A 138,805-nucleotide genomic window follows, 5' to 3' on the forward strand; every position below is an offset into this window, starting at 1 on the left:
TTACAAACCGGACGGTCTGCACCTGGCAGGACTGGAACCGATGTCATAGGAGGAGTGTTTGCTAGTGCTGTTGGGAAGGGTTTAAACTGAAATGGCAGAGGGATGGGAATCAATGCAGGGAGGCAGAGGGAAGTAAAAAGGGGGCAGAAACAAAAGATAGGAAGGAGAAAAACAAGAGTGGAGAGCAGAGAAATCTAGGGCAAAAATCAAAAAGGTCCATATTACAACATAATTCTAAAAGGACAAGGAGTGTTAAAAAAACAAGCCTGAAGGCTCTGAGTCTCAATGCGAAGAGCATTCGGAATAAGGTGGATGAATTAACTGTGCAGATAGCTGTTAACGGATATGATGTCATTGGGATTACGGAGACATGGCTCCAGGGTAACCAAGGCTGGGAACTCAACATCCATGGTATTCAATATTTAGGAAGGATAGACAGGAAGGAAAATGAGGTGGGGTAGCGTTACTGGTTAAAGAGGAGATTAACGCAATAGTAAAGAAGGACATTAGCGTGGATGATGTGGAATCTATATGAGTAGAGCTGCGAAACACCAAAGGGCAGAAGACGTTAGTGGGAGTTGTGTGCAGACCACCAAACAGGAGTAGGGAGGTTGGGGACGGCATTAAACAGGAAATTAGGGATGTGTGCAATAAGGGTACAGCAGTTATCATGGGTGACTTTAATCTACATATTGATTGGGCTAACCAAACTGGTAGCAATACTGTGGAGGAGGAGTTCCTGGAGTGTATAAGGGACGGTTTTCTAGACCAATATGTCGAGGAACCAACGAGAGAGCAGGCCATCTTAGACTGGGTCTTGTGTAACGGGAGAGGATTAATTAGCAATCTAGTTGTGCGAGGTCCCTTGGGGAAGAGTGACCATAATATGGTAGAATTCTTCATTAAGATGGAGAGTGACACAGTTAATTCAGAGACTAGGGTCCTGAACTTAAAGAAAGGAAACTTCGATAGTATGAGATGTGAATTGGCTAGGACAGACTGGTGAATGATACTCAAAGGGTAGACATTTAAAGATCACATGGATGAACTACAACAATTATACATCTCTGTGTGGAGTAAAAATAAAAAAGGGAAGGTAGCTCAACCGCGGCTAACAAGGGAAATTAGGGAAAGTGTTAAATCCAAGGAAGAGGTATATAAATTGGCCAGAAAAAGCAACAAACCTGAGGACTGGGAGAAATGTAGAATTCAGCAGAGGAGGACAAAGGGTTTAATTAGGAGGGGGAAAATTGAGTATGAGAGTAAGCTTGCAGGGAACATAAAAACTGACTGCAAAAGCTTCTATAGATATGTGAAGAGAAAAAGATTAGTGAAGACTATTGTAAGTCCCTTGCAGTCAGAATCAGGTGAATTCATAATGAGAAATAAGGAAATGGCAGACCAATTGAACAAATACTTTGGTTCTGTCTTCACTAAGGAAGACACAAATAACTCCCGAATATACTAGGGGACTGAGGGTCTAGCGAGAAGGGGAAACTGAGGGAAAGCCTTATTAGTCAGGAAATGGTGTTAGGGAAATTGAAGGGACTGAAGACTGATAAATCCCCAGGGCCTGATAGTATCCTAGAGTATTTAAGGAAGTGGCCCTAGAAATAGTAGGTGCATTGGTGGTCATTTTCCAACATTCCATGGATTCTGGATCAGTTCCTATGGATTGGAGGATAGCTAATGTAACCCCACTTTTTAAAAAAGGAGGGAGAGAGAAAACAGGGAATTATAGACCGGTTAGCCTGAAATCGGTGGTGGGGAAAATGCTGGAGTCAATTATTAAAGATGTAATAGCAGCGCATTTAGAAAGCAGTGACAGGATCGATCCAAGTCAACATGGATTTATGAAAGGGAAATTGTCACAAGAGGGCTCATCCCCTGGAGTCCCAAGGGATCCCATAATCCCTTGGGAGCACAGGTATTTAAGTAGGCCTCTCAGGTTGGAGAGACACTCTGGAGGCCTGCAATAAAAGACTAAGGTCACACTTTACTTTGAGCTCACAGTGTTCAGTCTGACTCTTCCTCCATACATAACAACTGGCGACGAGATAGAGATAGTGAACCCAAAGATGCAGAGAACAGTGGGCATCCTGGAGAAATTCTCGGAGGGAGATGATTGGGAAACTTTTGTGGAATGACTCAACCAATACTTTGTGGCCAATGAGCTAGATAGGGAAGAGAACGCTGCCAAACGAAGGGCGATCCTCCTCACCGTTTGTGGGGCACAAACAAATGGCCTCATGAAGAATCTGCTCACTCCAGCGAAACCCACAGAGAAATTGTATGATGAATTGTGCACACTGGTCCGAGAGCATTTGAACCCGAAGGAAAGCATTCTGATGGCGAGGTATCGGTTCTACACCTACACCAAGGTCTGAAGGCCAGAAAGTGGCGAGTTATGTCTCCGAGCTAAGACGCCTTGCAGGACATTGCAAATTTGAAGGACATTTGGAACACATGCTCAGAGACTTTTTTGTACTTGGCATTGGCCAAGGCCAAGTAAGGCCATAGCGATATCTCAGGCGTTCATTGCCACCAGTGACAATACTAAGCAAATCTCTCAACACACAATTGTTGCTACAAGTACTGTGAACAAAGTGATGTTGTTTTCGAATCACAATGTAGAGGGCAGGTCATACATGCCTGCGGCTGCCACCCGCAGACGTCTCAGAGACCACCATCAATGGTGATGAATGCAAGGCCATTAACAGCTTGTTGGCGCTGCTGGGGTGATCATCATTTCCATTCATGCCGATTCAAAGGGTATGTTTTCAAGGGCTGTGGAACAATGAGACACATCCAACGTATGTGCAGGCGAGCTGCTAATCCTGTTAAACCTGCAAACCACCATGTTGCAGAGGAGGACAGATCCATGGAGGATCACGACGAACCAGAGCCTCAGACCGAGGAGGCAGAGGTAAATGGAGTGCACACATTCACCATGAATTGTCCCCCGATAATGTTGAATGTTGAACTAACTGGACTCCTGGTGTCACTGGAACTGGACACGGGCATGAGCCAGTCCATCATGGGCAAAAAGACTTTCGAAAGACTGTGGTGTAACAAGGCGTCAAGGACAGTCTTAACCCCAATTCGAACTAAACTAAGAATTTACATGAAAGAACTGAGTTCCGTAATTGGCAGTGCTACCGTAAAGGTCTCTTACGATGGAGCGGTGCACAAGCTACCACTTTGGGTGGTACCGGGCAATGGTCCCACGCTGCTCGGCAGGAGCTGAGCGGGAAAGATACGTGGAACTGGGACGATGTCTGAGTGCTATCGCCCGCTGACAACACTTTGTGTGCCCAGGTCTTAAACAAGTTTCCTTCGCTGTTCGAACCAGGCATTGGGAAATTCGAAGGAGCAAAAGTGGAGATCCACCTAATTCCAGGGGCGCGACCCATCCATCACAATGCGAGAGCCGTACTGTACATGATGAGAGAAAGGGTAGCGATCGAGCTGCAATAAGAGGGCATCATTTCACCGATCGAATTCAATGAGTGGGCCAACCCAATTCTTCCAGTCCTCAAGGAAGTCGGCACCGTCAGAATCTGTGGCGATTACAAAGTAACTATCAATCATTTCTCCCTACAGGACCAATACCTACTACTAAAGGCCGACGACCTCTTTGCAACGCTGGCAGGAGGAAAGACGTTCACAAAGCTGGATCTGACTTCAGCCTACATGACACAGGAACTGGAGGAATCATCGAAGGGCCTTACCTGCATCAACACGCACAAAGGTCTTTTTATTTATAACAGATGCCCGTTTAGAATTCGATCCAAACAGGCGGCGGCGATATTTCAGAGAAACATGGAAAGCTTACTGATGTCGGACCCACACACCGTGGTCTTGCAGGATGACATCTTGGTCACAGGTTGGAACACAGTCAAGCACCTGCAGAACCTGGAGGAGGTTCTTCGTCGACTCAACCGGGGCTCAGGTTAAAATGCTCGAGGTGCATTTTTCTGGTGCCTGAAGTGGAGTTCTTGGGAAGGAGGATTGCGGTGGACGGCATCAGACCCACCAACGCGAAGACAGAGGCAATCGAGAATGCACCGAGGCCACAGAACGTGACGGAGCTGCGGTCATTTCTGGGACTCCTGAACTATTTTGGCAACTTCTTACCGGGTCTCAGCACATTGTTAGAACCACTGCATGTCTTACTACGAAAAGGAGATGGATGGGTTTGGGGCAAAAGCCAAGAAAATGCTTTTGTCAAAGCGAGAAAATTGTTATGCTCAAACAAATTGCTTGTGTTGTATGATCCATGTAAGTGCTTAGTACTAGCATGTGATGCGTCGTCATATGGCGTCGGGTGTGTATTGCAACAAGCTAATGATTTCGGGAAACTGCAACTGGTTGCTTATGCATCCAGGAGTCTGGCTAAAGCTGAGAGAGCCTATAGCAGTATTGAGAAAGAAGCGTTAGCATGTGTGTATAGGGTAAAGAAAATGCATTAATACCTGTTTGAGCTAAAATTCGAATTGGAAACTGACCATAAGCCACTCATATCCTTGTTTTCCGAGAGTAAGGGCATAAATACTAATGCATCGGCCCGCATCCAGAGATGGCCGCTCACGTTGTCCGAATACAACTATGCCATCTGCCACAGGCCAGGCACAGAAAACTGTGTCGATGCTCTCAGTAGGCTGTCATTGCCCATCACGGGGGTGGAAATGGCGCAGCCCGCAGATTTAGCCATGCCTATGGAAGCATTTGAGAGTGAGCCATCACCCGTCACTGCCCGGCAGATCAAAACCTGGATGAACCAGGACCCTTTATTGTCCCTAGTCAAAAATTGTCTGCTTCACGGGAGCTGGTTCAGTGTCCCAGTGGAAATGCAGGAAGAGAAAAAGCCGTTCCAGCAGTGCAAAGATGAAATGTCTATACAGGCAGGCAGCCTTCTGTGGGGCAATCGAGTAGTGGTCCCCAAGAAGGGCAGAGACATCTTCATCAGTGACCTCCACAGTACCAACCCAGGCATCGTAATGATGAAAGCAATAGCCAGATCCCAAGTGTGGTGGCCCGGTATAGATGCGGACTTACAGTCTTGCATGCACAGATGTAATACATGCTCGCAGTTAAGCAATGCACCCAGGGAGGCGCCGCTAAGTTTATGGTCTTGGCCCTCCAAACCGTGGTCTAGGGTACATGTCGACTCTGCAGGCCCGTTCTTGGATAAAATGTTCCTTGTGGTAAAAGATGCGTACTCCAAATGGATTGAATGTGAGATAATGTCGGCTAGCACGTCCGCTGGCACTACTGAAATCCTGCGGGCCATGTTTGCCACACACGGACTACCTGATGTCCTGGTGAGCGACAATGGGCCATGTTTTACCAGTGCTGAGTTCAAAGAATTCATGACCCGTAACAGGATCAAACATGTCACATCTGCCCCGTTTAAACCTGCGTCCAATGGTCAGGCAGAGATAGCAGTGCAAACCATCAAGCAAGGCTTGAAGAGGGTAACTGAAAGCTCACTGCAGACTCGCCTATCCCGAGTCCTGCTTAGCTACCGCACTAGACCCCACTCGCTCACTGGGATTCCACCTGCTGAACTGCTCATAAAAAGAGCACTTAAGACAAGGCTCTCGTTAGTTCACTCTAATCTACATGAACAGGTAGAGAGCAGGCGGCTTCAATAAAGTGCATACCATGATGGCGCAAATGTGTCATGCGAGACTGAAATCAATGATCCTGTATTTGTATTGAATTATGGACAAGATCCCAAGTGGCTTCCCGGCACTGTCGTGGCCAAAGAGGGGAGCAGGGTGTTTCGGGTCAAACTTTCAAATGGACTCATTCACCGGAAACACTTGGACCAAATCAAACTCAGATTCATGGACCATCCTGAGCAACCCACCTTGGACCCTACCTTTTTTGATCACCCAACATACACACCAGTGGTAACCGGCACCACGGTTGACCACGAAGCAGAACCCATCATCCACAGCAGCCCTGCAGGACCCAACACACCAGACAGCCCAGCAAGGCCAGCTGCACAGCAGCCCAGCGAGGGCCCAACAAATGATTCAACAACACCAACTTTCACACCGATACGATCAACCAGAGCAAGAAGGGCCCCAGATCGACTCACATTGTAAATAGTTACACTATTTACTTTGGGGGGGGGGGGGGAGTGTTGTTATATATGTAAACCTGTATTTACTCTGTACAGCCACCAGAGGGCTCATCCGCTGGCTTCGCAAGAGATCCCATAATCCCTTGGTAGCATAGGTATTTAAGGAAGCCGCTCAGGTTGGAGAGACACGCTGGAGACCTGCAATAAAAGACTAAGGTCACATTTTACTTTGAGCTCAGAGTGTTCAGTCTGACTCTTTCTCCATACATAACAGAAATCATGCTTGACAAATTTTCTAGAGTTTTTTGAGGATGTAACTAGTAGAATGGATAAGGGAGAACCAGTAGATGTGGTGTATTTGGACTTTCAAAAGGCTTTTGACAAGGTCCCACACAAGAGATTAGTGTGCAAAATTAAGGCACATGGTATTAGGGTTAATGTATTGACGTGGATAGAGAAATGGTTGGCAGACAGGAAGCAAAGAATGGAAATAAACATGTCCTTTTCAGAATGGCAGGCAGTGACTAGTGGGGTGCCGCAGGGTTCAGTGCTGGGACCCCAGCTATTTACAATATACATTAATGATTTAGACGAAGGAATTGAATGTAATATCTCGAAGTTTGCAGATGACACGAAGCTAGATGGCAGTGTGAGCTGCAAGGATGATGCTAAGAGGCTGCAGGGTGACTTGGACAGGATAGGTGATTGGCAAATGCATGGCAGATGCAGTATAATGTGGATAAATGTGAGGTTATCCACTTTGGTGGCAAAAACAGGAAGGCAGAATATTATCTGAATGGTGACAGATTAGGAAAAGGGGAGGCGCAATGAGATCTGGGTGTCGTGGTACATCAATCATTGAAAGTTGGCATGCAGGTACAGCAGGCGGTGAAGAAGGCAAATGGCATGTTGGCCTTCATGGCGAGAGGATTTGTGTATAGGAGCAGGGAGGTCTTACGACAGTTGTACAGGGCCTTGGTGAGGCCACACCTTGAATATTGTGTACAGTTTTGGTCTCCTAATCTGAGGAAGGACATTCTTGCTATTGAGGAAGTGCAGCAAAGGTTCACCAGACTGATACTCGGGATGGCAGGACTGACATATGAAGAAAGACTGGATCGACTAGGCTTTTATTCACTGGAATTTAGAAGAATGAGAGGGGATCTCATAGAAACATATAAAATTCTGACAGGATCGGACAGGTTAGATGCAGGAAGAATGTTCCCGATGTTGGGGAAGTCCAGAACCAGGGGTCATAGTCTGAGGATAAGGGGTAAGCCATTTAGGACTGAGATGAGGAGAAACTTCTTCACTCAGAAAATTGTGAACCTGTGGAATTCTCTGCCACAGAAAGTTGTTGAGGCCAGTTCGTTAGATATATTCAAAAGGGAGTTAGATGTGGCCCTTATGGCTAAAGGGATAAAGGGATATGGAGAGAAAGCAGGAATGGGGTACTGAGGTTGAATGATCAGCCATGATCTTATTGAATGGTGGTGCAGGCTCGAAGGGCCGAATGGCATATTCCTGCACCTATTTTCTATGTTACTATGTCTGGCCTCCCACATTCTACCCTATGTAAACTTGAGGTAGCCCGTGTCCTAACTCGCACCAAGTCCCGATCACCCATCACCCCTGTGCATGCTGACCTACATTGGCTCCCGATTTCAAAATTCTCATCCTTATTTACAAATCCCTCCATGGCCTCGCCCCTCCCTATCTTTGTAATCTCTTTCAGCCTCACAATCCAACAAAATGTCTGTGCTCCTCAAATTCTGCCCTCTTGAGCATCCATGATTATAATTGCTCAACCATTGGTGGCCGTGCCTTCAGCTGCCTGGGCCCTAAGCTCTGGACTCCCTCCCTAAACCTTTTCGCGTCTCTACCTCTCTTTCCTCCTTTAAGACACTCCTTAAAACCTACTTCTTTGACTAAGCTTTTGGTCATCTGCCGTAATTTCTTATGTGGCTCGGTGTCAAATTTATTTGTTTAGTCTTATAACACTGCTGTGAAGCACCTTGGGACATTTTACTACGTTAAAGGCACTATATAAATAAAAGTTATTGTTGTTTGTTGTTGTTGAATACCCCTACCATCAACATCCAGGGGGTCGCCATTGACCAGAAACTTAACTGGACCAGCCACATAAATACTGTGGCAACAAGAGCAGGTCAGACACTGGGTATTTTGCGGAGAGTGTCTCACCTCCTGACTCCCCAAAGTCTTTCCACCATCTACAAGGCACAAGTCAGGACTGTGATGGAATACTCTCCATTTGCCTGGATGAGTGGAGCTCCAACAACACTCAAGAAGCTCGACACCATCCAGGACACAGCAGCCCGCTTGATTTGCACCCCATCCACCACCTTAAACATTCACTCCATGTACCACCGGCGTACTGTAGCTGCAGTGTGTACCATCTACAAGATTGCAGCAACTCGCCAAGGCTTCTTCGGCAGCGCCTCCCAAACCCGCAACCGCTGCGCCTAGAAGGACAAGGGCAGCAGGTGCATGGAAACACCACCACCTGCAAGTTCCCCTCCAAGTTACACACCATCCTGACTTGGAAGTATATCGCCATTCCTTCATCGTCGCTGGGTGAAAATCCTGGAACTCTCTCCCCAGCAGCACTGTGGGAGTACCTTCGCCACATGGACTGCAGCGGTTCAAGAAGGCGGCTCACCCCCCCCTTCTCCAGGGCAATTAGGGGTAGGCAATAAATGCTGGCCTTGCCAGTGACGCCCACATCCCAGGATAAATAAAAATAAATCTGCAAAGGTCCAGAAAAGAATATAACAATGATTAGCTGCAATGACCTGACTTCACAAACAGTGCAGGTTGTACAACTTCTATCAGTTACAATGTATACCATTTGTAAGTTACATAATGAATGTTTTGAAAAATGTATTTAATGGCTCATTTATATTGAATGAAAAGTTAATTGCAATTGATCTCTATTCAGGGTGGGCTATTCAGCTGATTTTCCTAAGCATTGTGACGTTTTGTATGACACAAAGACCTGCCTAATCTCCTTTCTCTGTGGCCATAATTTGAAGAGGGTGCAATAACGCTTCAAAACATCAGATACAACAGGCAATAACAAGATTGATTCACATTTGGCAAACCCAGTGATATATCAAAAGATTCACATTTTTGAAGGACAGCAAAAAATTATTTGTATGTTTAATGTGCATATATATATATATCTATATGAACATTGCTACCTAAAATAGATATGTATTTCATTTCAATGTTTATATTATGCTGTATGTAAGAACCCTCTTACAATGTCGTTTATTGTGCTCTTGAGTTGTAATGTTGTATGGAATATGATTGTAATTCACAAAACTCTTGTATGAGGCTTTGTACTTTAAAAATTAATGGCTTCACAACACTACTGCTGAGTGAGCTGCCGATGCGGTAAATCTCCCCATTTTCTGACTCAACTCCTCTTCCTCAACTAAATTTACCATGGTATCCAGTGCCACTATCATTTCAAAAATGAAATGCTTCTGTCTCCACATGTCCATTTTTCACCATTTACTTTCTCACCTATTTAAACTGCAGTCTTAAGAGTAGTAAAGGTTGCTGGACAGAGTTACCTGAGGGCAGGTGTGATTTTTGTGAGATTTTTATTTAAACCTGGAGAGTAATCTGCTGGGAGAAGATCGCTCACCTGCTATAGAACTCTCCTGATTTTCATTCCATGGAAATTGATGAAATGTAAAGCAGGGTGCGTGTTCCACTCCACTAGATTACCACCCAGATATTGAAGACAAAAATCTACATTAAGTGTGATCCTATATCAAGTGGCACCATGACTGAATTGTCGAGAGGCCAGCAGTTACAGCTGAAATTTCACTTCTTCAAATAATGGAAGCACCATTTAATGGGAAATGGGCATATGTCCAATCTGTGCTTGCATAGAATTTTACAGCACAGAAACAGACCATTCGGCCCAACTGTTCTATGTCAGTGTTTATGCTCCACACAAGACTCCTCAAACCTTACTTCATCTCACCCTATCAACATATCCTTCTATTCCTTTCTCCCTCATGTACTTATCTAGCTTCACCTAAAAAGCATCTATTCTCCTCAAGTACTCCATGTGGAAATGAGTTCCGTTTTCTCACCACGCTCCAAATAAATAAGTTTCTCCTCAATTCTTAATTGGATTTATCAGTGCCTATCTTATATTTGGTGAGTATTTAATCTTTTTTCTTATCAGTAGTTAACCTTTGGCGTTGTTGCCAAATTAAGTTAATTTAAGGGTTAAGTCATGGCAGGAGAGCCCAGGCCCATGTAATGCATCTCCTGTGCTATGTGGGAAATCAGGGACGCTTCCAGTGTCCCTGACTACTATGTGTGCAGGAAGTGTGTCCAGCTGCAGCTCCTGACAGACTGCATTGCGGCACTGGAGCTGCACATGGACTCACTCTGGAGCATCCGCGATGCTAAGGATGTTGTGAATAGCAGGTTTAGTGAGTTGGTCACACCACAGGTAAAGGTTACACAGGCAGAAAGGAATGGGTGACCATCAGGCAGAGCAGTGGAAGGAAGGTAATGCAGGGGTCCCCTGCGGTCATCTCCCTCCAAAACAGATATACCGTTTTGGGTACTGTTGTGGGAGATGAGTCATCAGGGGGAGGCAGCAGCAGCCAAATTCATGGCATTATGGGTGGCTCTGCTGCACAGGAGGACAAGAAAAAGAGTGGGAGAGCTATAGTGGTAGGGGATTCTATTGTAAGGGGAATAGATAGGCGCTTCTGTGGCCGCAATCGAGGCTCCAGGATGGTATGTTGCCTCCCTGGTGCAAGGGTCAAGATTGTCTCGGAGTGGCTGCAGAGCATTCTGGCAGGGAGAGTGAACAGCCAGTTGTCGTGGTGCATATAGGTGCCAACGATTGAGGTCCTACAAGCTGAATTTAGGAAGCTATGAGTTAAATTAAAATGTAGGAGCTCAAAGGTAGTAATCTCAGGATTGCTACCAGTGCCACTATCCTCTTAACTATCTTCCTATTTCTACTCTAACTACCAGTAGTCAGAGTAGAAATAGGAGGATAGTTAAGATGAATACGTGGCTTGAGGAATGGTGCAAGAGGGAGGGATTCAAATTCCTGGGACATTGGAACTGGTTCTGGGGAGAAGGGACCCATACAAACCGGACGGTCTGCACCTGGGAAGGACTGAAACCAATGTCCTAGGGGGAGTGGTTGCTAGTGCAGTTGGGGAGGGTTTAAACTAATATGGCAGGGGAATGGGAATCTATGCAGGGAGACAGAGGGAAGTAAAATGGGGACAAAAGCAAAAGGTACAAAGGAGATAAGGAAAAGTGGAGGGTAGAGAAATCAAAGGTAAAAATCAAAAAAGGCCACATTACAATATAATTCTAAAAGGACAAGGAGTGTTAAAAAAACATGCCTGAAGGCTCGGAGTCTCAATGCGAGGAGCATTTGTAATAAGGTGGATGAAGCAACTGCGCAGATAGCTGTTAACGAATATGATGTCATTGGGATTACGGAGACATGGCTCCAGGTGACCAAGGCTGGGAACTCAACATCCAGGAGTATTCAATATTCAGGAAGGATAGACAGAAAGGAAAAGTAGGTGGGGTAGCGTTGCTCCTTAAAGAGAAGATTAATGCAATCGTAAGGAAGGACATTAGCTTGGATGATGTGGAATCTGTATGCGTAGAGCTGCGGAACACCAAAGGGCAGAATACGTTAGTGGGAGTTTTGTACAGACCACCAAACAGTGAGGTTGGGGATGGCATCAAACAGGAAATTAGGGATGCGTGCAATAAAGGTGCAGCAGTTATCATGGGTGACTTTAATCTGCATATAGATTGGGCGAACCAAACTGGTAGCAATATGGTGGAGGAGGATTTCCTGGAGTGTATAAGGGACGGTTTTCTAGACCAATATGTTGAGGAACCAACTAGAGAGCTGGCCATCCTAGACTGGGTAGTGTGTAACGAGAGAGGATTAATTAGCAACCTTGTTGTGCGAGGCCCCTTGGGGAAGAGTGACCATAATATGGTAGAATTCTTCATTAAGATGGAGACTGACACAGTTAATTCAGAGACTAGGGTCCTGAACTTAAATAAAGCTACCTTCGATGGTATGACACGTGAATTGGCTAGGCTAGACTGGTGAATGATACTTAGAGTTCACGGTGGATAGGCAATGGCAGACATTTAAAGATCAAATGGTTGAACTTCAACAATTGTACATCCCTGTCTGGCGTAAAAATAAAACGGGGAAGGTAGCTCAACCATGGCTAACAAGGGAAATTAGGGATAGTGTTAAATCCAAGGAAGAGGCATATAAATTGGCCAGAAAAAGCAGCAAACCTGAGGACTGGGAGAAATTTTAAATTCAGCAGAGGAGGACAAAGGGTTTAATTAGGAGTGGGGAAATAAAGTATGAGAATAAGCTTGCAGGGAATATAAACGCTGACTGCAAAAGCTTCTATAGATATGTGAAGAGAAAAAGATTAGTGAAGAAAAATGTAGGTCCCTTGCAGTCAGAATCAGGTGAATTTATAATGGGGAACAAAGAAATGGCAGACCAATTGAACAAATACTTTGGCTCTGTCTTCACTAAGGAAGAAACAAATAACCTTCCGGAAATACTAGGGGAGCGAGGGTCTAGCTAGAAGAGGAACTGAAGGAAATCCTTATTCATAAGGAAATTGTGTTAGGGTAATTGATGGGCCTGAAGGCTGTTAAATCCCCAGGGCCTGATAGTCTACATCCCAGACTACTTAAGGAAGTGGCCCTAGAAATAGTGGATGCATTGGTGGTCATTTTCCAACAGTCGATAGACTCTGGATCAGTTCCTATGGATTGGAGGGTAGCTAATGTAGCCCCACTTTTTAAAAAAGGAGTGAGAGAGAAAACAGGGAATTATAGACCGGTTAGCCTGACATCAGTAGTGGGGAAAATGTTGGAATCAATTATTAAAGATGTAATAGCAGCGCATTTGGAAAGCAGTGACAGGATCGATCCAAGTCAGCATGCTTGACAAATCTTCTAGAATTTTTTGAGGATGTAACTAGTAGAGTGGACAAGGGAGAACCAGTGGATGTGGTCTATCTGGACTTTCAAAAGGCTTTTGACAAGATCCCACTCAAGATTTTAGCATGCAAAATTAAAGCACATGGTATTGGGGGTAATGTATTGACGTGGATAGAGAACTGGTTGGCAGACAAGAAGCAACGAGTCGAAATAAACAAGTCCTAGGCAGTAACTAGTCGGGTTCAACCACAAGGTTCAGTGCTGGGACCCCAGCTATTAACAATATACATTCATGATTTAGATGAAGGAATTGAATGTAATATCTCCAAGTTTGCAGATGACACTAAGCTGGGTGGCAGTGTGAGCTGTGAGAAGGATGCTAAGAGGCTGCAAGATGACTTGGACAGGTTAGGTGAGTGGGCAAATGCATGGCACATGCAGTATAATGTAGATAAATGTGAGGTTATCCACTTTGGTGGCAAAAACGGGAAGGCAGAATATTATCTGAATGGTGACAGATTAGGAAAAGGGGAGGTGCAACGAGACCTGGGTGTCATGGTACATCAGTCATTGAAAGTTGGCATGCAGGTACATCAGGCGGTGAAGATGGCAAATGGCATGTTGGCCTTCATAGCGAGAGGATTTGAGTTTGGGAGCAGGGAGGTCTTACGGCAGTTGTACAGGGCCTTGGTGAGGCCACACCTGGAATATTGTGTACAGTTTTGGTCGCCAAATCTGAGGAAGGACATTTTTGCTATTGAGGGAGTACAGCGAAGGTTCACCAGACTGATTCCCGGGATGGCAGGACTGACATATGATGAAAGATTGGATCAACTAGGCTTATATTCACTGGAATGTAGAAGAATGAGAGGGGATGTCATAGAAACATATAAAATTCTGACGGGATTGGACAGGTTGGATACAGGAAGAATGTTCTCGATGTTGGGGAAGTCCAGAACTAGGGGTCACAGTCTAGGGGTAAGGGGTAAGCCATTTAGGACTGAGATGAGGAGAAACTTCTTCACTCAGAGAATTGCGAACCTGTGGAATTCTCTACCACAGAAAGTTGTTGAGGCCAGTTCGTTAGATATATTCAAAAGGGAGTTAGCTGTGACCTTTACGGTGAAAGGGATCAAGGGGTATGGAGAGAAAGCAGGAATGGGGTACTGAAGTTGCAAAGGTGATCAGCCATGATCATATTGAGTGGTAGTGCAGGCTCGAAGGGCTGAATGGTCTACTACTGTACCTATTTTTTATGTTTCTATATTTTCTATTTATGGCCCAGTAGTTTTGGACTCCCCACAAGTGGAAACATCGTCTCTATGACTACCCTATCAAACCCTTTCATAATTTTAAAGATCTCTATCATGTCATGTCACCCCTCAGTCTTTTTTCTAAGAGAAAACAGCCCCAGCCTGTTCAATCTTTCCTGATAGTTGTATCCTCTCAGTTCTGGTATTGTCTCTGTAATTGTTTTTTACATTTTCACCAGTGCTTCTATATCCTTTTTGTAATAGGGAGACCAGAACTGTGCACAGTACTTTTAAGTGTGGTCTAGCCAAGGTTCTATATAATTTTCACAACTTCTCTGCCTTAGAATTTTATTCCTCTAGTTATTTGCACTTTTTTTGGCTTTGTTAACCTGCGTTGCTACTTTTAATGATTGGTGAATGTGTACCCTGAGATACCTTTACGCCTCTACCCCTTTTACACTCTTATTTTCCAAGGAGTGTGTGCCCTTCATATTCCTCCTACTAATATGCACCACTTCACTCATATCTATATTGAAATTAAATTGTCACTTACACTTTGACAATTTGTTAATGTCTTCTTGTATTCTGTCGCAATCTTCCTCAGTAATAACTATACCCCCAATTTGGCATTGTCCTCAAATTTTGATCTTGTATTTTTGATTCCTGAGTCAAATTCATTTGTGTAAATGGTGAACACCAGAGATCCCAGCACGGATATAGAAGGGGAAAGGAAGAATGCTGAAACTAAGGGATCGCATGTTCGTTCCTAAACTGGTCACGGAAAGGATTATCTGGTTTGTAAATAAAAATGCCAAAAGGAATGGAACAAACAAAAACAGACTGTTTATAACTTTTTAGGTGCTGATAAATGGCTGAATTAAAAGCAGCATCAAATTAAAACAGCCCACTTCAGCCAATGAATCTAACAAGGATGCAAATGTGGTCATACGAAGCTCACTCTGCCCCAGCCTGGTGTGGGGTGGGGGGTGGGGGGTGGTGACAATATACACACACTTTATAGTGAATTGCACTAATCACCATGTCACTCAAGGAATTCCTGATTAAACTCCAGTAGCAAAAGTAAGCCCACTTGGGACTTTCTAAGCCATGACTGTTGCCAACCTACACCCTAGCTCTCGGGAGTTAGCCAAGTACAGTGTCCCCACACAGGACAATGGATAGCTGCATTGATTTCTCAGTCGTTTTATTTTGGAGACTTTCTTTAGGAGTGGAGCAGAGAAATTGTAGGGCACAAGGGGAGAATTAGAACATTTTAGCATAATATGACAACATATAAGGCAGACTGAATTCTTCTGTCACACATAAAGAAGCATTACTTTACTCCTACAGGGAGCAGGAAAAAAAATAAGAACCTGCACCAATCCCACAAAAACAGAGCAACACCAGCACTAAATTTCAAGATCAGGATATTTGTGATATATTCTTTACGACATCACAAACACACACACATACTCAAGATGGCTCTACAGGAACTTTTATTATATACGTCAGTAGTTGCATTACCATAGGTGGAGCTCTATTACACTTCTCCTTCCTTATTGAAGAAGTAATCATAACAAAATATGCATTATACATATAACTTGCATGGTATACACAACAAAAGATATGGACTTATTTTGCCATATTTACAAATCAAACTTAATTACTGATTTTCTGTTTCAAAGAGGATACCTTCACTCTCGAATAGAACTTTCCAAACTTGGGTCAAACTTGACTCATTCTAGGCTGAGCCTGAGGAGAGTTTTTCTCCAAGGGCAACCCTTGATCTACATTTGAACTCTCTAAAACTTCAAATTCTTTGTCTGCCTGACTCAGACTTAGACTTAAATTTTGAAATTTTCTTGGACTTATTTCGAGTACATCTGATGTAGGATTTGCTACTGATACTCTACTTGTAACAAGACTATCTGACTCATCAGAAATAATCGAATTATTCCAACTTTCAACTCCTTCCACATCTGTGGGTAAAATGTGATCTATGTGAACAAATCTAACCTTCCTATGATCAAACATCTTGACCAAATATGTGCAAGGACCGCATTTCATCACTACTCTTCCTGGTAACCACTTTAACCATTTATGGTGATGGTTCTTCACTCCAACCTTCTGATTCAATTTTACACTTCTCTCTCTTACTCTACCTCTACCATGATTCTCTTTCTGTCTTGTTTCTCTTCTACTGACTGTATGAGGAGTGTTATGATAAGTAATCAGAAAATTTGCCAATTTGAGGTCCATAACTGCCGTTTCTTTGGATTTGAATCCAACATTTTCTTGATGAGGACACATTTTACAATTTGTACTGTGCGCACTGCTGCACCATTTGAAGCAGGGTGGTATGGTGCAACTTTGGTATGTTTCACACCGTTTCTGCTCATGGACTGTGCAAATTCTTCTGAACAAAATTGCAGCTCATTATCAGACACAATTTCTTCTGGGAGGCCATATGAATGAAAATAATCTTCGCAAATTGTCTCATGTTTTATTTGTTATTTTCTGCATTAGAAACATCTCTATCCACTTCAAATGGCTATCAATCACAATAAATAATTGTTGTTCTTCTAGCTCAGCACAATCTACATGTAACCTTTGCCACACCCTGGGAGGCCATTTCCATGGTTGTAATGGTACTGATGGCAGTTTCTTGATTACCAATTGACATGTTGTACACTGACTAAAGATGGACTCTATATCTTTATCTAGACCCGGCCACCATAAGTAACTCTGCAAAACTCTTGGTCAAGCATATTCCCAGGTTCTGGTCATGAAGATCTCCTAATAATTTGGACCTGAACTTATTTGGAATAACTACCCTTGCACCCCACATGATACAGTCTTTATCCACTGATAATACATTCCTATGAATGAAGTATGGATGAATATCTTCTTCTGATACCTGGTTTGGCCAGCCATTTGCTATGTAATCATACACCTTTGACAAAACTGAGGCACATTTGGTTGCTCTAGTAATCTTTTCAGCTGTGACTAACAGTTCATCAATGTATGAAAAATAGAACACTTCTTCCCTATTGGGTGTAACTTGTGATAGGAATGGCACCCTGGACATAGCATTACTGTGATCAGCTGATCATCTGTATTCAATGTCATACGTATATGCTGACAAAATCAAAGCCCATCTCTGCATTCGGGCTGCAGCTAATGTTGGAACTTGGGACTTTGGATGGAGCATTGCTGTCAGGGGCTTATGGTCAGTAACAATGGTCACTTTACAATCATACAAGTATTTGTGGAACTTCTTGACCCTAAAGATTAATGCCAAAGCTTCTCTTCCAATCTGCGCATAATTACGCTCACTGGCACTGAGAGTGCTTGAAGCAAAAGCAATTGGTCTCTCCACCCCCACTATGTAGTAAATGAGAGATCGCTGCCCAAACTCCATACGGAGAGTCATCACATGCTAGCTTGATCTCCTTAGATATGTTATAGTGAGCTAACATGGTACTCGCTACCAACTATCTTTTACACTCTTTGAATGCTATGTCGCATTCTTTTGACCACTTCCAATGGACCTGTTTTTTCAACAGCTCATTCAGTGGATGTAACACTGTAGGCAAATTTGGCAGGAACTTCCCATGATAGTTCAAAATACCCAAAGTTGATCGAAGTTCAGTGACATTCTTGGGAGTGGGTGCATTTCTGATTGCATCCAGCTTTCCTTTGGTTGGATGTAAACCATCTTTGTCTACTCTGTGCCCCAAGTACTCCACTGAGTTTTGAAATAACTCACACTTGTGAGCAGTCACTTGTACTCTGTGCTTCTCTGGACGTTTGTGCATTTTCTTCAATACGTTATTATAAATTTGCCTGTTTTTGGTGCTGAAATGAGTATGTCATCTAAATAACATACTACCCATTCAAGGTCTTGCAAAATCTGGTTCATTATCCTTGGAATATGGCGGGGGTGGAAGACACTCCAAATGGTAGCCTATTAAGCTGATATAGGCCCAGATGAGTCTCTTATGAGGTCCCACATAAGAAATTCATGTGCAAAATTAAGGCACATGGTATTGGGGGTAATGTACTGATGTGGACAGAGAACTGGTTGGCAGACAGGAAGTCAGAGAGTAGGAATAAACGGGTCCTTTTCAGAATGGTAGGCAGTGACTAGTGGGGTACCGCAAGGTTCAGTGCTGAGACCCCAGCTATTTACAATATACATTAATGATTTAGATGAAGGAATTGAATGTAATATCTCCAAGTTTGCAGATGACACTAAGCTAGCTGGCAGTGTGAGCTGTGAGGAGGATGCTAAGAGGCTGCAGGGTGACTTGGACAGGTTAGGTGAGTGGGCAAATGCATGGCAGAAGCGGTATAATGTAGATAAATGTGAGGTTTTCCACTTTGGTGGTAAAAACAGGAGGGCTGATTATTATCTGAATGGTGACAGATTGGTAAAGGAGGAGGTGCAACGAGACCTGTGTGTCATGGTACATCAGTCATTGAAGGTTGGCATACAGGTGCAGCAGGCGGTGAAGGCGGCAAATGGTATGTTGGCCTTCATAGCGAGAGGATTTGAGAATAGGAGCAGGGAGGTCTTACTACAATTGTACAGGGCCTTGGTAAGGCCACACCTTGAATATTGTGTTCAGTTTTAGTCTCCTAATCTGAGGAAGGACATTCTTGCTATTGAGGGAGTGCAGTGAAGATTCACCAGACTGATTCCCGGGATGACAGGACTGACATATGAAGAAAGATTGGATCGACTAGGCTTGTATTCGCTGGAATTTAGAAGAATGAGAGGGGATCTCATAGAAACATATAAAATTCTGATGGGATTAGACAGGTTAGATGCAGGAAGAATGTTCCCAATGTTGGGGAACCAGGGGTCACAGTCTAAGGGGTAAGCCATTTAGGACTGAAATGAGAAGAAACTTCTTCACTCAGAGAGTTGTGGGCATGTGGAATTCTCTACCACAGAAAGTTATTGGGGCCAGTTCGTTAAATATATTCAAAAGGGAGTTAGATGTGGCCCTCATGGCTAAAGGATCAAGGGGTATGGAGAGAAATCAGGAATGGGGTACTGACATGGATGATCAGCCATGATCATATTGAATGGTGGTGCAGGCTCGAAGGGCCGAATGGCCTATTCCTTCACCTATTTTCTATGTTTCTATGTTTATAGTCAAGCATGACTTGGGCTCCTCATCCAGCTCAAGTTGTAAGTAGGCATTTGTCACATCTAATTTCAAGAAGATCTGGCCGCCTGTCAGCATTGTAAACAATTCTTCTACATTTGGAAATGTATTAGGTAGATTACCCTCTAGAACATTGTTTATGGTTACTTTATGATCACCACACAACCTTACCTTACCATCTGGCTTAAGTACAACAACAATGGATGTAGCCCAATTACTTAGATCTACCTTAGAGATAATGTTCTCAGTTTCTAGTCTTTTGAGTTCTTGCTCAACTTTCTCCTTGAGTGCGTATGGTACAGGACGTGGCTTGCAGTAAACTTGTCTAGCTTCCTTCTGCGTTCTGACACTCATTTTGAAGCCTTGAATCGGACCGTCTGTTTTGCGGAACAACTTCGGATATTACTTGATGACATCATCTTTTGATGCAAATTTCATTTCCACACGAAAAATCTCATTTCAATCCAGCTTCAGTGATCCCAACCAATTTCTACCTTCTAAGGAAGGCTTGTCTCCTGCCACTACTAAGAGAGGCAAGCTCTGAAACTGATCTTTGTATTTCACTGGTATGGTGATAAGTCCTACCACAGGGATTTGCTCTCCTGAGTAGCCTCGCAGCTCTATCTTCGATTTCTCCATTGGAAAATCACGCAACTTGCGATTCCGGTACTACGCTCACGGATGCACCAGTGTCGATTTCCATGGGTAGCCTGGTTCCTGCAACATCTGCTTGGATGACGATACATCGCGATTTGTTGTTTTATACCCTTGTGTTCCTGATGACATTTATTTCCAGACCCTCCTTGTCCTATTACTTCTCTTCAACGCTGTGTAGTGTCTAGCGATTTCTACTTCTAGCATTGAACATCAATTTACTCTTCAGTCAACATACCTTCTCAAGCTACCCTGTTTTCTTGAAGAAGAAATACTCTGCCTTCACATATGGACAGCGTTGAGCGATATGTTGCCCCAGGCACTGATAGCATGACTTCAATGTATTGTTACTTTGGCCAGTTGCTGAGGCCTTGGGGCCTAACTGCCTTTTACTTTTAACCTGCAGGCGATTCACCTCGGTTGTCTGACGACTGGAAATGGCACAAAATTCTCGGGAGTATTGGTCAGCCATATCCATTGACATAGCTGTCTGACAAGCTAAATGAAAAAGTAAAGTTAGGGGTTGTCAACAATTTTCTTCAGTTTGCTTCATTTTTCATCAAACAAAGCGGTGACACAATGCTCAGTCCTGAAAGTTTCCGAAATGACAGAGAAATGAAAGCTACAATGTACTCACTGATGCTCTCGTCAGTTAATTGATTTCATTTTCCAAATAGATAACTTTCAGCAATTTCCAGGGACTCAGGACTGTAGTGCTGTTCTAACTTGGTTATAATCTCTGTCAGTGGCGTGTCCTTTGGCTTGACGGGAACAAGCACATTTCAAGGTTTCATACACCTCGGGGTTTGCTTCAGTCAGGAAACTAGCCTGTTTTCTTTCTAACACCATGCAGTTACGGTTTTCAGCATCGGAAACTTCGACGATACTATTTGTGGTGAAAAACATTTCCAGCCACTCCACATACGCTCCATAAGTTTCTTGGTCACGATGGAACTCACCCAAGCGCCCTATTATTCCCATAGGCATGGCCATCTGGACTCTTCAATTCAGCCAAATGTGCTTATAATTTACCTTGGAGTTTTAGCTGTTCAGCCTAAAAAATATCTGCTCAAAGTCTCTCTGTTGTTTGGTAGGAATCATCCACCAACACAAATTTCAGCTCGGGATTCCAGAAATCCGATCCTATGTCGCCAATGTGATATATTCTTTCCGACTTCACAAACACATATATCTTTCTCTTCTTCTTAGGCAGTCCCGAGGATTCGAGGACGACTTGCTTTCACACTATTATGAGTTCTCAGGTGACTTATGAGTCCAATGCAGGACCTACAGTGTCTGTCACAGGTGGGACAGGCGATGGCTGGAGGAAGGGTAGATGGGGCGCTTGGGTTGTCGTGCGCTCCTTCCGCTGTTTGCGCTTGGCTTCCGCGTGCTCCCTGCGAAGAGACTCGAGGTGTTCGGCACCTTCCCGGATCCTTCTCCTCCACTTTGAGCGGTTTTGGGCCAGAGATTCCCAGGTGTCAGTGGGGATGTTGTACTTTTTCAAGGAGGCTTTGAGGGTGTCCTTGAAGCGTTTCCTCTGCCCACCCGTGTCAGAGCTGTGAGTAGAGCGCTTGTTTTGGGAGTCTAGTATCAGGCATGCGGTCGATGTGGCCCATCCATCAGAGCTGATGGAGCATGGTCAGTGCTTCGATGCTGGTGATGTTGGCCTGAGCGAGAACACTGACGTTGGTGCGCCTATCCTGCCAATGGATTTGCAGGATCTTGCGGAGGCAGCGTTGGTGGTACTTCTCCAGTGTTTTCAGGTGCCTGCTGTACATAGACCATGTCTCTGAAGCATATAGGAGGGTGGGTATCACTACTGCTCTGTAGACCATGAGCTTGGTGCCAGGTTTGTGGTCCTGGTCTTCAAACATCCTCTTCCTCAAGCGATCGAAGGCTGCATTATCACTCTGAAGGTGGTGTTGGACTTCGTCATCTACATCTGCCCTTGTTGACTGCAGGCTCCTGAGGTATGGAAAATGGTCCACGTTGTCCAAGACCTCATCATGGCTCTTGATAATCGGGGGGCAGTACTGCGTGATGGGGGCAGGTTGGTAGAAAGCCTTTGTCTTATGGATGTTTAGTGTAACGCCCTGCACCTTTTTCACCCACCATCTGTTCTTTAGGTCGCAAGTTTTATGTTGGACTTCGGCCTTCAGATGTCTATAAAGCTGCTTTCTTGCTCTCGAGTTGTATTGCTGTTTATAGTTCAAGAATGCCTAGCGCTTGCAGCTTTTTAGCTCCTGGATCTCCTGGTCGCTCTCGTCGAACCAAGCGTCTCTTCACAGGTACGCTTCAGTGAAGGTGTTGATGATGGCTTGGAGTTCGGCCTCTGAGTGTGCACTAATGCAAGCATCGTCTGAATACTGCAATTCAATGACAGAGAATGGGATGACCTTGGATCTGGACTGGAGGTGATGGAGGTTGAACAGTTTCCCATTTGTTCTGTAGATTAGCTCCACTCCAGCAGGGAGCTTATTGAGGTGAGATGGAGCATTTCATCAAGGAAGATCGAGAAGACCGTTGGTGCAATGACACAGCCTTGCTTGTCCCCAGTCTGCACGTGTATTGGGTCTGCGATGGATCCATTGGTCAGAATCACGGCTTGCATGAAATCGTGAAGCAGGCGGAAAATCGTGACGAACTTTTGAGGGCAGCTGAATTTGAGGAGGACACTCCATAATCCCTCAGGGTTAAGTGTCGAAGGCCTTTATGAGGTCGAAGGTGGCCATGTACAGGAGTTGGTGCTGCTCCCTGCATTTCTCTTGAATTTGACCCGTGGTGAAGGTCATGTCCATTGTGCCCCTTAGTGAGTGGAAGCCACATTGCGATTCTGGGAGGAGCTCTTCAGCCACTGGGAAAAGGCGATTGAGGAGGATTCTTGCGATGCCTTTCAATATGGCAGTCAGCAGGGAAACTCCTCTGTAATTACTGCAATCAGACTTGTCACTTTTCTTGAATATGGTTATGATTACAGCGTCTCTGAGATCCCCTGGCATTATCTCCTCCTTCCAAATAAGATAAATGAGTTCATGGATTCATGTCAATAGTGCTTCTCTGCCATGCTTTAGTCCTTTGGCAGGGTTACCATCTGCTCCTGAGGCCTTGTGTTCTTCAGTTGTCAGATGGCATTTTCAAACTCGTGCCGGGCTGGGGTTGTGCTGTGGTGGTGGCGGGTAGCATGCTGCAGGGTGGAGTCGAGGACATTCGCACCGAGGACAGAGTCTCGGTCAAGGAGATCTTCGAAATGCTCATTCCAGGAGGCATTGACTGCTTCTCTGTCCTTGATGAGTACCTCTCTGTTCTTGGCCTGCAGTGGGGTAGGGCCTTGGGTGCTTGGGCCGTAGGTGGTCTTGGCTGTGCTAAAGAATCCACGTACGTCGTGGTTGTCGGTTAGTTGCCGGATCTCCTGCGCTTTCTCCACCTACCATCTGTTCATTAGGTAGCAAGTTTTATGTTGGACCTCGGCCTTCAGACATCTGTAGAGCTGCTTTCTTGCTCTCAAATTGTGTTGCTGTTTATAGTGCAAGAATGCCTAGCGCTTGCGGCTTATTAGCTCTTGGATCTCCTGGTCATTCTCGTCGAACCAGTCTCCTGGTGGAGTGACCAAGCGTCTCTTCATAGGTGCTAATTATGGAGGCCTTGAGGACAGACCAGGCACTGTGGACACTCTGCATCTCCGATTCACTGGGAGTTGTCAGGTTGCTTGTGAGATGCTGGCTGAATAGGGCTTTCTTAGCAGAGTCTTTGAGTGCTCCAGCGTTGATCTTCCTGCGGCAGCGTTTCGGTTGTCGCTGCTGTTTTGGGGCTACATTGATGGAGATGACAGAGCGGATTAGGCGGTGGTCAGTCCTGTCGGCTCCTGTCATGGTGCGGGTGATGCGGATGTCCTTGCGGTCCCTCGCTTGGATGATACTGTAGTGTAGCAGATGCCAATGCTTGGAGCGAAGGTGTTGCCATGAGGCTTTGTACTTGTCTCTCTGAGGGAACAAGGTGTTGGTTATGACAAGACCATATTCTAAGCATTTCGTCAGGAGGAGGGTAATGTTGGAGTTGGTTTTCCCTACCTCCTCTCTGCCGATCACACCTGCCCAGAGGTCTGTGTCCTTTCCAACTCTGGCATTAAAGTTGCCCAGGAGGATCAGCTTGTTGCCCATTGGGATGAGTTTCAGGGATTATTCAAGACTGGAGTAGAAATCCTCTTTGGTCTTATTTGTAGCTTCCAGTGTTGGGCCGTATGCACTGATGTCCGTAGTGGACTGGTTCCAGGCTAGGGTGAACTGAAGGGTCATGAGCCGTTCGTTTATCCTGCAAGGGGAGTCTCTGAGATGCCCAACTAGCTCATTTTGCGAAGCCTACCTCATGGAGGCGGCGTTCTTCTTCTGGTTTATCTTTCAAGAAGGTGTAACCACCACCTTGTTCTTTGAGCTGGCCTTCCCTTGCCCGCCAAGTCTTGCTTAAGGCGGCGATGTCTATGGCGAATCGTCTGAGTTCCCGGGCAATAGTAGTGGCGCGGCGTTTCAGTCTGATGCAGTTGGGGTTGTCCATGAGGGTCCTGACGTTCCAGGTCCCGAACTTCATTTTAAAGGGTGGAAGAGTGCGTGAGTTCTTTTAACGTGGGGTGGCCGATGCACACCAGCTACCACACGGGCATGACAGAGCAAGATCTTGGTCCACTGGCAAGGGATACAACACGATTGGTGACCAGGCTCCGCTGCATGGGCCTAGTACACACACACACACATATTCCTACTGTCCTCCTCCCTCCTTCCCTCACACACATACACAAGATGGCTCTGCAGGGACTTGTCATGTTACCTTGTCACATGATCCTTTTATTATATACATCAGTAGTTGCATTACCACAGTAGTCCACCAGGTGAAGAAGTAATAGAAACATAGAAACATAGAAAATAGGTGCAGGAGTAGGCCATTCGGCCCTTCTAGCCTGCACCGCCATTCAATGAGTTCGTGGCTGAACATGCAACTTCAGTACCCCCTTCCTGCTTTCTCGCCATACCCCTTGATCCCCCTAGTAGTAAGGACTTCATCTGACTCCCTTTTGAATATATTTAGTGAATTGGCCTCAACAACTTTCTGTGGTAGAGAATTCCACAGGTTCACCACTCTCTGGGTGAAGAAGTTTCTCCTCATCTCGGTCCTAAATGGCTTACGCCTTATCCTTAGACTGTGACCCCTGGTTCTGGACTTCCCCAACATTGGGAACATTCTTCCTGCATCTAACCTGTCTAAACCCATCAGAATTTTAAACGTTTCTATGAGGTCCCCTCTCATTCTTCTGAACTCCAGTGAATACAAGCCCAGTTGATCCAGTCTTTCTTGATAGGTCAGTCCCACCATCCCGGGAATCAGTCTGGTGAACCTTCGCTGCACTCCCTCAATAGCAAGAATGTCCTTCCTCAAGTTAGGAGACCAAAACTGTACACAATACTCCAGGTGTGGCCTCACCAAGGCCCTGTACAACTGTAGCAACACCTCCCTGCCCCTGTACTCAAATCCCCTCGCTATGAAGGCCAACATGCCATTTGCTTTCTTAACCGTCTGCTGTACCTGCATGCCAACCTTCAATGACTGATGTACCATGACACCCAGGTCTCGTTGCACCTTCCCTTTTCCTAATCTGTCACCATTCAGATAATAGTCTGTCTCTCTGTTTTTACCACCAAAGTGGATAACCTCACATTTATCCACATTATACTTCATCTGCCATGCATTTGCCCACTCACCTAACCTATCCAAGTCACACTGCAGCCTCATAGCATCCTCCTCGCAGCTCACATTGCCACCCAATTTAGTGTCATCTGCAAATTTGGAGATACTACATTTAATCCCCTCGTCTAATGTACAGTGTAAACAGCTGGGGCCCCAGCACAGAACCTTGTGGTACCCCACTAGTCACTGCCTGCCATTCTGAAAAGTACCCATTTACTCCTACTCTTTGCTTCCTGTCTGACAACCAGTTCTCAATCCATGTCAGCACATTACCCCCAATCCCATATGCTTTAACTTTGCACATTAATCTATTGTGTGGGACCTTGTCGAAAGCCTTCTGAAAGTCCAAATATACCACATCAACTGGTTCTCCCTTGTCCACTCTACTGGAAACATCCTCAAAAAATTCCAGAAGATTTGTCAAGCATGATTTCCCTTTCACAAATCCATGCTGACTTGGACCTATCATATCACCTCTTTCCAAATGCGCTGCTATGACATCCTTAATAATTGATTCCATCATTTTACCCACTACTGAGGTCAGGCTGACCGGTCTATAATTCCGTGTTTTCTCTCTCCCTCCTTTTTTAAAAAGTGGGGTTACATTGGCTACCCTCCACTCGATAGGAACTGATCTAGAGTCAATGGAATGTTGGAAAATGAGTGTCAATGCATCCGCTATTTCCAAGGCCACCTCCTTAAGTACTCTGGGATGCAGTCCATCAGGCCCTGGGGATTTATCGGCCTTCAATCCCATCAATTTCCCCAACACAATTTCCCGACTAATAAGGATTTCCCTCAGTTCCTCCTCCTTACTAGACTCTCTGACCCCTTTTATATCCGGAAGGTTGTTTGTGTCCTCCTTAGTGAATACCGAACCTAAGTACTTGTTCAATTGGTCTGCCATTTCTTTGTTCCCCGTTATGACTTCCCCTGATTCTGACTGCAGGGGACCTACGTTTGTCTTTACTAACCTTTTTCTCTTTACATATCTATAGAAACTTTTGCAATCCGTCATAATGTTCACTGCAAGCTTCTTCTCGTACTCTATTTTCCCTGCCCTAATCAAACCCTTTGTCCTCCTCTGCTGAGTTCTAAATTTATCCCAGTCCCCGGGTTCGCTGCTATTTCTGGCCAATTTGTATGCCACTTCCTTGGCTTTAATACTATCCCTGATTTCCCTTGATAGCCACGGTTGAGCCACCTTCCCTTTTTTATTTTTACACCAGACAGGAATGTACAATTGTTGTAGTTCATCCATGCGGTCTCTAAATATCTGCCATTGCCCATCCACAGTCAACCCCTTAAGTATCATTCGCAAATCTATCCTAGCCAATTCACGCCTCATACCTTCAAAGTTACCCTTCTTTAAGTTCTGGACCATGGTCTCTGAATTAACTGTTTCATTCTCCATCCTAATGCAGAATTCCACCATATTATGGTCACTCTTCCCCAAGGGGCCTCGCACAATGAGATTGCTAATTAATCCTCTCTCATTACACAACACCCAGTCTAAGATGGCCTCCCCCCTCATTGGTTCCTCGACATATTGGTCTAGAAAACCATCCCTTATGCACTCCAGGAAATCCTCCTCCACCGTATTGCTTCCAGTTTGGCTAGCCCAATCTATGTGCATATTAAAGTCACCCATTATAACTGCTGCACCTTTATTGCATGCACCCCTAATTTCCTGTTTGATGCTCTCCCCAACATCACGACTACTGTTTGGAGGTCTGTATACAACTCCCACTAATGTTTTTTGCCCTTTGGTGTTCTGCAGCTCTACCCATATAGATTCCACATCATCCAAGCTAATGTCCTTCCTAACTATTGCATTAATCTCCTCTTGAACCAGCAATACTACCACACCTCCTTTTCCTTTTATTCTATCCTTCCTGAATGTTGAATACCCCTGGATGTTGAGTTCCCAGTCCTGATCATCCTGGAGCCATGTCTCCGTAATCCCAATCACATCATATTTGTTAACATCTATTTGCACTTGGTGGAGGTCTATTACAATATTGTTAAATTTCTCATGATTACGGTCGCAACACAAGGGTTGTTGGTCCGGCAACAATCACCTCCATTTGATTTAGGCCCGAGTGGTTTTAAACCACAGGCTTTAATATACATTGGGCCATAATTTGCAAACCCTAAGGTTGCGTATGAGGTGCACACGTGCCCGTAGGTACTGGGTTTAGGTATGCGCTATGCAAGCGCGAAAACCCGGAACCTGCGATCTGTCAAGAATTCTCTTAACCAGCTGCATCCCCGGGAAAAGGGCCTCTACGGGCGGAGAGTTGGGCTATTTGCCTAACTTCTGCCCAGCGAACGCCTGTGAAATTCTTATGGCAGGCCTGGTTTTACTAGCATAAGAGTTTTAAAAAACATAAGGGCTGAATTTGCGGTCGGAGGTATGCCTCCGACGAGCAAAAAATCTACACTTAGTTTCTGCCTCAGGATCCACAGAGACTTGCGGTTGTGGGCCTCTGTGCATAGGCCAGTGTAGAGGTCCACCTATCCCAGGGGCGCATGCGCTTCGCAAACACCTCCTGGGGTCACGTGGGCTGGCCCAACCAACCAAAGAGAATCCCCATTCATGCTTATGGGGATTCTGTAAACCCCATAAGCATGGAAAGAACGTGCGGCAAACGTGTCTCACTCTCCCCTACCCTCAGCGACTGCCTGTTCCACCTGTGGCAGGGACTGTGGCTCTCATATTGGACTATTCATTCACCTAAGGACTCATTCTAAGAGTGGAAGCAAGTCTTCCTCGATTCTGAGGGACTGCCTATGATGATGATGATGAATGTGGATCACATAAAAAATAGAGTTAACATAACAAATAAATGTCTGCACATAGAAGCCCAGGGGTGCAAGTCTCTGTGGATCCCAAGGCAGAAGATGAGTTCATAGATTTTTTTTGCTGGCCGGAGAATTCTGCCCGTGGTATGCGTTGGACCGCAAATTCAGCCCCACTGACTAATAACAGTATTTTTTTTTATACAACTGTTCTACAATATTACATTAAATGGCAAGCAATTAATATAAGTCTCGTTCAAGTTGATAAGACTTGTAGCCTTTGTGGGTGACTGTTACGGCGAATGGACTTCCAACTGCCCAGAGAGTGCTCTAATGTTTTAAAGAGGAAACAAGTGCCATCTTACATTATTCAGTTACCTTAGGCTACACTTATGCACAACAGTACACATTGGTAGACATTTGCTGATGCCATGTATTAAAGTGTTTACTCTGCTTCTATTCTTTCGGCCTTCATCTCTGTTCTCCAATTTATTGTAATTTAAAAGCGTAGGCCAAGTAGTTTTGCAGAATGTTTTCATATATGGTGCATACGGGACTGTTTTTTTTAATCTCAGAATGGATCATCTCGTGCTCTGGGTGTTTATCATTCAATCTTTTAAGTTTCCAAACTGTCTTCATTCATACATTTCCCCTTTCCTCCACATCTGCTCTCTGGCTAAAATGCTAAAGCAAAGTATGCTGGAATACGTCAACCACTTAAAAATATTCTAACAATAACAGTTGGCAACTATTCAGCATTTTCTTAAACCAAAGCTCATAAAAGTGATGGCCATCTTTCTGCAGTAGTGCTACAATATTTATCTTGCTTTCAATAGTGAGTCTGAATGTTCATTTAATTATCTTTGATTCAGTCAATTGAAATCCTGCCGGTGATTTGTAAAAGCCTGCTCCTGCTCAATCTGATAATGTAGCCTTGGTCTAATATTCAATCCCGAGCTAAGCTTCAAGCCTTGCATCCAGTTTATCTACTATTTAATTTCATCGGTCTCTGTTCCCATCTCAGTCCCTGATATACATCATCAGTCATCTGCTGACTTAACTTTTCCAACATAGAAACATAGAAAATAGGTGCAGTAGGCCATTCGGCCCTTCGAGCCTGTACCACCATTCGATAAGATCATGGCTGATCATTCCCTCAGTACCCCTTTCTTGCTTTCTCTCCATACCTCTTGATCCTCTTAGCCATAAGGGCAATATCTAACTCCCTCTTGAATATATCCAATGAACTGGCATCAACAACTCTCTGCGGCAGGGAATTCCACAGGTTAACAACTCTCTGCATGAAGAAGTTTCTCCTCATCTCAGTGCTAAATGGCCTACCCCTTATCCTAAGACTGTGTCCCCTGGTTCTGGACTTCCCCAACATCGGGAACAATCTGCCCGCATCTAACCTGTCCCGTCCCGTCAGAATCTTGTATGTTTCTATGAGATCCCCTCTCATCCTTCTAAACTCCAATGTATAAAGGTCCAGTTGATCAAGTCTCTCCTCATATGTCAGTCCAGGCATCCCGGGAATCAGTCTGGTGAACCTTCGCTGCACTCCCTCAATAGCAAGAACATCCTTCCTCAGATTAGGAGACCAAAACTGAACACAATATTCCAGGTGAGGCCTCACTAAGGCCCTGTACAATTGCAGTAAGACCGCCCTGCTCCTATACTCAAATCCCCTAGCTATAAAGGCCAACATACCATTTGCCTTCTTCACCGCCTGCTGTACCTGTATGCCAACTTTCAATGATCTGCACTGACCTCTTGCCCTCTACCCAAAACTTCAATATCTCCAGTTCTCCACTCCCACTATTCTTGCCCACTTCAATCATCTCTCCAACTTTAAAATCTTCTTTGGAAGGGCTCTTGGGATTAGCTTGTATTGGAGGATCAGTGAACAGACAGAAACCAGCACAGTTTGCTGACGATACATAGCTAGGTAGGAAAGTAAGCAGCGAGGATGACGGAAAGAGGCTGCAAAAGGATATAGACAAGTGAGTAGGCAAGAAGCATAATGTGGGGAAATGTGAAAGTATCCACTTTGGTAGGAAGAATAAAAAAAGCAGAATATTTTGTCAAACAGTGAGTCTAGTAAATGTTGGTATGCAGAGGGATTTGGGTATCCTTGTACATGAATCACAGAAAGTTAACACGCAGGTAAAGCAAGCAATTAGGAAGGCAAGGAGGCTGCAGTAGAAGAGTAAGAAAGTCTTGCTGCAATTATATAGGGCATTTGTAAGATTACACCTGTAGTACAATGCACAGTTTTGGTCTCCTTACCCAAGGAAGGGTATACTTGTTTTCGAGGGCGTACAACAAAGGTTCACTAGATTCCTGGTGTGAGAGGATTGCCCCATGAGGAGCGATTGAGTAGAATGGGCCTATACTCTCCAGAGTTTAGAAGAATGAGTAGCGATCTTATTGAAATATACAAGATTCTGAGAGGGCTTGATAGGGTAGATACTGAGAGGCTGTTTCCCCTGGCTGCAGAGTCTAAAACTAGGGGCCAGAGTCTCAGGATGAGGGGTGGGCATTTCGGATGGAGACAAGGAGAAATTTCTTCACTGAGGGTTGTGAATCTTTGGAATTCTCTACCCGAGGGGGCTGTGGATGCTCAGTCATTGTGTATATTCAAGAGGGAGATCAATAGCCCAGAAATCGTGGCCTCCCCAGGTCCATACGGAATGTGTACAGACCTGGGAAGGCATCGCAAAAGCTGGTTTTCAACACACAATGCACATGCGCTGAAAACTGGCTTTTCCGATCTGTCAAGCCTCCGCATCTCGGGAGCAAGGACAGTTGCATGGGCAAGATTGCGGTATTTACCTATATCCTGCCCAGCAAATGTCCTCAAAACTCATGCGCCTGATAAAAGCAGGCGCATAGCCTACTTTTACAGACATAAAAGTGTTTTAAAACACACAGAAACAGATTAAAATAGAATTTTAAAAACACTTAAAAACCCTGCCACTATGGCAAGTTTATTTAAAACTATAATTAAAAAGACATTAACTTTAATTTTAATTTATTTTAACTATGTGAGGTGTGTTTTATTGTGTGTGTTTCGTGTTTTTGTTTTTCTCATTAATAGCAATGAGAACTCGTAGATGCGGAGTTCTCATTGCTATTAATGAGAAAGCTGTGGAATACTGTACATGATTGGTTGTGCAGCCACGGACCTTCTGCGTGGGAACTTGGGAGGACTGGAGCGCGCTTCGCAGCGCGTGAAGAGAAGGCCTCCCCACCGGAATCCCACACTCTTCTGGGATCACCAGGTAAATTCGAAAAAATTCTCCGGTCGGAGGCGTTCGTCTGAAAGAAGCCTCCAACCGGAATTTCAAGGCACTAAGGAAATCAAGGGATATGGAGATATGGAGCAGGAATGTGGAATTGATGTGGAAGATTAGCCATGAAATTATTGAGTGGCGGAGCAGGCTCGAGGGACCACATGGCCTATTCCTGCTCCTATTTCCTATGTCTCATCTACAAATCATACCATGATCTTGCTCCTCCAGCCTTGCATCCCTAATTACACGCTCCCCCCTCTCACCCACCCACCCCACTTCACTCTACCTTCCTTAACACAGTCTTTGTCCATCTTGCTACCTCACTTCAGATCTCTCGCCCTCTCTTCCTCTTCCTCCTCAAACCTTACCTTTTCAACTGTACTTTCATCCTCTTCCCATCACATTCCTTCTCCTGCTGCTCAAGTAAGCTCAAACTATGACCAACTCGGACATTTTTCTATGTTAAAGACACTATAAACCAACGTGAGCATTTGTCACGGACGGTTTATGTAAAGGGCAAATAGCGGCCCAGAAATCGGCACGGTCCCAGCCTGCAAGACCATCAGCAGGCTGGGGCTATTAGAGGGAGCAACTTGTGGCGGTGTGCCACTGCAGGGAGCGGCGCATGCTGCTGCAGGAGGGGGACGGCTTCGAGGAGAGCGACTCGATTTGACGTCACCCAAATCCAGGTCGCTGATTGCAGTGTGGGCAGGTACAGCAGGAGCAGGGAGGTCGGGGCAAAGGAGCGGCAAGAGTTCATAGGGACGTGATCGGGGCCCAGGAGAGGTGCGAGTTCGGGGCCCAGAAGAGGCGAGGGCGCAGGGGCGCACTAGGTCCGTGCAGCAGAGCTGGTCTCCAGTCATCCTGGTTAATCCTTGCTACTGGAGCTAGCTCTGTCAAGCCCGTGTGGTGGCTGGTGTGCAATGGCCACCACACGTAAAAAAAAAAATCTACGCACAGGCATCTTCCACCCTTCAAGATGTAGTTCGAGATCTATAATATTTGGTCCTTCATTGAAACACCTGTGAACTCATCCTTTCTGGCATGGAAGCAAGTCATCCTCGATTCGAGGGACTGCTGAAAAAGGATATTATTTAAAATAGTCTCCATCTGGTTTTTACCTTACTGTTAATTTTCTGCAACAAAATGAGATTAGTTGACAATGATTATTTATTTTCTAAAATATAAGATAAGATTATTGTACAAGGTTTTAAATGTACAATTAACCATCATTGCACTTTTAATGCATAAGAACATAAGAAATAGGAGCAGTAGGCCATTTGGCCCCTCGAGCCTGCTCCGCCATTTAATAAGGTCATGGCTGATCTGATCATGGACTCAGCTCCACTTCCCTGCCCGCTTCCCATTACCTTTTATTCCCTTATCGCTCAAAAATCTGTCTATCCCCACCTTAACCATATTCAATGACCCAGCCTCCACAGCTCTCTGGGGCAGAGAATTCCATAGATTTAAAACCCTCAACAAGTTTTAAATTAGTATTAAGGCTTGATGTCACAGCATTTGGTTTGCCTAGAATATGATTTTAATGTACAAACCAAAAATGTACAACTATTTCATAATATCTGGAATACAGCAAAGATTAATGCACTTTCTCCATTTTAAACACAACATAAATACAACTGCTCGAATCATTTTATGCAATAAACAGACACCATTTTCGATATGAAAAGTGCCCAGTGTTGGGTGTGGCTTCCAAGCTGAGGTTTTCCACGAGTTGCTAAAGAGCACATGGCCTAGGATAGGATAAAAAGGAAATAGCTTTTTTTTTTAAAAAGAGGCCGGATGCCTGAATGTTTCAACTATACAGCCATGTAAAAATTAGAAATATTAGCCTGTGACCATAGGAATGTAATTAAACAGTCACAAATAACCTAAATTTAGGCTATAAAATAACTTGAAGATTCAAAACACATTATATGAAAATAGTGCAGTTGTTAGCCTTCATCGGATATCTGGATCTGAAGATCAACAATGCAGACAAGAATGGATAAGTAATTTTCTACGCCAGACTCAGATTTCTATGGCTACATTATATTAAATGTAGGAAAAAAAGCACACAACACTAAAACAGCTTCAAAATGAGTGAATTTGTTTTCATATAAAACAAGTGGCATTAAAACAATTATTTTCTGCTAAATTTCACAGAATTTCAGTTTATTCCTTCTGGAAATTATTCATGAAAGAGGCGGAGGCAAAAGTATATGATCTGAACTTTAAAAAAAAAGAAAAAATGATCAAGCTCCAATAGTAAAAGGTTAGTCAGCAGAGGCGTTATGTGCCAGCCAACCAAATCACAGTTGACCATCACTCCACTTGGTGCCACTTCCAGGTTCAACAATGGCTTATGCCAAGAATCCAAGTAAAATATAGTGGCATGGGGGCATTGTGGATACTAGCAGCAATACACAAAAAAAATTATTTTGGTTATTTAGAAAAATATGATTTTTTTCTCACTGCTGGGTTAAGGTATTAAATGCCATATAGATTGATTTATTGATGTGTTACAATACAATGAATAAAGTGTACTTAATACAAAATATAGAATTCTCAAAAACAGCAAGCTATCTGTAAATGTGCAGCACATGTTGAAAGCTGCATACATGTGAACTACAATGAGTACAGATGAGAAGTTTCAGTACTCCCTATTCGTGGGCTACAGACTATCAATATTAAAACTCACAACAAAGTAAAAAGTACATTTCAACAATTTCATTTTTTTTCTAGTACTTCATGCCCATCATGGTTCAAAAGCCATAAACACAACTTAGTGTACAAAATACTCCCTCAATCTTCGGATTAGCCAATTTTCAATTTAAGGAATTTTTGAAATTGGCAGTTTAAATAAAATATAGAAGAAAATGGGGGAAGTTGCAATTTTTCCCCCTTGGAGTCCTTTCAATGTAGTTAATAGGAGAAATTGTAGTCACCACAAATAGTGCTCTTCATACTTCTTTCCATAAAGTAATACTGCTCACTTCTGCACATAAATGTTGTGGTATCGATTGCGATACATTCCAGTAACCCCTGATTAGCAGTACAGGAACTGATGTAGTTGGAACATCTATAGCAATGATATTTCTTGCTCTTTCATTTGTTACTGTTGTACCATTGCTGGTTATTAAAATCCAAACAATTTAAATCCAGTGGTTGCAAACTTTTCAGTATCACTCCTTAACTGAAGAGAAAATAATGAAGTTTAAATACTGATGGAGTTGGAAGATGCGAACTGTGACACATAAGATGCAAGTACAGGATTGGTTGGAAGCACCTTTATGGGCAGATCCCAGCTGAATGTGTCCACATCTATTTTCCCTGCCCCGGTCCAAGTAATTATCTCCGATTGGTTCTCAAGTACAGTAGGTGGTTCCACTGGTTCACGAGCTGTGACGAACTCAAAATGTAAGCGCCACTTTAAGGACACTGAAATTGAAATATATACATTAATCACTTCGAAGTACACATCAACCTACTGTTTAAAATCATACAATCATTAGAGGATTTTTAAAATCTGAAATATTATTTGGTGTAGTATACGGGTTTAAGCAATTTTATTTCTTGCACTGAAGTCACTTTAGGCCCCTCTGTAATTTTCTATTTTTTTTTTCTTTCCTGAAAATGGCACTCCTTAACAACCAACCATCACAATAACTTATATACACTTTTAATGTCCAAGAGGGAGGGAGGAAAACAAAAGAAAAATTCAGACATCAAGCAAGAATTGGGAGAAGGAAACAGAAGTGACCGTAACTCAAAATCTAGCTTTTGAAGAGTCTTTTGAAGGAAGGTGGAGGGGTTTGGGGGAGAGAATTCTAAAAGAGCAAGGCCAAGATGACTTAAGGAAAAACATCCAATACTACAGATTTAGGAGAGAGCAAGGTGAAAGCTGGGTGCAGGGCTGCCAGTGGCTGTGGATAAAAATGTTGAAGTTAATATACAGTACTGGGATAGGGAGCTACTGAAGGTCAGTGAGATCAGGGGTAATAGCTTAGCAGGGCTTAGCATAGAATAAATAGGATGTGAGCAAGAGAGTTTTGGATGGGTTGGAGTTTGTGTTGGGTAGAGCTCAGAAGACCAGGTGTGATAGTTCAGTCATGAGTAATCACTCCTGATCATTATCCAATGACTACTCTTTGGAGAAATGCAAGTATGAATGTCAGATGAAGATAGTATTTGACTCAGCTGTGGTACCTCAGTACAAGTCACCACCTTCAGGACAGGAAGGGTAAGAGGACCAAATATTTCTGATCAGAAACCTAGGATTCTTGTTCCTGATCGTTATCAAACGATCCCCACGGAAAATGTACTTGGGTGAAAAACAGACAAGAACAGGATCTGGACATTCATGTCCTTGTTCACACATAGAATTTCCACTTTGGTAAGTGATTTGGTCCTGTTGGCTCCTAGGAACCATATCAGTTTGAGTCAGCATCATCAGCAGAATGAGGAAGAAAACTAGGAACTGGAATATTTTAAAATCTTATACAGTATTTAATTTGTACTATACAGGGATAGAGTTTGATTTCATTGTTAATTTTAAATAAGCTTTTAGCAATGGTGTTTGATAGTAAGGTGCAAAGAGTATGGTGCAGAGATTTTAGTGACAATCATTGCAATAGGGATGTCATGGTCAGTAGAATCATAGAAGAATAGAGAATCATAGAAATGTATGGCACAAAAGGAGGGCATTCGGCCCATCGTATCTGCACCAGTCAAAAATGAGCTATCCAGCCTTATCCCACTTTACGGCATTTGAAGTGCATATCCAAGTACTACTTAAAATTAGATGAGGGTTTCTGCCTCTTTCAGGCTGTGGGTTCCAGACCCCCACCACCCTCTGGGTGAAAACAATTCTCAACTGCACTAATCCTTCTACCAATTACTTTAACTCTATGGCCCCAAGTTTCCACATGCGGCAAAACAGGCGCCCCTCCGAGCTGGGCGCCCGTTTTTCGCGCCGAAAACGGCGCCTGAAAAAAAACGCGCTATTCTCGAGCACTTTGCAGCTCGATGGCTGCTTGGCGTGCGCACAGGGGGCAGAGCCTACCACTCGCACCGATTTTGTAAGTAGGAGGGGGCGGGTACAATTTAAATGAGTTTTTTTCGTGCCGGCAACCCTGCGCGTGCGCGTTGGAGCGTTCGCGCAGTCTGAAGTAAACATTGGCACTCGGCCATTTTAAAAAGTGCTGCAGAAAAAGTGAAAATTTGTTTATTGAACCCTTGCAAAGGCTTGCATTTTAATTTTCTTGATATTTCTGTGTGTGAGGGTGAGGGAGTGCATTCTGTAATTAAAGATAGACTGTGATAAACGGGACACATGCACTTGTTTGAGACTATTCAAATTCTTTGTAGCTGTTCAATTTTTAAAATTTTTTAATAAAACCACATTGCCCTTCCATGATTAGCACTGAGGCTTCTTGCAGCTTTCTCCCCCTGCCGTCCGTCGGGCCCGACGGCAAACCGCTGCCTCAAATACTGAGGCTTCTTGCAGCTTTCTCCCTCCCTCCCCCCCCTGCCGTCGGTCGGTCCCGACGGCAAACCGCTGCCTGAAAGGCCTGCCTGAAGCACTTTCACACAGGTAGGAACATGGTTTATTTAATCTTTTCTTTGCTTATAAATTTTTATTCAGGTTGGATTTATTTGTATAATATTTGTATAAAGTATAAATAAGGATTTATTGTAGAATTTAATGACTTCCCTTCCCCCCCCACCTCGTTCCCGACGCCTAATTTGTAACCTGTGCCTGATTTTTTAAAGTGTAGACAAGGTTTTTTCAAGCCTACAAAAATCTTCACTTGCTCCATTCTAAGTTAGTTTGGAGTACGTTTTCACTGTGGAAACTTTCAAATCAGGCGTCCGTGGTCGGACACGCCCCCTTTTGAAAAAAAAATTCTGTTCAAAAGTGAAACTGTTCTACCTGACTAGAACTGCAGAAAACTTAAATGTGGAGAATTCCGATTTCTAAGATACTCCGTTCTCCACCAGTTGCTCCTAAAAATCAGGAGCAAATCATGTGGAAACTTGGGGCCATCGTTCCTTGGCTATTGACCTCTTTGCTAAGGGAAATAGGTACTTCCTATCCACTCTATCTAGACCCCTCATAATTTTATACACCTCAATTAAATCTCCACTCAGCCTCCTCGGTTTCAAAGACAACAACCCCAGCCTATCCAATCTTTCCTCATAGCTAAAATTTTCCAATCCTGGCAACATCCTCATAAATCTCCTCTGTACCCCCTCTAGTGCAAACACATCTTCCCTGCAATGTGGTGACCAGAACTGCATGCAGTACTCGAGCTGTGGCCTAACTAGGGTTTTATACAGTTCCAGCATATCCTCCCTGCTCTTATATTCTATGCCTCGGCTAATATAAGAAAGTATCCCATATGCCTTCTTAACCACCTTATCTACCTGTCCTGCTACCTTCAGGGAATTGTGGACATTCGCTCCAAGGTCCCTCTGATCCTCTACATTTCTCTCTATCCTACCATTTATTGTGTATTCCCTTGCCTGGTTAGCCCTACCCAAATGCATTACATCACACTTTTCCGGATTGAATTCCATTTGCTACTTATCGGAGGCCGGGAGTTTGGGAGGCCACAGAGGTCGGTGAGTTCGGGAAGCCAGAGGTCGGTGAGATGGGTTGGTAAATATCTTTTTTCTCTATTTCTTTTCAATTTGATTTTAAACTAGATAAGTCTAACTAGAGGGATGGTAGGGCAGCTCGGTCCCGTGGAGTACACATCCTGTGGCATGTGGGGTGTCCTGGACGCTTTGCACAGCCTAGACAACCATGTGTGCAGGAGGTGTCTCCAGTTTCAACTTCTCGAGCTCCGCGTTTCAGAGCTGGAGCAGTGGGTGGAGTCAATACGGTGCATCCGTGAGGCTGAGAGCTACATGGATAGCACGTTTTAGGAGGTGGTCGCCCCGCAGCTTTAAGATGTGCACGCAGAGGGGAAGTGGGTAACCACCAGACGCAGTAAGAATGCTAAACAGGTAGTGCAGAAGTCTCCTCACGAGTCCATTTCGCTTTCAAACCGATATTCACGTTTGAGTATCGGTAAGGGCGATGGTGTCTCTGGGGAGTGCAGCCAGAGTCAATTCCAAGGCACCACGGGTGGTCCAGCTGCACAGGGGGGAGGGACAAAGAATAAAAGAGCTCTAGTGATAGGGGATTCTATAGTTAGGGGAACAGACAGGCGTTTCTGCGGCCGTAGACATGACTCCCGAATGGTTTGGTGCCTCCCTGGTGCCAGGGTCAAGGATGTCACAGAGCGGATGCAGGGCATTCTACAGGGGGGGGGAGGGAAAGGTAAACAGCTAGAGGTTGTGGTCCATATTGGGACCAAAGACATAGGTAAAAAGAGTGATGAAGTCATATAGGCAGAATTCAGGGAGCTAGGAAGAAAATTAAAGGGTAGCACCTCAAAGATAGTAATCTCTGGATTACTACTGGTGCCACGTGCTAATGAGTACAATAGAAGGATAGAGAGGATGAACACGTGGCTGGAGAGTTGGTGCAAGAGGGAGGGCTTTAAATTCTTGAGGCATTGGGACCGCTGCTGGGGGAGATGGGACTTGTACAAACCGGATGGGTTGCACCTCAACGGCGCCGGGATCAATATCCTCATGGGGAGTTTTGCTAGTGCTGTTGGGGAGAGTTTAAACTAGCTTGGCAGGGAGATGGGAACCCGAGAACAAATTCAATAGGGAAGGAAGTAAAGCAGAAATTGGATAGCAAGAATTCAGAAAGTGAATCTGTAAGACAGAGGAAATAAGGCTTAGTAAGTAGTAACCAAGGCGGTCTTGCTGTGCTAAATGAAATATACTTTAATGCAAGGATTACAGTGAATAAGGCAGAAAAGATAAGAGCACAGGTAGATACTCGGGAGTATGACATTATAGCCATTACTGAAACATGGCTGAAAGAGGGGCAGGTTTGGCTGATGGCTTTCATCCTGGGGTCTTAAGAGAAGTAACGGCAGGGATAGTGGATGCATTGGTTGTAATTTACCAAAATTCCCTAGATTCTGGGGATGTCCCAGCAGATTGGAAAACTGAAAATGTAACGCCCCTATTTAAAAAAGGAGGCAGACAAAACGCAGGAAACTATAGACCAGTTAGCTTAATATCTGTGGTTGGGAAAATGTTGGAGTCCATTATTAAATAAGCAGTAGCAGGACATTTGGAAGAGTCAGCATGGATTTATGAAGGGGAAGTCATGTTTGACAAATTTGCTAGAATTCTTTGAGGATGTAACGAACAGGGTGGATAAAGGGAAACCAGTGGATATGGTGTATTTGGACTTCCAGACGGCATTTGACAAGGTGCCACACAAAAGGTTACTTCACAAGATAAAAGTTCACAGGGTTGAGAGTAATATATTAGCATGGATAGAGGATTGGCTAACGAACAGAAGAGTCAGGATAAATGGTTCACTCTCTGGTTGGCAATCAGTAACTAGTGGGGTGCCGCAGGGATCAGTGCTGGGACCCCAACTATTTACAATCTATATTAACAACTTGGAAGAAGGGACTGAGTGTAACATAGCCAAGTTTGCTGAGATACAAAGATGAGAGGAAAAGCAAGGTGTGAGGAGGACACAAACTCTGCAAAAGGACATAGACAGGCTAAGTGAGTGGGCAAAAATTTGTCAGATGGAGTATAATGTTGGAAAGTGAGGTCATGCACTTCGGCAGAAAAAAAACCAGGCAAGTTATTATTTAAATGGAGAAAGATTGCAAAGTGCTGCAGTACAACGGGACCTGGGGGTACTTGTGCATCAAACACAAAAGGATAGTCTGCAGATACAGCAAGTGATCAGGAAGGCCAATGGAATCTTGGCCTTTATTGCAAAGGGGATGGAGTATAAAAGCAGGGAAGTCTTGCTACAGCTAGATAAAGCTATTGGTGAGGCCACACCTGGAATATTGCATGCAGTTTTGGTTTCCATATTTACAAAAGGGTATACTTGCTTGGGAGGCAGTTCAGAGAAGGTTCATTTCAGAGATGAGGGGGTTGACTTACAAGGAAAGGTTGAGTAGGTTGGGCCTCTACTCATTGGAATTCAGAAGAATGAAAGGTGATCTTATTGAAACGTATCAGATTATGGGCCCAAATTTGCCCAGGAGTGCTCCGCTTTGTTTGGAACAACTTGATTTTTCTGAAGTATCTTAAAAATCCCCATTCTGCACATTTAATTTGCGCCAGTGTGAGTGAGTTAGTTAGGATTTATTTTAGTTGTTTTTTTTCCCCAAAAGGGGGCGTTACCAGCCACCTATGCCTGTTTTGGCCATTTAAGCCAGTTTGGACAGCTAATAGTTGCTTCAAACTAACTTAGGCCAGCATATGTGGCCACTTGTGGCCGCACAGAAAACCCTCACGGTGAGTTAAGAAATCAGCACAGTTAGCCAGAGATGGGATGGGGGGGACGGACATTTTTAGATGGTAATTGGACCAAATCAGTTTGATGCAACATTTAATCACTGCCATTTGCTATCAGAACTGTGTATATTCAACACCTATTAATTTAAAAAAAACAGTATGGCAGCTATACGTTGCGGGCTGGGATGATCCGAAGGCAGTTCCCTTCACTGAGGTTTGCTCTGCTTTTGCATTAGCTAGTCCACATTTTACCTTTCTGTCGAGTGACAACATCGAGCATCTCCAGGCCAAGTATCACTCAATCAACCTACATAATTGTCCCAACAATGCACCTCAACTACATCTTCAAACAGGTTTCATTGCAGTGCAGGTTTCCACGTCTCATGTTCGCAGTCCTGAGTTTCTAAATGAGTCTGGCAGTTAGCTCTATTTAGGATAGATGAGCTCATTTTATGCTGTAAGCTCATCTCCACTGAGAATAGGACTGAAACTATCCATGAGTCTTTCACTTGACTTTCTTCATAACAGAGAGTCAAATCAACACTCACTCTCCTGGAGACGGGAAGGCAGCGGCCAGCTGTGCGGCAGGCCACTCGGCTCGGGATAGGGGTGGGACATGTTAGGTCTCACGCTGCAGGCACACATCATCATGGGAGGAGCTACTACACATGCGCAAACACCCTACTGCGCATGCGGACAGCTGCCGGCACTCTTTTAGGCGCAGGGCCCCCACTGTGATTGCCACGCCACGCACTAGGACGGTCCACAGAGCGGGGAGAATACGGCGATATATTTTTGGCGCCGTATTGAGAGCAGAAAGTCGGCGCACCTCAGGCAAGTGCGCCGGAAAAACGGGAGGACCAAATTTGGGCCCTATGAGGGGGCTTGACAAAGTGGATGCAGAGGGGATGTTTCCACTGATGGCGGAGATTAAAACTAGAGGGCATGATCTTAGAATAAGGGGCAGCCCAATTAAAACTGAGATGAAGAGAAATTTCTTCTGTGGAGTTTGCTGCCTCAGAGAGCTTTGGAAGCTGGGACATTGAATAAATTTATGACAGAAATAGACAGTTTCTTAAACAATAAGGGGAAAAGGGGTTATGGGGAGCGGTCGGGGAAGTGGAACAGAGTCCATGATCAGATCAGCCATGATCTTAGTGAATGGCAGCGCAGGCTCGAGGGGCTGTATGGCCTACTCCTGCCTCCATTTCTTATGTTCTTATCAATATTCCTGGTTACAAAAAAAGGAGGGGAGCGGGGGTGTCGCGGTACTGATTAAAGAAACTATTATAGCGGTGAGGCGGGATGATATGTTAGAGGGATCATCAAATGAGGCCATATGGGTCGAATTGAAAAATAAAAAAGGGGCGATCACACTGCTGGATGTGTATTAGAGAGCCCCAAACAGTGGGAGGGAGATAGGAGCATATATGTAGGCCAATTGCTGTGAAGTCCAAAAACCATAGGGTAGTAATAATAGCGGATTTTAACTATCCAAATATTGATTGGGACAAATATAGGGGCCAAGTTTCGGTCTGAGTTGCTCCTGTTTTTTTGGAGCAACTGGTTTAGAATGGAGTATCTTAGAAATTTGAATTCTCGGCATTTAGTTTGCTCCAGTTCTAGTCAGTTAGAACAGTTTCACTTTGGAACAGAATTTTTTTTTCCTAAAGGGGGCGTGTCGGGCCACTTATGCCTGTTTTACCCACGGAGGTCGGGTCGCTGAGGGTGGGTGAGGGGGCGGGGGAAGGGGAGGTCGGGTCGCCGATGGGGGAGAGCGGGGGTCAATTCGGCTCCGGTCGGGTGGGAGGTGAGCCTTATCCACGCAGCCCCAGTGAGGCCATTCGGCCGGGGCTAGGGGCTGCGTGCTTCGGGCCCCTCCCACAGTTTTGGGCGCCTGGAGCTACTGCACATGCGCGCCCACTGTAGCGCGCATGTGCAGAGGTCCTGGCACTGTTTTCAATGCAGGGACCTGGCTCCGCCCCCCACAGCTCGTGCTGCGCCATGCCCAGCTCCAGAGGACCTGCAGGGAGCCGGAGAATAGGTGAGGTTTTTTTTAGGCGCATTTTGTGGCGCAAAAAACGGGCTTCCAGGTCCGGGCTGTGCTGTTTTAGGTGCGGCCCGAAACTTGGGCCCATAGTGTGAAGAGTATAAAATGCATTCAAGATAACCTTTTTAGTCAGTATGTGACAAGCCCAACACGAGAGAGGGCGGTCTTGGATTTCGTTTTGGGGAATGAAGCTGGGCAGGTTGAAGGGGTATTAGTGGGAGAGCACTTTGGTGCCAGTGACCATAATTCAGTCAGATTCAAGTTGATTATGGATAAGGACAAGGATAGGCCTGGAATAAAAGTCCCAAATTGGGGAAAAGCTAATTTTGCTAAGTGAAGGAGTGATTTGGCCACAGTGGACTGGGAACAGCTACTTGTGGGTAAATCAGTATCGTAACAGCGGGAGGCATTCAAGAAGGAGATTCGGAAGGCTCAGGCCAAACATCTGCTTTAAAGAAAAAGGTTGGGGATAATAATTCTAGAGCCCCCTGGATGGAGGAGGATAAAGAAGTAAAGGGATGCTTATATCATATACCAATGGCTAAATACTTTAGAATCTTGAGGAATATAGAAAGTTAAGAGGCAAAATTAAAAAGGATATTAGGAATGCTAAGAGAGAGCAAGAAGAATTCTTGGCTAGTAAAATTAAGGAAAACCCCAAGATGTTCTATAAATATATTAAGAGTAAGAGGGTAACTAAAGAAAGGGTAGGGCCTTTTAGAGACCATGAGGGTAATCTTTGCGTGGAGGTGGAAGATGTTGGTAAGGTTCTTAACGAATACTTCGCATCAGTTTTCACAAAGGAAAGGGGCAATGCAGATACTGCTATCAAGGAGGTGTGTGATATTCTGGATGAAATAAATATAGTGAGAGAGGAAGTATTAAGGGGTTTAACAGCTTTGAAAGTAGGCAAGTCCCCAGGCCCGGATGAAATGCATCCCAGGCTGTTGAGCGAAGTAAAAGAGGAAATAGCAGAGGCTTTGACCATCATTTACCAGTCCTCTTGGGATTTGGGCATGGTGCCGGAGGATTGGAGGACTGCTCATGCAGCACTCTTATTTAAGAAGGGAGAAAGGGAGACGCCGAGTAATTACAGGCCTGTCAGCCTAACCTGAGTGATGGGAAAATTATTGGAAAAAATCCTGAAAGACAGGGTAAATCTACATTTGTGGCAAGGATTAATTAGGGACAGTCAGCACTGATTTGTTGAGGGAAGATAGTGTTTGACTAACTTGATTGAATTTTTTGAGGGGGTAACCAGGAGGGTCGATGAGAAGAGTGCGTACGATGTAGTGTATGTGGACTTTAGCAAAGCTTTTGATAAGGTCTCACATGGTAGACTGGTCATGAATGTTAAAGCCCATGGGATCCAGGGCAAAGTGGCAAGTTGGATCCAAAATTGGCTTGCAGGTAGGTAGATGAATGTTTTTGTGACTGGAAGGACGTTTCCAATGGGGTTCCGCAGGGCTCAGCACTGGATCCCTTGCTTTTTGTGGTATATATCAATGATTTAGATTTGATTGTAGGGAGTATGATTAAGAAGTTTGCAGACAACACTAAAATTGGCTGTGTGGTTGATAATGAAGAGGAAAGTCATGGGCTGCAGGAGGATATCAATCTACTGGTCAGGTGGGCAGTGGCAAATGGAATTTAATTCAGAGAAGTATGAGGTGATGCACTTTTGGAGGGCTAATAAGGAAAGGGTATACACATTAAGCAGTAGGTCACTTAACTGTGTAGATGAACAAAGGGACCTTGAAGTGCTTGTCCACAGATCCCTGAAAGTAGGCCAGGTGGATAAGGTGGTTAAGAAGGCATACGGAATGCTTGCCTTTGTTATGCTTAAATTGTATTATACTTTGGTTAGGCCACAGCTGGAGTACTGCGTGCAGTTCTGATCGCCGTATTATAGGAAGACGTGATTACACTAGAGAGGGTGCAGATGAGATTTACTAGGATGCTGCCTGGAATGGAGAATCTTAGTTATGAGGACAGATTGGAGAGGCTGGGTTTGTTCTCATTGGAACAGAGAGGAGACCGCATTGAGGTGTACAAAATATTGAGGGGTCTGGACATAATGGATAGCAAGGGCCTTTTTCCATTGGTGGAGTGGTCTATTACGAGGGGGCATAGTTTTAAGGTGGTTGGTGGAAGGTTTAGTAGGGTTTTGAGGGGAGGGGGCTTCTTTACGCAGAGGGTTGTGAGGATCTGGAACTCACTGCCTGGATGCAGAAACCCTCACAAATTTTAAGAGATGGTTGGATGGGCACTTAAAATGCGTAACCTGCGGGTTACGGACCTAGAGTTGGTAATTGGGATTAGACTGGATCACCGGCGTAGATATAATGGTAAGTACTGCAGGGAATCGAATATGGCCAGGGTGATCTCCTGGACTAGTTTCGATCGCCTGGATGGGTCGAAGAGGAATTTTCCCAGATTTCTTTCTCCCTAAATTGGCCTGGGTTTTTACTCTGGTTTTTCCTCTCCCAGGAGATCACATGGCTCCGCTTGGGGTGGAGTGTAGAATGTTTGCTTGACAAATCTTTCAGAATTTTGTGAGGATGTAACTAGTAGAGTGGACAAGAGAGAACCAGTGGATGTGGTGCATTTGGACTTTCAAAAGGCTTTTGACAAGGTCCCACATAAGAGATTAGTGTGCAAAATTAAAGCACATGGCATTGGGGGTAATGTATTGACGTGGATAGAGAACTGGTTTGCAGACAGAAAGCAAAGAGTAGGAATAAACGGGTCCTTTTCAGAATGGCAGGCAGTGACTAGTTGGGTACCGCAAGGCTCAGTGTTAGGACCCCAGCTAATTACAATATCCATTAATGATTTGGACAAAGGAATTGAATGCAATATCTCCAAGTTTGCAGATGACACTAAGCTGGGTGGCAGTGTGAGCTGTGAGGAGGATGCCAAGAGGCTGCAGCATGACTTGGGTTAGGTGAGTGGGCAAATGCATGGCTGATGCAGTATAATGTAGATAAATGTGAGGTTATCCACTTTGGTGGCAAAAACAGGAAGGCAGAATATTATCTGAATGGTGACAGATTAGGAAAAGGGGAGGTGCAACGAGACCTGGGTGTCATGGTACATCAGTCATTGAAAGTTGGCATGCAGGTACATCAGGCGGTGAAGATGGCAAATGGCATGTTGGCCTTCATAGCGAGAGGATTTGAGTATAGGAGCAGGGAGGTCTTACGGCAGTTGTACAGGGCCTTCGTAAGGCCACACCTTGAATATAGTGTACAATTTTGGTCTCCTAATCTGAGGAAGGACATTCTTGCTATTGAGCGAGTGCAGCGAAGGTTCACCAGACTGATTCCCGGGATGGCAGGACTGACATATGAAGAAAGACTGGATCGACTAGGCTCATATTCACTGGAATTTAGATGAGAGAGAGGGGATCTTATAAAAGCATATAAAATTCTGATGGGATTGGACAGGTTAGATGCAGGAAGAATGTTCCCGATGTTGGGGAAGTCCAGAACCAGGGGTCACAGTCTAAGCATAAGGGGTAAACCATTTAGGACCGAGATGAGGAGAAACTTCTTCACTCAGAGAATTGTGAACCTGCGGAATTCTCTACCACAGAAAGTTGTCGAGGACAGTTCGTTAGATATATTCAAAAGGGAGTTAGATGTATCCCTTATGACTAAAGGAATCAAGGGGTATGGAGAGAAAGCAGGAATGGGGTTCTGAAGTTGCATGATCAGCCATGATCATATTGAATGGTGATGCAGGCCCGAAGGGCCGAATGGCCTATCCCTGCACCTATTTTCTATGTTTCAGTTTAAGGGGTGACGCAGTTGTGTGAGGCGGACTGGTTGGGCTGGGTGCTCTTTGCCTTTCCGTCATTGTTCATAGGTTTATATGTAACCTTCAGGGCTGCTGACTGAGGGCCGTGCGGCTCCTTGTCGGTCGGCGTGGACACCATGGGCCGAAATGGCCTCCTTCTGCACTGTAAATTTCTATGTTTCTATGTTTTCTCCCTACCTGACCAGTCCATGGATAGCATTCTGCAGTCGACAGCTTTCTTCCTCACTATCAATGGCATGGCCAATTTTTGTATCATCTGCAAACTTGTTAATCATGCAACCTACATTGAAGTCTTAATCATTGAGATATGCAAGTACTGAACCCCACTGGAAACAGCCTTTAAGTCACAAAAACACACATTCACCATTACCCTTTGCTTCCTTCCAATGAGTCAATTTTGGATCCAACGTGCCATTTCCTTTGGATCCCATGGGCTTTTATGTTTTTTGTCCAACCTGCCATGTGGGATTTTGTCAAAGGCCTTGCTAAAATCCATGTAGATTACATCAAATGCACCACCTTTATCGACCCTCCTTGTTACCTCAAAAAATTCAATCAAGTTAGTCAGACATGACCTTCTCTTGACAGATGCTGTCTGTCCTTGATTAACCGTGACTTTCTCAATGAAGATTTATCCTGTTCCTCAGAATTGTTTCCAATAATTTTTTCACCACCGAGGTTAGGCTGACTGGCCTGTAATTACTTGCTCTGTCCCTTTTTAAACAATGGCACAACATTTGCAGTTCTTCAGTCCTCTGGCACCACACCTGTAGCCAGAGAGGATTGGAAAATGATGGTCAGAGCCTCCCCTATTTTCTCCCTTGCATCTCTTAACAGCCTGGGATACATTTCATCCGAGCCGAGCAATTTATCTACTTTCAAAGATGCTAAACCTCTTAATACTTCCTCCCTCTCTATGATTATCCCATCTAATATTTCACTCTCCTCCTTTGCATCATCCCTCTTCTGCGAGGACAGACACCAAGTATTAAGAATCATACCAAGTCTTCCGCCTCCACACATAGGTTACCTTTTTGGTCTCTAACAGGCCCTACTCTTTCATTAGTTATCCTCTTGCTCTTTATGCATTAATAAAACATCTTTGGGTTTTCCTTGCCAATATGTGTTCATGCGTGGTGACTAGCGATTACACTGCATTGGGTTAATTTATATTATTCAGGTTGTAATAATCTCTAGTAATTTGTATTTGAAAGGACCAGGAAGCAAAATTAATTGGGGCATCTAATCACAATGGGCCCAAGTTTCGGCCTCAGTTGCTCCTGATTTTTTGGAACAACTGGTGTAGAACGGAGTATCTTAGAAATTCAAATTCTCGGCATTTAGTTTGCTCCAGTTCTAGTCAGTTAGAACAATTTCACTTTGGAACAGAATTTTTTTTTCCAAAAGGGGGCGTGTCCAAGTCAGCATGGATTTGTGAAAGGGAAATCATGCTTGACAAATCTTCTGGAATTTTTTGAGGATGTTTCCAGTAAAGTGGACAAAGGAGAACCAGTTGATGTGGTATATTTGGACTTTCAGAAGGCTTTCGACAAGGTCCCACACAAAAGAGATTAATGTGCAAAGTTAAAGCACATGGGATTGGGGGTAGTGTGCTGACGTGGATTGAGAACTGGTTGTCAGACAGGAAGCAAAGAGTAGGAGTAAACGGGTACTTTTCAGAATGGCAGGCAGTGACTAGTGGAGTGCCACAAGGTTCTGTGCTGAGGCCCCAGCTGTTTACATTGTACATTAATGATTTAGACGAGGGGATTAAATGCAGTATCTCCAAATTTGCGGATGATACTAAGTTGGGTGGCAGTGTGAGCTGCGAGGAGGATGCTATTAGGCTGCGGAGTGACTTGGATAGGTTAGGTGAGTGGGCAAATGCATGGCAGATGAAGTATAATGTGGATAAATGTGAGGTTATCCACTTTGGTGGTAAAAACAGAGAGACAGACTATTATCTGAATGGTGACAGATTAGGAAAAGGGAAGGTGCAACGAGACCTGGGTGTCATGGTACATCAGTCATTGAAGGTTAGCATGCAGGTACAGCAGGCGGTTAAGAAAGCAAATGGCATGTTGGCCTTCATAGCGAGGGGATTTGAATACAGGGGCAGGGAGGTGTTGCTACAGTTGTACAGGGCCTTGGTGAGGCCACACCTGGAGTATTGTGTACAGCTTTGGTCTCCTAACTTGAGGAAGGACATTCTTGCTATTGAGGGAGTGCAGCGAAGGTTCACCAGACTGATTCCCGGGATGGCGGGACTGACCTATCAAGAAAGATTGGATCAACTGGGCTTGTATTCACTGGAGTTCAGAAGAATGAGAGGGGACCTCATAGAAACGTTTAAAATTCTGACGGGTTTAGACAGGTTAGATGCAGAAAGAATGTTCCCAATGTTGGGGAAGTCCAGAACCAGGGGTCACAGTCTGAGGATAAGGGGCAAGCCATTTAGGACCGAGATGAGGAGAAACTTCTTCACCCAGAGAGTGGTGAACCTGTGGAATTCTCTACCACAGAAAGTAGTTGAGGCCAATTCACTAAATATATTCAAAAGGGAGTTAGATGAAGTCCTTACTACTCGGGGGATCAAGGGTTATGGCGAGAAAGCAGGAAGGGGGTACTGAGGTTTCATGTTCAGCCATGAACTCATTGAATGGCGGTGCAGGCTAGAAGGGCTGAATGGCCTGCTCCTGCACCTATTTTCTATGTTTCTATGTTTCTATGTTTTCAAAGTTTTGGCAGTGAAAACTTACTCCAAACTAACTTAGAATGGAGTAAGTGAAGATTTTTGTACGCTGGAAAAAACCTTGTCTGCACTTTAGAAAATCAGGAGTAGGTTACAAATCAGGCGTAGGGAATGGGGGGGGGGGTGGTTTTAAAGGGAAGTTTACAAACATTAAACACTTCAGTTTTACAAATAAAGAGCCATCATCAAAAATAAATGATAAAAACATCAATAAATCAACCAATAAATCAATCAAAAAAAATCAATAAAAACATTTTCTACTCACCGGGAGCCCTCCAACAGTGTGCTGGTATGCCCCCTCCCCAGTGTGCCTCTATCTCTGTCTGTCTGTGTGTGTCTCTCTCACTCTCTGTCTGTCAGTGTCTGTGTTTCTGACAATGAGGAGAGGGGGGGGGAAAGAAAGGAGAAGGGGGGGGAAAGAAAGGAGAAGGGGGGGGGAAGAAAGGAGAAGGGGGGGGAAGAAAGGAGAAGGGGTGAAGGGGTGAAGAAAGGAGAAGGGGGGGAAGAAAGGAGAAGGGGGGAAGAAAGGAGAAGGGGGAAAGAAAGGAGAAGGGGGGAAAGAAAGGAGAAGGGGGGAAAGAAAGGAGAAGGGGGGAAAGAAAGGAGAAGGGGGGAAAGAAAGGAGAAGGGGGGAAGAAAGGAGAAGGGGGGAAGAAAGGAGAAGGGGGGAAGAAAGGAGAAGGGGGGAAGAAAGGAGAAGGGGGGAAGAAAGGAGAAGGGGGGAAGAAAGGAGAAGGGGGGAAGAAAGGAGAAGGGGGGAAGAAAGGAGAAGGGGGGAAGAAAGGAGAAGGGGGGAAGAAAGGAGAAGGGGGGAAGAAAGGAGAAGGGGGGAAGAAAGGAGAAGGGGGGAAGAAAGGAGAAGGGGGGAAGAAAGGAGAAGGGGGGAAGAAAGGAGAAGGGGGGAAGAAAGGAGAAGGGGGGAAGAAAGGAGAAGGGGGGAAGAAAGGAGAAGGGGGGAAGAAAGGAGAAGGGGGGAAGAAAGGAGAAGGGGGGAAGAAAGGAGAAGGGGGGAAGAAAGGAGAAGGGGGAAGAAAGGAGAAGGGGGGAAGAAAGGAGAAGGGGGGAAGAAAGGAGAAGGGGGGAAGAAAGGAGAAGGGGGGAAGAAAGGAGAAGGGGGGAAGAAAGGAGAAGGGGGGAAGAAAGGAGAAGGGGGGAAGAAAGGAGAAGGGGGGAAGAAAGGAGAAGGGGGGAAGAAAGGAGAAGGGGGGAAGAAAGGAGAAGGGGGAAGAAAGGAGAAGGGGGGAAGAAAGGAGAAGGGGGGAAGAAAGGAGAAGGGGGGAAGAAAGGAGAAGGGGGGAAGAAAGGAGAAGGGGGGAAGAAAGGAGAAGGGGGGAAGAAAGGAGAAGGGGGGAAGAAAGGAGAAGGGGGGAAGAAAGGAGAAGGGGGGAAGAAAGGAGAAGGGGGGAAGAAAGGGGAAAGGAGAAGGGGGGAAAGGGGAAAGGAGAAGGGGGGGAAAGGGGAAAGGAGAAGGGGGGGAAAGGGGAAAGGAGAAGGGGGGAAAGGGGAAAGGAGAAGGGGGGGAAAGGGGAAAGGAGAAGGGGGGGAAAGGGGAAAGGAGAAGGGGGGGAAGGGGAAAGGAGAAGGGGGGAAAGGGGAAAGGAGAAGGGGGGAAAGGGGAAAGGAGAAGGGGGGGAAAGGGAAAGGAGAAGGGGGGGAAAGGGGAAAGGAGAAGGGGGGAAAGGGGAAAGGAGAAGGGGGGAAAGGGGAAAGGAGAGAAGGGGGGGAAGGGGAAGGAGAAGGGGGGAAGGGGAAAGGGGAAAGGGGAAAGGAGAAGGGGGAAGGGGAAAGGGGAAAGGAGAAGGGGGGAAAGGGGAAAGGAGAAGGGGGGAAAGGGGAAAGGAGAAGGGGGGGAAAGGGGAAAGGAGAAGGGGGGGAAAGGGGAAAGGAGAAGGGGGGGAAAGGGGAAAGGAGAAGGGGGGGGAAGGGAAAGGAGAAGGGGGGAAGGGGAAAGGAGAAGGGGGGAAGGGGAAAGGGGAAAGGGGAAAGGAGAAGGGGGAAGGGGAAAGGGGAAAGGGGAAAGGAGAAGGGGGGAAGGGGAAAGGAGAAGGGGGGGAAAGGGGAAAGGAGAAGGGGGGGAAAGGGGAAGGAGAAGGGGGGGGAAGGGGAAAGGAGAAGGGGGGGAAGGGAAAGGAGAAGGGGGGTGGGGGGAGGAGGGAAAGGGAAGGGGGGGGGAGGAGGGAGAAAGGAGAAGGGGGGGGAAGGGAAAGGAGAAGGGAAAGGAGAAGGGGGGGCAGGGAAAGGAGAAGGGGGGGAAGGGAAAGGAGAAGGGGGAGGAAGGGAAGGGGGTGGGAAGGGGAAAGGAGAAAGGGGTGGAAGGGAAAGGAGAAAGGGGGTGGGAGGAGGGAAAGGAGAAGGGGGGGGGGGAGGAGGGAAAGGAGAAAGGGGGGGGGGGGGGGGGGGCGGGAGGCTGAAAGGGGCCGGGCCAAGACTTCGGGCAGGGCCCCATCCCCGCACCAGATTTACAGGTAGGTGGCGTTCGGTCGGGTTGGGTCCGGTCCGGGGTCGGAATCAGGTCGGGTCCGGTCCGCGGTCGGGGGGGATGGAGGTCAGGTCCGGTCCGGGGGGGGGGGGGGATTTGGGAGCGCGGTTCGGGTCGGGGGGGGGGGGGGGGGGGGGGAGGTGGTGGGAGGGAGGTCGGTTCAGTTTGGGTCGCGGGGAGGGAGGGAGAGGGAGGTCAGGGGAGCGTGGATCGGGTCCAGTCCGGGGGCGGTGGAAGCGGGAGTCGAGTCGGATCGGGAGGAAGCAGGAGCTGGCCGTGGGAGGAGCCTTATGCACGCAGCCGCAGTGAGGCCATTCGGCCAGGGCTAGGGGCTGCATGCTTCGGGCCCCTCCCACACAGTTTTGGGCGCCTGGAGCTACTACACATGCGCGCCCACTGTAGCGCGCATGTGCAGAGGTCCCGGCACTGTTTTCAGCGCAGGGTCCTAGCTCCGCCCCCTACAGCTCGTACTGCGCCGCGCCCGGCTCAAGAGGACCTGCAGGGAGCCGGAGAATCTGGAAGTTTTTTTTTTATGCGCACTTTGTGACGTGAAAAACGGACGTCCAGGTCGTGGCTGCGCCGTTCTAGGCACGGCCCGAATCTTGGGCCCAATATGTGTGTTCGAAGGGCAGAAGACAGGCAGTGTGAGCAAGAGCTGCTATGGTGGCCAACTTACACTGCTCCTAATGAGTATGGCTATTTGATTTATTTTTCAGTGCAGGAAAGTGGATCCCATCAGGTTTCCTTAAAAACATAAGACAGGTCATCACCAATGTTCCCTATCGCACAGCTCTCTGCTAGTCCCGTACAGTCCAGAACCGGCTTTTGCAATGTCAAAGTTCACACATGGCAAAACTGTGACTCTTAACGGGGCTGTGTACCCCCCCCCCAAAAAAAATTATGGGGAACATTGGCGATCACATGACATTATCACCCCTCATACATCATATAACCATATAAATAAAACAAATGGTGCACACTTACCTACAGTGGTGATGAAACTGGGTGTGCCGCTAAGTGGAATAGGTAAACTGAAGTGAGTCTTAGCAGTGTGCAAACATGACTCCTGGTGCCTAGCATGCGTACTAAGAGGAACAGGCTGTCCTGGTTTTCTCTGGTACTCCTCCTGTACGTGCTCCTCAGTTTGTAAAGACACTGAGAACTGCAAATAAGGACAGACTGGGACTCATTAGTGATACAAACTAATCACGAATGATTGGGGATTATAATTTAACCATAGTTACTGATAGCATGCTGTATTTACAAACCATAACAAAGGTTTATTTATCAAGCCATAGCTATAGAAAGTAACACCAAGTCTGACGTCAGAGTTTCGCATTTGTGGAAATCAAACCCTGTAGTCACATCTATTATTTAACTGGAAACAATTACTATTTCATGTTGATTGATAGAAGAAGGTATTACAGTGGTAAAGGACAAAAAAATCACAAGCATCACTCAAAACAAGTGTCATAAAAGAAAATACTGAAAGACATGGCTGCACAGAAATTGCTCTCCTGAATCCATCTGACAGTTCAGCTTTGTCTGGCATTTATATGCAAAGTATTCTATAATGCTGTGGAGGTGGATAATACATTTCGATTTAACTGCTGTCCACATTCAACAACAACAACAAATATTTATATAGTGCCTTTAACATAGTGAAACGTCCCAAGGCTCTTCACAGGAGTATTGAGAGACAAAATATTTGATGCCGAGCCACAAAAAGAGAAATTAGGGCAGGTGACCAAAAGCTTGGTCAAAGAGGTAGGTTTTAAGGAGTGTCTTGAAGGGGGAAAAAAGAGAGGGGGAAAAAAAGAGAGAGCGAGAGGCGGGGAGGTTTAGGCAGGGAATTCCAGAGCTTGAGGCCTAGGCAACAGAAGGCACAGCCACCAATGGTTGAGTGATTATAATCAGTGATGCTCAACAGGGCAGAATTAGAGGAGAGCAGACATCTCGGCAGGGTTGTGAGGCTGGAGGTTATTACAGAGATATAGAGGAGAGGCCATGGAGGGATTTGAAAACAAGGATGAGAATTTTGAAATTGAGGTGTTGCTTAACATTCATGGAGAAGTAGTCGAGGAGGCGGGAGTCGGAGCGGCAGCGGCCTATAAAGGCCCAGCATTCGGGGAGTTCATGAGTCGAGGAGGCATGCTTGTGCAGCTGCAGCAGGGGCAAAAGGCAACAAAGTAGTAGAAAGAAATTGAAAGGTGACATCACAGCCAAGGGAGTAAGTGATTGGTGAGTAGTTTTTCTTTTCTTTATCAGTAAGTAACCTTTTAGCATTGATGTTGCCAAATTAAGCTAATCTCAGGGTTAAGTCATGGCAGGAGAGCTCGGACACATGTTATGCTCCTCCTGTAATATGTGGGAAGTCAGGGACACTTCCTGTGTCCCCGACGACGACATGTGTGGGAAGTGCGTCCGCCTGCAGCTCCTGACAGACCGCATTGCGGCACTGGAGCTGCGGGTGGACTCACTCTGGAGCATCCACGATGCTGAGGTTGACGTGAATAGCACGTTTAGTGAGTTGGTCTTACCGCAGGTAAAGGGTACACAGCCAGATAGGGAATGGGTGACCAACAGGAAGAGCAGTGCAAGGAAGGTAGTGCAGGGGTCCCCTGCGGTCATCCCCCTGCAAAACAGATACACCGCTTTGGGTACTGTTGGGGGGGGGGGGGGGAAATGACTCATCAGGGGAGGGCAGCAGCAGCCAAGTTCATGGCACCGTGGGTGGCTCTGCTGCACAGGAGGACAGGAAAAAGAGTGGGAGAGCTATAGTGATAGGGGATTCAATTGTAAGGGGAATAGATAGACATTTCTACGGCCGCAACCGAGATTCCAGGATGGTATGTTGCCTCCCTGGTGCAAGGGTCAAGGATGTCTCGGAGCGGGTGCAGGGCATTCTGAAAAGGGAGGGTGAACAGCCAGTTGTGGTGCATATTGGTACCAACGATATAGGTAAAAAAACGGGATGAGGTCCTACCAAACGAATTTAGGGAGCTAGGAGCTAAATTAAAAAGGACCTCAAAAGTAGTAATCTCAGGATTGCTACCAGTGCCACGTGCTAGTCAGAGTAGGAATTGTAGGATAGCTCAGATGAATACGTGGCTTGAGGAGTGGTGCAGAAGGGAGGGATTCAAATTCCTGGGACACTGGAACCGGTTCTGGGGGAGGTGGGACCAGTACAAACCAGATGATCTGCACCTGGGCAGGACTGGAACCAACGTCCTAGGGGGAGTGTTTGCTAGTGCTGTTGGGGAGGAGTTAAACTAATATGGCAGGGGGATGGGAACCTATGCAGGGAGACAGAGGGAAATAAAATGGAGGCAGAAGCAAAAGATAGAAAGAAGAAAAGTAAAAGTGGAGGGCAGAGAAACCTAAGGGAAAAAGCAAAAAGGGCCACATTACAGCAAAATTCTAAAGGGGCAAAGTGTGTTAGAAAGACAAGCCTGAAGGCTCTGTGCTGCAATGCGAGGAATATTCAGAATAAGGTGGATGAATTAACTAATTAACTGTGCAGATAGCAGTTAACGGTTATGATGTAATTGGCATCACGGAGACATGGCTCCAGGGTGACCAAGGCTGGGAACTCAACATCCAGGGGTATTCAACATTTAGGAAGGATAGACAGAAAGAAAAAGGAGGCGGGGTGGCATTGCTGGTTAAAGAGGAAATTAATGCATTAGTAAGGAAGGACATTAGCTTGGATGATGTGGAATCTGTATGGGTGGAGCTACAGAATACCAAAGGGCAGAAAACGCTCGTGGGAGTTGTGTACAGACCACCAAATAGTAGTCGTGAGGTTGGGGACAGCATCAAACAAGAAATAAGGGATGCGTGCAATAAAGGTACAGCAGTTATCATGGGCGACTTTAATCTACATATTGATTGGGCTAACCAAACTGGTAGCAATGGAGGAGGATTTCCTGGAGTGTATTAGGGATGGTTTTCTCGACCAATATGTCGAGGAACCAACTAGGGAACTGGCCATCCTAGACTGGGTGATGTGTAATGAGAAAGGACTAATTAGCAATCTTGATGTGCGAGGCCCCTTGGGGAAGAGTGACCATAACATGGTAGAATTTTTTATTAAGATGGAGTGTGACACAGTTAATTCAGAATCTAGGGTCCTAAACTTGAGGAAAGATAACTTCGATGGTTTGAGGCGTGAATTGGCTAGAATAGACTGCCAAATGATACTTAAAGGGTTGACGGTGGATAGGCAATGGCAAACATTTAAAGATCACATGGACGAACTTCAGCAATTGTACATCCCTGTCTGGAGTAAAAATAAAACAGGGAAGGTGGCTCAACCGTGGCTAATAAGCGAAATTAAGGATAGTGTTAAATCCATGGAAGAGGCATATAAATTGGCCAGAAAAAGCAGCAAATCTGAGGACTGAGAGAAATTTAGAATTCAGTAGAGGAGGCCAAAGGGTTTAATTAAGAGAGAGAAAATAGAGTACGAGAAGATGCTTGCCGGGAACATAAAAACTGACTGCAAAAGCTTCTATAGGTATGTGAACAGAAAAAGATTAGTGTAGACAAACGTAGGTCCCTTGCAGTCAGATTCAGGTGAATTTATAATGGGGAACAAAGAAATGGCAGACCAATTGAACAAATACTTTGGTTCTGTCTTCATGAAGGAAGACACAAATAACCTTCCGGAAGTACTAAGGGACCGAGGGTCTAGTGAGAAGGAGGAACTGAAGGATATCCTTATTAGGTGGGAAATTGATGGGGTTGAAGGCTGATAAATTCCCAGGGCCTGATAGTCTGCATCTCAGAGTACTTAAGGAAGTGGCCCTAGAAATAGTGGATGCATTGGTGATCATTTTCCAACTGTCTATCGACTCTGGATTAGTTCCTATGGACTGGAGGGTAGCTAATGTAACACCACTTTTTAAAAAGGGAGGGAGAGAGAAAGCGGGTAATTATAGACCAGTTAGCCTGACATCAGTAGTGGGGAAAATGTTGGAATCAATTATTAAGGATGAAATAGTGGCGCATTTGGAAAGCAGTGACAGGATCATACTTGACAAATCTTCTGGAATTTTTGTGAGGATGTAACTAGTAGAGTGGACAAGGGAGAACCAGTGGATGTGGTGTATTTGGACTTTCAAAAGGCTTTTGACAAGGTCCCACACAAGAGATTGGTGTGCAAAATCAAAGCACGTGGTACTGGGGGTAATATACTGACGTGGATAGAGAACTGGTTGACAGACAGGAAGCATAGAGTCGGGAAAAACTGGTCCTTTTCAGAATTGCAGGCAGTGACTATTGGAGTACCTCAGGGCTCAGTGCTGGGACCCCAGCTTTTTGCAATATACATTAATGATTTAGATGAAGGAATTGAGTGTAATATCCCCAAGTTTGCAGATGATACTAAACTGAGTGGCGGTGTGAGCTGTGAGGGGGATGCTAAGAGGCTGCAGGGTGACTTGGACAGGTTAGGTGAGTGGGCAAATGCATGGCAGATGCAGTATTATGTGGATAAATGTGAGGTTATCCACTTTGGGGGCAAAAATGCAAAGACAGATTATCTGAATGGCGGCAGATTAGGAAAAGGGGAGGTGCAACGAGACCTGGGTGTCATGGTTCATCAGTCATTGAAAGTTGGCATACAGGTACAGCAGACGGTGAAGGCGGCAAATGGTATGTTGACCTTCATAGCTAGGGGATTTGAGTATAGGAGCGGGGAGGTCTTACTGCAGTTGTACAGGGCCTTGGTGAGGCCTCATCTGGAATATTGTGTTCAGTTTTGGTCTCCTAATCTGAGGAAGGACGTTCTTGCTATTGAGGGAGTGCAGCGAAGGTTCACCAGACTGATTCCCAGGATGGCTGGACTGACATATGAGGAGAGACTGGATCAACTGGGCCTTTATACATTGGAGTTTAGAAGGATGAGAGGAGATATCATAGAAACATAAGATTCTGACGGGACGGGACAGGTTAGATGCAGGTAGAATGTTCCCGATGTTGGGGAAGTCCAGAACCAGGGGACACAGTCTTAGGATAAGGGGTAGGCCATTTAGGACTGAGATGAGGAGAAACTTCTTCACTCAGTTGTTAACCTGTGGAATTCCCTACCGCAGAGAGTTGTTGATGCCAGTTCATTGGATATATTCAAGAGGGAGTTAGATATGGCCCTTACGGCTAAGGGGATCAAGAGGTATGGAGAGAAAGCAGTAAAGAGGTACTGAGGGAATGATCAGCCATGATCTTATTGAATGGTGGTGCAGGCTCGAAGGGCCGAATGGCCTACTTTTGCACCTATTTTTTATGTTTGTATGCATCAGCATCATGCTCTGAACAAGCAGTGTCTCTCCAACTAGAGAACTGTATAACTATACTGAAGGTGCAGATCTTATAAGAGGCACTGTCCCATGGGTATTGACAGTCCACACGTACCTTGCCCAATTGGTCGTACGTTATGCTTGAATGCCAATTGTGATGCCCCACTTTTGCACCAGCTACACTTATAATTTAGTACCAACCAGGTATCTAATATTTTTTCCCAGTTGGCCAATAAACAGTTCAGAGATAAAAAGATGTTTAGCTGTTTTAGCCTTACACTTGTAAACAGGTCAATTATCAAATTACTGTTAAACGTTCAGGTATGTGGTCCATTGTTTTATCACCAAGATTAACAAGCACAAAATGTACTGACCTGCAAACATGGAATATCTCCTTCGGAGAAATCGAATGTGCCCACTACATCCTCTCCAATTTTATAGATGGTTTTGAAGATGCAAAACTTTCCAACCTTCCCCCGGATATTAGTAATGTTGTATAAATCTACATAGAATACACAAAGCAATCAGTTAGCTTTCAAAGTTATAAAAAAAGATTTTAGCACAAGCACAATATTACTGCTAAAACAATTTATTTGGATTTTAAAGCCTTGTTCAGTTAGCATTGCGTCATGCTTGTTTCATCAATGCGAAGACTCCCCCTCCCCTTTCAAGTTCCTTAGAATACAATACACATTCAGTGCATTTTTTTAAAAAATTAGTTTGTCCCACCAATCCCATAGCCCAGTGGTAAAGAGCCCAATTGCAGCACCCCAAATGAGATCAGATAACACACTATAAAGTAAGGACTGAACTTTGGATATTGCCTTTATTCACTAGGGTATTGGAGATGATTATTTCTATTTCATCAATCACCATATTATGGTGAACTGATACTGAAAGAGTATGTTAATTCGTGGAAATTATTAGAACAGAAACAGGTCAACAGAAATGTTATTAATATTTACTCATGGAGGAATTTTTAAAAATAAAGTACGTGAAGTGTATGAAAACTCCATCAGTCTTTGGCAATTGTTTTTGAATATTTTATCTTGACATGATTACTGTTCAATTTCTAAAGCACTTTGGGTCTACTGACATCACATCAGTTCCTTCACCCAGCCAGGCTCAGTAACTGCAAGCAATTCACCTTGATGTTGCCATCTGTATTGTTGAAGCCACAACAAAAAGAAAAAAGAAAGCGAATGCTCAAAATAGAATTGGCTTAAAATGGAATCATATTTAACAAGCTTTAAATTAAAAAAATTAGGAGAGCAAAATCACCTTTAAGTTATTTTCAGAAGTTCAAAAGAAGCAATTGTTATGGTTCCAACTACTTGAAGGGTAACCAGCACAAACAGGACATATTTTTGGTCATTACAGCAACTTTATTTTTATTTATTCATTTGTTCATGGCATTGGGGAATCACTGACAAGGCCACCTGTTATTGCCCATCCCTAATTGCCCTTGGGAAGATGATGGTGAGCAGCTTTCTTGAACTGCTGCAGTCTGTGTGGTGAAGATACTCCCACAGTGCTATCAGGGAGGGAGTTCCAGGATTTTGACTCAGTGACGATGAAGGAATGGCAATATACTTCCAAGTCAGCATGTTGTGTAACTTGGGAGGGGAACTTGCAGGTGATGATGCTCCCATGCACCTGTCCTTCAGGTGGTAGAGGCTGCGGGTTTGGGAGGTGCTGCTGAAGAAGCCTTGGCGAGTTGCTGCAGTGCATCTTGTAGATGGTACACACTGCAGCCATGGCATGTCGGTTGTGGAGGGAGTGAATGTTTAAGGTGGTGGATGGGATGCCAATCAAGTGGGCTGCTTGGTCTTGAATGGTGTTCAACTTCTAGAGTGTTGTTAGAGCCATACTCATCCAGGCAAGTGGAGAGTATTCCATCACACTCTTGACTGGTGCCTTGTAGATGGTGGAAAGGCTTTGGGGAGTCAAGAGGCGAGACACTCGCTGCAGAATACACAGCATCTGACCTACTCTGGTCACCATATTTACATGGCTGGTCTAGTTAATTTTCTGGTCAATGGTGACCGCAGGATGTTGATAGGGGATTCAGCAATGGTGCTGCTGTTGAATGTCAAGGGGTGGTGGTTAGACACTCACTTCTTAGAGATAGTCATTACCTTGCCACTTCTCAGCCCAAGCCTGAATGTCATCCAGGTCTTGCTGTATGCAGGCATGAACTGTTCCATTATCTGAGGAGTTGCGAATGGAACTGAACACTGGAGTCATCAGCAAACATCCCCACTTCTGACTTTTTGATGAAGGGAAGGTCATTGATTAAGCAGCTGAAGATGGTTGGGCCTAGGACACTGCCCTGAGGAACTCCTGCAGCTGTGACGATTGACCTCCAACCACCACAATCATCTTCCTTTGTGCTAGGTAGCCACTGGAGAGTTTTCCACTGATTCCACTTTTACTAGGAATCCTTGATGCCACACTCGGTCAAATGCTGCCTTGATGTCAAGGGTAGTCACTCTTACCTCACCTTTGGTCAGCTCTTTTGTCCATATTTGGACCGAGGCTGTAATGAGATCTGGAGCAGAGTAGATTTGTCCTGCTTTTTGTGGACAAGATATACTTGGGCAGTTTTCCACATTGTCAGATAGATGCCAGTGTTGTAGCTGTCGTGGAACAGCTTGGCTGGAGGCGCGGCTAGGTTTGGAGCACAAGTCTTCAGCACAACAGCTGGGATGTTGTCGGGGCCCATAACCTTTGCTGTATCCAGTGTGTTCAGCCAGTTCTTGATAACACATGGAGTGAATCGAATTAGCTGAAGACTGGCTTCTGTGATGGTGGGGACCTCAGGAGGAGGCCGAGATGAATCATTCACTTGGCTGAAAATGGTTGCAAATGCTTCAGCCTTGGCTTTTGCACTCAAGTACTGGGCTCCGCCATCATTGAAGACGGGGCTATTCATGGAGCCTCCTCCTCCCCCCATTAGTTGTTTAATTGTCTACCACCATTCATGACTGGATGTGGCAGAGATGCAGAGCTTTGATTTGATCCGTTGATTGTGGGATCGCTTAGCCTTGTCTATGGCATGTTGCTTCCGCTTTTTAGAATGCATGTAGTCCTGTGTTGCAGCCTCTCCAGGTTGGCACCTCATCTTTAGGTACATCTGGTGCTGCTCCTGGCATGCTCTTCTACACTCCTCATTGAACCAGGGTTGGTCCCCTAGTTTGATGGCAATGTTAGAGAGGGATATGCCAGGCCATGAGGTTACAGATTGTGGTGGAATACAATTCTGCTGCTATTGATAGCCAACAACACCTCATGGATGCCCATTTAGCAGTGTTAGTGCCTCATAACACGATGGAGCGTGTCCTCAGTGTGAAGACAGGAGTTTGTCTCCACAATGACTGTGCAGTGACCACTGCTACCAATTCTGTCATGGACAGATGCATCTGTGACGGTCGATTGGCGAGGACGAGGTCAAGAAGATATTTCCCTCGTTTTGTTTCTCTCACCACCTGCCGCAGGCCCAGTCTGGCAGCTATGCCCTTCAGGACTCGACCAGCTCAGTCAGCAGTGGTGCTACCGAGCCACTCTTAGTGATGGACATTGAAGTCCCCCACCCAGAGTACATTCTGTGCCCTTGCTACTCTCAGTGCTTCTTCCAAGTGGTGTTCAACATGGAAGAGTACTGATTTCATCAGCTGAGGGAGGGCAGTAGGTTGTAATCAGCAGAAGATTTCCTTGCCCATGCTTAACCTGAAATCACGAGACTTCATGGGATCCGGACTCAATGTTGAGGACTCCCAGGGCCACTCCCTCCCAACTGTATACCATTGTGTCGCCACCCCTGGTGAACGCCTCATGACCCTTCGGCTCACTCTAACCCAGAATCAGTATGCACGCGGCCTAACCCTAGAAGCTACGGACGAGGCCAAAGAGCTACTCCAGCCTTGAACAATCCCTGTCCAGAGTCCCAAGCTGATTCTCCTTGGCGACATTAATGCCAGAGTTGGAAAGGACACAGACCTCTGGAGAGGGGTGATTGGCAGGGAAAGGGTAGGGAAAACCAACCCCAATGGTATAATCCTCCTAACAAAATGCTCAGAACATGGTCTTGTCATAACCAACACATTGTTTTGTCAGAATGATAAGTACAAGATCTCCTGACAACACCCTCGGTCCAGGCACTGGCATCTGCCAGACGACGTCATCGTCCGAGCGAAAGACAAGGACGTCCGCATCAGTCACGCCATGACAGGAGCGGACGACTGCTGGACTGACCACCGCCTAATCCACTCGGTTATCTCCATTTGTTTATGACTAAAAAAATGATAAAGACAGAGAAGATAGTATATGAGAGTAAACTAGCAAGAAATATAAAAACAGACAGTAAGAGCTTCTAAATATATATAAAAAGGAAATGAATAGCTAAAGTAAACATTGGTCCCTTAGAGGATGGGACTGGAGAATTAATAATGGGAAACAGGGAAATGGCAGAGGCTTTGAACAAATATTTTATATCGGTCTTCATGGTAGAGGACACTAAAAACATCCCAACAATTGATAATCGAGGTGCTATTGCAGGGGTAGGGGGACTTAAAAACAACCACCATCACTAGCGATAAAGTACTAGGCAAACTAATGGGACTAAAGGTGGACAAGTCCCCTGGACCTGAAGGCATGCATCCTAAGGTCTTAAAAGTAGCTGCAGAGATAGTGGATGCATTGTTTGTAATCTACCAAAATTCCCTGAATTCTGGAGAGGTCCCAGTGGACTGGAAAACTACAAATGTAACACATCTATTGAAGAAAAGAGGGAGACAGAAAGCAGGAAACTATAGACCAGTTAGCCCAACAGCGCTCAGTGAGAAAATGCTGGAGTCCATCATTCATCATCATAGGCAGTCCCTCGGAATCAAGGAAAACAGTGAGTTCTTTGATGGCTGAACAATCCGATACGACTGTTCAGCCATCAGACCCTGTTATAGGTGGGACAGACATTCGTTGAGGGAAGGGGTCGGTGGGGCTAGTTTGCCGCGCACTCCTTCCGTTGCCTGCACTTGACCTCTTCACAATCTTTGCGTTGACTCAGAGCCCTCCCGGATTCACTTTCTCCAGCTCGGGCGGTCTTTGGCCAGGGTCTCCCAGGTGTCAGTGGTGATATCGCATTTTACCAGGGAGGCTTGGAGGGTGTCCTTGTAACCTTTGGCTCGTTTACCATGAAGGAGCTCCGCATAAAGCATTTGCTTAGGGAGTCTTTTATCTGGCATGCGAACTATGTGGCCTGCCCAGCGAAGCTGATCAAGTGTGGTCAGTGCTTCCATACTGGGGATGTTAGCCTGGACGAGGACACTGATGTTGGTGCGCCTGTCCTCCCAGGGGATTTGTAGGATCTTGCGGAGACAGCGTTGGTAGTATATCTCCAGCGACTTGAGGTGCCTTCTATACATCGTCCATGCCTCAGATCCATACTACAGCCCTGTAGACCATGAGCTTGGTGGTAGATTTGAGGGCCTGGTCTTCAAACACTCTTTTCCTCAGACGGCTGAAGCTGCACTGGCGCACTGGAGGCGATGTTGAATCTCCGCATCAAAGTCTGCCTTTGTTGCTAAGAGGCTCCCGAGATATGGAAAATGGTCCATGTTGTCATTACAATCCATCATTAAGGAAGTAGTAGCAGGACATTTTGAAAATCATAATGCAGTCAAGCAGAGTCAGCATGAAAGGGAAATCATGTTTGACAAGTTTGCTGGAGTTCTTAGACATAACGAGCAGAGTGGATAAAGGAGGACCAGTTGATGCCATATATTTGGATTTTCAGAAGGCATTTGATAAGGTGTCACGCAAAAGGTTACTGCAGAAGATAAGAGCTCACGGGGTTGGGGTAATATATTAGTGTGGATAGAGGATTGGCTAACTAACAGAAAACAGAGTTGGGATAAATGGGTCATTTTCGGCTGGAAAAATGTAACTAGTGCAGTGCCTCAGGGATCAGTGCTGGGGCTTCAACTATTTACAATTTATATTGACTTAGATGAAGGGACCGAGTGTAACGTAGTCAAATTTGCTTTTGATACAAAAATAAGTGGGAAAGCAAGTTGTGAGGATGACGCAAAAAGTCTACAAAGGGATATAGACAGGCTAAGTGAATGGGCAAAAATTTGGCAGATGGAGTATAATGTGGGAAAATGTAAAGTTATCCACTTTGGCAGAAAAAATAGAAAAGCAAATTATAATTTAAATGGGGAGAGATTACAGAGGGATCTGGGGGTTCTTGAGCATGAAACGCAAAAAGTTAGTATGCAGGTACAGCAAGTAATCAGGAAAGCAAATGGAATGCTGGCCTTTATTGCAAGGGAGATGGAGTATAAAAGTAGGGAAGTCCTGCTCCAACTGTACAGGGTGTTGTTAAGACCACACCTGGTGTACTGTGTACAGTTTTGGTCTCCTTATTTAAGGAAGGATATATTTGCACTGGAGACAGTTCAGAGAATGTTCACGAGGTTGATTCCCAAGATGAAGGGGTTGTCATATGAAGAGATTGAGCAGGTTGGGCCTATACTCCTTGGAGTTTAGAAGAATGAGAGGTGATCTTATTGAAACATATAAGGGGCTCAATTTTCCCCAAAGCTGTTTTTTGGTGTACTTGAAGAGTTATGCCTGTTTTTTTGGGGGCCCAGGTACGTCGAAAAAAAATCATCCAAGTTTCCCCGTTTTGAATTCTTCATTTTGGCACCGCCTAGCCTGTCGTGTAGTTTTGTAGGTGGAAACCAAAATCTGCGCCAAAGAGATCGGGTTGCCACGGTAACCAGGGACACAATGCAGGCAGAGGCTAGAAAGTGAAACATACAGCCAGCGCACAGCAACCGGCACAAGCACATTAAATATTGCAGCAACTTACCAAGCACATTAAACCTAAGAAATAGGAGCAGGAGTAGGGCATACGGCCTCTCGAGCCTGCTCTGCCATTTAATATGATCATGGCTGGTCCGATCATGGACTCAGGTCCACTTCTCTGCCCGCTCCCCATAATCCCTTATCAATTAAAAACTGTTTATCTCTGTCTTAAATCTATTCAATGACCCAGCTTCCACAGCTCTCTGAGGCAGCAAATTCCACAGAATTATAACCCTGAGAAGAAATTCCTCCTCATCTCAGTTTTAAATGGGCAGCCCCTTATTCTAAGATTATGCCCCCTAGTTCTAGTCTCTCCTATCAGTGGAAACATCCTCTCTGTATCCACCTTGTCAAGCCCCTCATAATCTTGTATGTTTTGATAAGATCCCCTCTCATTCTTCTGAATTCCAATGAGTAGAGGCCCAACCTACTCAACCTTTCCTCATAAGTCAACCCCCTCATCTCTGGAATCAACCTAGTGAGCCTTCTCCAAACTGCCTCCAAAGCAAGTATATCCTTTCTTGAATATGGAAACCAAAACTGTATTCCAGGTGTGGCCTCACCAATACCCTGTATAACTGTAGCAAGACTTCCCTGCTTTTATACTCCATCCCCTTTGCAATAAAGGCCAAGATTCCATTGGCCTTCCTGATAGAAACATAGAAAATAGGTGCAGGAGTAGGCCATTCGGCCCTTTGAGCCTGCACCGCCATTCAATGAGTTCATGGCTGAACATGCAACTTCAGTACCCCATTCCTGCTTTCTCGCCATACCCCTTGATCCCCCTAGTAGTAAGGACTACATCTAACTCCTTTTTGAATACATTTAGTGAATTGGCCTCAACAACTTTCTGTGGTAGAGAATTCCACAAGTTCTCCTCATCTCGGTCCTAAATGGCTTACCCCTGATCCTTAGACTGTGACCCCTGGTTCTGGACTTCCCCAACATTGGGAACATTTTTCCTGCATCTAACATGTCTAACCCCGTCAGAATTTTAAACGTTTCTATGAGATCCCCTCTCATTCTTCTGAACTCCAGTGAATACAAGCCCAGCTGATCCAATCTTTCTTGATATGTCAGTCCCGCCATCCCGGGAATCAGTCTGGTGAACCTTCGCTGCACTCCCTCAATAGCAAGAATGTCCTTCCTCAAGTTAGGAGACCAAAACTTACACAATACTCCAGGTGTGGCCTCACCAAGGCCCTGTACAACTGTAGTAACACCTCCCTGCCCCTGTACTCAAATCCCCTCGATATGAAGGCCAACATGCCATTTGCTTTCTTAACCGCTTGCTGTACCTGCATGCCAACCTTCAATGACTGATGTACTATGACACCCAGGTCCCGTTGCACCTCCCCTTTTCCTAATCTGTCACCATTCAGATAATAGTCTGTCTCTCTGTTTTTAACCACCAAAGTGGATAACCTCACATTTATCCACATTATACTTCATCTGCCATGCATTTGCCCACTCACCAAACCTATCCAAGTCACTCTGCAGCCTCATAGCATCCTTCTCGCAGCTCACACTGCCACCCAACTTAGTGTCATCCGCAAATTTGGAAATACTACATTTAATCCCCTCGTCTAAATCATTAATGTACAATGTAAACAGCTGGGGCCCCAGCACACAACCTTGCGGTACTCGACAAGTCACTGCCTGCCATTCTGAAAAGTACCCATTTACTCCTACTCTTTGCTTCCCTGTCTGCCAACCAGTACTCAATCCATGTCAGCACACTACCCCCAATCTCATGTGCTTTAACTTTGCACATTAATCTATTGTGTGGGAGTGGGACCTTGTCGAAAGCCTTCTGAAAGTCCAAATACACCACATCAACTGGTTGTCCTTTGTCCACTCTACTGGAAACATCCTCAAAAAATTCCAGAAAATTTGTCAAGCATGATTTCCCTTTCACAAATCCATGCTGACTTGGACCTATCTTTCCAAATGCGCTGCTATGACATCCTTAATAATTGATTCCATCATTTTACCCACTACCGATGTCCGGCTGACCGGTCTATAATTCCCTGTTTTCTCTCTCCCTCCTTTCTTAAGAAGTGGGGTTACATTGGCTACCCTCCACTCCATAGGAACTGATCCAGAGTCTATGGAATGTTGGAAAATGAAAAATGACTGTCAATGCATCCGCTATTTCCAAGGCCACCTCCTTAAGTACTTTGGGATGCAGTCCATCAGGCCCTGGGGATTTATTGGCCTTCAATCCCATCAATTTCCCCAACACAATTTCCCGACTAAGGATTTCCCTTAGTTCCTCCTTCTTACTAGACCCTCTGACCCCTTTATTATCCGGAAGGTTATTTGTGTCCTCCTTAGTGAATACCGAACCAAAGTACTTATTCAATTGGTCTGCCATTTCTTTTTCCCCATTATGACTTCCCCTGATTCTGACTGCAGGGGACCTATGTTTGTCTTTACTAACCTTTTTCTCTTTACATTCCGGTGCTAGGCAGCGTCACGGTAGTCGTGACCCACAAAGATTCGGAGAACAGATTGCCACTCTGGATTGTCCCAGGGGATGGTCCCGCACTGATGGGGAGGAGTTGGCTGGCTGTATTGAACTGGAGATGGGGCGATGTCAATGCAATTTCTTCTGTGGAGTGAGTATCATGCTTCACAGGTCCTGGACAAAATTGACTCATTATTTCAACCCGGCATTGGCACTTTCATGGGGACCAAGGTAGTGATTCACATAAACCCGGACGCCAGGCCAGTACACCACAAGGCCAGAGCGGTGCCGTACGTGATGCGGGAAAAAAAAAAGGCGGCGAATTGGACTGCCTGCTGAGGGAAGGCATCATCTTGCCAGTTGAATTCAGTGACTGGGCAAGCCCGATTGTGCCGGTGCTCAAGGCGGATGGGTCAGTCAGGATATGTGGTGATTACAAGGCCACCATCAATCAGGTATCACTTCAAGACCAGTACCCGCTACCGAGAATGGAGGACCTCTTTGCAATGCTATCCGGTGGCAAACTTTTTTCAAAATTGGACCCGACCTCAGCTTACATGACCCAGGAGCTGGCGAGTGAATTGAAGAAGCTGACCACCATCACGACACACAAGGGGTTGTTTGAGTACAACAGATGTCTGTTCGGGATTCGCTCGGCTGCCGCGACCTTTCAACGAAATATGGAAAGCCTCCTCAAGTCGATTCCAAGGACAGTGGTTTTTCAAGACGACATCCTCATCACGGGTTGTGATACTGAAGAACACCTCCGCAACCTGGAGGAGGTGCTACGCAGACTGGACCGGGTAGGTCTGCGACTGAAAAAGGCGAAGTGCGTCTTCCTAGCTCCAGAGGTAGAATTCCTGGGGATGAGGGTAGCAGCAGATGGGATCAGACCTACTGCGTCCAAAACAGAAGCGATCCAGAGAGCACCCAGACCCTGTAACACAACGGAGCTTCGTTCGTTCCTGAGGCTCCTGAACTATTTTGGTAACTTTCTTTCCAAATTGAGCACGCTGTTAGAGTCGCTCCTACGTAAAGGTCGCGAATGGGTCTGGGGGGACAGCCAGGAAAGAGCTTTTGATGGAGCATAACAAATTGCGTGCTCTAACAATCTGTTAACGCTATATGACCCATGTAAGAAACTTGTTTTATCGTGCGACGTGTCGTCCTATGGGGTCAGGTGTGTGTTGCAGCATGTTAATGCCAAGGGTCAGTTAAAGCCGATAGCTTATGCCTCCAGAAGTCTGTCCCAGGCAGAACGGGGCTACGGGATGGTAGAAAAGGAAGCGCTTGCATGTGTATATGCAGGAAATTTGAGCTGGAGACAGATCACAAACCCCTAACGTCCCTTTTGGCCGACAAGGCCATAAATGTAAATGCATTGGCCCGCATAGAGGTGGGCACTCACGTTAGCCGCCTATGACTATACAATTCGGCACAGACCGGGCACTGAAAACTGCGCCGATGCACTCAGCAGGCTCCCACTAGCCACCACCAAGGGGGCAACCGAGCATGCTGCTGAGATGGTCATGGCTGTTGAAGCTTTCGAAAGCAAAGGCTCACCAGTGACAGCTCGTCAGATTAAAGTCTGGACAAATAGAGACCCGCTACTGTCTTTAGTCAAGAAATGTGTCCTGAATGGGGACTGGGCAGCCACGTACGGGGCATGCCCTGAGGAATTCAAACCATTTCACAGGCGCAAGGATGAACTCTTGATTCAGGCCGATTGCCTACTATGGGGAAACCGAGTAGTCATGCCCCAGATGGGCAGAGAGATGTTCATCAGAGAACTCCACAATGAGCACCCGGGCATTGTCATGATGAAGGCAATTGCCAGGTCACACATTTGGTGATCACTTGCTGTACCTGCATACTAACCTTTTGTGTTTCATGCACAAGTACCCCCAGGTCCCGCTGTACTGCAGCACTTGGCAATTTTTCTCCATTTAAATAATAACTTGCTCTTTGATTTTTTTTCTGCCAAAGTGCATAACCTCACACTTTCCGACATTATACTCCATCTGCCAGATCCAGCAACTAGCCGACAATCACGACATGCGTGGATTTTTTAGCGTAATCAAGACCACCTACGGCCCAAGCACTCAAGGTCCTATTCCATGGAGAACCAAGAACGGAGAGGTGCTCATCAAGGACAGAGAGGCAGTCAGTGCCCACTAGAAGGAACATTGAGGATCTCTTCAACCAAGACTCTGTCTTTGACGAGAGTGTCCTTAATTCCATCCCACAGCATGCTACCTGTCACCTCGGCACAATCCCAGTGCAGCACGAGGTTGAAAAGGCCATCCGACAACTAAAAAAACATAGCCTCAGGAGCAGATGGAATCCCCACCGAAGTACGAAAAGCATAGAGGTGATGCCCTCTTGGCGCGAATCCATGTAAGGAGGGTTGCATGCCAGGGGATCTCAGAGATGCCGCAATCGTGACCATCTTCAAGAAAGGGGACAAGTCCGATTGTGGTAATTACAGAGGCGTTTCCCTGTTGTCTGCTGCAGGGAAAATTACCACAAGAATACTCCTCAATCGTCTCCTCCCAGTGGCTGAAGCGCTCCTCCCAGAGTCGCAATGTGGATTCCGCCCACTAAAAAACACAACGGACATAATCTTCATCGTGCAACAAATCCAAGAAAAATATAGGGAGCAGCATCAACCCCTGTACATGGCTTTCTTTGACCTCACAAAAGCCTTCGACTCTCAACTGTGAAGGATTATGTCCTTCTCAAATTCAGCTGTCTTCAAAAATCTGTCGCCATCCTCCGCCTGCTTCACGATGACATACAAACCGTGATTCTTACCAATGGATCCACCGTAGACCCAATACAAGTGTAGACCGGGGTCAAGCAAGCTGTGTCATCGCACCAACGCTCTTATCAATCTTCCTCGCTGCAATGCTTCATTTCACCTTTAACAAGCTCCCCGCTGGAGTGGAGTTAATCTACAGGACAAGCGGGAAATTGTTCAACCTCCAATGCCTCCAGATACAAGGTTGCTCCAACATCTGTCATTGTGCATAAATGCAAGTGTCATCTGCATATTGTAATTCACTCAGAGACCGAACTCCAAACCATCGTTGACACCTTCACTGAAGCGTACGACAGTCTAGGCCTTACGTTAAACATGAGTTCTCTACCAACCTGCCCCCGCCACACAGGACTGCTCCCTGATTATCTAGATCCAAGACGAGACCTTGGACAATGTGGACCACTTCCTATACCTTGGGAGCCAATATCAGCCAGGACAGAAATCGATGACTAAGTCCAACGCCGCCTTCAGTGTGCCAGTGTAGCCTTCGGCCAACTGAAGAAGAATGTTTGAAGAGCAGGATCTCAAACCTGGCATGTAGTGATACCTGCCTTCCTCTATGCTTCAGAGACATGGACTATGTACACAGTAGGCACCTCAAAGCACTGAAGAACCACCAACGCTACCTCCGCTAAATCCTGCAAATTCATTGGCAGGATAGGCGCACCAATGTCAGCATTCTTTCTCAGGCCAACATCCCCAGCATCGGGGCATTGACCACGTTCGATCAGCTCCGATGGACGGGTCACATTGTCCGCATGCCCGATACTACACTCTCGAAACAAGCACTCTACTCCGAGCTACGTCACGGCAGACGAGCCCCATGAGGGCAGAGAAAACGTTTCAAGGACACCCTCAAAGCCTCCTTGAAAACATGCAACATCCCCACCGACTATTTGGAATCCCAGGCCCAAGACCGCTCAAAGTGGAGGAGAAGCATCCGAGAAGGCGCCGAACACTCGAGTCTCTTCGCCGGGAGCATGCGAAAGCCAAGTACAAACAGTGGAAGGAGCGTACAACAAATCAAGCATCCCACCCATCTATCCCTCCAACCACCATCTACCTCACTTGTGACAAAGACTGCAGATCTCGCATTGGTCTCATTTTAGTGTGGTAGCAAGTCATCCTCGACTCCAGGGGACAGCCCAAGAAGATGACGACCCCTTGTGGGTCTATTCTGCCGGTGGGACAGGACATACCCAGGGATGGTGATGTAGGAGTCTCGGACATTGGCTGAACGGTACGATTCTGTGAGTATGATTATGTCAGGCTGTTGCTTGACTAGTCTATGGGACAGCTCTCCCAACTTTGGCATAAGTCCCCAGATGTTGGTGAGCAGGACATTGCAGGGTCAACTGGGCTGGGTGTGCTATTGTTGTGTCCGTAGCCAGAAGTTGATGCCGGGTGGTCCGTCTGGTTTTATTCTTGTTTCACAGCAGTTTGTTACAACAGAGTGGCTTGCTAGGCCATTTCAGAGGGCAGTTAAGAGTCAATCACATTGCTTTGGGTTTGGAGTCACATATAGGCCAGACCAGGTAAGGACGGATTTCCTTCCCTAAAAGGATATTAATGAAGCAGTTTTTACGACAATCTGATAGCTAATTAGTCTGATAGTTGATTAATTAGCAATCTTGTTGTGCGAGGCCCCTTGGGGAAGAGTGACCATAATATGGTAGAATTCTTCAGTAAGATGGAGAGTGACACAGTTAATTCAGAGAATAGGGTCCTGAAATTAAAGAAAGATAACTTTGATGGTATGAGACGTGAATTGGCTAGGATAGACTGGCAAATGATACTTAAAGGGTTGACGGTGGATAGGCAATGGCAGACATTTAAAGATCACATGGATGAACTTCAACAATTGTACATCCCTGTCTGGTGTAAAAATAAAACGGAGAAGGTGACTCAACCGTGGCGAACAAGGGAAATTAGGGATATTGTTAAATCCAAGGAAGAGGCGTTTAATTGGCCAGAAAAAGCAGCAAATCTGAGGACTGGGAGAAATTTAGAATTCAGCAAAGGAGGACAAAGGGTTTAATTAGGAGGGGGAAAATAGAGTATGAGAGTAAGCTTGCAGGGAACATAAAAACTGACTGCAAAAGCTTCTATAGATATGTGAAGAGAAAAAGATTAGTAAAGACAAACGTCGGTCCCTTGCAATCAGAATCAGGTGAATTTATAATGGGGAACAAAGAAATGGCAGACCAAGTTAACAAATACTTTGGTTCTGTCTTCACTAGGGAAGATACAAATAACCTTCGGGAAATACTAGGGTACCGAGGGTCTAGCGAGAAGGAGGAATTGAAGGAATTCCTTATTAGTCAGGAAATTGTGTTAGAGAAATTGATGGGATTGAAGGCCGATAAATCTCCAGGGCCTGACAGTCTGCATCCCAGAGTAATTAAGGAAGTGGCCCTAGAAATAGTGGATGCATTGATGGTCATTTTCCAACATTCTATAGACTTTGGATCAGTTCCTGTGGATTGGAGGGTAGCTAATGTAACCCCACTTTTTAAAAAAAGGAGGGAGAGAAAACAGGGAATTATAGACCGGTTAGCCTGACATCGGTAGTGGGGAAAATGTTGGAATCAATTATTAAAGATGTAATAACAGCGCATTTGGAAAGTAGTGACAGGATCGGTCCAAGTCAGCATGGATTTATGAAAGGGAAATCATGCTTGACAAATCTTCTAGAATTTTTTGAGGATTTAACTAAGAGTGTACAAGGGAAAACCAGTGGATGTGGTGCATTTGGACTTTCAAAAGGCTTTTGACAAGGTCCCACACAAGAGATTAGTGTACAAAATTAAAGCACATGGTATCGGGGGTAATGTATTGACGTGGATAGAGAACTGGTTGGCAGACAGAAAGCAAAGAGTAGGAATAAACGGGTCCTTTTCAGAATGGCAGGCAGTGACTAGTGGGGTACCACAAGGTTCAGTGCTGGGACTCCAGCTATTTACAATGTACATTAATGATTTAGACAAAGGAATTGAATGTAATATCTCCAGGTTTGCCGATGACACTAAGCTGGGTGGCAGTGTGAGCTGTGAGGAGGATGCTAAAAGGCTGCAAGGTGGCTTGGACAGGTTAGGCGAGTGGGCAATGCATGGCAGATACAGTATAATGTGGATCAATGTGAGGTTATCCACTTTGGTGGCAAAAACAGGAAGGCAGAATATTATCTGAATGGTGACAGATTAGGAAAAGGGGAGGTGCAACGAGACCTAGGTGTCATGGTACATTAGTCATTGAAAGTTGGCATGCAAGTACAGCAGATGGTGAAGGCGGCAAATGGCATGTTGGCCTTCATAGCGAGAGGATTTGAGTATAGGAGCAGGGAGGTCTTACTGCAGTTGTACAGGGCCTTGGTGAGGCCACACCTTGAATATTGTGTACAGGTTTGGTTTCGTAATCTGAGGAAGGACATTCTTGCTATTGAGGAATTGCAGCGAAGGTTCACCAGACTGATTCCCGGGATGGCAGGACTGACATATGAAGAAAGACTGGATCGACTAGGCTTGTATTCACTGGAATGTCGAAGAATGAGAGGGGATCTCATAGAAACATATCAAATTCTGACGAGATTAGACAGATTAGTTGCAGGAAGAATGTTCTCAATGTTGGGGAAGTCCAGAACCAGGGGTCACAGTCTAAGGATAAGGGTGACCCCTAGGACATTGGTTCCGGTCCTGCCCAGGTGCAGACCGTCCGGTTTGTACTGGTCCCACCTCCCCCAGAACCGGTTCTAATGCCCCAGGTATTTGAATCCCTCCCTGCTGCATCACTGCTCAAGCCACGTATTCATCTGAGCTATCCTGCGATTCCTACTCTGACTAGCTCGTGGCACTGGTAGCAATCCCGAGATTACTACTTTTGAGGTTCTATGTTTTAATTTAGCTCCTGCTCCTTAAATTCGTCTCGTAGGACCTCATCCCTTTTTTTACCTATATCGTTGGTACCAATGTGCACCACGACAACTGGCTGTTCAACCTCCCTTTTCAGAATGTCCTGCACCCGCTCCGAGACATCCTTGACCCTTGCACCAGGGAGGCAACATACCATCCTGGAGTCTCGGTTGCGGCCGCAGAAACACCTATCTATTGCCCTTACAATTGAATCCCCTATCACTATCGCTCTCCCACTCTTTTTCCTGCCCTCCTGTGCAGCAGAGCCAGCCACGGTGCCATGAACTTGGCTGCTGCTGCCCTCCCCTGATGAGTCATCCCCCTCAACAGTACTCAAAGCGGTGTATCTGTTTTGCAGGGGGATGACCGCAGGGGACCCCTGCACTACCTTCCTTGCACTGCTCTTCCTATTGGGGGGGGGGGGGTGGGGGGGGGGGGGAAGGAGGAGTTAAACTAATATGGCAGGGGAATGGGAACCAATGCAGGGAAACAGAGGGAAACAAAATGGAGACAAAAGCAAAAGACAGAAAGGAGATGAGTAAAAGTGGAGGACAGAGAAACCCAAGGCAAAAAACAAAAAGGGCCACTGTACAGCAAAATTCTAAAAGGGTCAAAGTGTAATAAAAAGGCAAGCATGAAAGCTCGGTGCCTCAATGCAAGGAGTAATCGGAACCCAGGAGTGGGCTCTGAGGTAGTTAGAGTGGGTGAGAGCTCAGATGAACAGGACCCCAAGAAAGAATGCAAAAGGCAGGAGGCAACAGAGCAGAGTAGCACTGGGGTAAGTGTAAACCACAAGGTGATAGGAAGGGACAATATGTATGAATATAAAAGGGGCTGCAGGAGGGGTCAAAACTAAAAATCATGGTTTAAAAACTAGTATTAAAACACTCTACCGAAACGCACGCAGCATTCGAAATAAAGTAAATGAGTTGACGGCACAAATCATTACAAATGGGTATGATTTGGTGGCCATTACAGAAACATGGTTGCAGGGTGGCCAAGACTGGGAATTAAACATACAGGGGTATCTGACAATTCAGAAAGATAGACAAGAAGGGAAAGGAGGTGGGGTAGCTCTGTTAATAAAGAATGATATCAGGGCAGTTGTGAGAGACGATATTGGCTCTAATGAACAAAATGTTGAATCATTGTGGGTGGAGATTAGAGATAGTAAGGGGAAAAAGTCACTGGTGGGCGTAGTTTATAGGACCCAAATAATAACTTCACAGTGGGGCGGGCAATAATCAAGGGAATAATGGAGGCATGTGAAAAAGGAACGGCAGTAATCATGGGGGATTTTAACCTACATATCGATTGGTCAAATCAAATCGCACGGGGTAGCCTTGAGGAGGAATTCATAGAATGCATACGGGATTGTTTCTTAGAACAGTATGTTACAGAACCTACAAGGGAGCAAGCTATCTTAGATCTGGTCCTGTGTAATGAGACAGGAAAAATAAACTATCTCCTCGTAAAAGATCCTCTCGGAATGAGTGATCACAGTATGGTTGAATTTGTAATACAGATTGAGGGTGAGGAAGTAGTGTCTCAAACGAGCATACTATGCTTAAACAAAGGGGACTACAGTGGGATGAGGGCAGAGTTGGCTAAAGTAGACTGGAAACACAGACTAAACGGTGGCACAATTGAAGAACAGTGGAGGACTTTTAAGGAGCTCTTTCATAGTGCTCAACAAAAATATATTCCAGTGAAAAACAAGGGCGGTAAGAGAAGGGATAACCAGCCGTGGATAACCAAGGAAATAAAGGAGAGTATCAAATTAAAAACCAATGCATATAAGGTGGCCAAGGTTAGTGGGAAACTAGAAGATTGGGAAAATTTTCAACGACAGCAAAGAATGACTAAGAAAGCAATAAAGAAAGGAAAGATAGATTACGAAAGTAAACTGCGCAAAACATAAAAACAGATAGTAAAAGCTTTTACCGATATATAAAACGGAAAAGAGTGACTAAAGTAAATGATGGTCCCTTAGAAGATGAGAAGGAGGATTTAATAATGGGAAATGTGGAAATGGCTGAGACCTTAAACAATTATTTTGCTTCGGTCTTCACAGTGGAAGACACAAAAACCATGCCAACAATTGCTGGTCACGGGAATGTGGGAAGGGAGGACCTTGAGATAATCACTATGGACCTTGAAATAATCACTATCACTAGGGGGGTAGTGCTGGACAGGCTAATGGGACTCAAGGTAGACAAGTCCCCTGGTCCTGATGAAATGCATCCCAGGGTATTAAAAGAGATGGCGGAAGTTATAGCAGATGCATTCGTTATAATCTACCAAAATTCTCTGGACTCTGGGGAGGTACCAGCGGATTGGAAAGCAGCTAATGTAACGCCTCTGTTTAAAAAAGGGGGCAGACAAAAGGCAGGTAACTATAGGCCGGTTAGTTTAACATCTGTAGTGGGGAAAATGCTTGAAGCTATCATTAAGGAAGAAATAGCAGGACATCGAGATAGGAATAGTGCAATCAAGCAGACGCAACATGGATTCATGAAGGGGAAATCATGTTTAACTAATTTACTGGAATTCTTTGAGGATATGATGAGCATGGTGGATAGAGGTGTACCAATGGATGTGGTGTATTTAGATTTCCAAAAGGCATTCGATAAGGTGCCACACAAAAGGTTACTGCAGAAGATAAAGGTACGCGGAGTCAGTGGAAATGTATTAGCATGGATAGAGAATTGGCTAACGAACAGAAAGCAGAGAGTCGGGATAAATGGGTCCTTTTCGGGTTGGAAATCGGTGGTGAGTGGTATGCCACAGGGATCGGTGCTGGGACCACAACTGTTTATAATATACATAGATGACCTGGAAGAGGGGACAGAGTGTAGTGAAACAAAATTTGCAGATGACACAAAGATTAGTGGGAAAGCGGGTTGTGTAGAGGACACAGAGAGGCTGCAAAGAGATTTAGATAGGTTAAGCGAATGGGCTAAGGTTTAGCAGATGGAATACAATGTCGGAAAATGTGAGGTCATCCACCTTGGAAAAAAAAAAACAGTAAAAGGGAATATTATTTGAATGGGGAGAAATTACAACATGCTGCGGTGCAGAGGGACCTGGGGGTCCTTGTGCATGAAACTCTTTTTGGAAAAGCCTACTGCACCTGGTATTCCCAGGCAGTCTCCCATCCAAGTACTAACGAGGCACAACTCTGCTTAGCTTTCAAGATCATACGAGATCGGGCATTTTCAGACTAGTCCCAAAAAGTTAGTTTGCAGGTGCAGCAGGTAATCAGGAAGGCGAATGGAATGTTGGCCTTCATTGCGAGAGGGATGGAGTACAAAAGCAGGGAGATTCTGCTGCAACTGTATAAGGTATTGGTGAGGCCGCACCTGGAGTATTGCGTGCAGTTTTGGTCACCTTACTTCAGGAAGGAGATACTAGCTTGGAGGGGGTACAGAGACGATTCACTAGGCTGATTCCGGAGATGAGGGGGTTACCTTATGATGATAGATTGAGTAGACTGGGTCTTTACTCGTTGGAGTTCAGAAGGATGAGGGGTGATCTTATAGAAACATTTAAAATAATGAAAGGGATAGACAAGATAGAGGCAGAGAGGTTGTTTCCACTGGTCGGGGAGACTAGAACTAGGGGGCATAGCCTCAAAATACAGGGGAGCCAATTTAAAACTGAGTTGAGAAGGAATTTCTTCTCCCAGAGGGTTGTGAATCTGTGGAATTCTCTGCCCAAGCAAGCAGTTGAGGCTAGCTCATTGAATGTATTCAAATCACAGAAAGATAGATTTTTAACCAATAAGGGAATTAAGGGTTACGGGGAGTGGGCAGGTTAAGTGGAGCTGAGTCCACGGCCAGATCAGCCATGATATTGTTGAATGGCGGAGCAGGCTCAAGGTGCTTGATGGCCTACTCCTGTTCCATGTTCTTATGTTTGCCATTTAGGACCGAGAGGAGGAGAAGCTTCTTCACTCAGAATTGTGAATCTGTGGAATTCTCTACCATAAAGTTGTTGAGGCCAGTTCGTTAGATATATTGAAAAGGGAGTTCGATGTGGCCCTTATGGCTAAAGGGATCAAGAGGTATGGAGAGAAAGCAGGACTGGGGTACTAAACTTGCATGATCAGCCATGATCATATTGAATGGTGGTGCTGGCTCAAAGGGCCAAATGGTCTACTTTTGCACATATTTTCTATGTTTCTATGTTTCATGGTCACCATTTCTGATACAAGCCTTTTATTCCAGATTTTTTACTTAATTTAACTGAATTTAATTTCCCAGCTGCCGTGGTGGGATTTGAACTCACGTCTCTGGATCATTAGTCCAGGCCTCTGGATTGCTAGTCCAGTAACATTACCACTATGCTACCGATCCTGATTTTGTATTTTGGGGAAACCACTCTGCATATAAATGCAGCAATTTCATTAATAGGTTGGCAAAGCTCTAGTTTGATGAGTACAACAGCACCTGGAAGAAATCCTAGTCTCTATCTAATGCTGGTGTCATTATTCAATACTCACGAAGACTACGGCGAGATGTGCTGGTCATTAGCATTTCCGTTGCCAGGTCTACTAATCTCGTGTCTTTTTTAATGCTCTCATCGTCATCCAAAAATGGGTTTGTCGGTGCGACAGCTTCATCTGGAGGAAACTGATAATCTTCTAGCCCTGATGCGAAAAAAATTTGCATGTTCACTAAAATGCATAGTGTATTAATGAACGAAATCTAGTTATTTACACAGTCACACCCAAATGCAAATTTTCATTTTTACTGCCATGCAGAAAATGGGTGATAGCAGATCAGTCGCCCGATTTACACAATGCCTGAAGATCAATAGAAATCAAAATCAGGCAGTCTCCAAAATTGGAGGGCAATCTGCTACCACCCGATTTCTGTAAGTGCCAAAAGTGAAAATTAACCCATCCCCAGCATTTAACACTTAATTAACTACTTCTGGAAATGCAGCTGCTGCTAGATTGGGAGCTACGGTCTACAATGCTTCAATTTTTAAAACTAATTTAAGGATTGGTTAATGGACAGAAAACAGAGAGTAGGAATAAATGGGTCATTTTCGGGTTGGCAGGCTGTAACTAGTAGGGTACGACAAGGATCAGTGATTGGGCCTCAGCTATTTACAATCTATATCAATGTTTTGAATAAGGGGACCAAATGTTATATATCCAAGTTTGCTGATGATACCAAGTTAGGTGCGAATATAAGTTGTGAGGAAGATGCAAAGTGTCTACCAGGGGACATAGACAGGTTAAGCGAGTAGGCAAGAACATGGCAAATGGAATATAATGTGGAGAAATGTTTATTTTTCCTGTAAAGGGACAGAGGGACCTGGGTGTCTTTGTACAGTAATTGCTGAAAGTTAATAGAGGTGCAGCAAGCAATTAGGAAAGCAAATTATATGTTGGCCTTTAAAAGACTTGGATTTATCCAACGCCTTTCACGACCACCAGACGTCTCAAAGCACTTTACAGCCAATGAAGTACATTGGAATGTAATCATGGTTGTAATGTAGGAAACATGGCAGCCAATTTGCGCACAAGCAAGCTCCCATAAACAGCAATGTGATAATGACCAGATAATGTTTTTATTATGTTGATTGAGGGATAAATATTGGCCAGGACATCAGGGATAACTCTTGCTCTTCTTCGAAATCATGCCATGGGATCTTTTACGTCCACTTGAGAGAGCAGACAGGATCTCGGTTTAACGTCTCATCCAAGTGCAGCGCTCCCTCAGTGTTGGCCTAGATTTTTCATGCTCAAGTCCCTGGAGTGGGACTTGAAACCAAAACCTTTGACAGAGGCGAGAGTGCTACCCACTGAACCATAGCGAACACTTATTACAAAAGGATTTGGAGTACAAGCATAAAAGATGTCTTACTGCAATTATATAGGGCCATGGTGAGACCACAGCTGGAGTATTGTGTACAGTTTTGGTCTGCTTACCCAAAAAAAGATATACTTGCCATAGAGAGAGTGCAACAAAGGTTCACCAGACTGATTCCTGGGATGGGGGGGGTTATCCTATGAGGAGAGATTGATAGACTAGGCCTATATTCTCTCGAGTTTATAAGAATAAGAGGTGATCTCATTGAAACATACAAAATTCTTAGAGGGCTTGACAGGGTAGATGCAGGGGCGATGTTTACCTGGCTGGGGAGTCTAGAACACAGGGCCGCAGTATCAGAATAAGGGGTCAGCCATTTAGGACTGAGATGAGGAGAAATTTCTTTGTTCAGAAGGTGGCGAATCTTTGGAATTCTCTACTCCTGAGGGCTGTGGATGCTCAGTCATTGAATATATTCAAGGCAGAGATCGATAGATGTTTGAATATTAAGAGAATCAAGGGATATCAAGGGATATGGGGATAATGTAGGAATGTGGAGTGAGGTAGATCAGCTATGATCTCATTGAATGGCGGAGCAGACTCAAAGGGCCGAATGCCTACTCCTGATGTTCTTATCCTCTTATATTCAATGCCTTGGCTAATAAAGAAAAGTATCCCCTATGTCTTCTTAACCACCTTATCTATCTGTCCTGCTATCTTCAGGGATCTATGGACATGCACTCCATGATCCCCCTGTTTTTCTACACTTCTTCATATTCTACCATTTATTCTCTACTCCCTTTCTGTTAGCCCTCCAAAATACATTACATCACACCTCAGGATTAAATTCCATTTGCCACTTTTCTGCCCACCGACCAGTCCATTGATATTTTCTGCAGTCTACAGCTTTCTTCCTCACCATCAACCACATGGCCAATTTTTGTATCATCTGCAAACTTCTTAATCATGCCTCTACATTGAAGTATAAATCATAAACCTGAGCCCTGCAGTACCCCACTGGAAACAGCCTTCCAATCACAAAAACACCCGTCGACCATTACCCGCTGCTTCCTGCCACTGATCCAGTTTTGGATCCAACTTGCCACTTTCCCTTGGATCCCACAGGCTACACTTTCCTGACCAGTCTGCCATGCGAGACCTTGTCAAAGGCCTTGCTAAAATCCATGTAGACCACATCAAATGTGCTACTCTCAGCAACCCTCGTTATCTCCCGAAAAAAAGTCAGTCAAGTTAGTCAGATATGACCTTCCCTTAACAAATCCATGTTGACTGTCCTTGATTAATCCATGCCTTTCTAAATGACGATGAATACTGTTCCTCAGAATTTGTTCCAATAATTTCCCCACCATCGAAATTAGGTTGCCTGGTCTGTAATTACTCGGTCTATCCTTTTCTCCCTCTTCAGTTGTTAAAAGGTAAGTTAACTCTAATTTCTATGAAGAAGCTAGTATACAAGTATATAGAGATTGTATCATTTCCTTACCAAAGTGTACATTATCTAGAATTGTGCAACCGTACATATTGTGAACATACATATGTACCGTCATTTTTTTTGGATCTGGTTGGTTCAGTGAGAAGAAACACTGATTAAAAAGAGGGAGAAAAATCCCGGATTGTCAGAGGCCTATCCCTATAGAAACCTGGATTAGATCCACCAAGCTATGTTGCAATCAAGGAGAAACTTGATATAAATGTAAAGGAAAGTTTAAGTCACTTGTCCCAAATAAAGCACTTCGACTTTTAGTACACAATGCAACAGAATTTTCACTGACTATGGAATTAGTTACACATCACCTCTACAAGTTACAGCAAGTTACAAGTACTTCCAAACAGGTGAACTATCTTCACCTCAGACTTACCATAGACTACAAAAACCCGAAAAGGAACCCGTAGAAGTTTGATTGGAGAATTGACCCTCTGACATCCGACTGTCAACTTATAAACATACTTTACTGACTGGCCACGGAAGGAAGGTGGACCATCAAGAGGCACCGTTTCACAGTAAGAATCTGAAAATTTCCAGCAAAACTAAATCACACATAATTTCAGAAACATGTAATTTCAGAAAAATCAAGAGGGATAAAATGATTGAAAGCTAGGACACCATATAGTGGTATTGATCAAACTTGGGTGTCATGGTACATCAGTCATTGAAGGTTGGCATGCAGGTACAGCAGGCGGTTAAGAAAGCAAATGGCATGTTGGCCTTCATAGCGAGGGGATTTGAGTACAGGGGCAGGGAGGTGTTACTACAGTTGTACAGGGCCTTGGTGAGGCCACACCTGGAGTATTGTGTACAGTTTTGGTCCCTAACTTGAGGAAGGACATTCTTGATATTGAGGGAGTGCAGCGAAGGTTCACCAGACTGATTCCCAAGATGGCGGGACTGACAAATCAAGAAAGATTGGATCAACTGGGCTTGTATTCACTGGAGTTCAGAAGAATGAGAGGGGATCTCATAGAAACGTTTAAAATTTTGATGGGTTTAGACAGGTTAGATGCAGGAAGAATGTTCCCAATGTTGGGGAAGTCCAGAACCAGGGGTCACAGTCTAAGGATAAGGGGTAAGTCATTTAGGACCGAGATGAGGAGAAACTTCTTCACCCAGAGAGTGGTGAACCTGTGGAATTCTCTACCACAGAAAGTTGTTGAGGCCAATTCACTAAATATATTCAAAAAGGAGTTAGATGTAGTCCTTACTACTAGGGGGATCAAGGGGTATGGCGAGAAAGCAGGAATGGGGTACTGAAGTTGCATATTCAGCCATGAACTCATTGAATGGCGGTGCAGGCTCAAAGGGCCGAATGGCCTACTCCTGCACCTATTTTCTATGTTTCTATGTTTCATCTTATCTGGGTTATAAAGTGATCAGTGCTGGTTGCCAAGAAACAACGGAAACATTCAAATGCTGGAAGCAATGCAGAGAAGAGGTTAGCATTCGGAGTTTTAGTTATTAGGAAAGGCTAGAAAAACATGGGCTTTTCATCTTAAAAGAGGAGCTTCTGAACAGTGATTAAGGTACACAAGGAATGGAAAAAGTAAACCCAAAATATTACAGGAGTAGAACCAAAGGTCACAGGAACAAACTTGCAAAAGGTAACTTTAGGATGGATAGTATATTTTTCTTCACACAGACTTCCAGATAAAGGAGCGGAGACAAAAAGCCTGGAATCTTTTAAGACACCATTAGGAGTTTTCTGGATAGGAAAAAAAAAATTGGCCTTCTGACTCAGATGCAAGAGTGCTACTAAGGCCGACAGATAAAGCAATGAAAAAAAAATTAACAGCTTTTGAGGTTTTATAAATAGGGGTACAGCGTGCAAGATTGAGGAGGTAATGGTACTTGTGCACAAGGCAATGGTTAGGAAATTATTACAGCTCTGGGTGCTCCATTATAGAAAGTAAATAAAAACAATAGAACTCATAGAATAGATACAGCAGGATGATGTCAGGAACTTAACATACTGAGACTATTTCCACCAGTGATGAATGGGTCATCAATTTAAAATTGTTAAGAATGAGGGAGGGGTTAGGAGAAATGGCTTCACAGCATATAATGCATTGCCACAAGGAATGGAAGTAGCAGAGATCATTGTCTCTTTTAAAGGAAATGGAGATAAACAGAGCTATGGGATAACAAGCAAGGCTTCATTTTGAGTTGCTTTAGCAAAGAGCCAGCACAGACATAGTGCACTGAATGACCTCTCTATGGTTAGTAAATTGTAATTTTTGATTAAATTTGTCTTTTCTCCCGCCCCTTAACACCATGTACAGCAGACAGCATCAAAAGAGCAACTCATAACTACTCACAGAAATGAGGAGCTCAAAGCAAGTATTGCTCTACTTCTATTTTTAATTGCTGTTAAAAAAGTGGAATATAGGGCTCAATTTTGGCCAGGAGTTGCTCCGTTTTTTTTTGGAGTAGGCTGCTTTTTCTGGCATAACTTAAAAATCCCCAGTTTCCCAATCAATTTGCACCTGCGTAACTCACTTAGTTACATTTTTTTTTAAGGTTAGTTTTCTTTCTCAAAAGGGGGCGTTACCAGCCACCGACACCAGTTCTGCCCATTTAGGCAACTTTGGCCAGCTAATAGTTACTCCATTTCTACTTAGGCCAGTGTATGTGGCCACTTGAGAAAACCCTTGCGGAGAGATAAAGAAATCTGCGCAGGTAGGTACATCGGAGGCCATTCGGCCTGGGCTAGGGGCGGGAAGTGGGGAGGATCTGGGAAGAATGAGAGGTGACCTCATAGAAACATATAAAATTCTGACGGGGTTAGACAGGTTAGATGCAGGAAGAATGTTCCCAATGTTGGGGAAGTCCAGAACCAGGGGTCACAGTCTAAGGATAAGGGGTAAGCCATTTAGGACTGAGATGCGGAGGAACTTCTTCACCCAGAGAGTGGTGAACCTGTGGAATTCTCTACCACAGAAAGTTGTTGAGGCCAATTCACTAAATACATTCAAAAAGGAGTTAGATGAGGTCCTTACTGCTAGGGGGATCAAGGGGTATGGCGAGAAAGCAGGAATGGGGTACTGAAGTTGAATGTTCAGCCATGAACTCATTGAATGGCGGTGCAGGCTAGAAGGGCCGAATGGCCTACTCCTGCACCTATTTTCTATGTTTCTATGTTTCTGGACCTAAACCAACCAAGCCTTACCCTTAGCAATGTTTGCAAACCAAAACTACTAAACAATTCTATAATAAATAAAAAAATTAAAGTCCTACCTTCATCTTCAAACTGCAATTCACCTTTCGGCACTCGGCCTGGGAAGGTAGTGAGCCGGTGCGGGAGGCCACTCAGCCTGGGCTAGGGGCGGGACAATGCACCGGGAGGCCACTCGGCCAGGGCTAGGGGCGGGACAATGCACCGGGAGGCACTCGGCCAGGGCTAGGGGCGGGCAGGAGAAATGATAGAAATCACCGGCAGGCAGGAGAACGCAAGAGATCGCACCGACAGGCAGAAGAAGTCACAGAACGCACGCAGAGGTGCTCCAATGCACCACTCAATTATTTTACCAATGAGAATTATTTAGTTTAGTTCAAAAATACTGGCAGTTCTATAAAGTTGTATAGGTTCATCACTTTGTGATTAAACATTAAATACTCCACAATAATAGTAATAGAGAACTGACAGAACTCACCAGCAGGCAGGAGAACTCACAGGTTACCATGGCAGCCTGATCATTTTGGCGCAGATCAAGGCTCCACCCCCCTCTGGTTAGGCCATGCCAAAATGAAGAAATCCTAAAGGTGAAACTTACAACACTTTTTTCTTGGCATACACGGGCCACAAAAAAAAAATCAGGCGTAACTCTTCAAGTACGCCAAAAAAATGCTTTGGGGGAAAATAGAGCCCTTAGTTTATACCTAGATCTTATTACCAAAATATGTCTACTTACAGGACTTTGATTCACCAGGATCAAGTCGCAGGTCACAGAACAGTATCTTGGGTGGTGTGGCTAGAATACATTTTCCTCGTTCACCTGGAAATAAATTAACAGTTGGAATGATTCTGCTAAACATTTAATTGATAGCTAAAACTCAAGCAAACAAACCCTCGCCAGATCAGACCAGGATCCTTTAACTAGTATTAAAAACAGTCAAAAAAAACTACCATTGGTTCAGTGGGTAAATGTATTACCCAGCGTGATACTGAAACAGCAAGAATTTGCATTTATCTAATGCCTTTGACGTGGGGGAAAAAGATAATTGCAAGGTGCTTCACAAAGACGCATGGGAAAAAATGAACACCAAGCTAAAGGAGGTATCAGGAGGAGTGACAAAGTTTGGTCAAAGAGCTTGCATTTATATAGTGACTTTAATGTAGTAAAATGTCCCAAGGTGCTTCAGAGGAGCATAATCAGACAAAAACTGACATGGAACCAAAGAAGCAGACAAATGCTTGGTTAAAGAGGTAGGTTTTAAGAAGTGTCTTAAAAGTAGAGGAAGGTGGAGAGGCGGAGGATTCCACAACTTAGGGACTAGACAGCTGAAGGCACAGGTGTCAATAGTGGGGCGAAGGAAATGGGGGATGCACAAGAGGCCAGAGATGGAGAAACATAGGTTCTCTGAGGTTTGTAGGGCTGAAATAGGGAGGGCCGAGGCCATTGAGAGATTTGAATACAAGGATGAGAATTTTAAATCTGAGGCGCTAGTGGATCCGGAGCCAATACAGATCAGAAAACACAGGTGAACTGGACTTGGTGCGAATTAGGATACGGGCAGCAATTTTGGATGAGCTCGAGTTTATGGACAGTGGATGATGGGTGGCCAGCCAGAAGAACATTGGAGTAGTCGAGTCTGGAAATAACAAAAGCATGGATGAGGGTTTCAGCAGTAGATAGGCTGAGGCAGAGGTCGAAGTAGGTGGTCTTTATGATAGAGAGGATATGGGTTCTGAAGCTCAGCTCTGGGCCAAATGTTCAGCCTGAGACAATGCTCAAGGAGGAGGATGGAATCGGTGGGGAGGGAAAAGAGTTTGTGGCAAAGACAATGTAATTGAAGGAAATTTCAGATCATCCACTACTGGATGTTGGATAAGTAGTCTGAAAACACAAAAGAAGTGAGGGGTTGAGTGAGGTGGCAGTGAGGTAGAGCTGGGCAGTATCAGCGTACATGTGGAATATGACATTGCGTCTTCGGATGATGCTGCCTAGGGGCACCATGTCATTGAGATGCAAGAGGGGGCCAATGCTAGATCCTTGGGGAACTCCAGAGTTAATGGTGTGGGGCAGGAAATGAATCGAATGGAGGAGATTCTCTGGCTGCGGCTGGATCGGTAAGAGTAGAATCAGACGAGGGCAGTCCCACTCAGCTGGACAATGGAGGAGAGGCATTGGATGTTGATGGTGTAGTCAATTGTGTCAAAGCTAGCAGACAGGCCAAGAAGGATGAAGAGGGACAGTGCACCAGAGTCAGTCACAGAGGAGGTCATTGTGACTCTGATTAGGGCCATTTCAGTGCTGTGGCAGGAGCAGAAATCAGATGAGACGTGTTCAAATATGGAGTTGCGGAAAAGATGGGCACGAGACGTAGCAGAGACAGCTGAATATCAGTAAGATTGAGACTATCCAAAGAAGTCCATCAGCTCCTCGCACATTGTTGGAGGGGGTAGAAGATAAGAGTCTGAGATGGTTGGTAGAAGAGAAAAGAAGTGGGGGTTATCTTTGCTTTCCAGGGTGATCCTGGAATAGTGAGTAGTTTTGTCAGAGGAGAGCAGGGCCCGATAGTGCTTGATTTTGGTCCAGCCAGATCTGGCAATGAATTACAAAACTTGTTGTGTGCCATGAACATTCAAGTCTACATCCCTTGCACTTAAGGGAGTGCAGATGTGGGCCATACTAAGGGGAAGAGTCAGGGTGAGAGAAAGTTAGGATTTTACTGGGGAGAAGGGCATCAAAGGTGAGGGTGTGATTGAACAGATTGATAGCTGCAGAAGTGTTGTGGTGAACAGAGGAACAAAGACAAGACAATTGGGAGTTTGAAAGTGCCTTTGTAAGCAACTTGGGAAGAGTTTTTTCAGGGAAGGACGCAGAAGGAAGTCGAGTTGGAAGAGGGATGCAAGTGGTGAGAGAGACAAGGAAGTGATCGAGATGGCCTTGTCTGTAATTGAAACAATGGTAATAGAGAGGCCACGTGAGATGGCAAGGTCGAGGGGGTGGCTGTTATTACGGGTAGGTGAGTTTATGTGGAGGGAGAGGTTAAAGGAGGACAGGAAGGTGATGAATTTAGGAGAGAGGGCAAGACGAGTTGAGAGGGTACTGTATTAGAGAGGGAACCTTGACTGGAAACATTTAAACATGGAGTTGCGGAAACGATTTGCACAAATTTGAGAAGTGACAATACATTCAAGAGCTTTGGAGAGGAAAGGAAGGTTGGAGATGAAGCTGTAGTTTGCAAGGACAGAGGGGTTGAAGGTGTATTCTTTTGAGGGAGGTGCTGACAGTGATTTTGTAAGAAGGCAGTACAGTGCCTATGAACACGGAACCATTTGCAATGTCAGCTAGCATGGGAGCCAAGAAGAGAAGTTGGGAGGGAATGAGAATGGGGTCAAGGGAGCAGGAGGTGGGTTTCCTGGACAAAATTAGTTCAGTAGGGGAAATGAGAGAAAAACTAGAGGGGGAGAGGAGCTGGGGGAAGGTGTTGGTGAGGAAAGGGTTAAAACAGCAGATACAATAAACAAAAGAAATTAACAACCTGTCCACTGAGCTCTCGCCAATAAAATTAATGATTTAAATTCTCACATGAGGATTGTCGGTCTGAGCTCTTATACATAAATCTTCAGAATGGAAAATCTCAAGACAGTGTAAAAATATTTATTTTTAATTCATAATACATTATAGACAACTCAAAACATAGCAAGCTTAAGAATGGAAATAATCAGATCTCCTAGTACCAAGAAAAGTAGAAGGAGGCTCAGAGATAATATCCTACCTCTGTTTGGAACAAAGACCGTTTCATTCTCGGCCTGCACGTCATGCTTTGCGTCTTCAGAGGGCGGAAGTGCAACACGACTCTCACTGGTATGAAACTGGCAATGTATCTGAGCACTTGCCCATGCCAACATCTCACTGATAAATAAAAGACAGAACCTATAGCTCAAGTTCCAAAATACTTTAGCAGACTTGTGAACGCCTAATAAGCTAGTCATTTTCAATTGTGAGGTTCATCAAGGATAATCAGAATATTCAAAATGCATTGGCTGATTGAAAAAAACACTTTAGCACTATCTGAGCATAATTCTCAAACTCCTTTTCAAACCCCTGGTCAATTCACCATACCCCAGCATGCAAATGATCGAAAATTTCCAATTCTCAAACCCAGCCCTCTTTATTAAAAAAAAATTATTGTTATACACTGCGAAAACATCCAGATAGTTCAGCAACTAAATAAGTTTCATACTTTAATCCCCAGTCCGTGTGGAATTTGGGGCAGCTACACTGTACCAAAATTTAAAAAGCTTCTGGGCTGGGAGAAAAAAAATAAACCAATGTTCCCTTCCCTAATCCAGTGACCAAAGCCATACCAATCCTTAAATCACAAGAAACTAACACCGTTACACGAATCACAACTCAGAATTCATAGAACTCTATCCAAGACTTGATCTCAGTATGAGTCAGATATTGACTTACCCATTTCTACAGTATTCATCACTATATTCTAGTCCTTTAGCACATTTGGCAATTAGTGTTAGTATTAAGTACTCCCAAGGTAAGTATACATTTTTTAGATGCAGTGATAGTAATTACACACAACTGCAGAGAGGAAACCTGTCTAAGATCAAATGAATGATTTTTCATTTATCCCACAAATCAGGATGGAACCAGACATTCCAAGCTGCACTTTTGAGACCATCATGATAAAAAAATGTGTAACAGCAACTTCAAGACTGCAGCATAACCAAGACACAGTGACAATGGCAACTAGGTCCCCAAGAATGAGTAGTTATGTAATGTGGAATTATATCCAGCTGCAACTGTGCCGAGAACAAATATATGGAAACTCAATGATCCCTATACTTATCCTCATACTTTCAGAAGGCGTTTGATAAAGTGCCACATAATAGACGTGTTGGTGAAATTGAAGACTGTGGGATTAAAGGGGCAGTGGCAGCATGGAAACGAAATTGGTTAAGAGACAGAAAGCAGAGATTAGAGAACAGTTGTTTATCAGACTATAGGGAAGTATGCAGTGGTGTCCTCCATGGGTCGGTATTGGGACCACTGTTCTTTTGATATATATTAATGAACTGGACTTGGGTATAGGTGGCATCATTTAAATGTTTGCAGATGACACAAAGTTTGGAAATATAGTAAACAGTAAGGATGATAGTACCAGACATTAGGAGGACATAGACAGACTGGTGAAATGGGCTGACATGTGGCAGATGACATTTAGGCCAAAAAATTGGCCTCCTTAGCGGCTCTCCTTATCGTCTCCGGTGGGCGGGGTGTGGGGAGCGATAATGGGGCGTTAATGACTTACCGACCGGGCGCGGCATGATGATCGACTCCCGCTATATTCGGCGGGTGGTTTGCAACGGCGGTAGGGCGTTGCACCCCGATCTCCTTCACCCGGAGATCGTGACATCATCGCCGTGAGCATTGCCCCGGTAGCACCGCGGATCCAAAATTGACTTCCGCCCCCTGCAGCATCGCTGGACGAAAGCACTGGCTGCTGCAGGAGGCGTTCATCGGGAGGCCAGGCACTTCAGGGGCGATGCTTAAAGACAAGATGGTCGAGGGAAGAAAAAAATGTTTTTTTAAATTTGTCTTTCAATTTTTTTCTTTGCATTTTGGAAGGAAAAATGAGATGCAGCCATATAAATTAAGTGCTACAATTTTAAGAGGATGCAGGAACAGAGGGACTTGAAGATTAACATACACATCTTTTGAGGTGTCAGGACAAGGCTGTTAAAAAGACATATGAGATCCTTGACTTTATAAATAGAGGATTAGAGTACAAAAGTAAGGAACTTACTGTAAACCTTTATAAAATCAAGGCTTAGACCTCAGCTAGAGTAGTGTGTCCAATACTGGGCACCAGTGTTCCTGTAATGTGCGCAGCCATGCAGTGCTCCAGGGAATCTGCGCAGCCGACTTGCTTGCATATCAATGTAAAAGCTGTGCATGCGCAGTATTTGAATGGCCAGCACAGTCCCTTAAAGGGGCCGCGCAGGGCAAAAAAAACTACAGGGAAAATAGCTGGATCACACTTTAGGACGGATGTCAAGAACTTGAAGAGGAGATTTACTAGAATGGTACCAGGGTTAAGAGACTTCAGTTATGTGGTTAGGGAAGCTGGGATCGTTCTCTTTACAATAGAGAAAGTTAAGTGGACAATTTGATACATGTCAAAATTCTGAGGGGTTTTGATAGAGTAGATGGAGAGAAACAGTTTCCACATGCAGAATGTAATCCCACTAAGCTGTATGATGCTATGATTATCAATCAGAACTCTTACATTAAACAGAAACCAGAATCCCAAAATTTACAGGGAGATAGGGGGGGGCGCGGGGGTGGGTGGGGAAGGCGCACGTGTTCAGAGCAACCAGGAAACCCAGAAATGCAGCTAACATAGAAGTCTTGCCGAATTTAAAAGGATTTAATTTTTTTTCTTCATTACCTGGCCGGCAGCCAGCCAAATTGAGATTATTTATTCGATTAGGCACTTTACAGCCTTTTGGACTCAACATCGAGTTCAACAATTTCAGACCATAACCTCTGCCCCTATTTTTAAATATGGCAGCTGTTGATGATTCAGCCATTCCCATTTACATCTATTCTAGGTTCACCTTTTGTTTCATTATCCCATTACCACACCCACACGCATACCATAGCAATACATTCACATCACTTACTGCGACTATACTGGGCTGTCCTATGATGAGAGATTGTGTAGAATGAGGCTATACTCTCTGGAATTTAGAAGAATGAGAGGTGATCTCATTGAAACATACAAGATTCTGAAAGGGATTGACAGGGTGGATGCTGAGAGGTTGTTTCCCCTGGCTGGAATGTCTAGAACTAGCGGGTATAGTTTCAGGATAAGGGTTAGGCCATTTAAGACCGAGATGAGGAGGAATTTCTTTACTCAGCGGGTTGTGAATTTTTGATATTCTCTGCCCAAAGGGCTGTGGATGCTGAATCTTTGAGTATATTCAAGGCAGGGATAAATAGATTTTTGGACTCTAGGGGAAATCAAGGGATATGAAGATTGGGTGGGAAAGTGGAGTTGAGATCGATGGTCAGCCATCATCTTATTGAATGGCGGAGCAGGCTTGAGGGGCCGTATATCCTACTCCAGCTCCTATTTCTTATGTTCGTACGAGAGGTTTAACAAAGGTATTCCAGACAGAATGAGCAAGGCTGCTGAAACCTATGCCAGAAAAAGGGGGGGGGGGGGGGGGGGGGAGAAAGATCAATGCACAAAAGGCCAGAATCAGAGGTTCAAAGCATTACAGGAAAGGATTGCAGAGACAAGAAGGATTTTTAAAATGAAGGAGGAGGATTTAAAATGCAATGTATTGGGAGACAGGGAACCAATAAAGGTGTGCAAGCACAAACAGATCAGGATACAGACAGATGAGCTTTAAATGAGCTGAAATTTATGGGGGGTGGGGGAAAGAGATGGGAGACTGGTAAGGGGGACATCAGGGAAATCAAGTCTAGAGGTTTCAGAAGTATGGGTAAGAGCTTCATCAGCAGTATGGCTTAGGCAAAGGCAGACAATGTTGCAGAAACGTTGGAGAGCAATGGGATGGAGAATCTTAAGCTCAGTTGTGGGTCTAAGAAAGCGCCAAGGGTTAGCACGGTCTGGTTTGCACATCACTTGTCCACTGGGATCACCTGGCATTGCACGCTTACGAACAAAGTACGACCCGGTACCTGCGGACAGGCTCAGTCGCCTTCCCGACTGACTGATCACCTGAAGGCATGGGCGCGCGTGTTACCAGCTGGCTGACAGATCGTTACCTGGAGACCCAGGCACGCTCGTTGCTCGGCAACAGACGCTTGCTGTCGCGCGGAGGGGAGCGCGTTCCTGGCAGAGTGACGGGCGCTCGCGCGTTCTTTACCTGCTGGCCGAGGTGGAGCGGGCTGTGAAGGGGTTGGTGAAAGTTATAACGCATTCCAGCACTTCGCCGGTCAGAAATACCGGGCCTCGAAGGAGTTTTGCCACCACCTCAATCATTCCGACTTCTTCGCAAAGGGTTTTGTTTTCATAAACTTAACACCGATCTTTACAACTCAATCAACGTCCATCTGCGACCATTTAAACCGCTATCAATACAAACAGACACCGCTCACATCCGGTTAAAGAGCCCCAGTGCAGCGGAAGCCTGCTGCCGTCGCACATGCGTATTGACAGTCTTCTGCTATATGGTTACGTCACATTGAAGGCAGGAGGTGGGGGAACGGGTAAAACCTGGAACAAATTGTCATGGCGGAGCGAATGGGAAAAACTGGAGCAGAATCCAGTAGTGGGAGAAATAGGTAAATTAAAAACAGAAAATGCTGCAAACACCCAGCAGGTCAGGCAAGGTGTGCATAAATTGACTGCCGCGGTTCCCACATTACAACAGTGACCACTTCAAATAGTACTTCACTGGCTGTAAAGCGCTTTGGGACGTCAGTGGTCGTGAAAATGCGCTATATGAATGCAAGTCTTTATTTTTATATTCTCTGGAATTTACAAGAATGAGAGGTGATCTCATTGAAACATACAACATTCTTAAAAGGCTTGACAGTGTAGATGCTGAGAGGTTGTTTTTCCTGGCTGGGGAATCTAGAACCAGGGCTCTCAGTCTCAGGATAAGGGCTATTTAGGACTATGAACAGAAATGTCTTCACTCATAGGGTTGTGAATCTTTGGAATTCTCTACCTTAGATGGCTGTGGACGTTCAGTTGTTGAGATCGACAGATTTTTAAGCAATCAAGGGAAAAGGAGACTGGGCAGGAAAGTGGAGTGGATGTAAAAGTTCAGCCACGGTCTTATTGAATGGCGGAGCAGGCTCGAGGGACCACTAGAACTACTCCTATTTCTTATGTTCTTTCATCAGAACTGGAAGATGTTAGAGATGGGGTTCTTTGAGGATGTAATGAGCAGGGTGGATAAGGGGGAACCAGTGGATGTGGTATATTTGGATTTCCAGAAGGCATTTGATAAGGTGCCACATAAAAGGTTACTGCACAAGATAAAAGTTCACAGGGTTGGGTGTAATATATTAGTATGGGTAGAGGATTGGCGAACTAACAGAAAACAGAGAGTCGGGATAGATGGATCATTTTCTGGTTGGCAAACAGTGACCAGTGGGGTGCCGCAGGGATCGGTGCTGGGTCCTCAACTATATACTATCTATATTAAGACTTGGATGAAGGGACCGAGTGTAATGTAGCCAAGTTTGCTGATGATACAAAGATGGGTGGGAAAGCAAATTGTGAGGAGGACACAAAAAATCTGCAAAGAGATATATACAGGCTAAGTGAGTGGGCAAAAATTTGGCAGATGGAGTATAATGTGGGAAAATGTGAGGTTATCCACTTTGGCAGAAAAAATAGAAAAGCAAATTATAATTTAAATGGAGAAAAATTGCAAAGTGCTGCTGTACAGAAGGACCTGGGGGTCATTGTGCATGAAACACAGAAAGTTAGTATGCAGGTACAGCAAGTAATCAGGGAGACAAATGGAATGCTGGCCTTTATTGCAAGGGGGATGGAGTATAAAAGCACAGAAGTCCTGCTACAGCTGTACAGGGTATTGGTAAGGCCACATCTTGAATACTGCGTATAGTTTTGGTCCCCGTATTTAAGAAAGGATATACATGCATTGGAGGCTGTTCAGAGAAGGTTCATTAGGTTGATTCTGGAGATGAGGGGATTGACTTATGAAGGTAGGTTGGGCCTATACACATTGAAATTCAGAAGAATGAGAGATGATCTTATTGAAACATATAAGATAATGAGAGGGCTCGACAAGGTGGATGTAGAGAGGATATTTCCACTCATAGGGGAAACTAAAACTAGGGGACATAGTCTCAGAATAAGGGGCCACCCATTTAAAACTGAGATGAGGAGAAATTTCTTCTCTGAGGATTGTAAATCTATGGAATTCACTGCCCCAGAGCGCTGTGGAGGTTGGGTCATTGAATATATTTAAGGCAGAGATAGACAGATTTTTGAGCAATAAGGGAATAAAGGGTTATGGGGAGCAGGCGGGGAAGTGGAGCTAAGTCCATGATCAGATATGATCTTATTGGGCCCAAGTTTCGGGCCGCGCCTAAAACGGCGCAGCCCTGACCTGGACGCCCGTTTTTCGCGCTTGAAAGTGCGCCGGAAAAAAACTCCGATATTCTCCGGCTCCTCGGAAGTCTTCAGCAGCTTGGCGCGGCGCGCACAGAACAGCGGGGGGCGGAGCCGGACACTTGTGCCGATTCTACAAGCAGTGGGGGGCGGGCCTAATTTAAATAAGGCAACGTCGTGCTGGCAACCCCGCGCGTGCGCATTGGAGCGTGCGCGCACGCGCAGTGAGAAATAAACATTGGCACTCGGCCATTTTTAAAGGGACTAGAGGAAAAGTGAAGATTTGTCTCGTGGACCCCTGGAAAGGCTTGTGATTTAATTTTAGTGGGTTTTTTTGTGTGTGAAGGGGTGCTTTTACCAGCACTGTTGAATAAATCACCTGCTGAAATCAGTGAGTGCTGCTTTTCACTGCTAAACTTGCAGAACAGCTGCTGCATTAGTGCATGCAAATTCAGGACTGTGTATTTTGAGAAATAAGAGTGCCAATTCAACTTTGCAATAGATCAACATCCACCAAGAACAAAGAATTTCTTGCATGAGGAAGTGGAGATATTAGTCAACGTAATTGAGCAGAGATGGCAGGAGCTAGATACCAGCAACAGAGGTCGCATAAAAGTGCCACCAAAAGAAATGTAGAAACGCTGGAACCAAGTTGCAGAAGATTACTGCGCAGTGGTGCATACCAGGAGATCTGGAAGCCAGTGTAAAAAGAAATGGCACGACCTTGGTCAAGTAGTTAGTGTAAGTAATATTTTCCATTTTTAATGTAATCTTAATTGTAACCTGGCTATCTATATGTCCCACCTTGCAGACTGACACACTCTGTAAAAAGTTATATTTTACTCTTTGCAGAAGAAATTGGCCCACAACAAAAGGGAAGCAACTCGGACAGGAAGAGGCACACCCAATCTGCATCCACTGACACCCTTGGAACAGAGGGTAGCTGCTATGATGAGTCATACATGGAGAAAAGCCATCAGTACAGCACAGGCTGGGCCTGCGCGCGAGGAAGAGGGTAAGTCTTCTATGGTTTTGATTCCAACGTTGTGGGTCCCAGTGCTGCTGGTGATATCATGGAGCAGTTTACACCCATTCGTCGAACATCCCAGCCCACGGCTCGCACTCGAGTGCTGTCATCTGGAACATCGGGCGTCCCACCATCCCAGCCCGAGCCCCTCTCTCTAGTACTGCCGTCTGCAATACAGAGCGTCCCACCGTCCCAGCCCGAGCCTCTCCCTCTAGTTCTGCCGTCTGGAACACAGAGCGTCCCACAGTCCCAGCCTGCGCCTCCCTGTGTAGTGGTGCCGCTTGCAACACCGAGCATCCCACCGTCCATGCCCGTGCCTCCCAGTGTAGTGGTGCCACGAGGCAGACCCAGGCAGAGGAGGAGATTGGAGACACGCTCTCCTGAGATGCAGCGTGTAACAGATGTGGCTCAGGTTGTGGCATTGGGTATGGAGACCAATGAGCTTACCTGACCACTCATTGGTGGCGTCAGTGCAGTGGGTGAAGAGTTGACGGTCCTGATGGGAGAAATAGCAGTAATGACACAGGAACTAAGGGAGGGAATGTCCAAGGGAGTGCAATCGACGGCACAGGCCGTCAGGGAGGGCATGCAAGTGTCGGCACAAGCTGTCAGGGAGGGCCTGGGTGAGGTAGCTGCTGCAATAATAAGGGCACATAGCCCCGCCAATCAAATGACATCCCCATGAAGAAGTGAACATTCACTGAGATATGGATGAGACATGTTTGCAGCCTTTCTTTGCTGCTTTTGTTCTTGTTCTTGATGTAGCTGTAGTAGCGTTTTTCAACTTGAAATTGTTTTGTAAGTTTTGTAACTTTACAACTTATAAGTGATCTTAGGGTTTTTAAGTGATCTTATAGTGTAAATGCTCTCACATTTTGTATCTTATTTAATTTTGCACCTAAAAAGTGATCCTGAAGTTTAAGTGTTTTTGAGAGTGTAAGATTTTTCACATTGAGATTGTTTTGTAACTTTTGTAACTTTACAAGTTTATAAATGATCTTAAAGTCTTTAAGTGATCGTCAAGTCATATTAAAAAGTACAGTGACGTTAACTTTTCAATAAAATATTTTTTCATTAAAACTGTTTCATGTTCCATTAACACAACACGGCGTAGGAACAACTGCAAAGAATAAACATGTCCATGCGCAACAGTGGTCGCAGAGCCCTCAGGCATCAGTAGTTAAGCATTCACGGATGAGCTGCTGGTGCAAGGCTCGAGCAATCGTTAAAGGGGCACGATGGACGGCCCTCCTCTGACCTCGTGCTCCGGCATCAGGCACTTGCATGCTTTCCTGATCATCGTCATCATCCACATTCTGCTGTTCCGTAATATTATCATCATGCACTGGACCCTCACGTAGGTCTTCTGGTTCCACTACCAGCTCCTGCAGCCTCATGATGGCTAAGTTATGAAGCATGCAGCACACAACAGTAAAGTGACCCGACAATCTGAGGAGAGTATAGCAAGTGTCCTCCAGAATGGTCCAGGCATCGGAATCGCTGTTTCAATATGCCAATGGTCCTCTCAATGATGCTGCGCGTCGCAATGTGCGCCATGTTGTATTGACGGTCAGCTTCTGTCCGTGTCACGCGGCGGGGCGTCATGAGCCAGGTGGTCAGGCCGTACCCTTTGTCTCCCAGTAGCCAGCTCTGCCCTTCTGGCTGCTGCTCAAACATGTCAGATAGAACGCTGTCGCGTAGGATGAACGCATCGTGGGTGCTGCCAGGGTATCTCACATCGACTGACATGATGCGCTGCTTGTCGTCACACACGAGCTGCACATTGATAGAGTGGAAACCTTTCCTATTTCGGTACTGCTCAGAATCCTCCACAAGTGCTCGCAAGGCTATGTGGGTACAATCAATGCAGCCCTGTACCTTTGGGAAGCCGGCAATCCTGAAGAAGCCCACAGCCCTCTTATGGATCGCTTGTGCTGTCATTGGGAAATTGATGAAGTCATTCCTTCGCGCATACAGTGCAGCCGTGACCTGGTAAAGGCAGCCATGTATTGCACGTTGAGAGATGGCACACACATTTTCAGTTGTAGCCTGAAACGATCCTGAGGCATAGAAAGAAAGTGCAGCTGTTACCTTCACTGCAACAGACAGGGCAGTTGGCGTTCTGCTTCTGGACTGCAAATCTGCTCTCAGCATATCACAGATCTCAGCGACAACTTCTCTGCGAAAACGCAGCCTTTTCACACAATCAGCCTCGCTCATGTCCAGGTACGAGCACCTGGCTCGATATTGTCGACGTGGGTAAGGTCTCCTGCCCATCAACCTACGGGCTACGACGTTCCTGGTGCGGTGAGCTCTAATCAATTCTCTCCTATGCAGCGAATTGATGGCAAACCATTGCATAATACGTTGTGTTGACAATGCAGCACCCATTCTGTAAATTTAAGTTTAAAAGTGTCTATGTGGCTGCCTCTCCCTGACCCTGGCCTAAGGGCCTCAGTCTCCCTTGCAGCTCGAAGACTGCTTGATTGCTGTAACTTCGGCTGCCGTCGAGCCACTGACGCCGCCCCTATCGCGTGGCCGAATGGCCTTAGTCCCCTTCGCAGCTCGAAGGCTGCTTGCTGTATCTTTGGCTGCCGTCCAGCCACTGACGCCGCCCCTATTGCGTGGCCGAATGGCCTCAGTCCCCTTCGCAGCTCGAAGGCTGCTTGTTGTTTCTTCGGCTGCCGTCCAGCCACTGATGGAAGGAAGGCCTGCCTGAACCACCACAGCTCGAAGGCTGCTTGCTGCCGCTGTTGGGCTGCCATCGAGACACTGACGCCACCTCTGTCTCCAACTTGGAAGGCCTGCCTGAAGCACCACAGCTCAAAGGCTGCTGCTGCTTCACACAGGTAGGAACATGGAATATTTAATCTTTGCTTTGTTTATAAATTTTTATTCAGGTTGGATCTTTATTTGTATAAGTATGACTGTTGAATGATTGTAGAATTTAATTACTTCCCTTCCACCCCCCACCTCCCCCCTAATTCCCTACGCCTAATTTGTAACCTACGCCTGATTTGTAAACTGTAGGCAAGGTTTTTTCGAGCGTACAAAAATCTTCACTTACTCCATTCTAAGTTAGGTTGGAGTAAGTTTTCACTGCCTAAATTTTGAAAACAGGCGTAATTGGCCGGACACGCCCCCTTTTGAAAAAAAAATTCTGTTCCAAAGTGAAACTGTTCTAACTGACTAGAACTGGAGCAAACTAAATGCCGAGAATTGCAATTTCTAAGATATTCCATTCTAAACCAGTTGCTCCTAAAAAACAGGAGCAACTCAGGCCGAAACTTGACCCCATTGTATGGTGGAGCAGGCTCGTGGAGCAGGCTCGAGGGGCCAAATGCCCTACTATTGCTCCTATTTCTTATGTTAGAAACATAGAAAGTAGGTGCAGGAGTAGGCCATTCGGCCTTTCGAGCCTGCACCACCATTCAATGAGTTCATGGCTGATCATTCAACCTCAGTACACCTTTCCTGCTTTCTCTCCATACCCCTTGATCCCCTTGGCTGTAAGGGTCATATCTAACTCTCTTTTGAATATATCTAACGAACTGGCCTCAACAACTTTCTGCGGTAGAGAATTCCACAGGTTAACCACTCTGAGTGAAGAAGTTTCTCCTCATCACGGTCCTAAATGGCTTACCCTTTATTCTTAGACTGTGACCCCTGGTTCTGGAACTCCCCAGCAATGGGAACATTCTTCCTGCCTCTAACCTGTCGAATCCCGTCAGAATTTTATATGTTTCTATGAGATTCCCTCTCATTCTTCTAAACTCCAGTGGATACAAGTGCAGTTGATCCAGTCTCTCCTCATATGTCAGTCCTGCCATAGAAACATAGAAAATAGGTGCAGGAGTAGGCCATTCAGCCCTTCGAGCCTGCACCATCATCCAATAAGATCATGGCTGATCATTCACCTCAGTACCCCTTTCCTGCTTTCTCTCCATACCCCTCGACTCCTTTAGCCGTAAGGGCCATATCTAACTCACTCTTGAATATATCCAATGAACTGGCATCTACAACTCTCTGCAGTAGGGAATTCCACAGGTTAACAACTCTCTGAGTGAAGAAGTTTCTCCTCATCTCAGTCCTAAATGGCTTACCTCTTCTCCTTAGACGATGTCCCCTGGTTCTGGACTTGCCCAACATCGGGAACATTCTTCCTGCATCTAACCTGTCCAGTCCTGTCAGAATTTTATATATTTCTATGAGATCCCCTCTCATTATTCTAAACTCCAATGAATAAAGGCCCAGTCGATCCAGTCTCTCCTCATATGTCAGTCCAGCCATCCTGGGAATCCGTCTGATGAACGTTCACTGCACTCCCTCAATAGCAAGAACGTCCTTCCTCAGATTAGGAGACCAAAACTGAACACAATATTCCAGGTGAGGCCTTACTAAGGTCCTGTACAACTGCAGTAAGACCTCCCTGCTCCTATACTCAATTCCCCTAGCTATGAAGGCCAACATACCATTTTCCTTCTTCACCACCTGCTGTACCTGCATGCCAACTTTCAATGACACCCAGGTCTCGTTGCAACTCCCCTTTTCCTAATCTGCCGCCATTCAGATAATATTCTGCCTTCGTATTTTTGCCACCAAAGTGGATAACCTCACATTTATCCACATTCTACTGCATCTGCCACTCGTTTGCCCACTCACCTAACCTGTCCAAGTCACCCTGCAGCCTTTTAGCATCCTCCTCACAGCTCACACCACCACCCAGCTTAGTGTCATCTGTAAACTTGGAAATATTACACTCAATTCCCCCATCCAAATCATTAATGTATATTGTAAATAGCTGGGATCCCAGCACTGAGCCCTGCGGCACCCCACTAGTCACTGCCTGCCATTCTGAAAAGGACCCGTTTATCCTGACTCTCTGCTTCCTGTCTGGTAACCAGTTCTCTATCCACGTCAGTACATTACCCTCAATACCATGTGCTTTAATTTTGCACACCAATCCCTTGTGTAGGACCTTGTCAAAAGCCTTTTGAAAGTCCAAATACACCACATCCACTAGTTCTCCCTTGTCCACTGTACTAATTACATTCTCAAAAAATTCTAGAAGATTTGTCAAGCATGATTTCCCTTTCATAAATCCATGCTGACTTGGACCGATCCCGTCACTGCTTTCCAAATGTGCTGCTATTTCATCTTTAATAATTGATTCCAACATTTTCCCCACTACTGATGTCAGGCTAACCTGTCTATAAATACCCATCTTCTCTCTCCCTCCCTTCTTAAAAAGTGGTGTTACATTAGCTACCCTCCAGTCTATAGGAACCGATCCAGAGTCGATAGACTGTTGGAAAATGATCACCAATCATCCACTATTTCTAGGGCTACTTCCTTAAGTACTCTGGGATGCAGACTATCAGGCCCCGGGGATTTATCGGCCTTCGATCCCTTCAATTTCCCTAACACAATTTCTCGCCTAATAAGGATTTCCTTCAGTTCCTCCTTCTCACTCGACCCTCGGTCCCTTAGTATTTCCGGAAGGTTATTCGTGTCTTCCTTCGTGAAGACAGAACCAAAGTATTTGTTTAACTGGTCCGCCATTTCTTTGTTCCCCATTATAAATTCACCTGAATCTGACTGCAAGGGACCTACGTTTGTCTTCACTAATCTTTCTCTCTTCACATATCTGTAGAAGCTTTTGCAGTCAGTTTTTATGTTCCCAGCAAGCTTCCTCTCATGCTCTATTTTCCCCCTCCTAATTAAACCCTCTGTCCCCCTCTGCTGTATTATAAAATTCTCCCAGTCTTCAGGTTTGCTGCGTTTTCTGGCCAATTTATATGCCTCTTCCTTGGATTTACCACTATCCTTAATTTCCCTTGTTAGCCACGGTTGAGCCACCTTCCCCATTTTATTTTTTACTCCAGACAGGGATGTACAATTGTTGAAATTCATCCATGTGATCTTTAAATGTTTGCCATTGCCTATCCACCGTCAACCCTTTAAGTATCGCTCACCAGTCTATTCTAGCCAATTCACTTCTCATACCATTGAAGTTACCTTTCCTTAAGTTCAGGACCCTAGTCTCTGAATTAACTGGGTCACTCTCCATCTGAATAATGAATTCTACCATATTATGGTCACTCTTTCCCAAGGGGCCTCGCACAACAAGATTGCTAATTAGTCCTTTCTCATTACACATCACCCAGTCTAGGATGGCCAGCCTTCTAGTTGGCTCCTCGACATATTGGTCCAGAAAACCATCCCTCATACACTCCAGGAAATCCTCCTCCACCACATTGATACCAGTTTGGTTAGCCCAATCAATATGTAGATTAAAGTCGCTCATGATAACTGCTGTACCTTTATTGCACGCATCCCTAATTTCTTGTTTGATGCTGTCCCCAACCTCACTACTACTGTTTGGTGGTCTGTACACAACTCCCAGTAGCGTTTTCTGCCCTTTGGTATTCCGTAGCTCCAACCATACCGATTCCACATCATCCAAGTTCATGTCCTTTCTTACTATTGCATTAATTTTCTCTTTAACCAGCAACGCCACCCCACCTCTTTTTCCTTTCTGTCTATCCTTCCTAAATGTTGAATACCCCTGGATGTTGAGTTTCCAGCCTTGGTCACCCTGGCGCCATGTCTCCATGATGCCAATTACATCATATCCGTTGACTGCTATCTACGCAGTTAATTTGTCCACCTTATTGCGAATACTCCTCGCATTGAGGCACAGAGCCTTCAGGCTTGTCTTTTTAACACCCTTTGCCCTTTTAGAATTTTGCTGTAATGTGGCCCTTTTTGCTTTTTGCTTTTTGCCTAGGATTTCTCTGCCCTCCACTTTTACTTTTCTTCTTTCTATCTTTTGCTTCTGCCCCCATTCTACTTTACTCAGTCTCCCTGCATAGGTTCCCATCCTCTGCCATATTAGTTTAAACCCTCCCCAACAGCACTAGCAAACACTACCCCTAAGACATTGGTTCCGGTCCTGCCCAGATGCAGACCGTCCGGTTTGTACTGGTCCCACCTCCCCCAGAACCGGTTCCAATGTCCCAGGAATTTGAATCCCTCCCTTCTGCACCACTCCTCAAGCCATGTATTCATCTGAGCTATCCTGCGATTCCTACTCTGACTAGCATGTGGCACTGGTAGCAATTCTGAGATTACTACTTTTGAGGTCCTACTTTTTAATTTAGCTCCTAGATCCCTAAATTCATCTTGTAGGACCTCATCCCATTTTTTACCTATATTGTTGGTACCTATATGCACCATGACAACTGGCTGTTTACCCTCCCCCTTCAAAATGTCCTGCACCCACTCCAAGATATCCTTGACCCTTGCACCAGGGAGGCAACATACCATTCTGGAGTCTCAGTTGCGGCCGCAGAAACGTCTATCTATTCCCCTTACAATAGAATCCCCTATCACTATAGCTCTCCCACTCTTTTTCCTGGCCTCCTCTGCATGCAGAGCCACCCACGGTGCCATGAACTTGGATGCTGCTGCTCTCCCCTGATGAGTCATCCCCCTCGACAGTACCCAAAGCGGTGTATCTGTTTTGCAGGGGACCCCTGCACTACCTTACTTCCACTGCTCTTCCTGTTGGTCACCCATCCCCTATCTGGCTGTGTACCCTTTACCTGCGGTAAGACGAACACACTAAACATGCTATTCACGTCATCCTCAGCATAGCGGATGCTCCAGAGTAAATCCACCCACAGCTCCAGTGCTGCAATGCAGTCTGTCAAGAGCTGCAGCCGGATACACTTCCTGCACATGTAGTCGCCAGGGACACTGGAAGCTTCCCTGACTTCCCACATTGTACAGGAGAAGCATAACAATTGCCATCCGGGAATCAGTCTGGTGATCCTTCGCTGTACTCCCTCAATAGCAAGAACGTCCTTCCTCAGATTAGGAGACCAAAACTGAACACAATATTCCAGGTGTGGCCTCACCAAGGATCTGTACAACTGCCGTAAGACCTCCCCTACTCCTATACTCAAATCATCTAGCTATAAAGGTCAACATACCATTTGCCTTCTTCACCGCCTGTTGTACCTGCATGCCAACCTTCAATGACTGATGTACCATGACACCCAGGTCTTGTTGCAACTCCCCTTTTCCTAATCTGTCACCATTCAGATAATATTCTGTCTTCTTGTTTTTACCACCAAAGTGGATAACCTCACATTTATCCACATTATACTGCATCTGCCATGCATTTGCCCACTCACCTAACCTGTCCAAGTCACCCATGTTCTTATGAAAGCACCGTTATTGCTTTTTTCATTTAGTAACTCCTGCCCTCCACCCCATCATAATCTTCTCCCTTTTGTTCTTGTCCTGTTCACCTTTTCCCTGGCTTTGTACTTGCTTAAATGCTGTTTGTGTCTAATATCTTCCATCTCTGATGAAAGGTCATTGACCTGAAACGTTAACTCTGTTTCTCTCTGTGTACAGATGCTGCCTGACCTGCTGAGTGTTTCAAGCATTTTCTATTTTTCCAACATTACACCAGTGACTACACTTCAAAAAGTACTTCATTGGCTGTAAAGGGCTTTGGACTTCATGAAAGGTGCTATGTAATTGCAAGTCTTTCTTTTATTTAAGATTTCCAGGACCCACAGAATTTTGCTTTTGTTTTAGTGAGGAATAGGTAAAACCTGAAATAGAATTAAGCAGCGGGAGGTAAAGATACAGCATGGTAGAGTATGCTGCAGAGGCTAGAATGGGACCTGGAGTAGAATTGAGTAGAGGGACGAATGGGTAAAATTTGTGACAGTGGAGAGAACAATAGGTAAAAGCTGGAGCAAAGATCAGTGGAAGAAGGATCGGGTAAAACCTGGGACAGTGTCCACAAAGGAAGAAACAGGTAAAAGCTGGGACAGACTCATACAGAGGGAGGAACAGATAAAACCTGAGCCAGGGAATGGAACACCAGGTGAGCCCTGATACAGTCAGGCAGAGAGAGGAACAAATTTAATTTCAGGAACAGGCCATTTTACCCCCTTATGCATGCTCCGACATTCAGTTAGATCAGGCTGATCTATACCACAACTCCATTTGCCCGGATTTTAGCTCTATATCCCTTGATACCCTTTCCTAAAAAAATCTATCGGTCTCGGTCTTAACTGCTCCAATGGTCCTAGCATCTACAGCCTTTCAAGACAGAGAATTACAGATTTCTGCTACCCATTGTGTGAATAGGTGTTTCCTGATTTTGCTCCTGAATGGCCTGACTCTAATTTTAAGATTATGTCTCCTCATTGTTGATACCCCCAATTGAGGAAATTGTTTTCTCAAATCCTTAGAACATTTTAAACCTCAAACAGATCACCCCTCTATCTTCTGTATTCAAGGAAATACAAGCCAAGTTTGTGCAACCCGTCCTCATAATTTAACACTTTTAGCCCCAGTATTATTCTGGTGTGCTACGTATCGCCATAAATTTGCGCCGTTCCACCAAATTGAAGCTTGACATCAACACCATGAGTTTCAACAAATTGCTGCATTTGCACATTAATTGACAATTAACCTCACTGCACAAAGCTCAGTCTGGTACTTATCAGTGTAAGTACCCTTTTAATGACGAGATTTATGTTCCTGCAATGCCACTCAAACTTTCGGCCCAGAAAGGGAACATTTGAAACTCTGGAGTATCACTTCTGTAGTAAATTGTTCTTAGAGATTTTTAAATTTTTAATTTATTTTTCTTTCTTTTCCATTCCATTTCCTTTTTCCTCTTAATCCAATCTTTCCCTCTCTTGATTTCTCTTTCAGTACCTGATTTGACTCTCATTTGCTCTATTTCCTTCTCTGTCGTTCCTGTTTCTTTCTAAATCCTTAAATCTCATTGGTTAAGGAGTTAGACTGTTGGTCCCATCATTCACCAAGGTCCCAGATGCCCCCTTGACTTTGCCACGCCATTAACAGCTTGCACTTCCAGCAATTTGCATCACAGAAATTTTTGAGCTGAATGATACTTGAACTAACAGGGCATGCCGTGAGGTGCCCCGCTCCAGCAAATTCTGGGCCAATGTGATGCAACACCAAGGATGAGCTGATGAATTGTTGAGAATTATGTCAATCAGTCGAGCTTGCCAGAATCAGGGTCAATCAGGCTTCGAAAAATGGTGAAAACGGTGAATTCAAACTTTTAGTAAGATAGAAAACTAACTGATTTTGGGCAAATAATCTCCCAATTATTTTTTTTAATAAACATTGTCATGATGACATGCTTGTTAATGCTTCAATGTCATTATCATCACATAGCAATGATACTAGGAACATTGGCAACCAGTGGCTACAGTGATAGCCAATGCTGAAAAGCATTCTATAAATCAACTATTATATTAATTAACTCTCGGTATTAATCCAATCTTGAAATACAATTATAAACTTATTTCATGATTTATTTCATCCAAACCTCAGATTAGGTTATTCCCTTGTAATCACTCAGTTGTTCATTAATCTGCATGTAATCACAGTAATCTATTACTGATAGCTTTGTGTCTTTAACAGCAGAAGGGCTGATGTTTCCGACATTTTAAATTGAAAGTGACCTGCAATTGACTGCTATATTGGTGGATATATTACGAGAGGCTCAATTAACAAGCACTGGGAAATTTAGAAATAATTCACTGGTATCCAAGAATTTACACAGAATAGTTACTGATTTGTCTAAATATGTTGATTATATTGTCTCATTCTTTGTTAATTCCATTTGACAATCATCTGGTGTTCACAAGGACATTTTATTTAATTGTTGAACATTGGAACAGCAGGTATCAGCTAAACATCAAAAACCAAATAGCAGTAATAACGTCCACCTCTTATTTGTTGAAGGACAATAAGGCCTGTGTACACATAGAAGTTCACTGGTGGTCATTTTATTTATTTTGAAGATACTATAGAAACTAAGAACATTTGAACAGGTCAGAGGTCAGACAAAATGTCACTTGCTGTTAATAAGTTTGTAATAGGATATTAAGCATTGTCAATTATTTGTATCAAAATATAGACAGGATATGCCTATTTTCTGCAACATTTAGTGAAATATAAAATATAACTTCAGTCAGTTTAAATTACTTGTTGCAATAGCACCTCAGTTAAAACAGGTGTGTTGACCACAGAACACAGTTACCACAAGATAGTTTTACCATATAGTTTTAAAAAGTACCTAACTAAATCTACTTTCCCATATTTTACTTGTGTATGTTGTCTACAATAAGGCAGACTGGAGGTTGTTGAAAACATGTTACACTTCAGATGATTTTGAAAAACAATGAGAGCTCTGGACACCATCTGCAATCATCCATGTGCTATTGCCTCTTAATATATATTCCAGCCTGCTTGTTATCACATGTGCAGTGAGCAACAATTTCAAGTTTCATGGAGGACAATCACCTCTTTGCTCAGCAAATCAAAGGACAGTTGTGACCTTCATTAAATCATAGAATCATATAGGCCTGAGTTTGGTTAAACCTAAGTTCCGCCCATGTACTGTCGAAAGGACCGGTAAGATCCAGACGGTCCCTGGGAGGACACACACACTAACATTAGCGTCCTCGACCAAGCCAACATCCCCAGCATTGAAGCACTGACCACATTTGATCAGCTCCGCTGGACAGGTCACATCGTTCGCATGCCAGACATGAGACTCCCAAAACAAGCGCTCTACTCTGAATTCCTTCACAATTTATATTAACGACTTGGAAGAAGGGACTGAGTGTAATGTAGCCAAGTTTGCTGACGATACAAAGATGGGAGGAATGTGTGAGGAGTCCACAAAAAATCTACAAAAGGACATAGACAGGCTAAGTGAGTGGGCAAAAATTTTGCAGATGGAGTATAATGTCAGAAAGTGTGAGATCATGTACTTTGGCAGAAAAAAATCAAAGAGCAAGTTAATAATTAAAAGGAGAAAGATTGCAAAGTGCCGCAGTACAGTGGGACCTGGGGGTACTTGTGCATGAAACACAAAAGGATAGTATATAGGTACAGCAAGTGATCAGGAAGACCAAGGGTATCTTGGCCTTTATTGCAAAGGAGATGGAGTATAAAAGCAGGGAAGTCTTGCTACAGTTATACAGGGTATTGGTGAGGCCACACCTGGAATACTGCGTGCAGTTTTGGTTTCCATATTTACGAAAGAATATACTTGCTTTGGAGCAGTTCAGAGAAGGTTCACTAGGTTGATTCCGGGGTTGAGGGGCTTGATTTATGAGGAAAGGTTGAGTAGGTTGGGCCTCTACTCATTGGAATTCAGAAGAATGAGAGGTGACCTTATCGAAACATATAAGATTATGAGGGGGCTTGACAAGGTGGATGCAGAGAGGATGTTTCCACTGATGGAGGAGACGAGAACTAGAGGTCATGATCCTAGAATAAGGGACCACCCATTTAAAACAGAGATGAGGAGAAATTTCTTCTCTCAGAGGGTTGTAAATCTGTGGAATTCGCTGCCTCAGAGAGCTGTGGAAGCTGGGACATTAAATTTAAGACAGAAATAGACTGTTTCTTAAATGATAAGGGGATAAAGGGTTATGGGGAGGGGGCGGGGAAGTGGAGCTGAGTCCATGATCAGATCAGCCATGATCTTATTGAATGGCAGAGCAGGCTTGAGGGACCGTATGGCCTACTCCTGTTCCTATTTCTTATGTTCTTATGTTCACGGCAAACGAGCCAAAAGTGGGCAGAGGAAACGTTACAGGGACACCCTGAAAGCCTCCCTCAAAAAGTGCAACATCCCCACTGACACTTGGGAGTCCCTGGCCAAAGACCACCCTAAGTGGAGGAAGTGCATCTGGGAGGGCGCCGAGCACCTCGAGTCTCATCGCCGACAGCATGCAGAAATCAAACGCAGGCAATGGAAAGAGTGTGCGGTAAACCTAACCCACCCACCCCTTCCCTCAATGACTATCTGTCCCACCTGTGACAGGGACTGTGGTTCTCGCATTGGACTGTTCAGCCACCTAAGGACTCATTTTTAAGAGTGGAAGCAAGTCTTCCTTGATTCCGGGGGATTGGCTTAAAGGGCAGAAGCTTGGTGAAAAAATGGGGGAAAAAACACCCGGCAGAAAAAATGAGCCATAAATGCCAATTCTGGGCAGCAGCAGGTGGTAGGTCGGATTCTAGGCAGCAAATGCGATCCTCGGCAAAGTAACACTGAGGATAGAGTCAGGCCCAGGGAGGGGGGAACGGGGAAAAAAAATGATCAACAAATGAAAACAAAACTATTACAAATCCTTCAGAGGCCCGTATCCAACAAAATCGCTGCAAAAGAAATGAATAAAAACCAGTTCACTAACCTTTTCTTGCAGGTCTTCATACTTACCATTCAGGTAAGACCTGCCTCCACGTGCTGGTCTTTTCTGCTGCTGGAGCAGAGGACCGCCTGGATAAATCTTGGGAGGGAGCTTGCGGGAGGACTTTTGTCGGTGTTGCTTGTCGGCGCACACCAATGGACGCCAGCGGTCACTCCCCAGCGGTCTTCTCTCTCTGCTGGCATGAGGGCCTCACCAAACTCGCTTGGAGGGAAGAATGCCCAAAAAACAGGGAGATCGCTGAGAAAACTTGGCGGTAGTTGGCGGTAAGTTCACCAAATTCGAGCCCATAGAATGAGACAACACAGAAGGAGGCCATTCGGCCCATCGTGACTGTGCCCGCTCTCTGAAAGAGCCATCAAGTTAGTCCAACTGCCCTGCATGTTCCCCATTGCCCAGAAAATACTTCCTTTTCAAGTATGTATCCAATTCCTCTTTGAAAGTTATTATTGAACCTGCTTTCACCACTCTTTCAGGCCATACATTCCAGATCATAACAACTCACTGTGTACATTTTTTTTTCCTCATGTCGCCTTGGCTTCTTTTGCTAATTAACTGGAAACAATTTCTCTTTCTTTACTCTATCAAAACCCTTCATGATTTTGAACACCATTATCAAATCTTCCCTTAGTCTTCTTTGCTCTAAGGAGAAGAACCCCAGTTTCTCTAGCCACTCCATGTAACTGCAGTTTTTTATCCCTGGTACCATTCTAGTAAACCTCCTCTGCAGCCTCTCTAAGGTCTTGACATCTTTCCTAAACTCTGATACCCAGAATTTGCCACAATAGTTCAGCTTGGCCCTAACCAATGTTTTATAAAGCTTTAGCATAACTTACTTCCTTTTGTACTCTATGCCTCTATTTATAAAGCCAAGGATCCTGTATGCCTTTTTAACAAGCCTTCTCAACTTGTCCTGCCATCTTCAAAGACTTGTGTATATACACCCCCAGATGTTTCTGTTCCTGCACCCCCTTTAAAATTGTACTACTTAATTTATATTGCCTCTCCTCATCCTTCCTACCAAAATAAATCACTTCACATTTCATTTGTCATGTGTCTGCCCATTTCATCAGTTGTGTCTATGTCCTCCTGAAGTCTGTTATTATCCTCCTCACTGTTTATTACATTTCCAAATTTTGTGTCTTCTGCAAACTTTGAAATTATGCCTTGTATACCCAAGACCGGGTAATTAATATATCAAAAAGCTTAGTGCTCCCAACACCAACCCCTGGGGGGCATCACTGCACATTTCCCTCCAGTCTGAAAAACAACCATTCACCATTACTCTCTGCTTCCTGTCCCTTAGCCAATTTCATTTCCATGTGGCCACTGCCCCTTTAATCCAAGGTATTTCAATTTTGCCAGCAAATCTATTGTATAGTACTTTTTACAAACACCTTTTGCAAGACCTCATACAAAACATTAACCACACTGCCTTCATCAACCCTTTCCATTACTTCATCAAAGAACTCAATCAAGTTAGTCAAACACAATTTGCCTTTAACAAGTCTGTGCTAGCTTTCATTTATTAACACATATTTTTCCCGGTACCAATTAATTTTGTCCTGGGTTAATGGCCCCAAATTTCCACATGATTTGCTCCTGATTTTTAGGAGCAACTGGTGTAGAACGGAGTATCTTAGAAATCGGAATTCTTGTCATTTAGTTTGCTCCAGTTCTAGTCAGTTAGAACAGTTTCACTTTGGAACAGAATTTTATTTTCAAAAGGGGGCGTGTCCGGCCACTTGTGCCTGTTTTCAAAGTTTCGTGAGTGAAAACTTACTCCAAACTAACTTAGAATGGAGTAAGTGAAGATTTTTGTACGCTCAAAAAAACCTTGTCTACACTTTAGAAAATCAGGCGTAGGTTACAAATCAGGCGTAGGGAATGGTGGGGGGGAAGGTTGTTTAAAGGGAAGTTTACAAACATTAAACACTTCAGTTTTACAAATAAAGAGCCATCATCAATAATAAATGATAAATACATCAATAAATCAACCAATAAATAAATCAAAAAAAATTAATAAGAAATAATTTTTTTTTTAAATCAATAAATAAAACATTTTCTACTTACCGACTGCAGCACTGGGAGCCCTCCAACAGCGTGCTGGGATGCCCCCCTCAGTGTGTCTCTGTCAGTGTCTCTATCTCTCTGTCTGTCTGTGTATCTCTCATTCTCTGTCTGTCAGTGTCTGTGTTTCTGACAGTGAGGGGAGGGGGAGGAGGGGGGTAGAGGGAGAGAGGGGGGGGAGCAGAGGGAGGGAAGGGGGAGGGATGGGGGAGAAGGGGGAGGGATGGGGAGAAGGGGGAGGGATGGGGAGAAGGGGGAGGGATGGGGAGAAGGAGGGAGGGGGGGAGAAGGGGAGAAAGGAGATTGGAGGGGGAAGGAGATTGGAGGGGGAAGGAGATTGGGGGGGGAGGAGATTAGGGGGGGAAGGAGATTGGGGGGGCTGGGGGAGAAGGGGAAGGGAGGCTGAACGGGCCGGGCCCGAGACTTCGGGCAGGGCCCGTCCCCAGCATCAGATTTACAGGTAGGTGGCGTTGGGTCGGGTCTGGGGGGTGGTGGGAGGGGGGTCGGTTCGGTTCGGGTCGGGGGGAGGGAGGGAGAGAGAGGGAGGTCAGGTCGGGGGGAGGGAGGTCAGGTCGGATCCAGTCCGGGGGCGGGGGGGGGGAGCGGGTGTCGGGTCCGGGCCGGGGGGGGGGGGGGGGGGAGTGGGTGTCGGGTCCAGTCCGGGGGAGCGGGTGTCGGGTCCGGGGGTGGGGGTGGGGTGTCGTGTCCGGTCCAGAGGCGGGAAGCGGGAGTTGAGTCGGGTCGGGAGGAAGCAGGAGCTGGCCGTGGGAGGAGCCTTATTCACGTAGCCCCGGTGAGGCCATTCGGCCAGGGCTAGGGGCTGCATGCTTCGGGCTCCTCCCACACAGTTTTGGGCGCCTGGAGCTACTGCACTTGCGCGCCCACTGTAGCGCGCATGTGCAGAGGTCCCGGCACTGTTTTCGGCGCAGGGACCTGGCTCCGCCCCCTACAGCTCCTGCTGCGCCGAGGGCCAGAGGACCTGCAGGGAGGTGGAAAATCTGGAGGTTTTTTTTAGGCGCACTTTGTGGCGTGAAAAACGGGCGTTCTAGGCGCGGCTCGAAACTTGGGCCCATTGTCTCTGAAAGTTTCCCCACCACCAACGTTAGGCTGGCTTATAGTTACTGGTTTTATCCCTCTTCCCTTTTTTGAACAGGGTTGTAACATTTGCAATCCTCCAGTCCTCTGGAACTACTGCCATATTTAAGGAGAATTGGAAGATTGTGACCAGAGCTTCCACAATTTCTACCCTTATTTCCCTCAACAACCTAGGATGCATCCCATCCGGACCAGGTGACTTTTCTACTTTGAGCGCTGCCATCTCTTTATTTTTATTCTATCCAATTTCTCTACTACCTCCTTTATTGTGACATTGGCAGAATCCGCTTCTTTAGTGAAATCAGATGCAAAGAATTCACTTAGTACCTCAGCCATGTCCATAAGAAGATCTCCTTTTTGGTCTCTAATCGGCCCCACCCTTCCTTTGACTATCCTTTTAATAAGAACCTAAGAAATAGGAGCAGGAATAGGCCATACAACCCCTTGAGCCTGCTCCGCCATTCAATAAGATCATGACTGATCTGATCATGGACTCAGCTCCACTTCCCTGCCTGCTCCCCATAACCCCTTATCCCCTTATCATTTAAGAAACTGTCTATTTCTGTCTTAAATTTATTCAATGTCCCAGCTTCCACAGCTCTCTGAGGCAGCGAATTCCACAGGTTTACAAACCTCTGAGAGAAGAAATTTCTCCTCATCTCAGTTTTAAATGGGCGGCCCCTTATTCTAGGATTATGCCCCCTAGTTCTAGTCTCCCCCATCTTTGGAAACATCTTCTCTGCATCCACCTTGTCAAGCCCCCTCATAATCTTATACGTTTTGATAAGATCACCTCTCATTCTTCTGAATTCCAATAAGTCAACTCCCTCATCTCCGGAATCAACCTAGTGAACCTTCTCTGAACTGCCTCCAAAGCAAGTATATCCTTTCGTAAATATAGAAACCAAAACTCCACGCAGTATTCCAGGTATGGCCTCACCAATACCCTATATAGCTGTACCAAGACTTTTATATTCCATCCCCTTTAAATAAAGGCCAAGATTCCATTGACCTTCCTGATCACTTGCTGCACCTGCATACTATGCTTTTTAGTATTCATATGTTTATAAAAAGACTTTTGAGTTCCCTTTTATGTTAGCCGCTAATCTTTATTTCAATCTTCGCTAGAAATGCTTAAATAGGCTGTACAAAAATAGATTAGCTGAATCCTTCCTGTCTGCCTATACACTTGACTTCATTCTACCCACATATAACTAGCTTAGTTGGCATTTCATTGGAAAGAGTTTGCTGATTCTTCACTGGCTGTGAGTAAATGGCTAAACTGATTCCTCACTTTAACATGTCAATGATGTTTCAATAATGGTGTGTAAATGATACCTTATTGGCTGCATATTTACTGACTCCTCACTTTCCGTCAGCTGAAGAATAACAAGGCAACAGTGTAATATATATAGCTCCACCCAGTGGACTATTGTGGCATTGCAGCTATTACTGTTTACAACAATAATGAGGGAACAAGTCACGTGACTAGCTTCCTGAAGTTATCAGCCATCTTAAAGCCTGTGTATGTTTGTGAGATCGTACCGAAAACATAACATTTTTAGCTGCTCCACATACGCACCGAAACTTTCACGGTCGCATTGAAACTCCCCCAAGCACCCTATTATTCCCATAGGCATGGCCATCTGGACTCTGACAGTTCAGCACATGTGCTTGTAATTTACCATGAATTTTTAGCTGTTAATCAAAACAGAGAAGCTCTCAAAGTCTCTCTGTCAGATGGCTGAATCATCCACCAATTTCAGCTAGGTTATCCGATTATCCCATTCTCCAATGCCACAGTAGTCCACTGGGTGGAGCTATATATATTACAAACAGGAGCAGATGGAATTCCCACCGAAGCACCAAAGCTTGGCGGAGAAGCACTTCTGGCATGAATACATAACCTTATTTCTCTTATCTGGAAGGAGGAGAGCATGTCAGGAGATCTCAGGGATGCCATAAGCATGACCATCTTTAAAAAAGGGGACCAGTCCGACTGCAGTAACTACAGAGTAATCTCCTTGCTATTGACCACAGGGAAAATCATTGCATGAATCCTCCTCAATCATCTTCTCCTTGTGGCTGAAGAGCTCCTTCCAGAGTTGCAATGCGGATTCCGTCCACTAAGGGGTATAACGGACATGATCGTCACTGTGTGACAACTACAAGAGAAATGCAGGCAACAGCACCAAACTCTTGCACATGGCCTTCTTTGTCCTCACAAAGGCCTTTGACACTGTCAACCACGAGGGATTATGGAGCGTCCTCCTGCGTTTCGGCTGCCCTCAAAAGTTTGTTACCATCCTCTGCTCCATGATGACATGCAAGCTATGATCCTGACCAATGGATCCACCACAGACCCACACCACATTTGGACCAGGGTCAAGCAAGGCTACGCCATCGCACCAACACTCTTTTCGAACTTCCTTGCTGCAATGCTACATCTCATCCTTAGCAAGCTCCCCGCCGGAGTGGAGCTAAATTATAGAACAGATGGGAATCTGTTCAACCTCCGCCGCCTCCAGGCCAGATCCAAGGTTGTCCCATCCTCTGTCATTGAATTACAGTACACAGACGATGCTTGCATCTGCGCACACTCGGAGGCTGAGCTCCAAGCCATCGTCAACATCTTCACCGAGGCGTATGAGAGCATGGACCCTACGCTAAACATCCGTAAGACAAAGGCCCTCTACCAACCTGATCCCGCCACACAGCACTGCCCCCCCGATTATCAAAATCCACGATGAGGCCTTGGACAATGTGAATCATTTTCCATACCTTGGGAGCCTACGGTCAGCAAGAGCAGACATTGCCGACGAGGTCCAACACCACCTTCAGTGCACCAGCGCAGCCTTCGGTCGCCTGAGGAAGAGAGTGTTTGAAGACCACGACCTCAAATCCGGCACCAAGCTCATGATCTACAGGGCAATAGTGATTCCCGCCTTCCTATATGGCTCAGAAATGTAGACTATATACAGCAGACACCTCAAAATGCTGGCGAAGTACCACCAGTGCTGCCTCCGCAAGATCCTGCAAATCCATAGGCAGGACAGATACACCAACGTCAGTATTCTCGTTCAGGCCAATATCCTCAGCATCGAAGCATTGGCCACGCTCAATCAGCTCCGTTGGGTGGGCCACATCGTCCGCATGCCCAACACGTGACTCTCAAAGCAAGCGCTCTATGTGGAGCTTCGACCTGGCAAGTGAGCCCCAGATGGGCAAAAGAAATGCTTCAAGGACACCCTCAAAGCCTCCTTGACAAAGTGCAACATTCCCACCGACTCCTTGGGCCCACGATTGCCCAAAGTGGAGGAAGAGCATCCAGGAGGGCGCTGAGCACCTCAAGTCCCATCGCCAAGAACAAGAAGAAGACAAGCATAGACAGCAGAAGGAGCATGCATCAACCCAGGCTCTCCGACCACCCTTTCCTTCAACCACTGTCTGCCCCATCTGTGACAGAGACTGTAGGTCCCACATTGGACTCCTCAGTCACCTGAGAATTCACTTTTAGAGTCAAAGCATGTCATCCTCGAATCTGAGGGACTGCATATGACGATGATGATGACTTTCCATGTAATGGGATTATCTGTCTTCTTGTGGGTTCTCTGATTACTTGCGATGATGCGTTAATAGGTTTAAGAGGCACTGCAATCAGGTCCACCAATTTTGTAACTAGGTGCACCAATTCACTCATATTTGGCAGTTGACCCAAGTGTGAGATTGCAATCTATTTTGACATATCAAGAAATCTTAAACCATTTATACATTCGATGATGTTTCAGCTAATCCATTTACACAAGTAGCCCTGCAACCAGGTGACCAGGTCTCATCTGACTGCTCCTTATGCAAATATACCATTAATTGTTATACAGAACCATACAAACTGGAATGTTCCCAGCTCAATTTATTGTCTGTGCTGAGTTAGCTGAACTCAAGCAGGATGACAGTGAGGGTGTTACAGTTAGAGCTATCAAAATTCAAAATCTTATACCTAGGATTTAACCAATCAAAGGTCATATACTTGAGGCGAGAACCTACATCACAAACACGAACATGGTTCAAAGCAACAAGCTGTATTCATCACATCACATGTGCCTTGGGAAGATCAGATGGCAATAAGTTATGCCACTATGCTGTTTCTCTCTTAACTTCCTTTCTTTGCTTTCTCTTCCATCCCTCCCTTTTCACTCTTCACAGCCCACTTGGGGCATTTGGGAATTCCCCCCCCCCCTTTTTTTTGCTTGATAAAGCAAGCAGCTGTTTTGAAAGAGGAGCTTTCCCAGTATTTATAGTGGTATTGAAAGTCATGAATCTTTGGAATTCTCTACCCCAGAGGCTGGGTCATTGAATATATTTAAGGTGAAGATAGACAGATTTTTGAATAATAAGGGTGTCAAGGGTTATGGGGAGCAGGTGGGGAAGTGATGTTGAGGCCAAGATCAGATCAGCCATGCTATTATTGAATTGCAGAGCAGGCTCAAGGGGCAAAATAGCCTACTCCTGCTCCTATTTCTTATGTTCTTATGTTCCTCTGTAAAAACTGGGGCCTCCAGCAATGGAAAGAGGACTACCAGGAATCAACAGTCACGCAAGAGATTGCAATCCTCAGGCAAGAGATTATAATCTCACATGTAAGATGTAAAGGCATTAGAAAAGGGAAGTTTACCATGATGTTACCAGAGATGAGGGATTTCAGTTATGAGGAGAGGTTGGAAAAGTTAGGGCTGTTCGCCTTGGAGTAGAGAAGGTTAAGAGGTGAAAATATTTCCTGTGGTGAGTGGGTCAATAACTAGAGGCTGTTGATTCAAAATCATTAGAAAAAGATCTAGAGAGGAGATGAGGAGAAATTATTTCACTCAGTTGTCGGGAGCTGGAATGCTGTACCTGAAAAGCTAATTCCATAAATAGTTTTAAAAGGGAGTTGGACAGGTACTTGACGATGAGGAACTTACAGACCAAAAGTGGCGATGTGGGACTAAACACGACTGCTGTTTCAAAGAGCCAGAACAGACAACACAAGCCGAATGGCCTCCTCCTGTGCTGTAAATATTTACGATTCTATCTATGAAGTCACCTGCCAAATATGAGCAAATTGGTTGACCTGATTACAATTGGACTAAGGAGAGGGAAAATTAAGCATGTTTCCTGCTTCTAATAGCTATTCAATGACCCTGTTGCAAAGTGCAAGTGTGCAGATCTTGCGAGGTTTTGATGCTTCTATGGACATATAGCCTGCTGCAACTGGTTTCACAATTGAAGAGTGGCCACTGGAGTGAGGTAACAAAGATTGGCAGGTAAAACAGTTAATGAGCAATGGGAGGCCTTCAAAGAGGAGATACTTTGTTGTCAGCCATGGCTCAGTGGGTAGCACTTTTGCCTTTTGAGTCAGAAGTTGTGGGTTCAAGTCCCACTTCAGGAACTTGAGCACATCAATCAATCATAAAATCATAGACATCTGCAGCACGGAAGGAGCCCATTTCGGCCCATTCTGTTCGTGCCGGCCGAAAATAAATCTATGCTGACACTCCAGTGCAATGCTGAGCAAGTGCTACATTGTTGGAGGTGTCCTCTTTCGGATGAGATATTAAACCAAGGCTCTCTCAGGTGGGTGTGAAAGATCCCATGGCACTATTTCAAAGAAGAGCTGGGGAGTCATCCCCTGTGTCCTGGCCAATATTTATCCCTCAACTGAACAAAAACAGATTATCTGGTCATTATCACATGGGACCTTGCTGTGTGCAAATTGGCTGCCGCATTACCCACATTACAATAGTGACTCCACTTCAAAAAAAAAAGTACTTCATTGGCTGTAAAGCGCTTTGAGACGTTCGGTGGTCATGAAAGGCGCTATATAAATGCAAGTCTTTCTTTTCGTTCTGTTAATTAAAGTACAGACTAGACACAAAGGGGAAAGGAAGGGCATCCAAAATTAGAGCTCCCTGGATGAGTAAAGATATTCGGATTAAAATGAAACAGAAAAAGAAAGCTTCCGATAAATGTTGGGTTCATAATTCAGTAGAGAATGAAGCTGAACACAAAAAGTACAGGGGAGAACTGAAAAAGCAAAGGAAGGACAAAGAGAGTGTATGAGAATGGAGCGTATTCATCAGTAAAATCAACCAACTATTGTTCAAAGTGGTGAGAATGTGGAACTAGTGGTAATGACACTGGACTAGTAATCCAGAGGCCTGGATTAATCATCTGGGGCAAGAGTTCAAATCCCACCATCTGGAAATGGTGTTAAGTAAATCTGGAATAAAACAACTAGTACTAGTAATGGTGACAATATAATTACCGGATTGTTGTAAAACCCAGCTGGTTCATTAATGTCCTTCAGGGAAGGAAATCTGCTGTCCTTACTTGGTCTGGCCTATATATGACAGCAATGTGATTAACTCTTAACTGCCCTCTGAAATGGTCAATTAGGAATGGGCAATAAATGACACCCACATCCTGTAAATGAATATTAAAAAAATGTGGAGTAGTTGAAGCAGATAGCATTGATGCATACATGAGGGAGAAGGCAATAGAGGGCAGGGTGTAAAATGGTAATTACAGTGGGAGGAGGCTCTTGTGGAGAATAAACACTGGCACAAACCTGTTGGGCTGAATGACTTATTTCTCTGTTGTAGATTTTATGTAGTAAAGAAAGGTAATGGAAAGAACTGCATTACTGGATTTTACAGAGGAAAATGTAATCATTTTTTAATCAATGATTCATTGGATTATTGAGCACATCAAATTCTGTTCAAATAATCATAGAATCAAAGAATGGTTATGGTATGTATGGAATAAAGGTTCAAACTGAGTGCTGTTCAACAAAGCAAGGTACAACCTTGCTTCTGCTTTATTTTGGCCCAAAGTGTCTGACCCACAAAATGGCTGGCCTTTTATACAAGAGCAGCACCATGTATGTGCTGCTCAGTGGCCTCCAGCAATGACACCATCTGGTGGCTACAAACAGCATGTACATACATGACAATACCCTCCTCTGAGATCTTATCACAGTCTTTCACAGGTTGAGACGGTCCGGTGCCTTACACTCCCGGGTTGACCATCTCAGTTCGATTCCGGCCTTGGGTGAATGTGCGGAGTCTGTTGTGGCTGGTGGCTGGATGGCTGACTTGGGGGTGGCAGTGGCCATGTCAGGAATTGTAAGTCCATTTTTATTGAACAAGTCCGTGATGGAAATTCCGGGTTCACTGATGACCCTTGAGTCCACTGAAGGCTGCTGGTAGGTTGGTTGGTCGTCGACGGTTTCTTCATCCGACTGCTCTGGCTCGTCTGTGTGCCTCAACTTTGTTTGATCCATGTGTTTCCTGCAAATTTGCCCATTCTTGAGCTTAATAACAAATACGTTGTTGCCCTCCTTGGCCATGACCGTACCAGCGATCCATTTGGGACCCTGACCATTATTCAATACAAATACAGGATCATTAACAGAAATCTCACGTGACACAGTTCCGCGATCGTGGTACCCTTGTTGGCTCTGTCTTCTGTATTCAACATGATTACTTAAATCCGGGTGTACAAGAGATAACTTGGTCTTCAGACCTCTTTTCATCATGAGTTCAGCAGGTGAGACCCCTGTGAGTGTGTGGGGTCTTGTCCTGTAACTCAGCAGTATGCAAGACAAACGGGTCTGCAGTGACCCTTGGGTTACTCTCCTCATGATAATTTGTACTGCACGTTCTGCTTGCCCGTTGGACGAAGGCTTGAACAGTGCTGACATGTTTTATGCCGTTAAGTTTTACAAACTCCTGAAACTCCTGACGGTGAAGCACAACCCATTGTCGCTCACCACTATGTCAGGCAGACTATATGTCACGAACATAACATTGAGATTCTCTACGGTTGCCGTGGATGTACTGGAAAACATGATTATGCATTCTATCCACTTCGAATAAGCATCCACCACCACTAAAAACATCTTGCCCAGGAAGGGACCTGCAAAATCTACATGGATCCTGGACCAAGGTTTGGATGGCCATGACCACAGACTCAGCGGCGATTCTGCTGGTGCTTTGCTGAGCTGCATGCAGGTGTTACATTGATGCACGCATGCTTCCAGCTCAGAATCAATTCCTGGCCACCATACGTGGGACCTGGCGATGGCCTTCATCATCACTATACCAGGATATGTGCTGTGTAACTCATGCACAAACTTCTCTCTCCCTTTCTTAGGCATTACAATGATTGCCCCACAATATGCAACCTGCTTGAATAGACAGTTCGTCCTTGCGACGAACGTATGGTTTGGCCTCCTCGCACATTTGCTTAGGTATGGCAGACCAGTCCCATTTGAGGATGCAACCCTTTACCACCGATAATATCGGGTCCTGGCTGGTCCAGGTCTTAACTTAACTTGTTGAGCCATGACAGGGGTACCTTCACTCTCAAAAACATCCATGATTAACATTAAATCTGGCGGTTGTGGCGTTTCCACCTCCGGTGTGGGCAGCAGCAACCGGCTCAAAGCATCGGCACAATTCTCTGTGCCAGGTCTGTGGCGAATGACAATTATAGACAGATAATGTCAGCACCCACCTTTGGATGTGGGATGAAGCGTTGGTATTGATACCTTTGCTCTCGGAAAACAATGAAATGAGCAGCTTGTGATTGGTCTCTAATTCGAACCTCAAATCGAACAGGTATTGATGCATCTTTTTAACATCTTACACACGCGCTAAAGCTTTTTTTTACCATACTGTCGGCTCGTTCTGCTTTAGACAAACTTTTGGATGCATACGCGACAGGTTGAAGTTTCTCCAACTCATTGGCTTGTTGTAACACGCAACCAATTCCATATGACGATGCGTCACAGGCCAAAACTAAACATTTACCTGGGTCATAATGTACCAGCAGCTTGTTCGAGCAAAACAGATTGGTGACTTTCTCGAAGGCTCTGTCTTGCAATGCGCCCCACACCCAGTTGTTGCCTTTTCTCAATAGCATATGCAGTGGTTCAAGTAAGGTGCTCAATTTAGGTAGGAAGTTACCAAAGTAGTTGAGTAGACCCAGGAATGAATGCAGCTCCGTCACGTTCTGCAGCTTGGGTGCATTCTTAATGGCTTTGGTTTTCACGTCAGTAGGTCTGATGCCACCAGTGGCGATTTTCCTCCCGAGGAATTCGATCTCCGGTGCCATGAAGACGCACTTCAAGTGTTTAAGTCTGAGTCCCACTCTGTCCAAACACAGTAGACCCTCTTCCAGGTTGTTCAGATGTTCCCTGGAGTCACAACCGGTGATCGGGATGTCATCTTGGACCACGACGGTTCTGGGAACGGACTTCAGTAGACTTTCTATATTCCTGTGGAATATTGCTGCAGCCAAGCGAATTCCAAATACCTATGGTAAATAAACAGTCCTTTTTGCATGTTAATACACGCACTTCTCTTCGACGTCTCAACCAACTCCTGCGTCATATAGGCCGACGTCAAGTTCAGTTTTGTGAAAGACTTCCCTCCGGCTAGCGTTGCAAACAAGTCATCAGCCTTCGGCAACAGGTACTGATTTGTTTTTGAAACCCTGTTGATCGTAGCCTTGTAGTCTCCACAGATTCTGACTGTACCATCACTTTTCAGCACAGGAAGAATGGGGCTGGCCCATTCATTAAATTTGACCAGTGATATGATCCCTTCACGTTGGAGTCTGTCCAGTTCAATTTCGACCTTCTCCCTCATCATATACGGCACTGCCCGAGCTTTATGATGGACGGGTCTTGCATCTGAGTCCACGTGGATTTGCACCTTGGCTCCCATGAAGTTGCCGATACCCAGTTTGAACAGCAAGGGGAACTTGCTCAATACTTGGGCACATGTATCTTCCTCCGATGACAACGCCTTTATGTCATTCCAGTCGTATCTGATTTTCTCCAACCAGCTCCTGCCAAGCAGCATTGGGCCATTGCCTGGAACAATCCACAGCAGTAACTCGTGAACCGCACCGTTACACGACACATTAATTTGTGCACTGCCAATCACCTTTATCAGTTCTTTGGTGTATGTGCACAGCTTGGCATTAACAGGGCTCAGCCTGGGCCTCACAGTCTTAGTATCCCACAACTTATTAAATGCCCTCTCATTCATGATCGATTGACTCGCCCGTGTCCAGTTCCATCAATACCGGTATCCCGTTAAACTTCACATCAATCAAAATTGATTTACTCTTGGTTATGAAAGAGCACAGTCCATACACTTCCTCCTCTGGCACCTCGGATTGCGTATCCGGATCCGCGCTAGTCTGACTCTCATCCTCCACGTGGTGTGTCGCAGCTCGCTTGCTCTGCAGACATTTACGCTGGAGATGTCCCACTCTCAGACAGCCTTTGCAACTATATTGTTTAAATCGGCACTGCTGGTGCCAATGATTTCCCCCACAACGCCAACACAGAGAAATCAGATACATTCCCACTGGCAGACTTTGGGCAGACAAAGGTTTCGCGAACGCAGCCGGATAGGCCCTGCTATATGCCGCTCTGCCGAACGCCGAATCATTCGCAAACACAGCCCGATAGGCCCTGCCATGTGCTGCTCTGCCGAACACCGAATCAATCGCATTTACAGTACTTGCCGAGGTTCGGTTCTTTACCGCTACTTGCTTTAGACTCTTGTCCGTCGTCATACATGATTGAGCGATCTGGATGGCCCTTTTTAAATCCAATTCCTCCACCGCCAGAAGTTTGCGCAGGATCACCTTGTGGTTGATACCGATAACAAAGAAGTCCCGCAGCATGTCTGCCAACACCATCCCGAACTTGCATGGTCCCGCTAGACGTCTCAGGTCGGCAACGAATTCCACCACACTCTGGCCCTCGATCGAACGTGTGTATAAAACCTGTATCTCGAGATGATGATGCCGTCGTCGGCCTCAAGGTGCTCCCGTACCAATGTATACAACTCCGCGTACGTTTTCTCTGTTGGATCACTAAACATGAGTAGATTCTTTATCAGACCGTAGATCTTTGAACCGCACTCAGTGAGGAACACTGCCCGGCACCGATCTGCATCGTCGACCCCCTCCATTTTGTTGTCCACGAAGTACTGGCTCAAACAACTCACAAAGTCTGCCCAATCTTTTCCCTCCATGGATTGCTCTAAAAATCCAATCGTGCTCATTTTGCAAACATTGGTTCTTGTATTCTCGTTGTCAATATTGGTTCAAACTGAGTACTGTTTAAGCAAGGTACAACCTTGCTTCTGATTTATTTTGGCCCAATATGTCTAACTCATAAATGGCTGGCCTTTTATACCAGAGCAGCACCATGTGCGGCTGCTCAGTAGCTTCCAGCAATGACACCATCTGGTGGCTACAAACAGCATGCACATACATGACAGGTTACAGCACAGGAGGCCATTCAGACTGTTGAGCCTGTGCTAGCTCTCTGCAAGAGCACTTCAGCTAGTCTCATCCACCTGACCTTTCCCCGTAGCCCTGAAATGTTTTTCCTTCATGTACTTATCCAATTCCCTTTTTGAAAACCATGATTGACTCTGCCTTCACCACCCTTTCAGGCAATGCATTGTAGATACTAACCACTTGCTGCGTAAAAAAGTTTTTCCTCATGTTGCCTTTGGTTCTTTTGCCAATCACCTTAAATCTGTGTCCTGTGATTTTCGATCCTTCCATCAATGGGAACAGTTTCTATCTACTCTGTCTAGACCCCTCATGATTTTGAATACTTCTATCAAATCTCCCCCCAAACCTCTCTGCTCTAAGGAGAATAACCCAGCTTCTCTAGTCTATCCACGTAACTGAAGTCCCTTATCCCTAGAATCATTCTCTAAAATCTTTTCTATTCCCTCGCTAAGGCCATCACATCCTTCCTAAAGTATGGTGCCCAGAATTGGACGTAATACTCCAGTTAAGGCCGAACCAGTGTTTTATAAAGGTTCATCATAATTTCCTTGCTTTTGTACTCTTTGCCTCTATTTACGAAGCATAGTATCCCGTATGCTTTCTCAACCTGCCCTACCACGTTCAATGATTTGTGCACATATCCCCTCAGGTCTCTCTGTTCATGCACCCCCTTTAGAATTGCACCCTTTAGTTTATATTGCCTCTTCTCATTCTTCCTGCCAAAATGTATCAATCTGATCTGATCTGTCCATTTAAAACCCATCATGATAAGCTTCTATATCAGCTCTTCATTTGATGTGATCTAAAGAAAGCAGAGCTGCTCTAATTTTTTATTTGATGAGTTCCAAGAATTGATATCCACATCAAAAACAGAAAACTCAGCCAGGCAGGATTTGTGGAGGGAGCAAAAAAAAAATTTTTCAGGTAGTATTTGCAGTTTTATTTGGCTTTAAGTTTCTGAAAGAACAAACAAATCAACCCTTTTTCTGCAATAATATTATTTATCAACCACTGCAAGGTCTAAGAATTAAACTTTGAATCGATCTGATTTGGAACATAAATGTAAAACACCTGACGTTTAATTTTTAATGGTCTCAATGATTTGGTTATGCTTGAATATTACCTTCTGCTGGTGCAAAAATCAAGGGCTAGACATTTGTTATAGCTAAGGAATGGACAGTGTCAGTAGAAAAGTTGTAGATTTAGCGCCAGGCACTAATGCTATAGATTGCACGAAAAATGTGTGCTCACTGTTCAATAAAATGGTTGGTGTCCTAATTCAAGTCTTAAAACCCAAGCTCTTTGACATAACACTTAAAGGGTGGACCAATATTGGGTGCAGTCTAATCGCAACTCATCATTGCCACAGGCCTTTTTCACTATTTCAAGGGAAGGTTCATTGATGCTGCAGCTGCCTGGAGGAGGGAGGAGGGAGGACGAGGGAGGGACGGACGAGGGACGAGGGACGAGGGACAAGGACACCCAACGGAGACAGCCTGCAGATTCTCCAAAGAAGCACCGAAGGTGTTGGTTTTCGCTGTGGAGAGACAAAGACGGTCCTCTACCCGGCAAGTAGCAGGAGGCCCTCGCCATAAGTCTTCCGCACCATGTGGAGAGAGGTAGCAAGTTACCTTCTGCTGGTGCAAAAAGCAAAGGCTAGAAATTTGTTTCACCTTTGCACTCAGGAGGATGCAGTGATACGCCATGAGGCAGGATGAGGATGTGGTGAGCTATGGGGATCAGGGGTTTCATTTATGTGAATCGGAGTCTGATGAGCCAGTCAAGGACAGCCCATCCAGAAGGCTAATTGTCTTGCTGGCTCCTCCCTCCTTCCTCATAATAACATAAGAACATAAGAATTAGGAACAGGAGTAGGCCATCTAGCCCCTCTGGCCTGCTCCGCCATTCAACACGATCATGGCTGATCTGGCCGTGGACTCAGCTCCACTTACCCGCCCGCTCCCCATAACCCTTAATTCCCTTATTGGTTAAAAATCTATCTGTGATTTGAATACATTCAATGAGCTAGCCTCAGCTGCTTCCTTGGGCAGAGAATTCCACAGATTCACAACCCTCTGGGAGAAGAAATTCCTTCTCAACTCAGTTTTAAATTGGCTCCCCCGTATTTTGAGGCTATGCCCCCTAGTTCTAGTCTCCCCGCCCAGTGGAAACAACCTCTCTGCCTCTATCTTGTCTATCCCTTTCATTATTTTAAATGTTTCTATACGATCACCCCTCATCCTTCTGAACTCCAATCAACACCTTCGGTGCTTCTTTGGAGAATCTGCAGGCTGTCTCCATTGGGTGTCCTCGTCCCTCGTCTGTCCCTCCCTCGTCTGTCCCTCCCTCCTCCCTCCTCCAGGCAGCTGCAGCATCAATGAACCTTCCCTTTAAATCCTCACACTCCTCTGCATCGTCCTCCTGAGGTGATATGTTCCTGTTGCTAGCATAGCTCTCATTATATGAGTGCTGGGCACAAGTGTTGGGGATGTGGAGGGGAGTCATGAGCCAGGTGAAAAGTAGTTAGCCCTTGTCTCCGAGCAGCCACCTTTGAGCTTGTTGTGGTGGCTGGAAGAGTGCTGGCACACTGGTCTGGTGCAGGATGAAGGTAATGTGGCTGCTGCCAGGATAGTGAACATTGGCATTAAGAATTCGCTGTCTGTGGTCACACACTAACTGCATATTAAGTGAATGGTAGCCTTTGTGGTTAAGGAAGATCCCAGGATTGTTACGTGGGTGTAGGCGATGGCGCCTTGCACAATGGGGAAACCCGCTTTCCTGGCAAAGCCACAATCGTCCTGCTTCTCTTTAGTGATCAGGAAGCCCTTATCCTGCTGCAGAGAGCCTCAGTGACTTCCCAGATGCAGCGATGGATGGCGAACTGTGAGATGTTGGCCGTTGCAGTCTCGAAGGATCTGCTGGCTAAGAAATTGAGAGCCACAGTAATCTTGACTGCCACTGGGAGAGCCGTGGTCACCTTCATCTGAGGATGGAGGTCTGGTTGCAAGAGGTGACAGTGTTCTGTTGTAAAGTCCTGTCCCCTCAGTACAGATTCACACGAGGCATGTAGTGAAGTCAAGGTCACTCTGGACCTGCACCTTTATTTCACAGCTCTGGAATGCTGCACTTGCCTGAGACCTGTCCTTATATACCTGTCTCTTGCAAGTGGTAAGGTATGCTGGTGGTTACAGGTCATATCTTATTACAGTCATGTATAGCATGTTAGGATACAGTTATATATAATAATGTAAGATACATGACATCTGTGATCACCTCCTTGGTGAATAATACACTGCTCCTCGCTTAATTGAAGGTTGGAGAAGTGCTCTCGGAATACCCTCGGAGGGTAAGGCCTCCTATTGAGAGCCCTGATTGTTGTTGACTCGCCTGGGCTGTCTGTTGGGATTGCCCTTTCCTCAGGTTGTTCCCTCTGTCTGTTCACTGCCTGTGGTGTGAGTTCCACATTGTAGTTTGCCTCTGGTTCTGTAGTGTTGTTGGTAAATCTGCTTTTGACTTAGTCGACATGCCTCCGGCAGGTTTTGCCATTGTCCATTTGTAGTACCAGTAGCCTGTTTCCTTCCTTGCCTGTTACTGTCCCTGCAAGCCATTTGGGACCCCTGCCATAGTTTAGTACAAACACTTTGTCCCCTATCTCATTCCATCTCCCCCTCGAATTTCTGTCATGGTACTCAGTCAGCTTACGGCGCTTTGCCTCAATGATTTCGTGCATGTCTGGGAGGATTAATGAGAGCCTTGTTTTTAAAGTCCTTTTCATCAACAGTTGCACGGGGGGGATCCCAATCAGTGAGTGCGGACGAGATCTGTATGCCAGCAGCAGTTGCGACAGGCGACCCTGCAGTGTGGGACCTTGGATTTTAAGCATGTCTTGTTTAATGATTTGCACTGCTCTCTCCGCCTGGCCATTGGAGGCCGGCTTGAACGGTGCCGTCTTGACGTGATTTATGCCGTGGTCAATTATAAAGTCTTGGAATTCTGCGCTGGTGAAGCACGGACCATTGTCACTGACCAATATGTCAGGGATTCCGTGCATTGCAAACATGGTTGCGAGGCTCTCCACAGTGGTGGAAGTGTGCTCGAGTTTAAAACGGTGCATTCGATCCACTTTGAAAATGCATCTACAACTACGAGGAACATTTTGCCCATGAATTGGCCCGCATAGTCTACGTGCACCTGCAACCATGGTTTGGTAGGCCAGGGCCAGGGGCTCAGTGGAGCCTCCCTGGGGGCATTGCTGAGTTGGGCACAAATGGTGCACCTTCGAACGCAGAGCTCCAAGTCCGCGTCAATACCAGGCCACCAGACGTGGGATCTGGCTATGGCCTTCATGAGAACGATCCTCGGGTGCTCACGGTGGAGCTCCTGGACAAATGCCTCTCTGCCTCGCAGAGGCATGACTACTCGGCTGCCCCACATCAGGCAGTCTGCTTGTAGTGATAGCTCATACATGCACCTGTGAAAGGGTTTTAATTCCTCGGGGCAGGCATCGCGAGCCTCTGCCCAGTCACCGGTTAGGACACATCTTTTTACTAAGGATAACGTGGGGTCGCTGGCCGTCCAGGCTCTGATTTGGCGAGCCGTCATGGGCGAACCTGTGGACTCAAAGGCATCGATTGCCATGACTATCTCACAGTCCTGCTCGTCAGACCCTTCCGTGATCGCCAGGGGTAGCCTGTTGTCTGTGCCTGGTCTGTGCCTTATGGTATAGTCGTAGGATGCCAGCATGAGTGCCCACCGTTGAATTCGCGCCAAGGCATTGGCGTTTATTGCTTTGCTGTTGGATAGAAGGGACGTGAGGGGCTTGTGGTCGGTTTCTAACGCGAACTTGACCCCGAAAAGGTTTTGGTGCATCTTTTTGACACCGTACACGCACGCGAGCGCCTCCTTCTCTACCATTCCGTACCTGCGCTCCGCCCATGAAAGTGACCTGGAGGCATAAGCTATGGGTTGTAATTTGCCCGCACTATTGACATGTTGCAAAACGCACCCGACCCCATACGCTGACGCATCGCATGTGAGAACTAGCTTTTTACCTGGGTCAAAGAAAGTCAAAACACTGTTGGAACACAGAAGGTTGCGTGCCTTATTGAAGGCACGTTCCTGGGCGTCCCCCCAAAACCAATCGTACCCCTTCCTGAGTAGCACGTGGAGAGGCTCTAGCAGCATGCTTAAGTTCTGCATAAAGTTCCCAAAGTAATTGAGTAGCCCGAGAAAGGCGCGCAGTTCTGAGACATTCCGGGGCCTGGGTGCCAGGTGAATTGCTTCTGTTTTGGACTCTGTTGGGCGGATTCCATCAGCGGCAATCCTTCTGCCCAAAAATTCAACCTCGGTTGCGAGAAACAGGCACTTGGATTTCTTGACTCGTAGGCCTACCTGATCCAACCGCTTTACTACTTCCTCCAAATTACGGAGATGGGAGTCGGTGTCCCTGCCCGTGATAAGTATGTCGTCTTGAAATACAACCGTCCCCGGGATGGACTTGAGCAGACTCTCCATGTTGTGCTGGAATATGGCAGCTGCCGACCTGATGCCGAATGGGCATCGATTGTACATGAAAAGGCCTCGATGTGTGTTGATGGTGGTGAGTAGCTTGGATTCCTCGGTAAATTCTTGCGTCATATACGCAGATGTGAGGTCTAATTTTGAGAAAAGTTTACCTCCAGCCAATGTGGCAAATAAGTCCTCCGCTCTGGGCAGCGGGTACTGGTCCTGTAGGGAGACTCTGTTTATGGTAGATTTGTAGTCCCCACAGATTCGTACGGATCCATCAGGCTTCATGACTGGGACGATGGGACTTGCCCAGTCGCTAAATTCCACAGGTGATATAATGCTTTCCCTCAGAAGCCTGTCTAGTTCGTGTTCAATCTTTTCCCTCATTACATAGGGTACTGCTCTGGCCTTGTGATGGACCAGTTTAGCATCCTGTGTGATGTAGATTTTGACTTTGGCCCCTTTGAAAGTGCCCACACCTGGCTGAAAGCGATGTTCAAATCACTTTATAACTGTTGAGCAGGAGGTCCGTTTCTCTAATGACATGGCATGGACATCATCCCATTTCCAGTTTAGTTTTGCCAGCCAGCTTCTCCCCAGCAGTGCTGGGGGGTCTCCGGGGACAATCCACAGGGGAAGTCGGTTCACTGTCCCTTTGTGTGTGACAGAGAGCATGGTGCTGCCGAGGACTGGTACGATTTCTTTGGTATAGGTCCTTAGTTTGGTGTCGACCCTTGTGAGTTTTGGTCTGTCTCTTTTATGCGGCCACAGTTGTTCAAATTGTTGAGCGCCCATGAGAGATTGACTCACTCCCGTATCCAGCTCCATGTTGACAGATATCCCGTTGAGTAGGACCCTCATCATTATAGGAGGCATCCTGTTGTAGGAGCAGCGACCATTGATCGTGTTGACCCGCTGTACATCGGTGTCCCGGGTACTGTCCCCACCATCTTCTGGTCTGCTTTCCGACCCATCCGATTCATATACCAGCCGAGCTGCCGTTTTTTTGCACATGCGGGCCAAATGCCCTGTATATTCACAATTTCTGCAAACGGCCTGCTGAAATCGACATCCCCTTGACGAATGCCCACCCCCACACCTCCAGTACAGACCTGTTCCATTGTTCAAAGTGTTCCCAAAGAATGAGTTACGTCTGGCTGATCTCTCTTGAGCTTCCCTCAGTTTGTAGTTGATTGCTCGCATTGTGGGTTGATGAGCTGTGAACGGCCGTTCCTGTAGCCCTTGATGGCTTCTGCCTGCTGTCGACAGCCTGTTCTCCCGGTTTTGTCTGTGTGTGGGTGTAGCAGCTTGTTTAGTGCTGTGAACTTCTTGTTCCGATATTTCGTTAGTTGTCGTACCTGCATTGTAAGTCAACCTTGTTTCTTCTTCCCCCACCAAGAATGTCTGTGCAACCAGTGCTGCTGCCTCTAAGGTCAGGTTCTTGGTCTCTATGAGCTTTCGGAATATGCCTGCATGGCCTATTCCTTCAATGAAAAAGTCTCTCAGAATTTCTCTCCTCAGTTCATAGGAGAACTCACATAAACTAGCCAACCTCCGAAGTTCCGCCACGAAGTCGGGTATGCTCTGGCCCACACAGCGTCTGTAGTTGTAGAACCTGTGTCTGGCCATGTGTAGGCCGCTCACTGGCTTCAGGTGGTCTCTTACCAGTGTGCTCAATTCTTCAAACGACTTGCTTGCTGGTTTCTCGGGTGCCAACAGATCCTTCATGAAAGCGTATGTTTTCGAGCCACAGCTGGTCAAGAGATGGGCTCTTCTCTTGTCTGCCTTATCGTCGCCTAACCAGTCTTTGGTTACAAAGCTTTGCTGGAGCCTTTCTATAAAGTCCTCCCAATTGTCTCCCGCATTGTACTTTTTATCTGATCCGTTGTTCGCCATTCTGTGGATTCTGTAATCCCGTAACTCGTCGCCACTGTAAAGTCCTGTCCCCTCAGTACAGATTCACACGAGGCATGTAGTGAAGTCAAGGTCACTCTGGACCTGCACCTTTATTTCACAGCTCTGGAATGCTGCACTTGCCTGAGACCTGTCCTTATACACCTGTCTCTTGCAAGTGGTAAGGTATGCTGGTGGTTACAGGTCATATCTTATTACAGTCATGTATAGCATGTTAGGATACAGTTATATATAATAATGTAAGATACATGACATCTGTGATCACCTCCTTGGTGAATAATACACTGCTCCTCGCTTAATTGAAGGTTGGAGAAGTGCTCTCGGAGGGTAAGGCCTCCTATTGAGAGCCCTGATTTCCCTCCTCCTCCCTCTGTGCACATGTTCCTGTATTTCTCACTACCTCCGCTCCTTCTGCTGTAGATCCTGGGGGGCGAGGCGGCATGTCAATACAGCCACCATTAATGTTACCATGTGTAGCTGTTTGAATCTTTGAAGAATAAATGTGGCTACTTTTTAGTTTTCAGAAGACTCCTGATATAAAAGTGCACTAGCCGCGAGTGATTATTGATGATCGCTTTAAATAACATCCCTGGAGCCGGCTTCCTGGTGCTACATGGCAGCTCTCCCTGTCGGCGTTTACTCCAGGCAGTGAGGTAAGTGACAAGAGATCTGCACAGAGTGTATTAACCAAAGTACACTTATTCCAAAGAAACATGGACAGCCTGTTGAAATTAGTTCCACGCACCGTCGTATTTCAGGACGACATCCTCATCACTGGCCGCGGCACCTCCGAACACCTGTACAACCTCGAAGAAGTTTTAAGTCGATTAAACAGAGTTGGACTCCGGTTGAAACGATCCAAATGTGTCTTCCTGGCGCCAGAGGTAGAATTCCTGGAGAGGAAGATTGCGGCTGACGGCATCAGACCCACGGACTCGAAGACAGAGACCATCAAGAATGCACCCACACCACAAAATGTAACAGAGCTACACTTGTTCCTGGGACTCCTCAACTATTTTGGTAACTTTCTTGCAGGGTTGAGCACCTTGCTGGAACCGTTGCACAAGCTGTTAGACAAGGGAGATGACTGGGCTTGAGGTAAAAATCAAGAGACCGCCCTTGAGAAGGCCAGAAACATGCTGTGTTCAAATAAGTTGCTGGTATTATATGACCCATGTAAACGTCTAGTTTTAGCATGTGATACGTCATCGTATGGTGTCGGGTGTGTTTTGCAGCAAGCCAAAGCAGTGAGCAAGCTCCAACTGGTTGCATATGCATCCAGAAGCCTATCAAAGGCCGAAAGAGGCTACAGCATGGTCGAAAAGGAGGCTTTAGCCTGTCTTTACGGTGTAAAAAAGATACACCAATATTTGTTCGGACTCAGGTTCGAGTTAGAGACGGATCTCAAGCCCCTAATCTCACTGTTTTTGGAAAGCAAAGGTGTAAACACCAATGCTTCGTCTCGAATCCAAAGATGGGCACTAACACTGTCTGCCTACGACTATGTGATCCGCTACAGGCCAGGCACTGAAAACTGAGCCGATGCTCTCAGCCGACTACCGTTGCCCACCACCGGGGTGGAAACAGCGCAGCCCGCAGACCTGCTACAGGCCATGGATATCTTTGATAGCGAAGGGTCACCCGTAACGGCCCGCCAAATGAAGACTTGGACCAGCAAGGATCCTCTGCTATCCCTTGTAAAAAGTTGCGTCCTCAATGGGAGCTGGTCAGCGGTCCCTTGAGACATGTAAGACGAGATCAAGCCGTTTCACTGTCATAAAGACGAAGTATCGATCCATTCAGATTGCCTCTTATTGGGCAACCGCATTATCTTGCCAAAGAAAGGCAGGGAAACCTTCATACGTGACCGACAAAGCACCCACCCAGACATAGTCATGATGAAGGCTATCGCCAGGTCCCACGTCTGGTGGCCCGGCATTGACTTGGACCTGGAGTCATGCGTGCACCAGTGTAACACTTGCTCACAACTGAGTAATGCTCCCAGGGAGGCTCCACTTAGTCTCTGGTCCTGGCCCTCAAAACCATGGTCCAGGATCCATGTGGATTTTGCGGGCCCCTTTCTGGGAAAGATGTTCCTAGTTGTTGTGGACGCCTACTCCAAATGGATTTAATGTGTAATAATGGCATCCAGCACGTCCACCGCCACCATTGAAAGCCTCAGGGCCATGTTCGCCACCCATGGCTTACCCAACATTCTTGTCAGCGACAATGGTCCATGTTTCACCAGCTCGGAATTCATTAAATTCATGACCCGTAATGGCATCAAGTATGTCAGATCTGCCCAGTTCAAGCCCACATTCAATGGCCAAGCGGAGCGGGTAGTCCAAACCATAAAGCAGAGCTTGAAACGTGTCACGGAAGGCTCCTTAAAAACCCGCCTGTCCCGGGTACTGCTCAGCTACAGGACACACCCCACTCACTTACCGGGTTCCCCCTACAAAATTACTAATGAAACGAGCACTCAAAACCAGGCTCTCCTTAGTACACACTGACCTCATTGATCAGGTGGAAACCAGGCGTTATCAGCAAAACACATACCATGATCGCACGACTGGATCACGCGACATCACTGTAAATGACCCTGTGTTTGTGCTGAATTAGAGTCAGGGCCCCAAATGTGTCGCCAGCACTGTATTGTCAAACTGCTTATCGGTCAAATGTGCAGAAAACATTTGGACCAAACCAAATTACGATTCACAGATAACCAGGAACCACCGGACGAGGACCTCATCTTTAGCAACCCACCGACACGCGCCCAATCGACAACAGACCTCTCTGCCAACCATGAGGATGATCCCACCATCCCCAACAGTCCAGCTGAAAGACAGCAGTGGCCCAACCAACTCACCCAGGCCAGGAGCGACACTCAGATGGTCAACCAGGGAGCGCAGGGCTCCGGGTCGCCTTGACTTGTAATCAACTCACATCAAAGACTTTGGGAGGAATGATGTCATGTATGCCATCTCTTTGTATTCACTATGTAACTATCTACAATGTACCACCTGAGGGTGCTGCTGTTGGAGTTACTTGCCCAGGTGTGCAGAGACATATAAAAGGTGGTCAGCCATGCTGCCCCTCACTTTACAATCGTATTAAATGGACTGAAGTCACACAGCTCTTACAGTACAAGGCCTCGTGGAGTTAGTCGATGGTAATTGCAGACATAACAGATAACATCAATTATTTACATTCAAGTGCTAAATCACAATACACTTGCAAATGCACCAAAACTCTGTCAAACATCAAGATCTCCCAGACAGCTCTGTTAATCTTAGAGCCCATTAGGAAATAAAGTTTGCACCCAGAGCTCATTTCCATACTTTAAGACTTTTGAAATCCAACACTGCAAAAATGTCTCTTTTGTGTACTTTAGTTATTTTCCCTATTATGCAACTGATGAAATATTGAATATTGCTGCACCTTAAATCATAAGTATGCCTCATTGTAAGTGTTTTGTATGTCATACATTTAGAAAAATCAGCTTTTGCACCTGTGGCATTACAGTGCACATTTTTGGGGATGTGAAGATATTCTAAGCATTGAAAAATATTTAATTGATGTGATGGTTTTCTAATTGGTGCATTACTCATACAATGCTGCAATTGATGTTGTCAGCACTGACCTGTTCATCATCATAGGCAGTCCCTCGAAATCGAGGAAAACTTATTGGCTCCCTATATCGTGACAAGATGGCGGATGGGATAGCAGCTCCCTAGGGAGCTCTCCCCGAACAAACCTACCTCTGGCCATCTGCTGCCATCATTCACCTCTCCCCTTCAACATTCTCCCCACCCCCGCCCCCCTTCCGCCCCTTGTTTAAGCCTGCTCTGGCCCTAACTTTGATTCTCAAAGTATTTTCCTACTCTAAAACCCGTGCTGCAAGGGTCCACTGCCCATCCCCCAATCATGAATTACCTTCCAGATTGACCACCCTGCTGCCAAGTCCCTCCAACTGTACCCTCGCTTCTCACTCCCCACTGGCCGACTCAGCTGCTGCAACCAATCCTCGGCGATCTCAACGGCAGTGAGCCTCTGAACTGCTTCAACCACAGGTTTGGGTCCTACCTTCACTCTCACCATTATGCACAAGCCGTCCCTCCGGCGACGTCCGGGCCTCTGGCGATGTCGGGGCCTGCGTCCCTCCGGTGGCGTCCAGGCCTCCATCCCTCCGCCGACGTCCGGGCCTGCCCCCGTTCAAAGGTGGAGTCTCTGTCAAGCACATGGTGCGCACAATGGTGTGGCCACTCTGACCTCTCCTCCTTCCATGGTGGACCTCTGACCATCTGTCATAGAAACATAGAAAATAGGTGCAGGAGTAGGCCATTCAGCCCTTCGAGACTGCACCGGCATTCAATAAGATCATGGCTGATCATTCCCTCAGTACCCCTTTCCTTTTTTCTCTCCATACCCCTTGATCCCCTTAGCCTTAAGGGCTATATCTAACTCCCTCTTGACTATATCCAATGAACTGACATCAACAACTCTCTGTGGCAGGGAATTCCACAGGTTAACAACTCTCTGAGTGAAGAAGTTTCTCCTCATCTCAGTCCTAAATGACCTACCTCTTATCCTAAGACTGTGTCTCCTGGTTCTGGACTTCCCCAACATCGAGAACATTCTACCCACATCTAACCTGTCCAGTCCCATCAGAATCTTATATGTTTCTATGAGATCCCCTCTCATCCTTCTAAACTCCAATGTATAAAGGCCCAGTTGATCCAGTCTCTCCTCATATGTCAGTCCTGCCATCCTGGGAATCAGCCTGGTGAACCTTCGCTGCACTCCCTCAATAGCAAGAACGTCTTTCCTCAGATTAGGAGACCAAAACTGAACACAATATTCCAGGTGAGGCCTCACCAAGGCCCTGTACAACTGCAGTAAGACCTCCCTGCTCCTATACTCAAATCCCCTAGCTATGAAGGCCAACATACCATTTGCCTTCTTCACCACCTGCTGTACCTGTATGCCAACTTTCAAAGACTGATGAACCATGACACCCAGGTCTCGTTGAACCTCCCCTTTTCCTAATCTGCCGCCATTCAGATAATATGCTGTCTTTGCGTTTTTGCCCCCAAAGTGGATAACCTCACATTTATCCACATTATACTGCATCTGCCATGCTTTTTCCCACTCACCTAACCTGTCCAAGTCACCCTGCAGCCTCTTAGCGTCCCCCTCACAGCTCACACCGCCACCCAGTTTAGTGTCATCTGCAAACTTGGAGATATTACACTCAGTTCCTTCATCCAAATCATTGATGTATATTGTAAAGAGCAGGGGTCCCAGCACTGAGCCCTGCGGCACTCCACTAGTCACTGCCTGCCATTCTGAAAAGGACCCGTTTATCCCGACTCTCTGCTTCCTATCTGCCAGCCAGTTCTCTTTCCACGTCAGTATATTACCCCCAATACCACGTGCTTTGATTTTGCACACCAATCTCTTGTGTGGAACCTTGTCAAAAGCCATTTGAAAGTCCAAATACACCACATCCACTGGTTCTCCCTTGTCCACTCTACTTAGTTACATCCTCAAAAAATTCCAGAAGATTTGTCAAGCATGATTTCCCCTTCATAAATCCATGCTGACTTGGACCGATCCTGTCACTGCTTTTCAAATGCGCTGTTATTTAATCCTTAATAATTAATTTCAACATTTTCCCCACTACTGATGTCAGGCTAACAGGTCTATAATTACCCGCTTTCTCTCTCCCTCCCTCCCTCCCTCCAATGTATGTATGTTTGGGGTTACTAGCCACCAGGGGGTGCCACTGTCGGAGGTCATTGGGCTATACGCACGCGTGTGCGGGCTAGGTATATAAAGCAAGCCACCATGTAATGTGGGCACTCTGGGACAGAATAAAGTTGAGACAGGTTTATACCTGAGTGAGTTTACAGTATTCAATCTATCGAGTTATTACATACATAATATTTGGCGTTGAGGTAACTCAAGAACCTTCGCATGCAAAATGAGCACCATTGGAATTCTGGAGAGATTCGTGGAGAGAGGGGACTGGTCGGATTTTATCGATCACCTGGACCAGTACTTCGTGGCCAACAAAATGGAGGAAGCTACTGACGCAGTTAGGCGCAGGGCGGTTTTCCTCACTGTTTGCGGTCCAAAAATCTATGGCCACATAAAGACTCTCCTCTCGCCTGCACGTCCAATGGACAAGGACTATGAGGAATTGTGTGCTCTGGTACATGACCATCTCAAACCAAAAGAAAACATCATCATCTCACACTATTGATTCTACACACATGTTCGTTCTGAGGGCCAGGATGTGTCAGAATTCGTCGCCGACCTGAGACATCTTGCTGGGCCATGTAAGTTCGAAGACTCATTGGGAGGAATGCTGTGAGATTTCTTCGTAATAGGAATCAACCACAAGGTGATCCTCCGGAAGTTATTGGCTGTGGAGACGCTGGATTTGAGCAAGGCCATCGTGATTGCCCAGGCATGCATGACGATGGATGATAATTTAAGGCAGATAGCATTGAAGACTCGGAGTTCCACGACAAGTATTGTAAACAAAGTTGTATCATTGTATGGCACCGCTGCTAATGGCAGGGCCTACTCAGCTGCGTATGCGAAACCTGTAGCTGCTCAAAGTCCGCCAATGGGTACGAATCCGATTTCACCCTGTTGGTGTTGTGGGGGCAATCATCAGCATCATCAGTGTCGTTTTAAACAGTACATCTGTAAAGGCTGTTCGAAAGTGGGGCATCTTCAGCGAATATATCCATAACTGAGCAAGCATGCTGCGACTCACCACATGGATGATGATGACCAGTCCAGCGAGGACCTGGATATGCAACCCGAGATACCTGAGGAGGAAGTGTATGGACTATATTCGTTCCTGACAAAGAGCCAACCGATAATGGTTAATGTGAAACTAAATGGCATGCAGGTATCGATGGAATTGGACATGGGTGCAAGTCAGTCGATAATGATCCAAAGGACATTCAA

The 138,805-nt window shown here is 45.4% G+C and overlaps 1 protein-coding gene across 2 annotated transcripts; it reads right to left on the minus strand.

Moving 5' to 3' along the window:
* Nucleotides 1–33,562: 33,562 nt before the first annotated feature.
* rgp1 (GP1 homolog, RAB6A GEF complex partner 1) lies at nucleotides 33,563–93,597 on the minus strand. 2 transcript variants are annotated; one of them, XM_070862489.1, is made up of 8 exons: nucleotides 93,324–93,597; nucleotides 89,183–89,319; nucleotides 86,149–86,232; nucleotides 82,605–82,754; nucleotides 79,404–79,550; nucleotides 59,205–59,332; nucleotides 53,516–53,693; nucleotides 33,563–35,467 (listed from the first exon to the last, which is right to left on the minus strand). In XM_070862489.1, exons 1-8 carry the CDS (start codon nucleotides 93,437–93,439, stop codon nucleotides 35,244–35,246), a joined length of 1,164 nt encoding a protein of 387 aa, XP_070718590.1. In that variant the 5' UTR covers nucleotides 93,440–93,597; the 3' UTR covers nucleotides 33,563–35,243. The 2 variants fall into 2 exon arrangements, with proteins under 2 accessions (XP_070718590.1, XP_070718591.1); XM_070862490.1 differs by lacking the exon at nucleotides 82,605–82,754.
* Nucleotides 93,598–138,805: the final 45,208 nt, after the last annotated feature.

Source organism: Pristiophorus japonicus, chromosome 2 (genome assembly GCF_044704955.1).
Source record: "Pristiophorus japonicus isolate sPriJap1 chromosome 2, sPriJap1.hap1, whole genome shotgun sequence".
NCBI lineage: Eukaryota > Metazoa > Chordata > Chondrichthyes > Pristiophoridae > Pristiophorus > Pristiophorus japonicus.

Excerpts from the sequence above, each read along its gene's own strand:
- rgp1 (XM_070862489.1), bottom strand. The coding sequence starts at position 93,439 with ATGATTGAGGTGGTGGCAAAACTCCTTCGAGGCCCGGTATTTCTGACC. Across the intron at positions 89,320-93,323 it reads CGCTCCACCTCGGCCAGCAG|TGAGATGTTGGCATGGGCAA; the intron begins GTAAAGAACGCG and ends TTTATTTATCAG. Across the intron at positions 86,233-89,182 it reads GGTCTTTGTTCCAAACAGAG|GTGAACGAGGAAAATGTATT; the intron begins GTAGGATATTAT and ends ATTTATTTCCAG.